The 144,179-nt window shown below is 47.3% G+C and overlaps 1 protein-coding gene across 1 annotated transcript; it reads right to left on the reverse strand.

The window, feature by feature from the left end:
• On the reverse strand, positions 6,330–116,964 carry HS3ST2 (heparan sulfate-glucosamine 3-sulfotransferase 2). The gene is made up of 2 exons (XM_003124544.5): positions 116,062–116,964; positions 6,330–7,761 (listed from the first exon to the last, which is right to left on the reverse strand). The coding sequence occupies exons 1-2, from the start codon at positions 116,544–116,546 to the stop codon at positions 7,143–7,145; spliced, it is 1,104 nt and encodes a 367-aa protein (XP_003124592.1). The 5' UTR covers positions 116,547–116,964; the 3' UTR covers positions 6,330–7,142.

Here is a 144,179-nt window from a genome sequence, read left to right on the forward strand (position 1 = left end):
GATAAGTGAAAATAAAGGGAGTACAAATGCACCTACTATGTGTCAGGCATGTCCTTTCTCACCTAATACAACAAACCCATTACCGTAGGTACAATTTCCATCCTCATTCACTGATGACACAACTCCCTCAAAGAAGTTAGATAACCTCGGAGTTCATGTTGTGGCTCAGTGGTAATGAACCCAACTAGTATCTGTGAGGATGCGGGTTCGATCCCTGGCCCAGCTCAGTGGATTAGGATCTGGCATGGCTGTGAGCTGCAGTTTAAGTCGCAGACTTGGCTCAGATCTGGTGTTGTTATGGCTGTGGCTGTGGCCGGCAGCTATAGCTCTGATTTTTTTTTTTCTTTTTTTTTTTTAGGGCTGCACTAGCAGCATATGGAGGTTCCCAGGCTAGGGGTCTAATCGGAGCTATTGCTGCTGGCCTACGCCACAGCCACAGCAACGCCACATCCAAGCCCTGTCTGCAACCTAAACTGCAGCTCACAGTCATGCCAGATCCTAACCACTGACCGAGGCCAGGGATCGAACCTGCGTACTCATGGATACTAGTCAGATTTGTTTCCACTGATCCGCTGAATCACGGCGGGAACTCCTGTAGCTCCAAGTTTGATGCCTAGTCTGGGAACCTTCATATGCCATGGGCGCAGCCCTAAAAAGCCAAAAAAAAAAAAAAAAAAAAAAAAAAAAAGGTTGAGACAATCTGATCAAGCTCATACAGGTAGGGAAGAGCAGAGTTAGGACTCAAACTCAGACCTCCTGGCCTCCCAAAGTTGTGCTTTCCTCCATGATAGAGTGTCTGTAGACAGAGGCAGGGCTGACCAGGTGTAGATAATTCCCAAAGGCACAGGGAAACACATCACAGAGCGACACTCAGACCCAGAGACTGTGATACACCTGGAAGCTTGGATGTGTGGATAAGGTCCTGTGCCCAGGACAACTAGCTCTCCCCCAATATCTGTTTTCCCCTTCTTCTACAGAAGCCCCACACACACCTTTTTTCGCTTTTTAGGGCTGCACATGCAGCATATGGAAGTTCCCAGACTAGGGGTCAAATCGGAGCTGTAGCTGCCGGCCTACACCAGAGCTCAGCTACTCAGGATCCGAGCCGTGTCTGCAACTTACGCCACAGTTCATGGCAATGCTGCATCCTTGACCCACTGAGCAGGGCCAGGGATCAAACCCACATACTCATGGATACTAGTTGGGTTTGTTACCACTGAGCCACAACAGGAACTCCCCATTACGCTTCTTTTACAAATGGATAAAATGGATATTTTAATTCTTTTTTTTTTTTTGCTTTTTAGGGCTGCAGCATTTGGAGGTTCCCAGGCTAAGGGTCTAATCAGAACTGTTGCTGCCAGCCCACACCACAGCCACAGCAACGACAGATCTGAGCCGTGTCTGCGGCCTACATCACAACTCATGGCAAGATCAGATCCTTAACCCATTGAGGGAAGCCAGGGATCGAACCTGCAACCTCAGGGTTCCTCATCGGATTTGTTTCCATTGTGCCACGACAGGAACTCCAAGAAATAGATAAAGTTGAGCAGCTCGTAGCCCTTCCTTGTACTTCTCCCTTGTTTGATTACACCCTAAACACAGTCACCTTCCTCCAAGCTAAAGATTAGGCACCCTGAGCAAGGTTACCTGTGGGTTAAAGATTATTAGCACATGATGTTTTTCAGGAACTTTCCTAATTTGTTCTAATCTCTGATCAATATGCCCTTTCCATAAATACTGTTATTCCAGGCAATAACCCAGAAGACCACCCTCAGGACCAGGCTGAGAGCTCCTGACTCCAGCTGTGATGACCAAGACTCCCCCAAAGAAAGAAAAATGCATGTCAGCCCCCATCCTGATTCTTATCCGAAACCCTGTTTTTCTCCTTTGAGACTCTAACCCCCGCCCCTGTAATTTTCCAGTGGAGGGCACAGTCCTTAGGGCATTAGCCTCCTGTGACTTCCTTTGCCTGGCAAAGCAATAAAAGCTATTTTTTTCCTCCTTCACCCCAAATCCTGTTTCCATGTTTCTCTTTGGCACCGGTGGACAGAAGCTGAATTCTGGCAACAATTTTGGCAACCCCTACCCTTGCACAACCCTAGGGGTCACCGTTCACCCCTAGGAGGGAGCTGTGAGTACAAAGGATGTGGCAACCCTTTTTTTTTTTTAGGATGTTACAACCTTGAATGAAAAAGGGGTTTGTTTTGCCCGCTTCCTCTTTTGCTGCCAAGAGACGGGATTTTTGAATGGACAGTGGCCAGACCATACATGACAGGAGAACTCTGACCCACACCTTGAAGCGACTGGCCTGGAATGGTCAGGACCTGGTCAATGACTACTGACTAGAAGCAGGCATCCTATGTGATTGGTTTGGGGGCATATCTGACTTTCTCTGGTGAGTCCTGAGTTGGAAACATGGACACAAAAATAGAAAAGCTTCCAGTCTCCCTAGCCAACAACCTTCCTAACGCAAGACTCCTTGCTGGGAGTTCCCGTTGTGGTGCAGCGGAAACAAATCCGACTAGGGACCATGAGGTTGAGGGTTCAATCCCTGGCCTTGCTCAGTGGGTTAAGGATCCGGCGTTGCCGTGAGATGTGGTGTAGGTTGTAGATGCGGCTCGGATCCCGGGTTGCTGTGGCTGTGGTGTAGGCTGGCAGCTGTAGCTCCGATTTGAACCCTAGCTGGGAACCTCCATATGCCAAGGGTGCCCTAAAAAAATAAGACTCCAGGAGTTCCCATCGGGCCTCAGTGATTAACAAACCCAACTAGCATCCATGAGGATGTGGGTTTGATCCCCGGCCTCGCTCAGTGGGTTAAGGATCTGGCGTTGCTGTGAACTGTGGTGTAGGCTGCAGACAGGCTCAGATCCCGTGTTGCTGTGGCTGTGGTGTGGGCTGGCGACTATAGTTCCAATTCGACTCCTAGCCTGGGACCCTTCATATGCCATGGGTGTGGCCCTAAAAGACAAAAAGACAAAAAGAAGAAGGCTCTGTGTGTTCTCTTTGAGGCGGTCTGTACTGATCTTCATACTTCTTTCCTGCAGGTGGAATGAACTGTTGTCAACTGTGAGCTCAAGGATAGAAGGAACCCGATTCTATGGCATTTTGGAATCACCATGCACCCTGGGTTGTTAGAGAGAGACACACACCACACACACACACAGGCACGCATGAATGCCTGGCAGAGCCTTTTTAGTCTCAGGCTGAATAGTCAGATTTCATCTATTTAAACTGTACTAATTTGGAACTTGTGCAAGTTTGCCCTCGGGCAGCCTGGGCAAAAGGCTGCATTTGCTCTGGATTAAACATCAGGGTTTGCTGAACAGATTCAAGTATCCTCCAGATTTCATTCATTTAAAGTAGGAATTTTTTTTTTTTTTTTGGTCTTTTTAGGGCCGCATCCACAGTACATGGAGGTTCCCAGGCCAGGGGTCGAATCAGAGCTGTGGCTGCTGGCCTTCGCCACAGGCACAGCAATACCAGATCTGACCTGTGTCTGTGACTGACACCACAGCTCATGGCAATACCGGATCCTTAACCCACTGACCGAGGCCAGGGATGGAACCCACATCCTCATGGATGCTAGTCAGGTTTGTTATCCACTGAGCCGTGATGGGAACTCCTAAACTAGGATTTTTTTAAAGGTACTTTAGCCTCTTTCATTTGCATGTGATGATGGATAGGCTAATTATGATAGACTCTGACCTATTCGCTAATACTGAGAGGCCACTTTGTCTGGGAGACCTGAGAATGCTTATAACGCAAAAGGATAAAACTTCAATCGTGCAGGCAATTCAGAATTTTCACCATTCTGACTAGATTCTCCCCAATCAGGATAAACAAGCAAATGACGCAGACTCTTTCCTGTGTCCCCAGGTAATTCTGTCTCCCTCTGGATACAGCTTTGGCCATCACATGGCCCAGGATCACAGGACACCAAATACTTTTGGATGAAGACTGTATAGGGCCATTCATTAATATCCACATCCTTCTTCTGGTGTCACCAGAGGTTCAGGGCCCCGGCTTCTGGGTGGTAGCAGCTCCCACTGGCCTCTGTGTCCCTTCTCCATGCCCATGGGGGAAGCACAGAGCGGGCAGACCCCCTTAAACTGGATTCTTAGTATCATGGGCTCAGGCATTTGATTTCCTAAGATGCTTGGACTGGAAGCTGAGCTGAGACACAGAGCTGATGGAAGTCTTTAAAGCTTTTCTAAGTCTTGTTAGTCAGACTCGTGTTTTCAGAAAACTTTGATAATGCAGACAGAGGCGATGTGGCCCCTCGAGGTTCAGCAATCCTTTCTAGCCACCTGTGGGTCCTTTGGAGCCATCTGGGAAGGGTCCTAGAGGTGCGGTTCCATGGGACTTTCTATCCATGCCACCAGACCTTCAACGCCCATCCGCCCATTCACACATTCAGCCATCAAACTTTTGCCACGTGGGAGTTCCCATCGTGGGGCAGCGGAATCGAATCCAGCTAGGAACCATGAGGTTGCGAGTTCAATCCCTGGCCTCGATCAGTGGGTGAAGGATCCGGCGTTGCCGTGAGCTGTGGTGTAGGTCGCAGAGGCGGCTCAGATCTGGCGTTGCTGTGGCTCTGGCGTAGGCCGGCAGCAACAGCTCCGATTCGACTCCTAGCCTGGGAACCTCCATATGCCATGGGTGCGGCCCTAAAAAAAAAAAAAAAAAAAAAAAAAAGACCCCAAACCAAAAACATTTGCCATGTGCCTAGTACATATCAGCAAGATACAATCTTGAATTCTCTGGTGGCCTAGCGGTTAAAGATCTGGCAATGTCAGTGCTGTGGCTCAAGGTCACTGCTGTGGTGTGGGGTTCAGTCCCTGGCTAGGGAATGTATGTCATGAGTGTATCCAAAAAAAAAATAATAATAATAATATAATTTTTTTTTTTGTCCTTTTAGGGCTGCGTCTCCAGCATATGGTGGGTCCCAGACCAGGGGTCTAATTGGAGATGTAGCCACTGGCCTATGCCACCACCATAGCCACGCCAGATCCGAGCCGAGTCTGCAACCTACACCACAGCTCACAGCAACGTCGGATCCTTAACCCATTGAGCAAGGCCAGGGATCGAACCCACACCCTCATGGTTCCCAGTTGGATATGTTTCTGCTGCGCCATGACAGGAATTCCAAAGAGATATAATCTTGACCCTCAAGGAGTTCATGGTCTGTGGTCAAGGCAGGCATTTACACAAAACAATGACACTCTAGTGTGATAAAAGCTGGAACTGCATACGAAGTACCAAGAGCAGAAGAGCGAGTAGTCACCCAGTGTGGTTGGGGAAGGCTTCACAGATAGCAAGTGAGGGACACTTGAGTGACGTCTTAGGGGACCAGGCTCCCATTAGCCGGGGACAGGTGGAGCCAGACATGGGGGCTTAAGAGGGTCAAGAAAAGGCACATAGTTCTGCGAGGCTGGAACTGAGGATGAGGAAGGACAAACAGCTTGTCCTTGAGGTTGTCTTGGGCACCACACTTTATTCTGAAGCCACAGCACTCACGCAAAGCAGGGCTGTGAATGCAAAAGCCTTCTGGTGTCAGGCAGAGGATACAAATCAGTGAGGGAGCCAGACGGGGTGTCAAAACCCCAAGGCGTGCAGGTCCCATCCAAAGGTGGCCGCTCTTGTCCCCATGCTAGAACGTAGGCTTCACCTAGCCAAGTTCCCATTTTTTATTGTTTTTGTTTTTGTTTTTCAAAGAAGAAGCTGGAGTTCTCCTTGTGGCTCAGTGGGGTAAGAACCCGACAGAGTGTCCCTGAGGATGAGGGTTTGATCCCCGGCCTCGCTCCTGGGGTTAAGGATCCAGGGTTGCCATACGCTGCGTAGGTCACAGATGTGGCTTGGATCTGGTGTTACTGTGGCTGTGGTGTAGACCGCAGCTGCCGTTCCAATTCAACCCCTAGCCTGGGATCTTCCATATGCTGTAGGTGTGGCTGTGAAAAGGAAAAAAATAAAAACATAAAGCTGGAAATCCATACTATTATATGAACACTCCCAAGTTTTTTGAATGTTGGGAATGATCCCAAAGCAACATGCCGGCCAAGCAAAAACACGTCTAACCTCCTACGAGCCTCTAGGTCGGCTTTGCTTCAGAGGTCAAGCTTAAGCAGAGAGGTGACACCATAAGATGATGTTTCAGAAAGAGGAAGTCCCCACAGATCTCCTCGGCCAGCAAGACCCTCTTCTCTGTATTCCACCCCTTGCTTCTCACCCAGGCAGCTGTTGCACCCCTTCCTGGCCTCCCAGACCACGCTCAGGGTGGCCCCATCTTGCCTGGAGGAGCTGGATGAATGAGCCACACCCCAGGCCTGCCCTACAGAGAAAGCCCAGCCATAAGGACACGAGAGAGCCATATTTATTTCACATGGACAAGCATGATTCCGTTGCATGCTGAACATGAAAGCTCGCATGAGGAAAGTACCCGTAACAGCAGAAAATTATGTGCTTTTGTCCACAGGGAGCAGCGAGAGTCACAGACTGCTTTGCAAAGACAGTTCCCCTTCAAGTAGAGTTGAGCCCAGAGGCTTTGAAATCACTGATTTATTTCATTAGCAAAGGGTCTGTCTGCTGGGAATGGCTGGGGGTGGAGGGTGGGGAGGGGGATCCGTGGCGGGGGTGGGGGTGGTGGTGTTGCCTCCAGCCCTCCTGTCTCCCCATGAGCTGCTAAGGTCAGGAGGGTGAGGCTGCTCTCCCATCCACCACCCAGAGCAGCTCTGGAGAGTGAGCTCAGAGGGAGGTACGTGCCACTCGGAATTAAACAAGCCCACTCCGGGGTGGACAGGGACCCGGACAGACTGCTGTGTTCATAGCAACAGAACCATCACCACTTATAATATGTATCATAGTCGGAAGATCCACTCTTCCTAAAGCAATTTCCCAGGACCTCTTATGAGCCAAGGGGAAGCCATCTGGAATTGCCCAGGGGTGCCGGAAACAGATCAATTTGCACTGGCAGGGCTAAGTGGCAGGGACCCCCGGTCTCCTGGCCTTCGCTGGGGGCTTCCCAGTTGCAGGATGATGGGACCCAAGATGGGAACCGGGGCTGGAGCCTGGCTTCGCCGGGGACAGAGGCTCTCGGGCAAACCCCATGGAAGAGACCAGCAGACACGCCCTCCCATCGCGGAGGCTCATTCCCATCGGAAGTCCTGCCCGACCGTTTCATAGAATTTAATATTATAAGGTCTATAAAATTCCCGCAGCTGGTCTATCACCTCAGGATCGATCTGTACATGAGTTCTGCCTTTGGATTTGCCCAGGCATCGAGGCAGGAGGCTCGATTGGGTTTTTTTCAAGCAAGGGAATCCTTTGGTCTTGTTGAAGTAGAAGTGCTTGTCCGTGATGAGCCTCTTAATGCCCAGGAAGTCCTGGACGCGCCCCATCTCGCCGGCCGGGTCGGTGATGAGCCTCTCGCCGCTGACAAAGTGGATCTGGGCCAGCGGGAAGTACCGCAGCCAGCTCTCCAAGTGCAGCGCGTACATGCCGATGCGGATGGCGTTCCAGGACGCGTCCACCAGGCCCAGCGTGCGGTTGCGGAAGGAGAGGCCCTCGAAGGTCGGGATGTCGGGCTTCTTGGAGAGCGTCTGGGTGTAATCCGAGATGGCGCGGGTCACCGGGTTCCGCACGACCACGATCAGCTTGGTGTCCCGCGACATGTTGAAGATGCGGCGAGGGGCCTCTTGAGTGACGAAATAGCTGGGCGTCTTCTCCAGTGTGATCTGGCTCTCGAGGGTCCGAGGCATCAGGCTCCTGTGGGACAGAAATGCGCATGATCAGCCAGGGCTCTGCGGGGGGGGGGGCCTCTCCCCCCGGGGGGACCACGTCCCTCCGCCCCGCTCCCTAGGAGGGCCCCCTCTCTCCTCTGTGACATCTGAGTCTCACCTCTTCTCACCTGATGGAGGACCCACTTTCACTCTTAATTTTTTTTTTTTTTTTTTTTTTTTTTGTCTTTGGTCCTTTTAGGGCTGCACCAGCTGCGTATGGAGGTTCCCAGGCTAGGGGTCGAATCGGAGCTGTGGCTGCCGCTCTATGCCGGGGCCACAGCAACGCGGGAACGGAGCCGCATCTGCGACCTACACCACAGCTCAGGGCAACGTCGGATCCTGAACCCACTGAGCGAGGCCAGGGATCGAACCTGCAACCTTATGGTTCTTAGTTGGATTCATTTCCGCTGCACCACAACAGGAACTCCTCACTCTTGCTGATTTTTAAAAAGTCCTGAACAGGTTTGCTTTAAGACAGGAAGCAACCTACACGTCCATCTGTGTGGGTTAAATAAATGATGGACTAGCCAATTCATAAATACAGTTTGGTAGATGTGAGCCTACCGGGACGGGAAAGATTTCCAAGATTTAGTGCTTCAATGAATAAAAGGCAAGTTACAACTTGTTTGTCTCGGGAAGGAGTCCAAGAAACCAATAAAAGTAGTTGCTTCTGGGGGAGGGGACGTGAGTGGGAGCAGAGCAGGAAGGTCAGGGATAAATGAGAATTACTTTTTATTGTGTAATCTGTTATGCTGCTTGAAATTTTTATTGCGTTATTACATATTCCAAAAATACAAAGGAAGCCCGCTGAATATTGTTCTGGCAAAAGATACTGCTCCAAAGATATTAGGAAAATCTTTTTTAGGGCGGGGAGGGCGAGGGATGTTTTGTAGGAATAGCAAGTGTTGTAGAAATTAGCTCTGATGTCTTTTCCTGCTGAAACACATCTGAAATACATCCTTGGTATAAGATTGAAGAGGCACAGGACTGCAGGCCAGTTGGGACCTGAGTGGAAGCCCAGTGATGCAACCTCTTGCTCCCCTACTTTTAAATTCCCTGGTTCTGCTTGAGATTGAAGGGGTGGTGGTAGGAGGAACAGAAGGCTCCTTTCTGGGTGTGTCTCTTTCACACCTCGACAAAGAGGAATGCCTCTGGCTCTCAGTCGCTACTTCTTTCTGAAAGGCTGCGCTTTGTCCTTAATTAGTTTTTCTTCATCCTGGTTGACCATGAGATCGCTCAAGAAATTAAAACAAACAAACAAACAAACAAAAAAAAACACAATGGGGAGTTTTCATGGTGTTGCAGGCAGAATCTGACTAGTATCCATGAGGATGCAGGTTTGATCCCTTGCTCAGTGGGTGAAGGATCCGGTGTTGCCATGAGCTGTGGTGTAGGTCACAGACACACAGCTCAGATCCCAATTCGCTGTGGCTGTGGGATAGGCCAGGAGCTGTAGCTCCAATTCGACCCCTAGCCTGAAAATTTCCATAGGCTGCAGGTATGGCCCTTAAAAGCAAAACAAACAAACAAACAAACAAACAAACACCCCCCCCCAAGTCCCCCCATGATGTCTGAGTCCTATCCTAGACCAACTGATGAAAAATACTCAGGGTGGGGGGCACTACTTCTTGGAAGCCCCTCAGATGATTCCAATGCGAAGATAGAGGTGAGAACCACAAATACAGCAACCATCCTTCCCCCACTCCTAGTACCACGGCTTCCCAAGCCCCATAGTGGGCATCCTCATATTTCCCCCAGAATGACAAGAGTAGATGAACTTATGTGTGTGTGATGGTGCATTTAAACTTAAGGACTTTTTTTTTTTTTTTTTGCTTTTTAGGGCTGCACCCACGGCATATGGAGGTTCCCAGGCTAGAGGCTGAATTGGAGCTACAGCTGCCAGCTGACGCCACAGCCACAGCCACATGGGATCCGCGCCACGTCTGCGACCTATGCCACAGCTCATGGCAACGTCAAATCCTTAACCCACTGAGCAAGGCCAGGGATTGAACCCGCATCCTCATGGTTCCTAGTCGGATTCGTTTCCACTGCACCATGATGGGAACTCTCCTGAAACTTAAGGACTTTCCACATGTGATGGAGGCTATTGATACAAAGGTCTCCAACACACAAAAAGTTGACCCGATAAGCTGTTAAACGGATTTCTCTGCAATAGCCTTTAATAGGCTAAGGAATATCTGAGTGAAAAATGGAGCGTTTCCCAAGCTTATCTGGCTAAGGAGCCAGATAAGCTGTTGCCCGGAGCACCAATTATCATCTTTCTCTGGTACCAGTTTGGAAACGTCTGACCAATCCCAGTGAACGTCAGACTATCTTGTTATTCCCCCGGCTGTGTACCAAAGTGAAGTTCCACCTGTCTGATTCCTCATTAGCATATCAGCTGCAAAGCCAAGTTACAGATGCGAAGGAAGATGCAAACACCAGACTATAAAGAATCTTATACACAGGTCATCATACCAGGTGTCCAATGTGTTTGTCAAATGTTCCCCATCCCACCCAAGGACACCCTTACACATTTTCTCATTCAGTCCCTGGAATAGAGAACAGGAGGCCCACGTGAGGATCGTGTGTAAGGAGACTATCGTGTCCACACATCTGTCTGCTCTGCACACGCGCGCGTGGCAGGAGGGGCCAATTAAGTGTTTCTTTAAAGGCTCATTTTTCCTCCTGGTGTTATTGCTTGAATTTTGCTGACTTGTTTCCAGCTGCTAACAAACAGCTGAACTTTTCTCTCACCCTGTAACCCTCTTAAGCTCCAGCCTCCGTTCGTTTCTGGGTTCTGCAGAAATGACTGAACAAATGGTCCGCTGCTCACCGTTTGGACGTAGCTCCCATCTGCTATTTTGACCTGCTCAGCAACCAACAATTTCTCCTACACCTGGTAACAGCCCTCAGCTTTTTTTTTTTTAAAGAAACCACCACTCTTGCTTTGGATAATATCTTAGCAGCCAAGGGGAGGGTGCAAGACCGAAGTTAGGCTAATCAGACAAAAAATGTATCACAAAGACTGAAAGGGGACAGAATCTTCCAACCAGACCTAGGAGCCAGGGAGAGCCTCCTCATCAGTTTCTTCTGTCATTCTTCCTTCGTTTCTTCCTTTCTTGTTCCCAAGCCAGGAGTCAAATTGGAGCTACAACTGCTGCCCTACACCATAGTCACAGCCACACAGGATCTGAGCCACATCTGCAACCTACACCACAGCTCATGGCAACACTGGAGCCCCGACCCACAGAGCGAGGCCAGGGATCAAACCTGCATCCTCAACGGATACCAGTGGGATTTGTTTCCACTGTGCCACAACGGGAACTCCCTCCATCAGTTTCTTTTACCAAATCCCTTCCTCTCTCTTGGGTCTTGCCCTCTCTGAGACCTGGTTTTTTTCATTTTCCTCTGTATTCTGTGCGTTTGTCACACATCTTTCTAATTTTTTTTTTTTTTTTTTTTTTTACTACTTATATTGGTCAAAGTCAGTTCCTGTTGCTTGCAACCCAAGGACTCGAATGTGCCTGATGTCTTGGCTTCCTCTCTGTGGAGGCTACACTCACCTTCACTCAATTATAAACCCCATGAGGTGGGCAGGGTGAACCTTATTTATACTGACATCTGCAAAATCTGCCACAGCCACGGCACAGACAAGATCTCCATGAATATTTCTTTTTATTTATTTATTATTATTATTATTATTTGCTTCTTAGGGCCCCACCAGCGGCAGAGGGAGGTTCCCAGGCTAGGGGTTGCATTGGAGCTACAGCTGCCGGTCTACGCCAGAGCCACAGCCACGCAGGATCCGAGCCCCATCTGGGGCCTATGCTGCAGCTCATGGCAACGCCGGATCCTGAACCCACTGAGCGAGGCCAGCAATTGAACCCGCCACCTCATGGTTCCTAGTCAGATTCGGTTCCGCTGCGCCACAGGGGGAACTCCTCCATCAATATTTCTGAGGTTTACATGAAGCCAACAACCTGTCTAATCCAAGCTCTGCATTAACACCCTCATCCCCCTTCACCTTCTCAGCTCTCCCCAGACCACTGCGACCCTTTCCAGAAATCTACCCCCCACTTCTCTTATTATTTTTCTTTTTTAACAGCTGCACCTGTGCCATATAGACGTTCCCAGATCCAGGGCTGAATCAGAGCTGCAGCTGCAGCCTATGACACAGCTCGGCAATACTGGATGCCAGCCACATCTTCAACCTCCACTGCAGCTTACGGCAACCCGGGATTGTTGACCCACTGAGCGAGGCCAGGTATTGCACCTGCATCCTCACAGACACTATGTCGACTCCTCAACCTGCCGAGCCACAGTGGGAACTCCCCACTTCTTTTATCCTACACAATCTTTCTGGATGACCTCATTCCTTCCCCAGGCTTTAGTACCGCCGTGCAGCTGTTGACTCCTCACAGGTCAGTGACTGTGCTTCCCACGTGCCCACACTCTGGGCTGCGATTTCCAACTATCCGTGGACTGAATACCTCATCTCAACAACAGAACTTGCCATTTTCCTTTTTTTTTTTTTTTTTTTTTTTTTTAGGGTCTCACATGCAGCACATGGCCAGTCGAATTGGAGCTGCAGCTGCCCGCCTACACCACAGCTACAGCAATGCAGGATCTGAACCGAGTCTGTTATCTACACCACAGCTCACAGCAATGCCGGATGCTTAACCCACTGATCACGGCCAGGGACTGAACCCGCATTCTCATGGATGCTAGTCAGGTCCATCAATGCTGAGCCACAGTGGGAACTCCTCAACTTGCCATTTTCCTCTCCCAAACTCCTCTTCCTCTCCTTTTGCCTGTTTCTGTAGATGATATCACCACTCCCAAAGCAGAAAAACCTCAGCATCATTCTTTTTTTTTTTTTTTTGTCTTTTCTAGTGCTGCACCTGCAGCATATGGAGGTTCCCAGCTAGGGGTCGAATCAGAGCTGTAGCCGCTGGTCTACACCAGAGCCACAACAACGCTGGATCCGAGCCGTGTCTGCAACCTACACCACAGCTCACGGTAACGCCGGATCCTTAACCTGCTGAGCGAGGGCAGGGATCGAACCCACAACCTCACGGTTCCCGATCAGATTCATTAACCACTGAGCCACAAGGGGAATTCCCTCTGTGTCATTCTTGACTCCCTCTCATATCTAATGTCTGTCATTCTTAAAAATTCTCAACACCTCCCCACACACACACAGCCTCAGGCTCTTGTCACCGTTGCCTCTGACAATGTATTTCTCTCTGACCTCCAGGCTTCTGCTCTCTTCTCCCTTTCTTTTTTTTTTTTTTTTTTTTTTTTTTTTTTTTGTCTTTTTGCTATTTCTTGGGCCGCTCCCGCGGCATATGGAGGTTCCCAGGCTAGGGGTCGAATCAGAGCTGTAGCCACCGGCCTATGCCAGAGCCACAGCAACGCAGGATCCGAGCCGCGTCTGCAACCTACACCACAGCTCACGGCAAGGCCAAATCGTTAACCCACTGAGCAAGGGAAGGGACTGAACCCGCAACCTCATGGTTCCTAGTCGGATTCGTTAACCACTGAGCCATGACAAGAACTCCTCTCTTCTCCCTTTCAATCCGTTCCGCATTCTGGGTCCACCAGGGAAATCCTTCTAAAGCAAACCCAATCTCGTCCGCCATCAGTTATTCTTCAGAATAAACCCCACGTTCCTTCACTTGGTCCTCAAGGCAGCTGCCTACCTCTCCAGAATTAATCTCTTGCCACCTCCAGGCGACCTGATGCTCACAGTGTGAGGAACACAAAAACCCACTCCCCCAACACGTCCTGTTCTTTCATGTGCTTTGCACTTGCTGAATTTTTCTGTTTTATTTTTTAAGACTCTGGATCATCTTTCTTGTCTCTTTCACTCCGGGCACACATCTGCTCATCTTTCCAAGTCCAAAGGAAAAGTGAGTGCTTTCTTTCTTTCCCTCCTTCTTTCTTTCTCTTTTTTTTTTTTTTTTGCCTTTTAGGGCCACACTTGTGGCATATGGAGGTTCCCAGGCTAGGGGTCCAATCAGAGCTACAGCTGCCGGTCTACACCACAGCCACAGCCACCCAGGGTCCAAGCCATGTCTGCAACCTACACCACAGCTCACGGTAATGCCAGATCCTTCACCTACTGAGCGAGGCCAGGGATCAAACCCGAAACCTCATGGTTCCTAGTTGGATTTGTTAACCACTGAGCCATGACGGGAGCTCCAAAAGTGAGCCCTTTCTTGTAATTACATGACACATTGTGCATCCAACGTCTAACACCTCATTCATCCCATTGGGTGAAACATACTAAGTGTGTTTCATCCATTTATAGCCCCAGAGCATCAGCATCGTGGGTGTTTCTTGTTCATTTTTGCCTTCCTAGTGCAATACCTGACATAGTATAGGTGCTGATACATTGGTCGAAGATCCAGTGTTGAAGGTAGGTGGCTGTTGAGAGGGTACCTCCTCTCTTCAGAAGTTACCAGCGTTGGAGTGTCCAACACAGTTGGATCTGGTGTTGCCACAAAGCTTCAGCTTAGGTTGAAGATGCCGCTTGGATCCCATATTCCTGTGGCTGCACCGTAGGCTGGCAGCTGAAGCTCTGATGCGACCCCTAGCCTGGGACCTTCCATATGCCACAGATGTGCCTGTAAAAAGGAAAAAAAAATTTCATCATGACCACACATGCTCAGGCTCAAAGACTGAGGGGGGTCCAAGCGCTGCTTTAACCCAAGGCTCCCAACATAAGAAGGTAAAGTGAGATGGAAAGGAACGCATCTCATGCCATTTCTCTTCTGCCATCTGCACTCTGCCCTTTGCCCGGGCTCCCTCTGATGTTGGAAGAGGACAGGGCTTTGGTTATTCTGAGCGTGGCTGGGAGGCAAGAGGTCGGGAAGTCACACTGGACGCTGGGGCCACCTGGAGGGCTTTGGAGATATGTAAATACCCCCCCCCCCACACACACACCCGTATGATAAAGTCAGCAGCTCTGGGTGGGTGCAGAGGTCTGGGCACTTGCAACTTTAAAGCTCCCCAGATAATTTCAGTGGGTCCCCAGGGCTAAGAACCATGGGTGAGGACAGCGTGTGTCTTTAGCTGCAGAACCTTCAATCCATTACTCCGGGGCATCTCCTGGGGTGCGCCTCAGAGACGAAAAGTCCCTGTACCTTCGGATTCAGTGGGTTTGGGGGCGCAGTCCAGAAGCCTACACTTTTAACAAGCTCCTCCAACCCCCCCTACCTCCACCATGACCCATGATCAGAGAAGCTCAGGAAATGCAGCCTTAATTTTTTTTTTTTTTTTTTTTTTTTTGGCTCTTTAGGGCCGCACCCATGGCATATGGAAGTTTCCAGGCTAGGGGTCGAAGTGGAGCTACAGCTGCTGCCAGCCTACACCGCAGCTCACGGCAACCCCGGATCCTTAACCCACTGGGTGAGGCAAGGGATCGAACCCGCATCCTCATGGATCCAATGCAGCCTTAAATTAAATGCACCCTCGTAAGTATCACGACGGCGCTCATCACGGCCCAAGATGTTACTTATCCATTGGATGGACATCTCTGCCCATCCCCGCCTGCCACCACAGACGGAAGTTCCAAGAGAAGAGCACATTGGTATCTGCCTTGTTGGCAGCTGTGTTCACAGCACCTGGGAGATGCCTGGCACTTAGTAGGGGTGCAGTGAATATTTGCGGAAGAGAAAAAAAAATAAAGTGAGGTTTTAGTCTGGGAACAGCGAGGAAGAAGCAGGTTTGTGTGTGCTAGCGGAGATCTATGCCTCTTCCCCTACCACAAAAGTCTGTATTTTATCTTCTCCCTGAGGGAAAAATCACAGATGTCTGTGCCCTTCCAAAAAAAAAAAAAAAAAAAAAAAAAAGTCCAAATACTCACTTGTCAGCTTTCTGGAAATGGCATTTTTCTGACCCACCCAGTGGTGTAGAGCCAACTCCTGTAGCCCCACTGTCCACACGGGGGTCATGCTACATGGGTGTCAGGGAGAGGGGCCGCTAAGCAGGGCCAGCACAGCTCGGATTATCAGCAGTAGGGTTCGCCAGAAGGTATCATTTCCTGCTAAATCAGTGCCCTCCATGTATGTATTCTGGAAGGCCTGGCTGCCTGGGGGACCTTGGTGATTTATGAGCTCCTGGCTGGGCAACCAGGCTCCTTTAAAAAAAAATAATAATAATTGCAGTCTCCAGAGGGATAATTAGGAGCAGGAGAGGGGGAAAGAGGCTTTCTTATAAGAAACTGCTTCTTAAAACTAAACCTGCTAAGCCCGCTTACCCCCCAAGGGCTGGCTGAGGCGGGCGCTGCACCTGCGAGCAGAGAAATGAGGCCCTCTGGCATCGTGGGACTGCCTCCTTCTAAGACCCAAATCCTTGCACTGATGCGCCCCAGGAGGAAAACACGAGTCCCAGCTTGAACCCCATCAGTAATTCACTGCCCACAGGCTAAAGACCTTAACAGGATTTACATGGCTCTTCTTCTTTTTTTTTTGCTTTTTAGAGTCCCACCCGCAGCATATGGAGGTTCCCAGGCTAGGGGTCTCATCGGAGCTGTAGCCACCAGCTTAACGCCACAGCCACAGCAACACCAGATCCCAGCTGTGTCTGCGACCTACACCACAGCTCACGGCAACACCAGATCCTTAACCCACTGAGCAAGGCCAGGGATCAAACCTGCCACCTCATGGTTCCCAGTCGGATTTGTTTCCTCTGTGCCACGACGGGAATGACAACGTAGCTTTTCCTGATCTGGCCCGTGGCCCCCGTGGACTCTGGCCAGGCTGGATCATTCAGAGTTCTCCCCACCAAAGTGCATTTTTCATCCTAAGAGACCTCTTGCTGTGCCCTCTGAGTGAAGCCTCTGTAGCCTGTCAGGCAGAACGTCTGCCTCTCTCAGCTCTTAGCTCATAGCCACCTCCTCCGGGGAGCCTTCCCTGACTGTGACCTTCTTATTTCCCCCTTCCCGAGAGCTAGACATTTGGGACCCTTAGATTCCATGGTCCTCACTACAGACAAATCCCATTTTTACCCATTATCTGCATCTGTCATCACTCTAGAGGGTAAGGCCATAGGAGGCTAGAATGACAATGCCTGTCCTGTACCTGGTAGATGCTCATGCATTCATTCATTGACCAAGCACTTATTGAGCACCTGCTGTATGTCAGAGTACAAAGATAGGCATGGTGTGGTCTCTGTCCCCAAGGACAGGGGTGAGGGGGTCCCGTTTTCCCAGTGCGAGGGATGGCACGGAACTCTGCTTCCCACTAGCGCTGTGGCTAACTTCCTCTTCCTGCCAGGAGGGGCCATGTCTAAGCCCAGTCTCTGACAGTGATCAAGGTCCCCCAGGGCTGGGCACCTGGCACTTCCAGATAACTCCTATAAACAGCTGGCACCTCAGCCCAGCCTGCCTAGTGTCCTGGTCATTTGATTCACCCCTGCCCTATAGGAAGGGATGCTGATGGAGGTGTCAGGGCACAGTCCCTTCTCTGGAGCATGAACCCACAGTTGGTCCTGGCTCTGGCATTGTCCCCAAGGTGATGGTGAGAAGACAGAGCAACCCCATGCCTGCCTGTTCTACTGCACATTTCCCCGGTGATGCTGGTCACGTCACCCGTACCTTGTGCATTATGGAATAGTCTTGAGTCCTGCCATTGGACTGGTGGAGACCAGAAAGGGACCCTCCTTGCCTAATACAGCCGCATAAAGATGTTTGGAGGGCAGTGGCTACTTTAGTGGCTGGTTGGGACTGTGCGATGTGGAATCAAAGAGACCTATGTTTGAGTTCTGCCACTTGATAATCAGAAGAAATGAGCACACAGCCTACTCCAGCTCACATAAGGTCCCATGGGTTCATCCATATGCTTGCAAATGGCAGGTGTGCCCTTTTTGGGGGCTAGCACAGAAAAACAGATACTCCATGATTTCGCCTACAGGTGACATCTGTATGTTGAATTCATAGAACCAGAGAGTAGACTGGAGTTACCAAGGGCTCAGGGTTTGGGGGCAAATAAGGAGATATTGGTTGAAGGGTATAAACTTTCAGTCGTTAAGATGAGTAAGTGCTGGGATCTAATATATAGTATGGTAACTATATACTGTATACTTGAAATGCTCTGAAATGTTCTTATCATGCACACTCCAAAAAGGTGACTATGGGAGGTGACAGATATATTAATTCATATAATGACCATGGCCATCATTCCACAGTGTAGACCTACATTCAATCATTATGGTACCGACCTTTAAAAAATGGATATAGCACAGGCAACTATAGCCAGTTTCTTGGGCTAGACCATGATGAAAGATCATAGAAGAAAAGGAATCACTTTTTCTGGGTGATTTTGGGTCCCTTTGCTGTATAGCAGAACTTGGCACAACCGCATAAATCAACTATACTCTAATAACAATTTTAAAAGAGCTGGCATTTCAAAACATTGCTAAAGATTAGCAGAGTTAACTCTTTCACACATGGTCCTAGAAAAATTGGCTATCCACGTGGAAAAAAAATAAAGCTGTGTCGCCACTTCTCACCAATGAAAAAAGTTGGATAGGTTCAAAAAGCTGTATGTTAAATATGAAGTAAAAATATAAAATGTCTAAATGGAAAAAAAAAAAAGAGCATGCAGTATATGTCAGCCATACACATGGTCTGCTATGGAGTGAATGTTTGTGGTCCTCACCCACTCCTGCCCCCCAGATTCACTGGTTGATGCCCTAAGCCCCAAGGTCATGATATTTGGAGGTGGCGAATCTGGGAGAAATTAGGTCTTGAGAGCGGAGGCTTTAGTGCCCTTCTAAGAAGAGACAAGGGGGAGATCCCATGGTGGCTCAGCAGGTTAAGAACCCGACATAATGTCTGTGAGGATGCAAGTTCGATCCCTGGCCTTGCTCAGTGGGTTAAGGATCCAGGGTTGCCATAAGCCGTGGTGTAGGTCACACAAGTGGCTTGGACCTGGCGTTGCTGTGGCTATGGCGCAGCCCTCAGTTGCAGCTCTAATTCGACCACTAGCCGGGGAACTTCCATTTGCTGCAGGGGCAGCCCTGAAAAGAAGGAGAAGAGGAAGAAGAAGGAGGAGGAAGAGGAGGAGAAGAAGTAGTTCCCATTGCGGCTCAGCAGCCTAAGAACCTGATTAGTCTCCATGAGGATGCAGGTTTGATCCCTGTCACTCAGTGGGTTAAGGATATGGCGTTGCCACCAGATGTGGCGTACATTGCAGATGTGCCTTGGATCCCGAGCCTGGGATCTTCCATATGCTGCAGGTGCAGCCCTAAAAAAGGCAGGAGAAGGAGGAGAATAAGAAAAAAAAAAAAGGAGAAAAGAGACATGGAAGAGGTCCCCTTCTCCCGTGTGAGGACACAGTAAGAACGCTGAGTCCGTCTATAAACCAGGTTCCCTCACCCAGAACCAAAGGGGCTGGCATCTTGATTTTGGACTTCCAGCCTCCAGATTGTGAGAAATAGCTTTCTGTCCTTTAAGCTCCCCAGACTGTGGCATTTTTGTTAACAGCTCGAGCTGACTGAGACCTGGTCCTTGACGCCCTGGATGTACCCAAGCAAACATCTTGCACGCAGTGACCGGGGGCCAGATTCGGTTCTCAGCTCTGTGTCTGAACCACCTCCCTCTGTCTTCACGTGAACTCCACGAGCCAGCACTCTCATGCTTCCACTTAGGGCCGAGGAATCTGGGACACAGGGAACTGAAGTCAATCACCAGAACAACGCACGCGTTGCAAAATCTGGATGCAAGCCAGTGTGACTCTAGCACTAGAAGAAAACGTGAGAATATAAAATGACTCTTGGCACGAGGACAGCCTTTCTAAGCATGAGACAAAACGCATGCAGGAAAAGACTGAAAAGTTAGAGACATTCAAAAATGTAAGTCTCTGGCATGGAAAAATACCATAAATAAAATAAAAGGAAAGTGACTCACTGGAAAAATATTTGCCGCATATAAGATGGGGAAACAAAGGATGATTTCATATATTTTTAATATCTGTATAAATATTTATGTATTCTTTAAGTTTTTGCATATTAATAAGAACTAGCTGGTCGAATAAAGGAACAGAGGCTTTGAGAAGTTAATAGGAAAAGAGCTACCAATGGGAAATAAATATATGAAAAGATAGTCCATCTCTCTTAAAATTAAAGATATGCAAATGAAAGCCAAGATGAGATAATATAATTCACCGGTAGGACTGGCAAATACATATCTTAAAATGATAACATTTATGGCTGGCAAGAATGTGTAGAACTGGAGTTCCCGTCATGGCTCAGTGGTTAACGAATCTGACTAGGAACCAAGAGGGTGTGGGTTCGATCCCTGGCCTTTCTCAGTGGGTTAAGGATCTGGCGTTGCCGTGAGCTGTGGTGTAGGTCGCAGACTCGGCTTGGATCCTGTGTTGCTGTGGCTCTGGCATAGGCTAGTGGCTACAGCTCCAATTAGACCCTTAGCCTGGGGACCTCCATATGCCATGGGGGCGGCCCAAGAAATGGCAAAAAGACCAAAAAAAAAAAAAAAAAAAAGAATGTGTAGAACTAACTACTCACCAATATTGGAGGGAGGGTTAAGTTAACACATCATGGGACAATTAGATATTATGGACCCAAATGTCAAATGCACATACCCTTTAGCCCAGCAATTCCACTTCAGGAAATTTCATTGCGTAAGCGTGCAAAGACATGCAAGGTTTGTTGCTGTGTTTGTGGTAGAGCTGGGGAGGCAGCCCTCAAAGACCTCTGCCCCTTCCTCCTTAGTGCAGCCCTGCGTCTAGAGAGCAACTGCCCAACCATGGACTACATTTCCCAGCACCCTTTGCATCCAGCTGGGGTCGTGTCCGACTTCCAGGTCCAGGGGCTAACAGAGTAGGTGTGTCCTCTTCCTTGTCTTTTCCCTCCTACTAAATAAATGCAGAGAACTCTGAGACCCTAGAAGGGAGCAGGTCCCAAAGGTAGAAGGGGCATGAAGACCACTTACACCTGGGAAAACAATCCCCCCTTGGACTTTTGTGAGCAAGACACACACTTTCTCTTGGGGTGTGTTTGTTACAGCAGCTGGCGGGGACCTAATCGCTGAAACACTGTAACAGAAAGAGACCAGAAACCACCTACATGCCCATTGGTAGGAGGCAGGTTAAATAAGTTTTAGGGAGGCCAGGCAATCGCTGATTATGTGGCTGTTACAAACAAGTGAGTTGGATCTAGAGATGTTGACACGGAAAGGAGTCCAAGATGTATTATTAAGTGAAACAAGCAAGTTGCAGAACAGTGAGTCCAATATGCGCCTATTTACATAAAACTATACACACAGATGCCAGTACGGATATGCACACACCATCTCCAAAGAGATACACAGCAAACTGTTAACGGTGGTTACCTTGCAGGACTTGGATGGACTGTGCTGTAGTATGGATTTTATTCTCATTTTTATCTTTCTGCACTCAGCGGATTTTTTTTCTTTGCCATGAGCCTGCGTTCTCTTTTTTTCTTTTTTGGCTTTTAGGGCCTCACCTGTGACATATGGAAGGTCCCAGGCTAGGGATCCAATCGGAGCTGCAGCTGCCAGTCTACACCACAGCCACAGCCACAACCACTCGGGATCTGAGCTGCGGCTGCGACCTACACCACGGCTCACGGCAACGCTGGATCCTTAACCCGCTGAGCCAGGTCAGAGATTGAACCTGCGTCCTCAGGGATCCTAGCCGGGTTTGTTACCGCTGAGCCAGGGCGTGAACTCCAGCATGCATTCTTTATAATTAAGAAAAAAGCTAGCTAATCAAAAGGTATGTTAAAAAGTCTCCTTTGATGTTGTTTAGGGAGAAGAGAGCCTGCACGGAAGCAGCTTCAGTTTCTCAATTTCTCGAGGCGTGAGGGGGAGGAAGCGTGTCTGGAGGAGCCCGGGTGTGGGTGGGAGGCAAGGATCTGGGAGGCGGGGAAGGCACAGCTCTGCTCTCCAGAATCTTGGCTCAGAAGAGAGGAAAGGGGACCGTGGGAGTTGAATGAATGGATTTTGAGGCTGCAAGAACAGCTCTGATGTTTCCAGGCAACTGGACCTCAATTTCTCAGGCGCCATCTGTGGCTAGCCTGGCCTGACTGTGGGGACACTCTCAGAGTGGCTTCTGGGGTAACACCTGGGGCTCCCACCTTCTCTCTGGATCTGGGCTTAGCTCCTCCCCCACAGGTAAGCCTGCCCTCCCTTTTTCCTGAGAGAGGGCCCTTTAAGTCAGCCCTTCTCACACTTTTTTTTTTTTTTTTTTTTGGTCTTTTTAGGGTTGCACCCTCGCACCCTAGGCATATGGAAGTTCCCAGGCGAGGGGTCTAATCGGAGCTACAGCTGCCGGCCTGCACCACAGCCACAGCAACACAGGATTTGAGCTGCGTCTGCAACCTACACCACAGCTCATGGCAACGTCAGATCCTTAACCCACTGATCGAGGCCAGGAATCGAACCCACAACCTCATGGTTCTTAGTCAGATTCGTTTCCACTGCACCATGGAGGGGAACTCCCCTTGTCACACTTGAATGCAACTTTGTATTGCCTGGGGGGTCTTGTTGAAATGCAGCTTCTGACTCTGTAAGTCTGGTGAGAGGGAGCTGAGATACTGCATTTCTAACGGGCTCTGCAGTGAGGCTGACTGGCTGATCCATGGCCCACAGTTTGAGGAGCCAGGTCCTGGCGATCCTGGCACAAATCGCATAGTCAGTGAATGTTTATGCACTGAATGGAATTGGCTAATGGATGTGGGATGTCGAGCTGTAGGTGATGTGAATTCAGGAAACCCGGATGGGAGGCCCAGCTTTTTCATTTCCTGGCCTTGTGCCTTTCATAGCAGTTTCCTCAAAGCAATGTGTGGTGCACGACAAGGTGGGCGTCCCCTGGCTGTTGTGAGATCTAAGCTGGATAAATCTGGGAGGGGCCCATGCAAACTGTAAAGGGCTGTACTCAGCCCTCAGTGGGTTCCTCTTTCTCTACCTAATTTCCCTCCTTTAGTTTAAGTCTTTGCTTTTTGCATTTTTTTTTTTTTTTTTTTTTTTTTTTTTTAGGGCCGTACCCGGGGCAGCATATAGAAGTTCCCAGGCTAGGGGATGAATCAAATCAACAGCTCCCTGCCTACGCCAACACCACAGCCATGTAGGATCTGAGCCACATCTGCCACCGACACCACGGCCCAGAGCAACACCGGATCCTTAACCCACTGAGCAAGGCCAGGGATCAAACCTGCAACCTCATGGATTCTAGTCAGGGCCATTAACTGCTGAGCCATGAAGGGAACTCCTTACGTCTTTTCTTTTTGGTTCTTGTATTTATTCTGTTAAACAATTGCCATGTTACAGTAGTTTCAGGTGTGTAATATATGACGATGACATAGGTATGTACGGTGACATGACCGCCACGCTAAGTCTAGTGACATCCATCAGCACACAGAGCTACACAATTTTTTTTTTTTTGTCTTTTTTTTTTTTTTTGCTATTTCTTGGGCCGCTCCCTTGGCATATGGAGGTTCCCAGGCTAGGGGTTGAATTGGAGCTGCAGCCACCGGCCTACACCACAGCCACAGCAACTCAGGATCTGAGCCACGTCTGTGACCTGCACCACAGCTCATGGCAATGCCAGATCCTTAACCCACTGAGCAAGGCCAGAGACCGAGCCCGCAACCTCATGGTTCCTAGTCAGATTCGTTAACCACTGAGCCACGACGGGAACTCCTACACAATTTTTTTTTCTCATGATGAGAATGTGCAAGAGCTACTCTCATAGCGACTTACACATCCATTATACAGTATCATTAACTCTAGTTACTGTGTCGTAAAGTTTGTCTTTCTCGTTTTCAAAAAGCCAGCCACCCACTCTTCCATGCTCTCCTGATCCAGCTCTATATAGCTCTTCTTGTTCCCAAAGGTCTTGACCTAAAGCTCAATGAGTCCTCCCCTCACGTTCATTGTCATTTCACCTCAACTTGTCACATCTGCCTCCCAACCCCTCACCCTCTGAGGCAGCTCTCACTAAGCGAACCCCTAAATGCCAGTCCCATTTTGTCCTGGCCTTGTTTCTGTGGCATCTGAGGCGTCAGCCCACTCCCTACTTCTAAGGAGTGCATTGCTTTTTGTTTTTTGTTTTTTGTTTTTTTTTTTGTCTTTTTTAGGACCACACCCACGTCATATGGAGGTTCCCAGGCTAGCAGTCTAATTGGAGCTACACCTGCTGGTCTACACCACAGCCACAGCAATGCCAGATCTGAGCCCCATCTGTGACCTACACCACAGCTCACAGCAATTCGGGGTCCTTAACTCACTGAGCGAGGCCAGGGATTCAACTCGCAACCTCATGGCTCCTAATCGGATTCGTTAACCACTGCGCCACCACGGGAACTCCAAGAATACAATGTCTTGATTTCCTTTGTAACCCTCTTATCAGTCCTTCTCCATACATATTTCAGTGACTTCCCCCCCCCCCCCAGCAACACTTACATCTAATCCCTAACAGAATCCAACTGGTAACCTCTCCCCCAGTCACTTCTGACATTGGTCCCTACCAGATCAGGACCCATCATCGCTTCCTCCTTCACAGCAGAGCTGCAGGAAGCAGCTCAGCATCTTTCTCTAGGTGGGCTCTGCTGTCTGGCATCCATCCTGAGCCAGCTTGCTCTTGTATGACACGCCTCGGTGACATCAACATCCAGGAAGCGAGATGGTCCCCGGGGCTATCTAGAGCTGGTCCCGAGTGGTGGCTTAGGGGACCTCCATCCTCCTAACAGTCTCTCAAAGTCAATTTAGGTGGAAACAGATGGAGGGGAGGAAGGGAAAGCGCTGCTGCAGAATTTCTAAAATGGGCAGGATGGCTCCATTACAAATACCTGTTTGCCGACACAAAGGGAGCCTCAGCACAGCCAGCGACTCTGCCGTGTTCCTCTGGCCAACTGGCTCTCCCATTCTGCACAACCACTACAGCCCTTTTCCACTCTCTGCACGTGATCGAAGCCTGCCCTCTTCTGCTGCTCTCAGCAGAGGAGCTCGCACCATAGAGAATAAAGAAACAGTTAGAATGAAACCTCCTCATTATCCTGTTGCCAAATACATAAAGTCTCCCACACGGACCAAGGATGGAGCTAGTTAACCCAGGGGCCTTCTGATCCCAATCCCCCACGCTTGGGCATCTCCACCTCTACCTCCTAGTATTTCCTGCCTGCAGTGTCCACGGAGGCCCCACCTTCCACATGTGCCTGGATACATGCTAAGGACCTGTCAGCCCCCCACCAGTTCTTTATTTATTTATTTTTGTCTTTTTGCCTTTTCTTGAGCCACTCCCGTGGCATATGGAGGTTCCCAGGCTAGGGGTTGAATCGGAGCTGTAGCCACTGGCCTACGCCAGAGCCACAGCAACGCCGGATCTGAGCCTCATCTGCGACCCACACCACAGCTCACAGCAATGCCAGATCCTTAACCCACTGAGCAAGCCCAGGGATCGAACCCTCAAACTTATGGTTCCTAGTTGGATTCGTTAACCACTGAGCCACGATGGCCCCGCCCCCAGTTCTGAGTGCTTCTCAGGCACCTGTAAACTCCCCAGCCAAAGACTGGATGAGTCAGGGAGTTTATTTTATCTTTGAAACCCCAAGCTTTACAATTTCATATTCCACAGTCCCCAGGGATACTAAATTTTTCAGGGTTGAGTTCTGCAAGCCTGCCCCCGACCACCCCGGCCCCGCCCGGGCCCCGCCCCGCCACCGCCCGGCAACTTCCTGCAGCGTAACAGTGCCCCCTAGTGGAAGGCGATCCAACTGCACCTGTTGGGGGCAACACCGCCTGCCTTGCCCTCCCTTGTTGCCACTGGGAGGAGTCCTTTCCATTTTGCCTTCTGAAGAGGCAGGTGTGTCAGAATACATAAAGCCAAAAGGTGGCAAGGGTCAGCAGGGATTGGCTTTCTGAACACACAAGGATTAAGGAGAGACGTGCCGTTGGCTTAAGTACCAGGGAGTGAGCTGCTCACATGTCATCCAGATCAAAGCTACATGTATGGTTGTTGCATCAATAGCACTTCTGCAAGGTCCAGGGCCCACCCAAACTGTCTAAATCTGAATTCTGATCCAGGCTGTGGTGGAGAAGGGTCCAGCTCTGCATTTCCAGTTTGGGGCGATGTGCGACACCCAAAACAGTGTCGCCAAAACAGTTCAGGACACCTGGCGAGATGAGCTCTCGAGCAGACACTCTCAAATCCTTCAGTCCTGCCCTCTCCTGCCTCCAGGCCTATACGGCTCTTTCTGCCTAGAAAACTTTCCCCCGACGCTTCCAAGTCTCAGTCCTTCTCATCCTCAGGTCTCTGTTCAAATGTCACCACTCTCAATTGTCACTGTCACCATGTTTGGTCTCCCTCGTCAGGCTAAGCTGGGAATCTGTAATTCTCTTGCATGTCTGTTGGTTTGTCTATTGCCCTTGCCCCTTCGTCTGCAAACCCCCTCAAGAAGGGATGGCGTCTTCCTTGCTAAGTGTGGAGTCTGCATCCTTGTCACCGGGTCACACCATCGCAGGCAGACAAAAACACATGACTCATGTTTATTGGATGAATAGCAAGGGGTGGATCACAGCCTCAAGCAAGAAGACCTGGGTCCCTTGAGGAAACGAAGGAGCCCGAGATCTTCAGCAAGGGTTTCCCAAAGTGCAGTCACGTGTCATCTCTGGCGTGCATGGGATTCACAGATGAAAATGACACTTTTCACAGTTTTGTGTTTAATACAGTTGAACATCAGTTTTAACAGACTGTATTGCTTAGGATGAGGCTTCTATGTAGTGAACATAGGAAAGGTGACTCCATCTAAGGACAAAGTAAGAAAATATACTAAGTAAGTAACAATACCCATGCTACATGGATATGGAAAAAAGGTGATGCTTACAACGACTCCAGTTTGGGAAGCTTTGGCTCAAAACAATGTTCGTTCGGCCAAAGGGAATCCAGGCGCAAGTAATGTGGACATAGACTCGTTCAACAAATAATTATTAAGCACCTACTGGTTGCCAGAGATTGTGATAACAGGGACTAAGGCCATCACTCTAAATAAAATAGACATAGCGCTTGTCCTCATGGAGCCTTTGGTCTGGCGGAGGAGAGAAGGGATCAGGAAACAAATATACAATTTCAATTGAGGGTGGAGAAAAAGAGCAAGCGTGATGAGGGAATTGAGTGGCTGGAGAAACCCCAGAGCGGACATCTGAGCAGACTGAGCACTGGCTTGGATGAAAGGCCACAGGATGCAATGAAAAGAGAGTAGGATACGACAAAAGCAGGTGTGGATGAAATAAGACGGTCCTGAAGAGAATCTAAAGATGCATTAGCAAACTGCACGGACAGCAGTCAGGACCAGAACTGGCAAGATGGAAAATAAACATCAGAACAAACTGGAGCCTGATCTTGGGCTTCTCAAGGAAAAATCCTCAGGATTGAACTGATGAGAAACAAAGTGACATGGAAGACAGAATAGTCATAGTCAACAGCGAGTTTGAGATGTTATCGAAGAGGGAACCTGAAATCAATTGGACAGAGCTATGGGCAAAGATTTCATGAAAGAGACATTTCCAGAGATACAGTGTAGGTAGATCAAAAGGTCAGCTGAGTCCAAACAAAACAAAACTCACATCCGTTCATCCATCCATCCATCCATCCATCTATCCATCCATCCAACACCTATCTATAAAAACATGCATCAGGACAAACATTTAAAATTACATAGGAGTTCCCGTCATGGCTCAGTGGTTAACAAATCCGACTAGGAACCGAGAAGTTGCGAGTTCGATCCCTGGCCTTGCTCAGTGGGTTAAGGATCTGATGTTGCCGTGAGCTGTGGTGTAGGTCTCAGATGCGGCTTGGATCTGGCATTGCTGTGGCTGTGGTGTAGGCAGGCAGATGTAGCTCCAATTCGACCCCTAGCCTGGGAACCTCCATATGTCGCGGGAGTGACCCTAGAAAAGGCAAAAAGACAAAAAATAAATAAATAAATAATAAATAAAAAAAATTTAAAAATAAAATAAAATTCTACATAAACTACAAAAGTTCTCTAAGTGTGACAGATACCCCGGTTGAATAAAGGAAACGAAACAGTTTTTCTACAAATTCCAGCCAGACAAGGACTTTGTAGCAGCATGAAATGCTGGAGAGCATAGATCATCACCCATAGAGTTTTGCAGGAAAAAAAAAAGAACGTTGTGACTGCCAGCACTTAGTCCTTAGCCAATTCACTTGTGAAGGCCAAAGCAAAGCATTAAAAGATGTGCAACAGATTGAAAAGCATTCCACTTCATGCGCCAAAAAAGTTTTTTGAAAATAAAAGCAATGACCTGAGCGATGGTGTGAAGGAACCGGGGATCGGAGAAGTTGTTCATAAAAGGACAGTGGCTGGGACTGGAAAGAGCACGGCGTCCAAGTGACTAACACGTTCCGCTCCCAATGTCGAGATTTTTCATTACGAATGAGACACAAGCAAGTAATCATTTCTATCTCCATACACTTGAAAAATTGAATAATTTGGTCAACCAAATTCAAAAGCCCAGATTAAATCGACAAAGACTGGGAAGAGAAGTCAGCAATAGAGGAAGAAAAGGTGGGAAGGGGCAGAGGGAAAGCAAGTGAGATTCTATTTTTTTTTTTTTTTTTTTTTTTTTGCTTTTTAGGGCCCCACCCAAGGCATATGGTGGTTCCCAGGCTAGGGGTTGAATTGGAGCTGTAGCCGCAGGCCTACATCACAGCCACAGTCACACAGGATCTAAGCCATGTCCGCAACCTACACCACAGGTCATGGCAACACCGGATCCTTAACCCACTGAGCCAGGCCAGGGATTCAACCTGCAACCTCACGTTTCCTAGTCGGACTCATTTCCCCTGTGCTGCGACAAGAATTCCCACAAGTGAGATTCTTTACCAAAAGGTCGTTCCTACTCCTTTACTCTATTAGAGAAAAATGCAATGAGGAATTCAAAACAGGACATACATCTTTCAAAATACCGGAAAGTAAAAAAGCAATGTAAATGCAGCTCATACAACAAAAGAGACAGGAAAGGAAAGCAAGGAAAAAAGAGTTGAAATTGCCGGGAAAGATGCTAGCAAAGTGCAGAAGTGAAGATTGATTGTGTTAATATTAAAAATCATTGGAAATAGGCTAAACACCATTATTTTAAAAAATGACAACAATAAAGATTTCTCACTCTAACCTAAAACCTAGCCAGTCATATTTGCATTTACCACCGCAGAACAGAGAGATGGGGACATTTTATAGGAATGTGGAAAGGTTCAGCCACACTAGGAAAATGCCAGCCTAAAGAAAGCTAGGGTTGGGAGTTCCCATCATGGTGCAGCAGAGATGAATCCGACTAGGAACTATGAGGTTGCGGGTTCGATCCCTGGCCTCGCTTAGTGGGTTAAGGATCCGGCGTTGCCGTGAGCTATGGGGTAGGTTGCAGACGCGGCTCGGATCCCGAATTGCTGTGGCTGTGGCTGTGGCCGGCAGCAACAGCTCCGATTCGAACCCTAGCCTGGGATCCTCCATAAGCCGCGGGAGTGCTGCAAGAAATGGCAAAAAGACCAAAAAAAAAAAAAAAGAAAAAAAAAATCCTGCTGTGTAGCACTGAGCCCTATGTCTGGTCACTTATGATGGAGCCTGATAATGTGAGAAAAAAGAATGTATACATGTATGTATAACTGGGTTGCCTTGCTGCGCAGTGGAAAATTGACAGAACACTGTGAACCAGCTATAATGGAAAAAAAGGAAAATCATAACAAAAAAAGAGGCCAATACCTTAAAACCATCTCGTATGTATACAGACTCCTGTATCAAAACTTCAGGGTAACTGCAAACCCCAAATCTACAATACCTACACACAAAAATAAGAAGAAAGCAATCCAAACACAACACCAAAGATAGTCCTCAAACCACAAGAGGCGAGAGCAAGAGAAGAAGGGAAGGAAAAAAAGAAAGCTAAGGTCACGTTATTAACACCGGAAAATGTAGAGAGACCACGGGGACTATTTCATATTGATAAAGGGCCCGATTCAAGGTAATACTGCCACCTAATTGTGCTTGTGGAGGATCAAACGCAGGGTTCCTCTCTCCTCTTCCTCTGGTCACCACTAAATTGATAATGAATGGATACAAGGTATAAAGTCAAAACATCAAGAGAATGGGTGAAACATTGGTGTCAGACAATGAAGCGAGACTTACTTTTGGAAGAAAGGAGGCCACCTTTGGAGGGATATTGGTCTTGGAAGAGGCAGCTGAAACTTAAGCGACTACTGAGAGAAGAGGGTGTCCCTGATGAGAAGAGAATGGAATCTTCCAGTCGCTCTGGAACTGTAGGCACCAGGGACCCTGGTGAGGTGAGAGGTGTGGGCAGAAGCACAATCAATGCCAGAGGTTTCTAGAAGGAGCAGCTGGACCTGCAGTGCTTCCCCCCAACCGGACAGCCAGGCTGGAGCCATTTTCCTAGTGGGGCAAAGGTGGGGACACTAGCCTTTGGAGCTATTGAAGCAGGCAAGTCCCCAGGCACTGGCCAAGGTGAAGAGGCGGGTGAGGCACCTGCCGGAATGCTGGCAGGTGGCTTATCTGCCTAAAGCTGACAAGCGGAAGCTCCTTCTTAGAGACACTGACCAGTCATGATTTCGAGGAATAGCTACCAAAGCATAATTTATTAAGAGAAAAGCTGCTACATCCCATTGAGATCCATATCATTAAATTTCATATAGAGTCATAACTCAGTGCAGAAATAGGTCACAAGAAAAAACAGTCCTCTCCACAGCTTCCAAAAAGGCACATAGTAAATTCCACATCCATCACTAATTAAGAAAAAAAAAACTTTAAAGAAACCGGGAAGGCTGTCTCTTTAACAAGAAAGAGAGCAGCCCTCGCAAACCCATGGAAACTTGCATATTGGTAGATGAAATAGTATCAGTACTAACCTGTATTGAGACCCTTGGGGGCAGGCACGATTCTAAGCATTTTTCTATCTAGCATCTCATTTAAACCTCCCCCCACCATCACTAGGTAGGTATGTGTATTAACCTTATTATTCACATAAGGAAATTTGGTGCAAAGGAATAATTTGCCAAAGACACAGGGTACGGATTGGGGAAGCCAGGATGTAAACCCAAATGTTACAACCCTGGTTCCTGTGCTGTAACCTCCAGGCTATGGGTCTCATTAAAGTCAGGCAAGACAAAGGTGCCTGCTAACACAATTAATATTTAATATTCTTCCATAATTTATAGACAGTTCAATTAAAACTTCAATAAACGGAGAGATGGGAAATCATCACACGAGAAAGACATCCATACTTCTCCAGTTACTCTATAAATCAAATGTAATACCAATCCGAATCCCAAGAGGATGTAAAAAATTGAATTGGATATTGCAATTATAAAGTTTCTTGTGGATGAATAAATGAAAGAGAAGAGCCAACACACTGTGTGAGAAGGAAGCATCATGGAGCAGAAGCTACAGGGTCATGAAATATATATGTTAAAGCCACCGTAATTGAAACGGTGTGGTTCTGGCTCAGGAATAGGCAAACGGATTAATGGAACAGAATACAAAATCAGAACTAAGCACAACTATTAAAAAACAAATGATGGAGTTCCCGTGGTGACACAGTGGAAACGAATCTGACTAGGAACCATGAGGTTGTGGATTCGATCCCTGGCCTTGCTCCGTGGGTTAAGGATCCGGCGTTGCTGTGAGCTGTGGTGTAGGTTGCAGACCCTGCTCAGATCCTGCGTTGCTGTGGCTCTGGTGTAGGCTGGTGGCTACAGCTCCGATTCGACCCCTAGCCTGGGAACCTCCATATGCTGTGGGAGTGGCCCTAGAAAAGGCAAAAAGACAAAAAAACACAAAAGTTAGAAAAATACCATATTATACACGATATCTGCTTTTCATATGTGTGTGTGTGTGTGTGTGTGTGTCGGCTTGAATATCACAAGGGAGAACGTATGATGCCTTGATATGCTGCTGTCCCCACCTCCACCAGCTAGGTGTAAAAATACATGACCTGCTGTTCTTGGTGACTTTTCCTGAAAGAGGTGTAGATAGAACAGCCTGTTCTTCGTTATTCACATAGAACCCTTCCCCACTTTGCACCCAAAGCATTTATAAATTCTAAATAGGAAACGGTAGAGATAGAGTCCATTCCAGCCAAACAACTTATAATAGCAACTTCAAAGAAAAAAAACAAGGTATAGATGCCTAGTTATATTGAATGCTATGTAAGAGCAGGGGAGGGTGGGCTTTCGGGAAGGGAAATGAGGGTAAAGGCTGGAGGGAAACTCCGTTTTTACTATATATCCTTTTCCAATCCTTTGACTTTTAAAAAAAATTTTTTTTTGCACCTGCAGCATATGGAGGTTCCCAGGCTAGGGGCTGAATCAGAGCTGTAACTGCCAGCCTGCAGCATGGCCCCAGCAATGCTAGATCCTCAACCCACTGAGCCAGGCCAGGGATCGAACCCGCACCCTCACAGATCCTAGTCAGGTTCCTTAACTGCTGAGCCGCAATGGAACGCTGACTTTTTTTTTTTTTTTTTTTTTGGCCACTCCCATGGCTTGTGAATGTTCCCGGGCCAGGGACTGAACCTGTACTACAGCGGTGACCCAAGCTCCTGCCGTGACAAAGCTGGATCCTTACTCCACTGCGCCCCAAGAGAACGCCTCCTTGGACTTTTTCTGTCAAGTGCATTTTCCTTTTTTTTTTTTTTTCTTTTCAAATGAAGAGAGAAGAGGAAAAATACAGCCAGTGAAGGCAGACATGCTTCCCTGTTTTGCCACTCACTCCTGTACAGCCCTGGGCAAGTCACTGACCTCTCCGTGAGCCTCAGTTTCCCCATTCCGGGGGAGAAAGCAGACCTTCCTCTGCAGGCTTGTGGAAAGGATTGGAGGTGTTGTGTGGAGGTGATGGCAGGTGCTTCGTAGGCGCTTGGTGGCTGTGGTTGTTTGGATTAACCTTGTCCCTGCCTGAGACTGCAAGGAGAGTTGAAGCAGAATGTAATTACCCGTGTTGGCGCAAAGCCAGGATACCTGAGTCGTGCAAAACACGCTGTTGAATGTTCCATCAAGATCTGTAAGTACACAGAGCCGCTGAACATACCCTGTGCTTTCCCCCAGGGTTCGGGAAGTAAAATGCATTTTACCATGGCGCATCTGCTCGTTTTTTAAAATTCCACAACTAATTAACCAGAATCCCCATCAGCCAGCTCCGTGTGGATTAACCAACCATGTCCGCAAACCCTGGCCCTTTTCTGTTCAACACAGGCGGTGTCTTCTCCCCGCCAGGACCTCTGGCGAGATGCGGGATGCCTGGGGCGGGGAACACAGACACCCGAAGTTTCATTAACCCACTGGAAGGCGCTTCTCACGCAGCAGGTCCGTCCGACAGCTCTTTAACGTTGGGAAGGCCCAGGAACTTCGTGGTGAAGCCCAGCCTCTCTGGAGTTGATCTGACCTGGCTTCTAATGCTGCTGGATCACCTCGTAACTGAGAAATTGTGGGTAAGGTACTTAACATCTGCAAACCTCTGTTTCCTCCTCTATTTAATGGGGCCAATGAGGGTGCCTACCTCATTGGATTAGTGTAATCATTAAGGGATGAGAGGTAAAGGCAGTTGGCCCCCCAGGGTTTGTTGCTCAGCAAGGCCTCAGAAAATGATACCCAAATAAAGAAAGACGGAGGTGCTTTTGCACGAGTCCAAAGAAAGATTCTGTCCTCGCGCAGACAATAGAAAAGCCACCTGTTGCAGAAAGATGTACAGACCTGAGCTCTTCCCACTGTGGCCAGAAAAAGCAGTCACAAAGGACAGGCACAGTGTCCTTGGTGTTAAGCCTCTAAGTAATTTGCTTATCAACTACCCTCAAAAGGAAAATGTGGGGGAGGGCGATTGAGCGAGGGGGAGGGACTGGGAGCCTGGGGTTAACAGATGCAAACTTTTGCCTTTGGAATGGATAAGCAATGAGATGCTGCTGTGTAGCACAGGGAACTCTATCTGGTTACTTGTGATGGAGCAAGATGGAGGATAATGTGAGAAAAAGAATGTACGTGTGTGTGTGTGTGTGTGTGTGTGTGTGTGTGTGTGAGACTGGGTCACTTTGCTGTACAGTAGAAAATTGACAGAACACTGTAAACCAACTATAATGGAAAAAATAAAAATTATTAAAAAAAAAAGAGAATGTGGGTTTCCCATTGTGGTGCATTGGAAACAAATCCGACTAGGAACCATGACGTTGTGGGTTCGATCCCTGGCCTCGCTCAGTGGGTTAAGGATCTGGCATTGCCGTGAGCTGTGGTGTAGGCTTCAGACATGGCTGAGATGCTGAGTTGCTATGGCTGTGGTGTAGGCTGGCAGCTGCAGCTCCGATTAGACCCCTAGCCTGGGAACCTCCACATGCCATGTGGTGTGGCCCTAAAAAGCAAAAAAATAAAATAATAATAATAAAAAAATAAAAACATAAAAGAAAAGAAGAAACAAAAGAAAATGTGAGGAAAACCATTTAGAAGTATGATTGTAATATGGTCAAAAACAGTACAGTTTCAGGGGTTTTCAAAGAAACAAAAATAAAGCAATGCTCCTTTAAGAAGAAAATCCTTTTAGAAAATCCCAAAGTCTGGTTATTAATGCGATTACCTGATAGGATCTCTCATGTGTCAACATTTTTCAAGGGATGGGCTGTCATATAAACGTAACTAATTATTATTTAATTCTAAGCACTTAGGTGAAAAGTAATTTTTTGACTAGCAAGGTGGTCAAAGAAGAGACGTCAGAAGATTTTTTGTTTTTCCTTTCTGATTGTACAAAATTGTCATGGAGGAGACACGGATTTTTCCTCTTTTTTTTTTTTTTTTTCTTTTTTTCTTTTTCTTTTTTTAAGGGCTGCACCTGAGGCATATGGAAGTTCTCAGGCTAGGGGTCAAATCAGAGCTTCAGCTGCCAGCCTACATATACCACAGCCACAGCAATGCCAGATCTGAGTGGCATCTGCAACCTACACCACAGCTCACAGCAACGCTGGATCCTTAACCCACTGAGCAAGGCCAGGGATTGAACCCAAGTCCTCATGGATACTAGTTGGGTTCTTAAACCAGAGTCACAATGGAAACTCTGATTTTTCCTTATTATATCAAGAATCTTGACCTGGATGAAGGGGATCCCTATGTAGCTGCTACATTTTGAATCGAACCTAAGAACAGCCATTGCTCCAAAAGCTGCTCTTGAGCCTGTTTTTTTTTTTTTCTTTTTAAGAAATATTTTTGTCAAAAGGCCATCTTTTCCCCGAAAAAGGTTACAGATAATTTTCCAAATTGCAGGTCTTATCCCACCTCCTAGTTGTGGTAAAACCCTGCGGAATGCATCAAGCATGACCCCACAGGAAACAATGATTTCGGTGCAGTGAAAGCTCAGGCCTGAGTCGTGATCCAGTCTCCACCACACTGAACAAGTCACTTCAACTCAGAGTCACTTTCAGAGTTTCCGTTGTGGCTAGGCATGTGTCCATGAGGATGCGGGTTCAATCCCTGGCCCTTGCTCAGTGGGTTAAAGATCTGGGGTTGCCACAAGCTGCAGCGAAAGTCAAAGATGTGGCTTGGATCTGGCGTTGCTGTGGCTGTGGTGTAGACCGCAGCCACAGCTCCAATTCGACCCTTAGCCTGGGAGCTTCCCTATGCCACAGGTGCAGCCTTCAAAGAAAGAAAAAAAACCCAAAACACAAAACTCTCTGAGTCACTTTCTACACATATGAAAGGGAGGAAAATATGTATTTTCTACAATGGATCATTTTAACCCTAACACTAATTTGAAGTGTTGACAGGGCTTGGTGAAGCCCAGAGAGCTAGTAACACCTGACGTCTAGGTATTTCCCAGGGTGTGTTTCTGAAAGGAGATTAGCATTTGAATCAGCAAACCTAGGGGCCCTCTCTTTACTCTCAAAGTGCCAGGACCTCAGCACATCCCTTGAGGGAACAAAAAGCCAAGGAAAGAGGAATTCTCTCTCTTCTTGGGCTGGGACATCCCTCTCTTCCTGCCCTTGGACTTCAGGGCTTCTGGTTCTCAGGCCTTCAGACTTGGACTGAATTGCACCAGCCATCCTGGTCCCCCAGCTTGCAGACAGCAGACTGCGGGACTTCTCATCTCTGTCACCACGTGAAGCGATGCCTATAATAAATCTCCTCTAAGACATAATCTATATATATCGGATTGGGTCTGTGTCTCTGGGGAACGCTGGCTGGTACAGCCTCTGGCAGGGCTTCTTGTCAGGGCTAAATAGCTTGTCTGTAAAGTGTTGGCACAATGCCCCATGTGGGAGCGATGGAGGGGCTGGAAGGAGCACGGGGACCCGCTGCAGGGCGGGGAAGGGCAGGCCGAGGACAATGCAGGACAAAAGATTTGAGAGGTCTCCTGGGGGGATGGGGGGATGGAGGGATGTAGGGCAAAGGCTGACACTCGAACCCCCAGAAGGTCCAGGGGCTCTGCTGACGTGCGGGGATCCGTGATGCAACGGTGGCATCACGGCCATCGGAACAGCTTTCAGATGGGAGGGACAAGCCAGCCAAGGAGAGTGGAGCAAGTGTCTCCTGGGCTTCTTGAGTTTGTTTTTTTGGTTTTGTTTTGCAAAAAAAAAAAAAAATCTTCGAAGCCCAGTTCACATTCTGGATAGCGTCAGTGTCCTCATTGGGCCCACCACCTAAATGAGGGTCCAGCCAAGGGAGAAGTGGGGTGAAATCCACTCACCATGGGTTTTACTAAGTGTCTCTCCTGCAGCTGAGTTTACTGGGAGTGGTGCCTTTGCCTGTTTTATTTTTATTTTTATTATTATTTTGCTTTTTAGGGCCGCACCCGCAGCATAGGGAGGTTCCCAGGCTAGGGGGTCCCATCAGAGCTACAGCTGCCAGCCTATGCCACAGTTACAGGAATGCCAGATCCGAGCCGTGTCCATGACCTACACCACAGCTCATGGCAACGCCGGATCCTTCACCCACTGAGCAAGGCCAGGGATCGAACCTGCAACCTCATGGTTCCTAGTTGGATTCATTTCCGCTGTACCACAATGGGAACTCTGCCTTTGCCTGTTTTTAAAGAGGCTTTGTGGTGACCCTGCCTTCATACAAAGAATCCCCTTAACCGAAATCTGGGCCAAACGTGGCTCTCCAAAGGCTGGCCATCCAGACGCATGTCCAGTGCCGTGGGATGACCTCACCCTTACTTTACGGCTCCCCTCCCCAAGTTGTGTGTCCCCAGAAAGGTTTTCTGTCGATCCGTATCAGAGAGAGAGAGAGAGAGAAAGAAAAGCTATATTTCAGTTTGTTTATGGCTCTAAAGCATCTGTTACTTTGCTGTGTTTTGCAGGGAAACTTGGCATCTCATATTCATAAACCCGGCTGCTTTGGGTTTAATTGTGTAGCTAACTCAAGCTATAAAGTGGGATCCGTGGTGGCCTGGAAAGATTTTTGAGGGAGAAGGAAGTGAGCCCCCAGGGCAGCTTGACTAAGAAGATAATCGTGTGTTAACGGCACCCCCTGTAAGTGATGCATATGTATCTCTCAGTCTCAGGTGTGAAGAAGGCTGGGTCCCACATAAGTCACAAGAGAAAGGCTGATTTTTTTCTTCCTTCCTTCCTTCCTTCCTTCCTTCCTTCCTTCCTTCCTTCCTTCCCTCCTTCCCTCCTTCCTTCCTTTTTCTTTCTAAGGCTGTACCTGCAGCATAGGGACTGGGGGTTCCATATGCTGGGGGTCACATCGGAGCTGTAGCTGCCAGCCTACACCATGGCCCCAGCAACTCGGGATCTGAGCCACCTCTGCAACCTACACCACAGCTCACGGGAATGCCGGATCCTTCACCCACTGAGCGAGGCCAGGGATCGAACCTGCGTCCTCAGGGATACTACTAGTTGGTTTCATTACCACTGAGCTACAGCGAACTCTGGGAAAGGTTGATTTCTGATGACCTGACCCTGGGAGATGGCCAGGCTGGGCCAGAGGTGAGTGTGTTTTTTTTTCGGCGGGGGCGGGGGGAGGTCTTTCAAAATCTCGGAGTCCCTGGCTTATGGTAACTAATGACCAGATGGGACTTGTGTTATACCCAAGACCTCATCATTTCCTGATGCCACCAGGTCAGGTGGGTAGGTGCTACTCCTCTAAGGAAAGGTCTCCACTTTATCCCCAGTGCAGGAGCATCTCTGATAAACCTCTGGAATGACGTGGGATCTCCAGGGACGGGCAGCGAGGGCCCTCGGGTAGGAAGTGAGATTGGAGGGCAAGAGCCCCAAGTTCAAGGGCTCTGTTCTCCCGAGGGTTTTCGTTGCTTCTTTCAATTCCCTCTTCAGGGACTGTGCCTGGAGCTGGCCTCTGGGGGTTTCTTCCTGTATTGGAGGCTTAAGGGAACAAGGATGGGAAGGCTTTCTTCCTCCAAGCTACCTGTTGCAGATCCTGCAGTTAAAGAGGCCTAAATGGGGTAGGGGGTTGGTGCTGTGGTTGGGGGTGGGGTGTCACATAAGAGTGAAAAACACAATGGGGTCCATCTGAAGTTGTATGAGGAACAAGGAATGACAGTCAAAGTAGATGTCTAAGTGGGGTCCCATCCTGCCTCCGTTTTCACAGGGGATACAGCGGACAGTAAATATTTCTTCCTTCTTTCCACCCTACCCTCTGTCTTTCTTTCTTTTCCTTCTTAGGGCCGCACCTGCAGCATATGGAACTTCCTAGGCTAGAAGTCGAATCGGAGCTGCACCTGCCAGCCTACACCACAGCCACAGCCAACACCCGATCGGAGCTACATCTGTGACCGACACCACAGCTCATGGCAATGCTGGATCCTTAACCCACTGAGCGAGGCCAGGGATCAAACCTGTGTCCTCATGAAGACTATGTCGGGTTCTTAACCCGCTGATATATGTGAAAATATATGGGAATATATGAAATACATGGGAACTCCATTATCTTTATTTTTCTTCATGTTACAGATGGAAAACCTGAGGTCAGCTAAGTAACCTGAGGTCATCCAGCTCAAAAGTGGCAGAGGTTTGAACTCAGCTCTGGAGGGTGAAACTGGGACCTGGCACCCAGGGAGGAAATGTAGGATGTGCAGCCTCTTCTACCACGGAGTCCTGGGCCAATGGCCATGGTGACTCCTGCCAACGCTTGTCCTGTCGTGGAGAAGTATCGTGAATGAAGCTTCTGCATTTCCTTCTCTCTTGGCAGGAGCTCAGATGAACCTGCATTTGAAACTCAGCTTAACCTGTTACTAGGCTGTTCTTAGACAAGTTACTGAACTCCTCTGTTCCTCAAGTTACTTATCTATAAAATGGAGATGGTGTTTCCGTCGTGGCTCAGCAGTTAACGAACCTGACTGAAATCCATGAGGATGCAGGTTCGATCCCTGGCCTTGCTCAGTGGGTTAAGGATCCAGCGTTGCCGTGAGCTGTGGTGTTGGTTGCAGACGTGGCTCAGATCCTGCTTTGCTCTGGCTTGTGGCATAGGCTGGTGGCTACAGCCCCGATTTGACTCCTAGCCTGAGAACCTCCATATGCTGTGGGTGCGGCCCTAAAATGAGAGAAAGACAAATATATATGTATATTATATTATATTATATATATATATATCACTCTTACTGTCCTGATATATTATATATAAAATGGAGACAATAAGAGTAATACATCAGAGGGTTGTTGTTGCAAGAATTAAATGATATAATATAATGAAATAGATCATGTGAAGCCCTTAAACTGGTCTCTGCTACATAGTGAGCATTCTGTAGGTTAGATGTCAGAATTAATTCCATGGTGACATCTGGGTCAAGTATGGCTCAGTTTCTTCCCGGACCCTGTGTTTCTCCCTCTTCCACGGTCTCTGTGACTTGCCTAGAAATGGAGCCCTTACCCCACCGGCGCAGGTCCCACCGGTTCTCATTTCAGGAGACAGGGCTGGAAACCACCCCCTGGCTTTTCTCAACTCGACTCAGAAGGCAGATCCAGGTTGTCTCTGTGGCTGGCTGGTTGGCTGCCCTAACTTTTTCTGCAGTCTAAGGAGAGCACTTAGCCCCCAAAGTCAGGTTCAAGGGGTGGCAGGAACTCGTGGAATGCCTATTTTTGGTCTTGGGTTCAAGATGCCTTCTTCAATCTAGCTTCACTGGGAATACAGGGAGAAACTGTATTTTCACTTCCACCTACATCTATTTTGAAAATTTAGTTCAGGAAGTAAGCAGGGGTGGGTGTGATTACTTGCTAACCTCAAACCTCAACAGAAGGGAAGCATACAGTTCAATGATCATTTGCTATTTTATTCTTAAGCCAAAAAAAAAAAAAAAAAAAAAAAGCAGAGAGAGAGAGAGAGAGAGAGAAAAAAAAAAAACCCAGTTAAGTGGTTATTGCAGCCATTCTGTGACTTCTTAAGAACCCCCCCTCCCCGCCCCAGACTAGGGGTCCAATCGGAGCTGCAGCTGCTGGCACAGCCACAGCAATGCCAGATCCAAGCTACATCTGCGACCTTTACCACAGCTCATGGCAAAGCCGAATCCTTTAACCCACTGAGCGAGGACAAGGATCGAACCTGTGTCCTCATGGATACTAGTTGGGTTCATTACCATTAAGCCACGATGGGAACTCCTCACTTCAAGTTTCAACTGTGCTAACTGTGATGCCTTGAACTTCCCATCCATCATCTATGGCACAGGCAGACCTTCCACAATCAGCTCTTCTATGTCGCAGCTTTTTATTTTTATTTTTGCCATTTTTAGGGCCACTCCAGCAGCATATGGAGGTTCCCAGGCTAGGGGTCGAATCGGAGCTACAGCTGCCAGGCCACACCACAGCCACAGCAACGTGGGATCTGAGCCATGTCTTCAACCCACACCACAGCTCACGGCAAGGCCGATCCTTAACCCACTGAGCGGGGCCAGGGATCGAACCCGCAACCTCATGGTTCCTAGTCGGATTCGTTAACCACTGAGCCACGACAGGAACTCCAATGTTGCAGCTCTTCAAATACGTCTATCTTAGAAGTCTCTTGTCCTGGCAGAATTGCTCCTTTTCCTCCAGTCTTTGCCCATTGGACTACTTGTATTTTGTGTTGTGGTTTTTTAAGTTTCCTGTGGCCTCTCTGATATACCTAGCTCTCTGTTAAAAGGTATGAAATCCTCTGCATTGCCGGGCTGATCTGGGCAGCCCTTGCCCGACAGCAAGGCTGGTGAACATTCCCTCAGCTTCTTCTATCCCTTGTTTGTGTCTCATGACTTTCGGAGAAGGAAGCACACCTATTCAACGTGTTTGGGAATTGGTGTCTGTTTGCAGTTGATAATATTCTGCCAGCGCTAGCAAGTGATCTGAATTTGCCCCAAATGGAACATATGGTTCACAGGATTGTTGCTATGGTCTAGGAATCTTAACGCAGCCGAGTTCACCTCCTTTGCTGATCCCCAAGACTTTCTTTGGAAATCCCACATATGCTATTTTTTAAAAATGAAGTCAGCTATAAAGAGTTGCATGTGAAAGTTCGCACTTACAAACCTTTGGCAAGGGTTTTGAAACAACATCCACAGCCACCAAAACCACGAGAAGGACCAAATCAAATGAGTTCCCTGACCACCTCCCCCACCCAGACTACGGGCTGCCAGGGTGCCGCCGGTGTGCCCCATGCCACTGGCATGTTCTGGAAAAGGTTTATGAAAGACCAATGAGATGGCGAGGGAGAAGAGAAATGAGCAAAGGACCCACGGTTCTTGCTATTGCAGGTCTTGCACATAATTAAGTTAAGGCAAATGGAATGGATGGAAAGCATCCATTCCTGAGATGCTAAGAAGTGTCTTCTCCAGCTTCCCAAGGTCCCTGGAATCTTCCTGTCCTCATTTGGTGGGCAGTTAGGATTCAGCCGTGGAAGTTAGCTGTCCTTAGGAAAACCTTCGTTCCCATGCCTGCTGGCTTCCTGCAAGCTCTGCTTTCTCTCAGCTTGGTTTCCTTTGACTCGTACCATTCTGACATGGCCAGACATGTGTTCTGGTGCCCTCTTTAGAGTATGGAGGGGAGGAGATAGATAATGTATGAGCAGTGCCCCCAGAGCAGCCCTTGGAGCCTGCAGGGTTCATGGGGATCCTGCCAGATCTCCTCCCAACAGCACCCTTGTCTGCACTGCCCACCCAGGAGGAAGAGCATTCTCTCAGGTCTTCCTTTGTGTCAGGGAAGGAAGGGACCCTGAACTGCCCCGAGCACCTGTTAATGCCACGAAAAGGTTAGAGGTGCAGATGCTTGCCCCTCCCCCACCCCAGCCCTATAAGGGAACATGCTTTATTATTCCCATTTTGCAGATGAGCTAAGTAAATTCATTCCCAAGATTGCAGTAGTAGTAGATGGCAGAGCTAGGGTCTGAACTGAAGTCTGTCCCTTGGCTGCAAGGGACAGAAACTCAACTCAATCTAGCTCAAACAACGGGGGAGCTTTTTGCTGCATGTCGTTTGGAAGGCCAGTTATTCATCTAGTCTCTGGTCCATCCTGGTCTTGGGGCTCAAATGTATTCTGGAAGCTCTCTGTCTCCAGCAGTCGGCTCTGCTGTCCTTGGTATGTTGGCTTCATGTTGTAGCCGCTTCTTCCCTGTGACTGCTAAAGAGGTCCACTGATCCCAGAGGAAGAGAGACTAATTTCTTTCTTTCTTTTTTTTTTTTTTTTTTTTGGTCTTTTTACCTTTTCTAGGGCCGCACCTGAGGCATATGGAGGCTCCCAGACTAGGGGTCTAATTGGAGCAGTAGCTTCTGGCCTACAACAGAGCCACAGCAACACGGGATTCGAACCACGTCTGCAACCTACACCACAGCTCACGGCAACGCTGGATCCTTAACCCACTGAGCAAGGCCAGGGATCGAACCCACAACCTCATGGTTCCTAGTCGGATTTGTTAACCACTGAGCCACGACGGACACTCCATGTATCGTATCTTAGGGAAGTGTTGATTGGTCCAGTGTGAGTCACATGACATCCCTGAGCAAATCATAGTGTTCAAGGGAGAGAGTTTCCTGATTGACCAGCCTAGGTCACATGCCTACCTCAGTGGACGGGGTGCAGTCTTATATACGCCGCATCCAGGACCACATGGCACGAAGGAGGTTCCCCAAAGGGAAATCAAAGTCTAGTACCAAGATTGGATGCTAGGCTAGAAAAATCAATAGATATTGTCTGCACTTTTTTTTTTGTTTTTTAGGGCCACACCCATGGCATATGGAAGTTCCCAGGCTAAGGGTCTAATCCGAGCTGCAGCAGCTGGCCTACACCACAGCCACAGCAATCCGCAATGCCAGAACTTTTAACCTTCTGAGTGAGGCCAGGAAATGAACCCGTGTCCTCATGGATACTAGTTGGGTTCGTTACCACTGAGAAACATTTTTTTTTTTTTTTTTTTAATGGTTGCACCTGCAGCATATGGAAGTCCCCAGGCTAGGGGTCAAATTGGAGCTGCAGCTGCTGGCCTATGCCACAGCCGCAGCCACAGCCACACAGAATCCAAGCTACATCTTCAACTTTTGCCACAGCTTGCTGCAACCCCGGATCTTTAACTCACTGAGCGAGGCCAGGGGTTGAACTTGTGTCCTCACGGACACTATGTTGGGTTCTTAACCCACTGAGCCACAACGGGAACTCACACACTTTCGGATATCACAGCGTTTCCCACACCTTTACAGAAAGAAGACAAATCAAGATAAGAGACTTAGAAAATCAGAGCACTTCCTCATTCATTGGATTACTCTTCAATACCTAGGTTGGCAAAATGTCTTTAAATAGTCCCAGAGGCTGGGCTCTATGCTGTAGGGAGTTTTGTGGGGCTGAGAGGTGGGGGGCTCCTTGAGCTCTCGCATCCTGACCTACCCAGTCCATGGCTGGCAATTAGGGGCTCTGTCCCAGGCCAGCATCCCCTGAACGCTGTATGGGATGCTTGGCCATGGAAGAGCCCCAGGCCTTGGTGGCAGAAGATGTAAGTGGCTCCCTCAACCTGTCTGGGAGTCCAGGGGATGATTTCAGACTCACACATACTTGGAGGAAGGATTCGGCCGTGGAGTCGCTACCTCCAGATTAATTTACACTCCAGCGGCCCCCAGAGAGGCTGACAGACTGATGGATGGCAATGCCTGCTGGGTGTGCAGCCGCATTAATGCTGCCACAAATGCAGCCTGTTAGCTCTGGGTTCCTCTCCTTTCCTCGCCACACCCTGGACACAGTTAATCTCATGGAAAATGGGGCCAGCTCCCAGGGCCATGTGTACTCTGTGGCAGATCCCTAGGGTGGATACCCAATGGGGCGACCGACAGAGCCCCCAGAGGATGCTCACCCCCTGCCTCCATCCATCATCTGCCTGCATCCTTCCAAGGGCACGGGACATGCCAGATTCTGCAAGAGGAGCTTGAGTACCTTCCCCTGGGGAGCTTGGTATCAGTTTGGAGGGCAAGAGAATCTCAGCATCACACCTCCACCCTGCAGGGGATCAGGCTATTGAAGGCTGCTCAGTCTACAACATACTGAAGCTCTTGTTGGATTCTGTTGGAACCCAAAGAAATAATCAGTCAGATGGGTTATTTGTTCAGAAGGCAGAGGCCGGGCGTATAACCAGAGCCCAGAGAACCTGTGCAGAGGGTCCTGGCACTGGCTGATGAAGGCTCGTGAGAACAGAGCCCCAAATGGCCAAGGGAATTTTTCACATATCCCCCCCTCCAAAAAAAAAAAGACTGTCACGGGACTACATAGCTTGATTTGGGGCTGATGCCCAGGAGACCTTCTGCACCCCCCTCCCTTCCTTCTCTGCCTTGATCTCCCAGCAGTTCCCCCTTCCTCACGCCACTCCAGCTTCACTGGACACTGCAGTTGAACAGCCAGGCACACGCCCACCTCAGGACCTTTGTACGTGCTGTTCTCTCTGCATGGGAAACTCTTCCCTCGGAGCTCTATGCCTCCCTCACCTTCTTCAAGTCAAATGCACCTTCTCAGGAAAGACACCCACAACCATCTTAAAATTGCAACACCCCTCCCCCAGCCCTCTTTTTCATTTCTTATTTTCTTTTTCTTTGCCTCATTTACCACTTTCTAATATACGCTATAATGCACTTGTTTCTGTTGTTCAGATCAAGTTCTGCCCCTGCTTAATATACAGCATTTCTCTACGGCTTACTTGGTGATTGGGGTGGTCCTTGGGCACAGCATGAATTACCATTGAGTCACAGACTAAAAAGTGTAACCCTTTCCAATCTCTCCTGCTTAATCAAAGACAAAATATTGGAGTTCTCTTATGGCACAGTGGGTTAAGGCTCCAGTGTTGTCACAGCAGTGGCTCGGGTTGCTGCTGCGACATGGGTTTGATCCCTGGCCCAGGAACTTCCACGTGCTGCAGGTGCAACCCCAAGAAAAGGTGGGGGGGTCAAGGTCTCAGTTGCTGTCAGCATGTCTCTAATACGCTATTCTCCATTTTTAACAAAAAGAGAGCAGGTCTCAGGCTCTGAGCTTCCAGCAGGCAACAGTGTCTAATCAGAATCTAAGAATATAATTTTGTGTTTGTTGTCTTTATTTCTTTGACAAAAGATACAAGTTTTCCACTTACCAGTGATAAAAAATTCACTTTTTTTTTTTTTTTTTTTGGTCTTTTAGGGCTGCACCTGCGGCATATGGAAGTTCCCAGGCTAGGGGTTAAATCAGAGCTGTAGCTGCTAGCCTACAGCACAGTCACAGCAATGCCAGATCCGAGCCACGTCTATGACCTACTGCACCTCACAGCAATACAGACCCTTAATCCACTGAGCGAGGCCAGACATCAAACCTACATCCTCATGGATACCAGTCGGGTTCATTACTGCTGAGCCACAACGGGAACTCCACAAAAGCGCAATTTCTAAATAATTTAAGTAGAAAATCCAAGCACCTGATACTAGGAAAATCATGAAGGAGTTACAGGAATGTCAGTTTTGGAAATCGTGATGTATACAACAGATTCGAAATATCCTTTCTTGGTGTGCTCAGCCTTTCACGATCGGGCACTTGGTGCAATCTCTGACTAACTCTCCCGAGGCACCTCAACTCTGGAAATACAGGAGCATCTAGGATTCTTTTGGCATTTTGTGCAGTTTCACACATCTGTACCCAGAAGGAGCATCCCAGCATTATCTTCCGGGTGAACTCTTGCTCATGCTTAAGGAATCAACATCAGCATCACCTCCTCTGAGAAGCCCCTTGCAGTCCCTCTACGAGAGATGGAACGCATCCTTCGCTTCTCTCTGCCACCTGTCTGCCTCGTGTATCCCTGTGTTGTTGCACGAATTACAAGGCACTTACATAGGCAAGAGCTCCTTGAGAGCAGAGGCTGCCCTAGTCCGCTTCACAGCTGCCAAGTACAGTGACTAGCGCACATCAGGTGCTACATAAGTGCTCAGTAAAACACAAACTCATGGACCCTCCGCAGGACAATCTGATTGCCTGGCTCTTGGGGCTTAGGGTTAAGTCTGGAACGAAATCCAAGCGGATACTGGCCTGCACCCTCTTTGGGGTACATCCTGACCTTAGGATTCACTCAGGTTCCTGTCCTCTGTCCAAGTGTGACTCTCCCGGTCCAGCTCGAGGGAACATGCACTCTCCCCTGTACACTGAGTCACCTGGCCAACTGGATGTGTCAGAAGGGACCCCCATTTCCCTGTCCACTTATAACCACGTGAAAAGTCCTTAGTTGGGATAACACTTGTGGTCTCTCTCGCCACCCTGCACTCACTCCTCACGTTGACTTAATTAGCTGGTGAATTGGGAAGAAGTACCCAACCACAGCAACCGTCCCCAAGCCCTGCCAGAACCAGCTACCCCCAAACAAGGGCACTGCCCAACCCGCTGGGCCATCGAGGCCAGAGGGACAGCCCGTGGTGGGGCACCCACAGTCCCAGCTATGCTGATGACCCAGTGTGAGTCTAATTCAGCAGGACATCGAGCCTGCTCTGGTGACCCCATTCACAGCCACTTTCATCCGTGACAGAGCTGACATTCTGATCGCCATGTGTATGACTCGCTCTTGGTCTCCCTTTGACTCAGTTGGTTCTGCCCTTGGGAAGGGGAGAGAGGAATGCAAGCTTATGCATCGCCCTCCTCCCCGCCCCCACTTTCTTTTCCTTTTCATAGTCGCTCCCACACCATATGGAGGTTCCCAGGCTAGAGGTCCAGTCAGAGCTACAGCCGCTGGCCTACACCACAGCCCCAGCAACTCGGGATCCGAGCCACATCTGTGATCTACACTGCAGCTCATGGCAACCCTGGATCCTTAGCCCACTGAGTGAGGTCAGGGACCTAACCTGCATCCTCACAGACACTATGTTGGGTTCTTAACCTGCTGAGCCACAGTAGGAGCTCCCGCCCCAACTTTCAACCAGGGATAATGTCTTGGAAGTCTAGAGAAGCCAGGAGCCACAGGGTCATGCAGGGGACATGGGATGGAGTTGCCAGGGGTTCTGCAGTCAGGACCCAACTGGGGATATGCTATGGAAGACTAAGTGCCCTCAGAGGCTGTATTTTGCCCCCAACTGACACCTAAAGGTGGCTGCCAAAGCCCCAGAGTCCCAATTCCAAGAATCAAAGGGATCTGATTCGTGTGGGAATCCTACCACGGCAAGAACTCACCCTTCTGGGTCCGCTCATCTCCCTTTTCTGCTTTCATCTTTCTGAGCCCCCAGTTCCAACCACTCATGGCACCCTCACCCTTCTTGTCTTTGGCATCCAGGTGTAGTGATTAAGGGCCAGGCTCTCAGAGTCAGACAGACAGGCTGGAGTTTGATCAGAATCCCTTCCACTTACTGCAGCTGGACCAGCCCAGGGATGGCATCTCCAGGTGTCTCAGCTTCCCTGTCTTTTTTTTTTTTTTTTTTTTTTTTTTTTAATTTTTGCTTGTTTGCTTTGGCTACACTCAAGGCACGTGAAAGTTCCCAGGCCAGGAATCAAACCCACACCACAGCAGTGACCAGAGCCGCTAGAGTGACACCACCAGATCCTTAACCCAGGAGGTCACCCATCAATTTCCCCTTCTTAAGAAGAGCAATAGGAAGTTCCTGCTGTGGCTCAGTGGAAACGAATCTGACTAGTATCCATGAGGATGTGTGTTCGATCCCTGGCCTCTTGGAGTGGGTTAAGGATCCCACTTTACTGTGGCTGTGGGGTAGGCCTGCAGCTGCAGCTCCAATTCAGCCCCTAGCCTGGGAACTTCCATATGCTTCGGGTGTGGCCCTAAAAAGCAAAAAAAAAAAAAAAAAAAAAAAAAAAAGAGTAATAACAATAATACTGACTGCAGGGTACCATCTCCGCATGATACCTGGCACACAGCAAATGCTCTGTCAATGTTGGCTGCTGTAACAATGGTCCCGCTAGCATGTTTCTGCAGCCTTGGCCTCTGACACCCTTTCTTCTTCCTTTTGGTACAGACCCCCAGACTTCAGCTGGAGGAAGAGTCCTGCCCACTGCATCCGCCCAGCCCTGGGGGACGGAGCTCACGTTGCCTCCTCACAAGGTACAAGGATCGGGCAGGTCTCAGACTATCCCGATACTGGCCAGGTTCTTGGGGGTGTAAACCCTGAAAATTTCCCGAGGATGAGGGACTCAGAACACTAGCCCTCTTTGATGCCAGTGGTCTAGGGACATAGGATCCAGGGACCTGAGAAGAACCAGCAGAGCTGTCATTAGTCCAGCTGGTTCAGCTTCCTGGGGCTCGTGGGTACAGCAAGTCCCAGGCCTTGTCTGGACGGTGACAGGTTCCAGCCCCAGCAGCTGCCTCTGCCAGTTCTCGGCAGTGCTATTCGCTGTGAATAATGCCTCTTCCCAGACAGCATATGGCCTTGGCAGAGTTTGGCATTCAAGAGGCACAGCCTCACAGCCCTGTGGGCCCACAGCCCAAGATACTGAGGCCAAGTCAGGCCACACGGGGAAGCATGGGTTGGGGGACCAGAAGGAGGATCACTGTGAACCAGGCTCAAAAAGAGCAGAGCACAGGTCCCCCCAGAAGGCTGGCTGGTGTAGTCACTAAGGAACAAATTCCCAGCAACTCCAAAAACCTGGAGACTGGAAGAGTGACAGAGGAATACTCACATTCTAGATTTTTCTACTTATTAGAAGACGAGGGAGGAGTTCCCGCTGTGGCTCAGTGGTTAATGAACCCGACTAGCATCCATGAGGACGCAGGTTCAATCCCTGGCCTTGCTCAGTGGGTTAAGGATCTGGCATTGCCGTGAGCTGTGGTGTAGGTCACAGATGCACCTCTGATCCAGTGTTGCTGTGGCCATGGCGCAGGCCAGCAGCTGCAGCTCCAATTCAACCCCTACCTTGGGAGCCTTCATATGCCATGGGTGCGGCCCTAAAAAAAAAAAAAAGAAGACTTATGGTCACGGTAGATTGATGGTTTGCAAAAATGGCTACAATCACTCCCCTTCTGAACCCTCCCACAATGACGCTAAACTGGGTCACATGACTTCCTTAGGCCAATAGGATAGGAGCAAATGTGAAACATGCAGACACTTGAAAAGGCATGCCCTCTCGCTGCTCCTGGAACTCCATGGACCCCACTGAGTGCTCCCAGGCTAACCTGCTGGAATAATGGAAGGCAAAGTGAAGATAGGTCCCCCATCATCTCAGGTGTCCTGGACCAAGCCACTGTCCACCAGGCAGCCCAGTCCACCCACCAACTGGCCACCAGTGCATGAGCAAGTCCAGCCAAGTTCAGGTGAGCCTGGCCCAGACCAGAAGAACTGTTCTTGGGCCACAGTGCCAACCTGCAGAGTTGTTGAGCTTACGAAATGGCTGTTGTCTTAAGCCATGGAGTTTTGGAGTGGTTTGTTACACAGCAAAAGCAGGTTGAAACACAGGGACTCTGTGTTGTGAGAGATCACTAGAGTGGACGTGGCTTAATTCAGCTAGACTCTGACATATCTGTTCAGAACATGGTGGGACGGCCATTGATAAAATTTAAAGCTGAAGGGAGTGATAACAAATTCAACATGACCTGTACCACAAAGAAAAAGCCATCTCCCATGGCTCCCTCTCTTCCAGTCTGTATCTGTCACCCAAAAGTTTTAGTCGGACATAAGTTGAAATAAGCGAAAATGGTACAACAAATTTGCCACTAAACTGAGATAAGATTTTTTTTTTTTGTCTTTTTCTGTCTTTTCTAGGGCCGCACCCTGGGCGTATGGAGGTTCCCAGGCTAGGGGTCGAATTGGAGCTGTAGCTGCTGACCTACGCCACAGCCACAGCAACGTGGGATCTGAGCCAAGTCTGCGACCTACATCACAGCTCACAGCAACGCCAGATCCTTAACCCCCTGAGTGAGGCCAGGGATCGAACCTGCAACCTCATGGTTCCTCGTCGGATTCGTTAACCACTGAGCCACGACGGGAACTCCAAAGTGAGATAAGATTTAATGGACATCGAAATGCCTACCATATGCCAGGCTTTGGACTTGGTGTTTTAAACATGCTTGGTTGCCTTGGCCTCCACCGCCCCCGTAGAACAACCTGCTAGATGGATTCTGTTTTGCAGGTTCTGAAGCCCTGGATCAGAGAGGAGGTGGTGCTTTCCCTGGGAGTGGCGGAGCCAGGGTTTGGAATCTGCTCATTCAAAGTTCAAGTGTTCTCATGACACCATGGGATCCCTACTCCAGCGAACCCCTGCTGCCCACTACTTACGGTCCAGGTCCTTTTCCGAGTACTCTGCATAAAGAATTTATTCCAATGGAGTTCCCGTCATGGCTCAGTGGTTAACGAATCCGACAAGGAACCATGAGGTGGCGGGTTTGATCCCTGGCCTTGCTCAGTGGATGAAGGATCCGGCATTGCCGTGGTGGGCTGTGGTGTAGGTCACAGACATGACTTGGATCCCGTGCTGCTGTGGCTGTGTGGTGTAGGCCGGCGGCTACAGCTCCAATTGGACCCCTAGCCTGGGAACCTCCATATGCTGCAGGAGCGGCCCTAGAAAAGGCAAAACGACAAAAAAAAAAAAAAAAAGAAAAAAAAAAAGAATTTATTCCTCAACTCTAACCCAGTGGGGTAGTAGGAATTATTGTTATCATCACGGTCCAGATGAGGAAGCTGAAAGCTTAAGAAACTTGTGCGAGGTCACATATCTGACACCAGGCCTTCTGCCTCCAGGGCTCCTTTTCACCAGTGTGCTCAGCACCAACGGCTGAATGGCTCAAAGTCCTTATATAAATAGCTCCTTCTCATTTTACCTCTTAGAAACCAACACGAAGGCCCTAGGCAGGGAAGCAGACCGCTTAACAAGTCCATGTTTTGGATTCTTTGGGATGAAGTTGGGGAGAATCTTACGATCAGGGTTCCAGAGCTGCCCCCTCCTTCATTCTCAACAGATCAGGTGAGTCGCTGGTTCGGGCACCTCCCTGGGTCAGGCAGGTAACTGGTGGGGGCTGATAGGGCTGGTGGAGAATCCCAAGCTGCACACCTCAAGCTGAAACAAGGAAACCATTTCTTTCCAGCTGACTGTTTGCAAGCAAGGACTATGGGTCCACTGTTGCCCAATTTTCCCATTTTTCAAGACAAGACATAAATTTAATTTTTCTGGTGTTTTTATGCTGAAGTTGGCACCCAATTAAAAAGAGGTTTGTTTTTTTTTTTCCCCTCAAAATCCCATGTGAGGCAAACAAAACTTCTTTGAGCCAAATATTGCAAACAAGAGCAGCATTTGCTATATTTGGTACAGGAGATAAAACTCAGAGTAAATGACAATAAAAATCAGGAGGAGTGTAAGGGGGAACTTATCTCCCGGAAAATAAGTCTGGAATAATCATCTTGAGGGTCGATAAGAGATGTGAAGGGTGGATTATTAATCTTTCGCTTGAGTTTATCTCCAGGGCTGCCACCTGACATCCTAATACTCAGTTCACAAATCACAAGACTGCCCCTCTTTTGGGTAGAGAGCAGATTTACAAGCCAAATTCTGGAATTTTTATCTCAGAGAGTCTGCTGTGCTCCTGGCTCGTTGAGTATCTACAGTATACAGATCTCATTTCCATCAACCGTAAACAGACTGTCTGCTTGGAGAAGTCCAAGCACCATCTCTATTTGTTCCACTGGCACCCAGTGAGATGTCTATATGCCTGGTCAGTTCCCCGCAGGGCTATCCCTGCCCTGTTTGCTCCTCCTGGGTGAGCTGCGGCCTCCGGCTCTGGAAATGAATCCCTGTCCCTGCCAACATAGGAGTCGGAGCCACACAGGTTTCTAGACCATGAGGCGTTGCCCGTAGTGGCTGCTCTCAATGGAGGAGCCTTGCTGGCTTCCTTGGGAGACTTTGGCTCCAAATCTCAGGTCCCCTGTGGGTGGAAGGTTCATTCAGTCATCAAAGATTTATAGACTTTGGGCGTTCTCATCATGGCTCAGCGGAAAGGAATCTGACTAGCATCCACGAGGATGCAGGTTCGATCCCTGGCCTCGCTCAGTGGGTTAAGGATCTGGCATTGCGGTGAACTGTGGTGTAGGTTGCTCGGGGGATCCAGAGTTGCTATGGCTGTGGTGTAGGTCAGTGGCTACAGCTCCAATTCAACCTCTAGCCTGGGAATCTCCATGTGCCATGGGTGCAGCCTTAAAAAGACAAAAAAAAAAAAAAAAGGTTTATAGGCTTTGAAAAACTTATGGTTACCAAAGGAGACAGGTGTTGGGAGGCAGATGGACTGGGGGTGTGGGATGGGCATATGCACACCAAGGTATGTGGAATGATTGGCCAACGGGGACCTGCTATACAGCACAGGGAACTCAACCGAATATTCTGTGATCATCTATATGGGAAAAGAATCTGAGAGAGAATGGATGTGTGTACATGTATAACTGACTCACTTTGCTGTACAGCAGAAACGATCACAACGATAAATCAACTATACTTCAATAAAACTTAAAAAAAAATTGACTTATGGAGCATCTACTCCATGCCAGGCACTGTTCCAGAATCCAAAGGTAGACGGAACAACAGAGACAAAAATCATGGAGATGGTGTTGCTGGGGGGAGATGGGCAACAAACAAGATGCATAAGCAAAACAGACAGCGTGTAAGAACATAAATGGGCCAAGGAGAAAAATAAAGCCAAGACAGGAATGAGGAGAGGGTGAGGGAGGTGAAAATCTCAGTGTCTGGGGAAGGCTTTACTCAGAAGAGGTGTTCGAGCAGCGTTTTACAGCAAGTCAGTGAGGAGGGCACGAGGCTCTCGGAGGAGAAAGTAAGGTCCAGGTGGGACAAACGCAGATGCATGATCCGATCCCAGGGAGGGGGGCACGGCCCCTGGAGAAGCGGCCCCTGGAGATCAGAGGGACCAAAGCAGAAGAGGCTGGGGTCATTCTTGCGAATGAAATGAGAGGCAGAGGAGTGACCTAATCCGACTTAGGTTTTAGCGGATCTCACAGGCTGCTGGGCTGGGACCGACGGAAGACGGCAAAGGGCAGAAGCAAGAATCAGGAGGCAACGCGGACAGTCATTCACCAAAGTGTGAGTAGCTTGGCCAGAGAGAGTGAGATGCCATCAGACCGTGGATGCATCCGAATCCCCTAATCTTTGATAATTCCCTCCACCATAAGCGTATGGGGCATCCTTGGGGGGTTTCGGCGGGGCCCATGGGATCCCCCGAAATTGTCTGCAGGATGCTGTTCCGTGTAGGGTATGTATCTGGAAGGGTCAGCATAGCACAATATGTCCTAGGGATTGTAAACTCTGCTCTGCAGACCGTGGGCCTGGGTTCAGATTCCACATAAGCCCTTTACTCTCTCAATAACCCTACACAAGCTTTTAAACCGTAGTAGCCTCACCTGCAGTCTCGGGGGGTATTAATAACTGAACCAACCTTACAAAGTTTTTTGGTTTTTTTTTTTTCAGTTTTTGGCCACACCCACGGCATAGGGAAGTTCTGCGGGCCAGAGACTGAAGGCAAGCTGTAGCTTCGACCTGTTCCATGGCTGTGGTAACACCAGATTCGTAACCCACCGCATCGGGCCAGGGATCGAACCTGTGCTGCCAGAGACAATGCCAGATCCTTAATCCGCTGGGCCACAGTGGGAACTCCCCTACCTCACATGTTTTAAGAATTGAAGATTATGTTTGTATTTAATCTGCGTTAGCTATTTTTATCCATTTTTTCTCATGGTGTAAGTGACCCAAATAAGGTTGAGACTTTAAGGCATGGCCTTCAACCTGGGCCAGACCAAGGCTATAAAAGGCTATTTTATTTTATATAAAATAAAACGGCTCCTGGCGTTCCCATTGTGGCTCAGAGGTAATGAACCTGAATGGTATCCATGAGGACTCGGGTTCGATTCCTGGCCCCGCTCAGTGGGTTAAGGAGCATTGCCGTGAGCTGCCATGCAGGTCACAGATGCACTCAGATCTGGCATTGGTGTGGTTGTGGCGTAGGCCAGCAGCTGAAGCTCCAATTTGACCCCTAGCCTGGGAACTTCCACATGCCATAGGTGTGGCCCTAAAAAGCAACCCTCCCCAAAAAAACCCCCCAAAACTAAAAAACAAAAAAAAAGTTCCTTTCACTCCCCTGGCTTAAAGGTTTCAAAAGTTGACGATCTTCAGAGTTTTAGTTTAGGCCTACTCTATAATCTTGAATAAAGAAGCTGAGTTTGGGCAGGTTAAGTCCTTGGCCATACCCTGCCCAAGATTACAGAGCTAGCAGATGGCCGAGCTGGGTTCGAACCCCTAGCTATAAGACGCTAAGCCATACATATCTTTATGTTACCATGCTGCCTCCTGACTGTGATGGAAGGCCTTCTGCTCAAAGATCTGTCCAGCCCGGCTGAGGAGGGAGGCCTCTAACAGAAGGCAAAGTCAGCATCAGCCCTGCCTCGGAGGGCTGGTTTTAGAAAGATCCCCTTTCCAGCTTCCCCGGCCCTCCTTCTGCTCTGCCCAAGATATAAATCCCGCCGGCAGGTCTCGCGTTTAATAGCTGTCGGGAACATGCTCATTTCATTGTCGGTCCCGCTGCTGTTCAGAGGATCACAAACAGGTCCATCACACATCCTCAGGGGACAGCATTGATAAGTGATTTCCCCTGTAGACTCTCCTGGTGGAGCTTCCGAAAACTGCTGTTTCATTAATGGGCCATCTTCATACTCGTTAATGTCTAATTACTGACACTAATGGGCTCATGTATTTTAAAAATGAAATTATGGGTTTTATTCAATTAGGAAAAGCACCCGATAAACTGCTGAATAAATCTGGCGAGGGACACAAAGGACTGTAAGTTAAACAGACACCCCCAGCTCAGGAGACCTCAGAATGCTTGCGGCAGCAAAATGAACTCCCAAAAGAAAGGAATTGATGCCGGGGATTGAAAGATGCAGCACAGTTGTGGATGAATTCATCTCGAGATGCACAACAGTCGCAGGTACAGCCCAGGCTCAGCAATGGATCTGAAACTTAACGGCTGCTGACTTTAAAATATGTCCTGACGTTGCATTCTCTGGCTATTTACATGAAAATAACACAATGGAGAAGTCAAAAAGGAAACAGGAAGATCCTGTATAATCCCATCCTGCAGAAGTAAACATTATTAACCGCATGTTGTATATTTCTTCCAGGCTCTTAATGTGTCTGTTTGTACGCTTCTGTGGGTATAATTTCAAAAAGGAAACAGACTCCCACGAAATGAATGTGCTGTAACTTCGTAAAACTTGTCAATATACCGCAGCTATGATTCCATGTTAATAGTTTACATTTTTCTGTCCTTCGTCTCTCTAAACAGTTGTGTGATATTCCAGAGCAATTTCCTAGACTGGATATTTGTTCGTTTGCATTTTAGGAATATTCAAACAAGACGAATACCGTATGATATCGTGGATATATGGAATTCAAAATATGATACAAGTGAAGTTATTTACATAAAACTTATTTCTAGGTATTCACAGACGTAGACAAAAAACACTTATAGTTTCCAAAGGGGAAGAGGAGTAGGGGAGGGCTAAACTAGGAGTTTGGGATTCGCAGAAGCAAACCATTCTTTCGAGAATGGATAAACAACAGGGGCCTACTATACAGCGCAGGGCACTGTATTCAATATCCTACAATAAACCATAATGGAAAAGAATATGAAAAAGAATATATAAATGTATAACTGAATCACTTTGCTGTACACCAGAAACGAACACCTTGTAACTCAACCATAGTTCAATAAAAATAGATACAATATTAAAAAACTGTATTTAACATCCTTGAAGTTAAAAATGCATTTACCCTTTATTTCCTTGAAACTCTTTTCTCAAAAGCAGTTTCTGAATGTGACTGACTCTAAGGCTTTTCAACAAATCGCCTAATTTCCTTCCAGAAGCGTTATACCAATTGACACTCCTAAGAGCACTGAAAAAGAGGGTATTTTCACATTTCCCAATTTCATAGGTGAAAAAAGGATGTCTTTATTTTACTTCATTTTTTTTTTTTTTAATGCCCCCTGAGTGGAGCCCTTTTCTTTCCTTTGTAAACTATCTTTTTGAATTTCTGCTTTACACATTGCTTTTTCATTCTCATTGCTTGATTTGCTGTTAGGGTATCTGTCTCTTATTTCTACCTCATAAATCTTTACAAGTAAGATGGTTAATGCTTGACTATATGTGTTGCATATACCGTTATCTATTTTTGCTTCTGCTTTCCCTTTATAATGTTTAAATAAGTTTTTTTTATAAATACAAGTTTTTATAGATGCTTTTATATTTTTAGGCAGTCTAATTTCTTAGTCTTTTCCTTCATATTCTCTGTCTTGGTGTCATGCTTAGAAAATCTTCAACATTCCACAAGCATGAAGTGGTTTTATTTTTAACATTAAAATCTGTAGTCATGTTGAGACATTTGATATATGTGAGGGAAGATTTATTTTCCAAATGGTTACCCAGTTGTCCCAACATGATGTCTTGAATAAGTCTTTCCCACTGATTCAAGTACACCTTATCACATAATACACTCAAATATTTTATGGATTTTCTATTTGACTGATCTTTTTTATAGCAGTTCCATACTTTTAATTATTTTAAATGTAGGTATAATAATCTTACTCTCCAAATGCAAAATTTTCTCCATTGTTCTCATCAATCACCAGATGGACCTTAAAAGTCAAAGTTTTTCTTATCTTTGGTGTTTCCGCTTAAATGAATAAAAGGAATAGATTAAACTGAGGACAGGTGACATCCAAGGACATGCCACTCCCTCCACTTGCTTAGGCCTTTGTTTACATTATCTGGTAAAGTTTTATGGTTCACACACATTCCTGGCATTTAATTAAGTATTTAACTTTTTTTTTTTTCTGTTATAAGCAACCTGCTTCCCTGACATACACAATATTGTTAACTGGTTATTGTGTGTGTGTGTATGTGTAGGTATTTTCCTCTCTGCCAAACTCTATTAAGCTCTCTTGTTAGTTCCTATAGACTGTCAACTGATTCTCTGGTTTTATGGACAGACAATACCATCATCTGCTAATCACGAATAAAAATGACTTGTTTTCAGAATTTGCATCTAGTTTGATTTTTTTTTCTTGTCATATTGCAGTGGCTATACCTTGCAGAACTATACTAAGTAACTGCAGTCATTATAGTGTTATTTTGAGCTTTAAATGCCACCCAGCCATAATGTAGGAAGCTACTCAGATAAATAAAAAAGACCATCCACGAGTCCTAATTTAGTATCTTGTTTTCAGAAATGACCACTGCCTTTTTTAAAATTAAAGTATAGTTGATTTACAATATTTCTTCAATTTCTGTTGTACAGCAAAGGGACCCAATCACACAGTTCCCTGTGCTGTACAGTAGGACCCTGTTGCCCATCCATTCCAAATATAACAGGTTGCATCTAAAAACACCCAAGTGCCTGTCTATTACAGCCTAATTTAAAAGCCATCTAATGGAGTTGCCGTCATGGCTCAGCGGTTAACGAATGTGACTAGGAACCATGAGGTTGCAGGTTTGATCCCTGGCCTTGCTCAGTGGGTGAAGGATCCGGTGTGGCCGTGAGCTGTGGTGTAGGTCACAGACACGGCTTGGATTTGGCATTGCTGTGGCTCTGGTGTAGGCTGGTGGCTACAGCTCCAATGAGACCCCTAGTCTGGGAACCTCCATATGCCTCGGGTGCGGCCCTAGAAAAGACAGAAAGACAAAAAAAAAAAAAAAAGCCATCTAACTAATGTGAATTTTTCCTTCTTTTTACCCACTATGGTACTTTAATTGTATTGTTAAGCAACCTAATAGCAAGCTGTATTCCTACCATTCTTGGAATAAATTTTTCTTGGCTATCATAAATACCACCACCTCTAACTCTCTAGATATATATTTCTTTGAGCTAATTTAGCTGAATACTCCTTTATCATTCAGGTTTTCTGCATCTGTGTTCATATGTTAGTATTGGGGAAAACCAGTTGTTTGCTGGTAAAATAAACAGGGAAGTGTGTTTCTTATATATCTGGAATAGCATAAATAAACAAGCTCCTCAAAGATTTGATTAAATTCATACATGGAATCTCTTTGGTTTAGTGGGTTTCAAGGGATATTAGTTTCAAATACATTCATGGTTGTTAGCATATTTTCAGTTTTTCTACATCTCCTTGAATCAGTTTTTTTTCCCTGGGAAAACTATCTGCTTAAGTGATGTTTTACCTTTTAATAAATGAAATATATATATTTTAAAATCTGTTTTGTCCTTCTCACATTGTGCATTCAAGTTTTCTGTTTTCTCCCTTTGATTTACCTACCTAGAGATCTATTTTGCACTTTTAAAAAAGTAGCACTTGGATTTATTTCCCAATTATAGTGAATTGAGAAGAAGTGGTAAATGCGTAATTTGTGTGTCCTCAGGCACTGGAATAGATGAACCCAGGGCTGTCTGCTCAATCTACATCTTTCTTTTTTTTAGGGCCACACCTGTGGCATATGGAGGTTCCCAGGCTAGGGGGTCTAATGGGAGCTACAGCTGCGGGCCTACATACACCATAGCCTCGGCACTGCCAGATCCAAGCTGCGTCTGCACCCTACACCACAGCTCATGGCCATGCCGGATCCTTAACCCACTGAGCGAGGCCAGGGATCGAACCCACAACCTCATGGTTCCTAGTTGGATTTGTTTCCACTTCGCCACAATGGGAACTCCTACTCTCCTTTTCTGCAAGTGATTCCTTCACCCACAAGAGTGGCCCCTGCAGCCATGTTCATACTGAAGAGCCTGACCTCTTGACTTGGACGGGACCAGCTGCAGACACTTGGCTCGCGTACAGCAGTCAGGCAATCTTGGGAACTTGGAACTGAGACTCAGACATACTAGTTAATGGTTGCCATTTGCTCAAACAGACAATGACTGTCTTGGTTCCTGGCTACGGTTCTTCATGAGGTTCTGCCATATTTCCTACATGTGGTGCCATGAAGCATTCTCGTAATGCTATGGTCAGTCTCCTTTTCCTGCTTTACCTACTTTGAATAAGTTTCTACTCTTTGCAAGCAGATGATCCTTGATTAAGACAGTCACTGAGGGTCAGATATCCATCATGTCATCACCTCCAAAAGGAGAGAGATGAAAAGTTGGTCACATTGGAGTGGCCTCAACTGAAGGGATGGTGTGGATCAGAGGACTGTCAGTCCCTCTATAGTCTTGCTTTTTTTGGGCCACACCCGTGGCCTAGGGAAGTTCCCAGGCTAGGGGTCGAATAGCTGCCCACTACAGCCACAGCCACAGCCATACGGGATCCAAGCCACACCTGCGACCTACACCACAGCTCATGGCAACACCAGATCCTTAACCCACTGAGCGAGGCCAGGGATTGAACCTGCAACCTCATGGATCCTAGCTGGATTCGTTTCCGCTGATGGGAACTCCAGTCAGAGATTTTTGAGTGTTTCTCAGAGGAAGCAGGGCCTTGAGTCAGGGGACCCGTGTGGGGAATGACATCAGTGAGTGCGATGGCTATTTCCACGAGCACATCAATGAGAATTAGAACAACTTTGTGGCCCCAAGGTGGAGACAAGATGGTAATCACATCTAAAGATGCGACATCCCAGAAGGCAGGATTCAGGAGGCACATCATTTCCAAATGGGTACCATGAATCCTATTCATCTGGGGGCACTAGTGGGGCAACCGGGGACCCCAAAAGAATATAGAGAAGGTCCTTGGCACCTTCTAGTGCCTCACTGGCAGCACAGCACACCTAGGAAGCCTGCGTGTGGTCGGCAGAATAATGGCCCCAACGGTACAAGGGCCTAACCCCTGGAATCTATAAATGTGACCTCATTAAGAAAAACAGTCTTGGGGTGGTTGGGGAGCTTGGGGTTCAGAGATACCAACTATTGCCTTTGGAATGGATTAGCAATGAGATGCTGGCTGTGTAGCTCTGGGAACTATGTCTTGTCACTTATGATGAAGCAGGATAATGTGTGAAAAAAGAATGTGTACATGCATGTGTAACTGGGTCACCATGCTGTACAGTAAAAAAAAATTGTATTGGGGAAATAACTATTAAAAATAATAATAAAAAATAAAATAGAGCAAATAAAAAAAACCCAATCTTGACCTACAGACTGAAAGAAAATATTTGCAAATGATGCAACTGAGAAGGGCTTCATTTCCAAAATATGAAAACAGTCCATACAACTCAACGACAAAAAAACAAACAACTCAATCAAAAAATGGGTAGATGACCTAATGGACATTTCTCCAAAGAAGACATGCAGATGGCCAACAGGCACATGAAAAGATACTCAATGTTGCTAATTATTAGAGAAATGCAAATCACAATCACAACGAAGTACCTCCTCACACTGGTCAGAATTGCCATCAGTAAAAAGTCTACAGATAACCAATACTGGAGAGGGTGTGGAGAAAAGGCAACCCTCCCACACTGTTGGTGGGAATGCCGCTTGGCGAAACCACTATGGAAAACAGTATGGAGGTTCTTCAATAGACTAAAAATAAAGTTGTCATATGATCCAGCAATTCCACTCTTGGGCATGTATCTGGACAAAACCATAATTCAAAAAGATACATGCACCCCTAGGTTCATAGCAGCACAATTCACAATAGCCAAGACACGGAAATAACCTAAAAATCTATCAGCAGATAAAGGGATAAAGAAGATGTGGTATGTATACTCAATGGAATACTACTCAGCCATGAAAAATAAAAATAATGCCATCTGCAGCAACATGGATGGACCCAGAGGGGACCATACTAAGTGAAGTCCGAAAAAGAAAGAAGAATACCACGTGGTATCACTTATATGTGGAATCTAAAAGACGACACGAATGGAATTTATCTATGAAACAGAAACAGACTCACAGGCATAGAGAACAGACTTGGGGCTGCTAAGGGGAAGGATGGACTGGGAATTTGGGGTTAGCAGATGCCAACCATTATTTAGAGAATGGATACACAACAGGGTCTTATTGTACCACACAGGGAACTACATTCACCATCCCATGATGAACCATGGTGGAAAAGGATGTGGAAAAAGAGATATGTACCTGTATAACTGAATCCCTTTGCTGCACAGTAGAAATGAACAACACGCTAAATCAACGACACTTCAATAAAATACATTTTTTTTAGAAATAGCAGTCTTTGCAGATGTGATAAAGGTAAGGCCCTTAGATGGGGGAGGTCTTCCTGAATTATTCGGGCGGCGGCTAAATGCGATCACAGGACTCTTTGTAAGAGGGAGGTGAAAGAAGAGCTGGCACAGAGAGGGGCGGGCAGTGAGAAGACAGAGCAGAGAGAGAGAGATGAAGATGGGAGCCATGTGGCCACAGGCCAGGGAATGCTGGCAACCGCAGACGCTGGAAGAGGCCAGACCAGATTTTTCCCCAAGAGCCTCCAGGAAGAGCACAGCCCTGCCAACGCTTTGGCTTCGGCCCCGTGCTCCTGAGTTTGGACCCTGGCTTCCGCTACGTAAGAGGATAATAAACACTCATTGTTTTAAGCCACCGACTTTGTGGTGATGGGTTATGGCAGCTGTGAAACTGACACGCCGTACTCGTGGCTTGCTCATGCGCACCCATGGGAGGCCATTCTCAAGACCATTCTGAGTTGGTAGGCAGAGAGCCACTTGTGGGCACCGCGTAGATTCAGATGGCAAGCAGGCACGATCTCAGGGCAAAAAACCACTGGCAGGTGCTAGTGGACCCGTGACTTCATAGAGGGTGAGAGGACTTTTGGCTCTCAAACAGAAATCAAATCAAAAAGGGCTCAAATTGGAGAGAGAATTTTTTTGTCTTTTTTTTTTTTTTTTGTCTTTTTGTCTTTTCTAGGGCCCCTCCCGTGGCATATGGAGGTTCCCAGGCTAGGGGTCTCATCTGAGCTGTAGCCACCAGCCTACACCAGAGCCACAGCTGCGTCTGTGACCTACACCACAGCTCATGGCCACGCTGGATCCTTCACCCACTGAGCAAGGCCAGGGATCGAACCCGCAACCTCACGGTTCCTAGTCAGATTCGTTAATCACCCCGAGCCATGACGGGGACTCCCGAGAATTTTTTTTTTCTTTTTAGTGCTGCAACTATGGCATGTGGAAGGAAGTTCCCAGGCTAGGGGTCGAATTAGAGCTGCAGCTGCTGGCCTATACCACAGCCACAGTAACACAGGATCCGAGCCCCGTCTGTGACCTATGCTGCAGCTTGCAGCAACACTGGATCCTTAACCCACTGAGCAAGGCCAGGGATCGAACCTGCAACCTCATGGTTCCCAGTTGGATTCATTAACCACTGCGCCACGACAGGAACTCCCCCCACTGCATCTTTAAAGGCATCTCCAGACACCAAGTCACTGTTATCTGTCTTTTTTGCCCTTCTTACCAGGCTGATAGGGAAAGTAATAAAACCTAACTAAATGGGGATGCTGTACCTTCAAAAGTAAGCACTGTCACTTCAGCCAGAGCCATTTAAAAAAACTGAACTCAAACATGTTCTTAGCATCCACTAGTTTCCAAGCTGTGCTAAGTGCTGAGGATATTAGCATTCAGCAAAACACAGTGGAATACTACTCAGCCATAAAAAAAGAATGAAATAATGCCATTTGCAGCAACATGGATGCCACTGAAATTCTCACACTAAGTGAAGGGAGGCAGAAAGAGAAGGACAAATACCATATGATACCATGTATATGTGGAATCTAAAATATGGAGGGAGGAAAAGGGGGAGGAAGAAAAGAAATACTCTATTTCTAAGTCTCTGTTACAAAACCAAAATGAAAACCAAACAACGATAGCCAATGTCAGCCAGGTTACAATGATTTACCTGGGTCCTTTCAAACAGAGCGACCAATAGTATCACATGGCTAATTAGGCATCTTTCCATTAATGCACTAAGTGTAAACAGTAAAGGTGCTTTGCAAACTCCTTTTCCCTGTATTTATTTACTCAGTCATATGAGATGAGGAAGCCCGTCTTAAGGCTTAACATTTGTTCTTTTTTTTTAAGAACAAATAGGAGGAAGAGGAGGGTGCTCCCTCAGATACTGTTTGTGTATTTGAAAGGAGTGCTGCTTGCCACTTCTTCCTTTTCAAAAAAAACACAAGGCCTTTGAGAAGTAAGAACCATTTCTGTGCATCTCTCTCCTGTTCCTTTTTCACCAGAAACAGGCTCACAGACATAGAAAACAGACTGGTGGTTGCCAAGGGGGAGGGGGGCAGAAGGATGGACTGGGAGCTGGGGGTAGCAGACACATACTATTATATTTAGAATGGATAAGTCATGAGATCCTGCTGTATAGCACAGAAACCTATATCTAATCACCTGGGATAGAACATGATGGAAGATAATATAAGAAAATGAATGTGTGTGTGTGTGTGTGTGTGTACACTGAACCAGTCCTACTGGTTCTTTTTGCCATACAGCAGAAAATGGCACAACATTGTAAATCAACTATACTTTAATTAAAAAATAATTTTAAAAATACAGATCAAATTTCCTGCTCTCAAGGCTGTCACCTGCATCCCCATTAGATGTTTCAAACCTTTCCTCTCCTTTCCTCTTGGCTGTCAACCTTGCTCAACCCCTCTGGCAAGATGAACACCAGAAGCCACACTTTGCTACTCCCCAAGCCTGGACTCCTCAGATAGGTGTGCGAAGACTGGTTCCCCAGCCAGCTTCCTGAGCACAGATTCTGATCCACGAGGCCAGCAGGAGAAGCCATAGGTGTCTGGGGGCTCTACGTCCCAAATGAGCCAATAGTCTAGAGCAGGTAAGTGCACAGGCTACAGCAGGAGTCAGGCCAGTGTCACAGATGTGTGAGATGGGAAGAGTCCCGGACACTCGATGCTGAACCACCGTGATTGCAGGAATAACCGGTGCCTGGTGAGTCTGCCTTTCAAACTCGGAGGGAGGCCAATCAAACCACTTGGACAGATCCAGAGGCTGCAGCTAGCTCCGCTGCCTACCAGTGTGCCCCTGTGGCTGCCGATGCTATTCAAAGACACGGAGACACTTGCCTCATGAATGAGACACACAGCCACACCAGGGGCCTTTAGATCCGTGAACAAGAAGTAGGTCTGTTGGTGCACTCGTTGCTTCATCTGACAAATGTTTACTGAGCATCTATTTAGTGCAGGGTGCTGCACTATGCATTTTGGCTATGGTGGCAAATGAAATCCCCTCCTATTCCCCCCACACCACGGCGCCCACGTTCCCAAGGTGGGGGTGGAGAGACAAGCCGTGGAAAGTACACGAGTAAGTGAAATATGTTATGAAGAAAAGAGACAGGATGGAGGTCCCGTTGTGGTTCAGCAGAAACGAATCCCACTAGCATCCACAAGGATACGGGTTCGAGCCCTGGCCTCGCTCAGTGAGTAGGGGATCTGGTGTTGCTGTGGCTGTGGGGCAGGCCGGCAGCTATAGCTCTGAGTTCAGCCTCTGGCCTGGGAACGTGCATATGCCATGGGTGTGGCCCAGAAAGCAAAAAAAAAAAAAAAAAGAAAGAAAGAAAGAAAGAAAACGAGAAAATAAACAGGGTGGGAGAGGCAACTTTATTTTCTGATGTTGTTATTTTTCTTTTTTTAAATTTAGTGAAGTATAATTGATTAAAACATTGTATTAGTTTCTGCTGTACAGCAAAGGGACTCAGTTGTATCAGTTATACATATATACATTATTTTTCACATTCTTTCCCATTATGGTTTATCACGGGATTTTTTTTTTTTTCCTTTTTGGCCATGTCCATGGTATGTGCAAGTTTCCAGGCCAAGGATCAAACCCAGGCCCCACAGCAGCAACCTGAGCCACAGGAGTGATGGTGCTGGATCATTAGCCTGCTGAGCCACAAGGGAACTCCTATCACAGGATACTGAGTATAGTTCCCTGTGCTATACAGTGGGGCCTTGTTGTTTATCCGTTCTATGCATAATAATAATTTGCATCTGCTAACCCCACACTCCTAATCCTTCTGTCTTCTATCCCCCACCCCTGGCAACCACAAGTCTCTTCTCTATGCCTGTGAGTCTGTTTCCGTTTCACAGATAAGTTCATTTATGTTACATTTTAGAATCCACATATACATGATGTCATATGATATTTGTCTTCCTCTGTCTAATTTACTTCATTCAGTATGATAATCTCTAAATCCATTTCGTGTTGCTGCAAATGGCAGTATTTTGTTCTTTTTTATGGCTGAGTAGTATTCCACCATTTACATGTACTACATCTTCTTAATCCATTCATCTGCTGATGGACACTTAGGTTGTTTCCATGTCTTGGCTATTGGGAACAGTGCTGCTATGAACAAAGGGGTGGATGTATCTTTTTGAATTACAGTTTTGTACGAATATACGCCCAGGAGTGGGATTGCTAGATCATATGGCAATTCTATTTTTAATTTATTGAGGAATCGCCATACTTTTTTCTATAGCAGCTGTACCAATTCACATCCCCACCAACAGTGTAGGAAGTTTCCCTCTGGGAGAAGCTACTTTAGACAGTATATATACTGGGCTCAAGTTTGAATGAGCAGGAGGGAGCAGAGCCCTCACGCAAGGAATCAGGTGCAAAGGCCCTGAGGCATGGAAGTAGCTCTGTACATTCAGGAAACAGGATCCCCGTGGCTCCAGTGAGTGTCTGAGTGCCTCAGAGGTCAGCAGTGGCCAAGGTCCTGGAGGCAATGGTAAGAGGTTTGTGTTTTATTAAGTTCCACTGACCCAAGACTCCTTGAAGCAGGCTCCCTCCCCAGCCATGGATTAAAAATGAATGTGCATTTTGAACCCAACTAGTATCCTTGAGGATGCGGGTTTAATCCCTGGCCTTGCTCAGTGGGTGAAGGATCCAGCCTTGCCACGAGCTGTGGTGTAGGTCGCAGACGTGGCTCAGATCCAGCAGGGCTGTGGCTGTGATGTAGGCTAGCAGCTACAGCTTCTCATTCAACCCCTAGCCTGGGAACTTCCATAGGCTGCAGGTGCAGCCCTAAAAAGACTAAAAAAAAAATAATAATTTGTATTCAGATGATGGTTCTGAGGCTTGCCTAGGAGAGGGGACCAAGGCTGGTCTGAAGATTGCCGCTTCTCCAGCTCCCCTGGGACCCAGCCTCCCACAGCCATCCCAGGGCACAGCAGGGATGTGAAATAAGACCCACCTCTGAAATAAGACCCACCTTGCCAGCAGGTACAGGGGTCCACGCTCTCTGCACCCACAGCCAGCTGGGCTCAGCTGAGTTCAGATGCAGCTGGGGCAGCTGCCCCCAGACCACAAACAGAGACAAGGTGAGGAGAATGGTGGCTGCAAGCCTTCCGCCTCTGATGGACCCCGAGAGTGGGCTGGAGTTCTGGGGGCAATTTATGCATCCAAAGCCCATGACAAAACTATAGCGGTTTCATCCATTCTTTCTTCAAACAGTTACTGGGAGCCTACAATGTGCCAGGAACGGTTCTGGGTGCCGGGAACTGCAGCAGTGAACAAAACAGATGACAATTTCTGCCTAGACAAGGAGAAACACTCCCCCCAAAATGAATTACATAGTATAAAGTGATCATTGCTATGAAGGAAAATAAAGCACAGGAGTAGGATGGGGAGTTCCCGTGTGTATGGGGGGAAGGTGCTTGTAATTTTAAATAATGTCTAGGGAGAGTCTCACATTGAAGCAGAGTGTGAGCAAAATAGGGGAGCAAGTCACGTGGCTAGCTGGGGGAAGAGAATTCCAGTGCAAAGAGCCAGTGTGGGGGTTCCCATCATGGTTCAGCGGAAACCAATCTGACTAGCATCCATGAGGATATGAGTTCGATTCCTGGCCTCGCTCATTGGGTTAAGGATCCAGCATTGCCGCGAGCTGTGGTGTAGGTCGCAGATGTGGCTTGGATCTGGTTGCTATGGCTGTGGTGTAGGCCAGGCTACAGCTCCAATGAGACCCCCTAGCCTGGGAACCTCCATATGCCATGGGTGTGGCCCTAAGGAGACAAAAAAAAAAAAAAAAATCCAGTGTAAAGTCTTGAGGCAGAAGATGGGCTGGGTGGAGCTGGTGCACCTATTATCAGAACTCTCCAGGTCTGCAATCACTCAGGGGCTCACTCATCACCTGCCCAAACCCCACCTCTCCATCACATTTTAGTTCAAGCATCCATCCCCTCCCCAACAAAACCCTGGGGTACAGACCAGTTCAAAGTGGGTCTCCTCCTGGGAAATAAGGCATTTGTTTCCTGCTGCCCTCATTGGAGACTGCTCAGTTACTGCCAGAGATTAGGGTTTGTGGGTTTAATTCAGCTATAAATCACAGGTTACAGATTGCTAGAATTTTCCATCAAGATTGGCAGGGACTATTTTAAAGGGAAATAGAGATTTCCTTGAAGTTGGGCTAAGAGGGGACCACTCTGGCCCAACAAGGATGTCTCTGAGATGGGGCTGGGGGGCAGGGGGTGGTGGGGGGGCACACCCTGGAAAAGATGTCAGGAGTCTGGCAGCTGGAATACTGACAGTGAGAATGAGTAGTAAATTGCTGATGCAATTATATATTCAGCAAAGAATCACAGAACATGTACTAAATTCAGTTATCCAGCCTTCTGCAAATGTATGAGTCACCAAAATCTTTTCTCAAACTTCCCCTTTGTGTTAAGAATTATTAGAGGCAGTTTCATTGTTTGCAAACAAGAGCAAGAACGTGGAACATGAATTCTGCACAAATACTTTGTACCAGTCGTGAATAGGAACGTTTGGGTCTTTCCTGAGTGTGGGTAAATTTTGACTGGGGTCATTGGGTAGGGAGGCAAGATCAAAACACAAGGACAGAGTAGTGTTCTGACTGTGGTACAGTGGGTTAAGCGTCCACCTACAGTGGTTCAGGTCACTGCAGAGATGCAGGTTCGATTCCAGGCCTGGAACTTCCATATACTTCAGGTGGGGCGATTAAAAAAAAAAAAAAGAAAAAAAGAAAAAAGAAAGGAAAGAATGGCAAGAATGGCTTTATCATATTTCTTTTTCTTTTCTTTTACTTTTTTTTTTTTTGTCTTTTTAGGGCTGCACCTGCAGTACTTGGAAGTTTCCAGGCTAGGGATCAAATTGGAGCTGTAGCCACCGGCCTACGCCATAGCCACAGCCACAGCAATGCCAGATCCGAGCCACGTGTGCAGCCTCTACCACAGCTCATGGCAACACCAGATCCCCAACCCAGTGAGTGAGGCCAGGGATCTAACCCACATCTTCATGGATACTAGTTGGGTTCTTACCTCTGAGCCACGACAAGAACTCCCTGGTTTTACCATATTTCTGATGAGCAAGACTTTGGGTTTTCTTTATTATACTGATATAGTACTTTGCAGTTCATGCAACGTATTTCTGTACACCATCACAGAGACGCCCAGCCAGGGAGGCCTTTCCTTTGTTTTGCAATGCAGAAACAGGCTCTGAGAGGGGAAGGAACTTTCCTAAGGTCACACAGTACAAAGCAGGGACTTGAACCTTTAAAGCTCTTCCTACGCTAGCCTCCTGCCTGAACTGACTACCTCTCCAGGATAGCCCACCCACCGACCCAGAGCAGAAATTGATTCCAAAGGAGGCCTTCCTAGAATTATATTTGTAATAATATAGCAATCTAATTATCCTATGCTTCATAATTTGAGAACATAAAGCACTTTGGTCATCTCAGCAGCTGAAGTTTCTCGTTGAAAAACAAGTGCAATCCACACCACAAACGCACGTCTGCATGCATCTTCCCTGACAGCCCGGGAGCTGCCCAAGACGGCCACAGCCCATGTTATTCTGCGACCTCTGGGCTCTAGCACGGCACCTGGCACGTTGTAGATGTCAGGAAAGATTTGTAAAATGAACGAATGAACAACAGTGGAAAAAACGCCCCTACTTAAGAACCCCTCACACTTCTCCTTCAGCTCCCCTCCGATGCACCGAGTGGCTTATTAATTATGGATAGAAATGGAAGCTCTGAAACAGAAGCCGATGTGGGTATAATCACACCCTGTGTTTGCATGATCATAAGTAGATTATTAAAAATGGATAAGGCAGCCATAATTGGGCTCCAGCCTACCAGAAATCTTAGAGGAAGCAGATGGAACATTTGGGCATTTTCAGTGCTTTAATCTAAACTAGCAGGAAAAAAAATTGATTAGAAGATTGTCTTTCACATTCTATTATTGATGTCCAGGCTATCATCAGCAAATGTGTTGTCGCTGGAAGAGCGCTCCCCCAGCGCAGAATCAGACGTGGGGCTTTTATTTAGAGAGAGTTAAACTTTGCTCTTGTTGATCGGTTCTTTTGAGAGGTTGGGCATCCGGCCAAAGTTGTGAGTGAATTTTTCCCCAAGCACATTTTCCTTTCATTTTTGAAATGGGGCTGGAAAGGAACTGATATTAACACGCTTGCCCCTGTTTATGCTTTAAGATCATCTCAAGGATGCATCAGGAGGCTTCAGTGGAAAGAACAAGAATTAATATTATTATTATTATTTTTTGTCTTTTTGCCTTTTCGAGGGCCGCTCCCGCGGCATATGGAGGTTCCCAGGCTAGGGGTCTCATTGGAGCTATAGCTGCCAGCCTATGCCACAGCCACTGCAACGTGGGATCCGAGTTGCGTCTGCAACCTACACCACAGTTCATGGCCACACCAGGTCCTTGACCCACTGAGCAAGGCCAGGGATCGAACCCGCAACCTCATGGTTCCTCGTCGGATTCGTTAACCACTGCGCCACGACGGGAACTCCAAGGAGGGGGAGTTCTTGAGTCCTTTCTACCATTGCCAAATGGTCCTGTGGACTCATGTCCCCCTGCTGACCATGAGGCAAGGGTTATTATCTCTACTTGACAGAAGAGAACATAAGCGCGAGGTCAAAGAGGTATTAAGGAACAAAAGCCAGTCTGGACGCAGCTCTGTCTGATCCATATCACACGCTCATTCACACTTGCTGGAGGGATGTGAGTCCTTCAAATGAATATTATTTTTGTTACTAGTGCACATAAAGTCGTGGCTAGAAGAGCTAATTGAGTTTTTGTTATACAAACAGGGGTCATTCACTCTGAGCCTCGCATTCGTCATCTATAAACCGGGGTCGTTGCAAGGGTTAAATGACACAGCGTATATAAGACACCTAGGGCAGTGCCACATATATCATATACTAGCATCGAAAAAAGGGTTGTTCTTGGAGTTCCCACTGGGATGCAGTGGGTTAAGGATCCGGCCTTGCTGCAGCTGTGATTCAGGTTGCAGCTCTGGCTTGGGTTCGATCCCTGGCCTGGGAAACTTCCATAAGCTGTGGGTGGGGCCAAAAAAGGAAGAAAAAAAGGGGGTTTGTTCTTGAGATTACATAACATCTGTTGAAATGTTTCTACTGTTACATTTGAATGACACCCCCAGGCATCTGCTGAGAGTTGGAAAAACCTTCAGAAATGATCCGGCTCTCATATGAAGGCCTGGAGGGGGGTCATGACATGCCCAAGGCAGAGAAAAATCAGGATGGCTGCTTCCTGGGACACTTTAAGGTCACTTACGAATGTGATGACACATCAGCTACCCAATAGAAGCAGATATGGACCTCTCCTTCTCTTTCTGAGCCTAATCCACCTACTGCAGAATGGACTTCCCACCACACTTTTGTTTTTGCTTTTTGGGGCAGCACCCATGGCATATGGACATTCCCAGGCAAGGGGTCGAATCAGAACTGCAGCTGTCAACTTACGCCACAGCCACAGCAACACGGGATTGGAGTTGCATCTGTGACCTACAGCACAGCTCTCGGCAATGCCGGCTCCTTAACCCACTGATCGAGGCCAGGGATTGAACCTGCATCCTTTATGGATGCTAGTCGGATTCGTTTCCCCTTTGCCACAATGGGAAGTCCCTTCCCACCACTCTTTACCACTAGAAGTGCTCAGAATTTAAGAGGTAAGGAATGGGGAAAGCTTTGGTTACTTAGTGGAGGTATATGTTTTGGGGCTAGGCACGGAGGCAGGAAAGATGAATAATCCCATATTAGCATATGAGATTTCTATTTCTGGGAAATCACACAGGATTGAGGACTTATATACTTAAACAGGCAAAAATAAGCTAAAGAAACCGCATCAGGACTGGCAGCTTAGGGAAAGCAATCACGGCTTATAGAAAGAACCACTGAGTCAACTGCACCTTGAGAGGCCTCCTGTTTGATATCAGCCTATAAAGCACTTTTATGCAGTTAATAAAAGAGGCCCCATCTGATACGCCCATCTGTTGGGGAACTGGCAAAAGTTATACAAATTTATAATGTCAATGATGTGACTTGAGCCCCTTTAAATGAGGCATGGTTGTGTGGTGCACAACCTGCCCAACTGAACACTGCATCCTTGCTGGGCCAATTCACTCCTCACCACTCTGAGGAAGAACAGTGGTTTGACAGAATGAAGTGGAGGAGTTTTCTATGATACACATCTATTGTTTGTGCTACTACCATCCATTCATACTTTTCATCGCTGTTGTACCCCAACATTTCTTTTTAGGATTTGGATGGGACAGATTCCAAACCCTGCTTGAAAAGTAGGACTACGACCCATGCCTAAACAGGCAGAACATCCCACCTCCTAGATGTGATGAGTGGTTCAAAGATGAGCATGTGATTCAATCAGAGCCAAGGAGTCTACAACCACTTTTCCTGGGGAGGCTGGGAGAGAAGCAAATATTTGTTCTGGTGTACTCAGAATTGTGAGGATGTGAGTGTGGAAGCTGTAGTGAGCATCACACCACTGTAGGGAGCCTGAGAATGAAGTCAACACACAGAGTGGAGAAAAGAGGGAGACATGATGCATTGTTTCTGGTACCCTTGAACCAGCCAGACCTGAAGCCAGATGAACCCCTGAATTTTTCAGTTATATGAGATAAAAACTTCTCTTTTGTTTAAGCCAGGCTGTGTGTGTTTTAATGTCATATGCACACAAAAGAGTCCTGAGTCTCACAACCCTCCTCCCCCGTGACTTGAGGGGCCTGGACATCTGGAATGTTTGAAACCTGCAACATGGCCTGGTCAAAATGTAGAAAAGGCACAGTCCAGTGCTGGGATTATCTGTGACCACACTTCTGTTCTCAGTCCCCCAGGACATTCAATCTGGGAACTTGCAAAGTCTTCCAGCTCATATGGGAGAAAATTATTTGAAGAATCCACTTGCCTTCTACTCAACAGGAGATGCCAGACCTGGATGGAACTCTCATCAATTAAAAATGATACAAAGGAAAAAAACGATACCTATGAAATTTATGTCATAAAATGGACAGAGGACAAAAATGCTTTCAGAAATGATTTACCAAAGGAAATAGAAGTAAATTCCAATAGCATTTGCTTTGTACTTTCAATAAATTAAACACAGACATCCTGAGACAAAAACATAGATGAGATGAAAAGAAAAGGAGATGGAAATGATTACAGTTTAGAGGAGAAAGAAATTAAGCCATTAAAAAAAATGCATTGGAGAAGTTCCTGTTGTGGCTCAGCCGAACCGAATCTGATGAGCATCCATGAAGATACAGGTTCGATCCCTGGCCTTGCTCAGTGGGTGAAGGATCCGGCGTGGCCGTGAGCTGTGGTGTAGGTCGCAGACATGGCTCAGATCTTGAGTTGCTGTGGCTGTGGTGTAGGCTGGCAGCTACAGCTCTGATTCGAACCCTAGCCTGGGAACCTCCATATGTCACAAGGGCAGCCCTAAAAAGACAAAAAAAAAAAAATGCATTTGACACAGGAAGAGCCAAGTGAATAGTGCAGAAAAGTGACACCGTGACAACAGGGCAAGTGTGATTCAGAGGAGGAGGACAGGGGTGAAAACTGGGAGAGATGGGAGATGGGAGATAGTCAAGACAGGCAGCGTGGCGTAGCACCAACAAAACCTGTATCTGTGAACAAGACACCAAAACAAATGTAACAGAAACAATGTTTGCAGTAAGGAAAAAAAAAAAAAAAAAAAAAAGCTTCTTGAATGAAAGAGAAAACAAATCTGTGTTTCAAAAGAATGCAAATTCTATCAGGAAAAAAATTCGTAAGAAGACACCAAAACCTAGATGGGTATCTTGGTAAAGTTCTCTCTTCAAGGGAAAGAAATCTACAGATATTCAGGAGACAGCTTTCCTATAAAGGATGAGTCAGCCTGGCCCCAGACGTCACCTCGGCAGCATCAGACAAAAGACAATGAAGAATTTAGGGGGTTCTGGAAGGCTGCAAGCCCAGGTCTCTGCACACACAGCCAAGTTGCTGTCCCCACGGGCAGCAACAGGAAGCTATTCTCAGCTATTCAAGGCTCTGCAAGTTCAATAGGCATATTCTACACTCCACTGGCTGATTCAAAATACAATTGAAATAATACTCCAGCCAACCAGGGACTGATTCAAAATACAATTGTGAGCCCATGTGTGTCTGTGCTTAGAAGCTAAAAAGCTGGATGAAATGGATGCTCTTCCAGGGAAAGATAAATCACCGAAATTGACTCAAGAAGAGTCCACCTGCTTAGACCAATAAGGGTGCCAGGCTTCTCGCTCCACCAGACAAGGAGCCTTGGAGGAGGATGCCCTGTCTCAGTGGATTTTTATTTGCTTTGGCTGCCAGTACCAGAGAGATGCTGTCCGTGGAGCTTGTCTGCGCACGGCAGCCTTCCAGTCTTGGAGGAAACCCAACCACCACCCTGGCTTCTGCTTTAGGGATCTCTAGTCTCCCCATGGCCCTCTTCCCTCCTCTCTGGGTGGGGCACGTGAGGCTACTTTCCAAGGCATCTTCAGACCAGCCTCTTTGGTAACTGATCTAGCAGAAGATTCTGGAAGTGTCTGCCAAATGGGTGAAGCTATTCTTAATATCTAAAACCAGTGCATTGATGCGGGAGGGACTGGGATGATGGAGAGTTTGGGGTTAGGAGATGCAGACTATTACATTTAGAGTGGATAAGCATTGAGGTCCGATCATACAGTACAGGGAACTATATCCAACCACTTGGACGAGAATATGATGGAAGATACTATCAGAAAGGAAATGTGAATATGTGTATAAATACATATAAATGTGAATATGTGTACAAATACATATAAATGTGAATATGTGTATAAATACATATAAATGTATACATCTATGCCTTTACGGTACAGCAGAAACTGGTGCCACATTGTAAATCAACTATATTTTAAGTAAAAAAATAAAACTAATGCACTGGGATTAACAAACTATTATACAGAAAGATAAACAATAAGGACATATTGCATAGCAAAGGGAATTATATGCAATGTCTTGTGATAACTGATAATGGAAAAGAATTTGAAAGAGAATTTGGTGTAGGAGTTCCCATTGTGGCGGCGTGGAAACGAACCTGACGAGTATCCATGAGGATGCAGGTTCGCTCCCTGGCCTCGCTCAGTGGGTTGGGGGATCCAGCATGGCCATGAGCTGTGGCGTAGGTTGCAGGCAATGCCTCGGATCCCACATGGCTGTGGTTGTGGTGTGGGCTGGCAGCGGCAGCTCCAATTCGACCCCCTAGTCTGGGAACTTCCATGTGCCTTGGGTGGGCCCTCAAAAGCAAAAAAAGAAAAAAAGAAAAAAGAAAAAGAATTGTCTGTACACCTGAAATGTTGTACATCAATGATACTTCAATAAAAAAATTAAAATGACTAAAAAAACAAAACCAATGCAGATCTCCCTCCCATTGTGTTGACCGTTGTCATGGACACGAGGGGAAGAGGAGAAAGACGTAGAGGCCCATATTCTTTTTTTTTTTTTTTTTTTTTTTTTTGTCTTTTTGCCTTTTCTTGGGCCGCTCCCATGGCATGTGGAGGTTCTCAGGCTAGGGGTCGAATCGGAGCTGTGGCCACCGGCCTACGCCAGAGCCACAGCAATGCAGCACCCGAGCCACGTCTGCGACTTACACCACAGCTCACGGCAACACCAGATCCTTAACCCACTGAGCAAGGCCAGGGATCGAACCCGCAACCTCATGGTTCCTAGTCAGATTCATTAACCACTGAGCCACGATGGGAACTCCAAGGTCCATATTCTTCAGAGGTCCCTTAAGCCTCTCTGTTAACCCCTCATGGACTCCTGAAATAGTAGTGATAGAAATTTTCCAGACTCTGTCCTCTTCCCTACGGAAGAAGCCATTTAGAATCCTCTTCATAATCCACCCTACCACATGGATGAATTTCCAAACATCGTGTGGACGGGAAAAAAGCCAGACACAAGTGACTAACTAGTACGTGATGCATTGTGTGATTCCACCTTCGAGACGTTTGAGAACACGTAATCTTTGAGGACAGAAGACTGAAGAGTGATGACCTCTGTGGGGAAGTGATTGCTGGGAAAAGGGGCTCAAAGGGACTTTCTGAGGGCATGGAATGTTCTAGATCTTGACGTGAGTAGTGGTTACACACGTGTCTCCAGACATAAAAAAATTGATCAAGCTGTACCCTTCAAATGGGTGTGTTTCACTGAATGCAAATTACTTGCCAATTACCAAAAAAAAAAAAAAAAAGAGTCATCTTCCAAGTGGATGAGGAAGGGGAGCTGGCATAAAATGGGACTGTATGTTCGGTAGGTGAAAATATTTCTCTAATTTCTCCTGTGCAGATTAGTCAGAATTAGATTCTTTTCTCAGTTTGAGAACCAAGACTACAGAAAAAGATCCCACGGGAGGCAGGCATTTTATCAAGGACCAAAAGAAACATTTTTTTCATCTTTTTCTGAAAAAGGACAGAATGAATGAAGTTCCTTGGGGATACACGTCCCCATCAAATGCGCTTAGTCGTCAGGGCTGGAGAGTCTAGCCTGGAAGGAGGAGAGACTTAGGCGAGCTTTTCTGCCAGAGAAAACAAGCATTCATAACCAGCTGGAGAAAATTCTTCAGACAAATTGAATGTGACAGAGAGGGGAAAGGGGCAGGCCTTGGGAGGCAGGGTGTCAGCAAAGGCTTCGGGAGGGAAGACAGAGGATGACAGGAAGCTTGAGGGAGGAATCTTTGGGGCCTAAGGTGGTGCCTTTCTTCCCCAGGAGGTCAGAGTCCAGGGCTGCCCTTGGCCAGAGGAAATGCCTGGGAACGGGAGCCAGCAAGGAGCTTGCAAAGCTTAGCTGGGAGGAAACATTTGCAAGCTTGCCTCATAAAACATGCTTCTCTCATGTGCCATCCTATCTGCCATTTCTTACTGACAATGCAGTATGAAAACCCTCCCTCCACAACAACTCAGAGGTGTCAAATAATAATCACTTATTTGGGCTCACGTGTCTACAGGTAGGCTGGAAATATGCTAAGGTAGCCCAGGGTTTCTCAACCTCAGCACGGGTGACATTCTGGGCCAGATAATGTTTTGTCATGGGGTGGCTGCCCTGTGCCTTTAGAGGATGTTCAGCAGCATCCCTGGCCTCTACCCGCTAGATGCCCATGGCACCCTCCTCTTCCTTGCGACACTGAAAAATGTCACCAGACATTGCTCAGTGTTACCTGGTGGGAAAAATCATTTTCAGTGGATGACCACTGGTCCAGGCTGTGCTCACCGGAGCTTGAGTCTAAGCTTCTGGTTGCATCCAGCAGACCTGTGTCCATGTGTCTCCCATCCTTCTAGACCAGCTGGGGGTCATGGAAGCACAAGAGAGCAAGCCCAATGACATAAGCACAGGTCAAACCTTCAGTCATGTCACATTAGCTAACATCCTGTCGAGCCACAGCATGTCCCACGGCCAAACCCAACACTAATAGAGGGGAGACAGAAGTGAGTATTTATGGAATAATAATCCAAACTGTCACAGTAATCAATACCCCAACTGGTTGAAAATTATATTAGTCTGATAAGTTTTTTACCTTTTATCTTAAATTATCCTAGGGGAGCCCCATGGAATGTGACAGAACAAGCAGGGAGTAGAACATTCCCCTGAGTCAGGCAATAGGGATCAGAACCTCCCTCAGGAGGATGGGTTTTCATCTTTACTCTTAAATCTATGTCCAATAGCCATCCCACACAAAAGAAGAGATAAGCAGGCTTCAATAGAAAAAATAACTTTGGGACTTCCTATTGTGGCTCAGCAGAAACAAACCCAACTAGTATCCATGAGGATGTGGGTTTGATCTCTGGCATCGCTCGGGGCGTTAATGATTGGGTGCTGCCGTGAGCTGCAGTGTGGGTCAAAGATGCTGCTCAGACCTGGCATTGCTGGGGCTGTGGCGTAGGCTGACAGTTGCAGTTCTGATTCAACTCCTAGCCTGGGAACCTCCAGATGCTGCACCTGTAACCTTAAAGAAGAAAAGAAGAGAAAAGGAAGAAAACAACTTTGACTTGGAAGACCTGATCGCTAGTCCTTGTCTCACCACTTACTAGCTGTCTGACTTGTGGAAAGTCGTTGACACCACTGAGACTCTGCTTTCCTCATCTATAAAATGGGGCTACATCAGTGTCTACTCAATAGGGCAAGGGTTAAGTTACAGAACACACATAAAATACATGTGGTTGACAGTCTCCAAAATGATGCCATCTCCTTTCCTCCCTAAACACACATGCTGCTCCTCTCATAAGAGATGGAATCTAATTCCTTTCTGTCCTTGAGTCTGGACCAGCTTCAGTGACTTGCTTGACTATCAGAAGCCAGCAAAAGTGACATTCTGGAACTTTGGAAGCTAAATCCTAACAGGTTCCAAGAGGCTTCTTTCTGGATCTCTTGGAACCATTGCTCTTGAGATGCTTCATCTCAGCACCCAGCTGCCATGCTGCTGGAAGCCCAAGCCAGGTGTAGAGGCCACACATCATCCTTCTGGTTGACAGCCCCAGGTGACCTCACAGCCAACAGCCAGCATCAACTGCCAGCCATGTGAGTGAGTCATCCTGAACCTTCAGATGATAAAACAGCTCCAGTAGAATCTTCAGATGTTAAACAGCTCCAGGTGACATGTGACTGCAGCTGCATGAGAGAGGCTGAGTTAAGAATCACCCTGCAGAGCCCAGTCAGCCATGCAACCATGAGAGATGATAATAAATTATTGGTTTAAGTGATTAAGTTTTAGGATTGTTTGTTACACAGTGCCATGTGATTGTAAGCTGTTACATCATACCCATACACCCATACATCACACCCATTCAGCGCCAGAAGAGTTATTACAGGTAGACAACTGTGGTTTATGACACTCAGTAGACATTGTCTCTTATTTGATAGTACAGCATCCCAATTTTGAAAGTTTGGGAAAGGGTTCCCATAGGGAGTCACCAGTTTTAGCAAATAAAATATAGGCTATCCAGTCACATTTGAATTTCAGATAAACAATGAATGATTTTTTTAGTTTAAGGATGTCTCCCGAAATAGCTAGGATTAACTTGTACTAAGACAATTTTGTGTTTATCTAAAATTTAAATTTCACTGGTTACATTGTATTTTATTTTGTGGGAGCAACCCTACTCCCAGCCCCAGTCCCAGGTGTGGGGATGACTACCCGAAGCTGATAAGGCATAGTAGTGCCCTAGCCATGGTCATCGTGTGAAAATGGCTCTATTACTGAAACCAGGACAGCAAGAGAGGGCTTTCAGGGTTTTGTGTGGGAACTATTTGAGGGGACCCTGTCTCTTCTGCTGAAATGGGTGCTGATGTGAAGCCTGGTCCTGCCAAAACCTGTCAGTAACCCATGTCCAAAGTATAGAGTATAATGGCCTAGTTTATGCCCTTGATCAAGCCTTTCCTGAAGCTGCTTCCAGGCAGAGATGGTAAGAGCCAGTGCCTATTATTCACCACATTCCCTCTCCACTTCTGTGAGCTTGGAAGCTTGGAAGGCCAGGTTGAGATGACGTCTCCATGAACTGGGTCCCTGAGTGACCACAATGAGAAGAGGTGTCCTGTTGACACTTGAAGGACACAGAGCACGAGCAAGAAAGAAACTTTTATTGGGCTGAGCCTAATGGTATACTGGGGTCGTTTGTTATGCAGCACAACCTAGCCTATCTAAATCGAGTTAGAATGAGAACTAGACAATGAAATGGATGGTACTCTCACATATTGAAGTTGAGCTTAACTTTTCCATACAGCAAGCATTTTAGTAAAAGACTTTTTTCTCCTTCTTCATTTATGGTCTTCGTATCTGAGTGGGCGGGCTTAATTTAAAGAGACAGAGGACCCAGTTCTTCCAAAGAGGTAAGTGTCTATCTGTGAGCTTCTGCTGGCTGGCAGTGGTGAAATAACACCCGTGGGCAAGGGATAGGTGTCAGAAAGCGAGACCCCCTCTGTTAAACCTGCCACGTAGGGCACATGGCAGGCATCGCATCCCTCTGGGTGTTGAAACACAACATGCTGAAAATCATTCCCGTTTCCTAGATGAGAAAAACAAGGCATCGAGAGGTAAAAAAAACAAAAACAAAAAAAACAAACAAAAAAAAACCCCAAATCACAAGTGAGTCAGTCGCATTGTCCAAACCTGCTGGATTTAAAATGTTCCAAATGTGAAAGCTTTTAAAGACTTTCAGGTTGAATGCAAGAGTTTTAGAAAGCAGCTGGATAATTTCAGAGCGTGTGTAACCTGCTGCTAAGATGAATGCCATCAATCTAAAGGGCTCGGAAAATCACCCACAGTCCAGGGTACAGTGTCAGGCTTTCTCGACGCTACGGCAGGCGTGGGGATAATCATCCAGCCTCACGTGAAGTTATGGTCTTTCTAACAGACGGCAGAGAACAAAAGGGGGAGAGCAATCAACTTGAACACACAGAGTGCTTCTCCCCAAGACCAGAGGGGAGGAAGGGGAGTGAGAAGTCACAGAGTCCTCAAGCCTGAAACAGAGCTGTCAAGTGGGATGGCGGAGGCGTGTGTGAAAGCAGAGATTTCCTGCCGAAAGGTGCACAAAAAAGGATAGTTCGCAACTATGCTCAGAAGCAACCCGGATGCTTTCCAACAATGCCGTCCCAAAGCTCTGTTTTAGCTACATCAAAAGCCACTATCTTTGGCTCCAGTCGATGTTCAAATAATCTTGCTAGAACACTGAGGATGTATTGGGGGTTATAGAAAATATCATCGGAGTTCCCAACGTGGCTCAGTGGTTAACGAATCCGACTAAGAACGATGAGGTTGTGGGTTCGATCCCTGGCCTTGCTCAGTGGGTTAAGGATCCGGCGTTGCCGTGAGCTGGGGTGCAGGTCGTAGACATGGCTCAGATCCCGCATTGCTGTGGCTCTGGCGTGGGCTTGGCAGCTACAGCTCCGAAGAGACCCCTAGCCTGGGAACCTCCATATGCTGCAGGTGCGGCCCTAGAAAAAGACAAATATATCTATATCTATCTATCTATCTATATATATATATATAGATAGATATAATATAATTGATTATATACAATATATATATAATCAAGGAAAGGGTACTAGGATTTACTGAATATGCACTGCAGGCACTGTCCTAGGAACAAAAGTTTTTATGTCCTCATTTAGTCCTGGTAACAATCCTCAAAGGTCTTTTTGTTTTTCTCTTTTTACGGCCGCATCCGAAGCATATGGAAGTTCCCAGGTTAGGGGTCCAACTGGAGCTGCAGCTGCAGGCCTATGCCACAACCACAGCAATGCTGGATCCGAGCCACATCATTGACCTATGCCACAGCTTGTGGCAATGCCAGATCCTTAACCCACGAGTGAGGCCAGGGATGGAACCCACATCCTCGCGGTCGCTATGCTGGGTTCTTAACCCACCTTGCCACAGCAGGAACCCCAAAGTCTTTTTGCCCCTGTTTTCCAAATGAGGAAATTGAGGTTCCATAAGATGACATGACCTTGCCCAAGGTCACAGAGTCAGTGGAAGCGGCTCATCTGACTCCCAAATCCTTCCTATTTCAACTATATCTTACTGTTGCTCTGTAACAACAAATAAAAATCAATTCCTGCAATGAAAGAGCTTATCAATGAGTTGGCGGGAAAGGACATACATTAAAATAATAATTACAGGGTTCCAGAAAACACACAAGGCTGGCTCCATCTGGCAAGAATTCGAGAAGAAAATGAGATGGCCAACCGAGCAAACGTTTCTTTCTTATTTATTTTATTTTTGTCTTTGTTATATACATATGTTTTGCTTTTTTTTTAGGGCCGTATCCATGGCATATGGAAGTTCCAGGCTAGGGGTCGAGTCAGAGCTGCAGCTGCTGGCCTACGCCACAGCCATAGCAATGTGGGATCTGAGCTGCGTCTGCGACCTATACCACAGCTCATGGCAATCCTGGATCCTTAACCCACTGAGCAAGGCCAGGGATCAAACCTGCGTCCTCATGGAGACTGGTCAGGTTCGTTTCCACTGCAGCACAATGGGAACTTCCTTATTTATTTTTTTTGAAGGTCATATGTTGGGGTTATCATCCTCCTTGCTCTGTGACTTGTCATCACCATTGGTCTGCGGTGGCCCCTTTCTTATGTATTTATAAATGAATGTACTCACGTTTCCCCTCATTCTCCTCTCCCACAGGCAATCCATTTTCCTATATTTAATGTGTATCTTTTTGGCTGGAGTATGTTTGGCAAAATGTATACTGTGTGCCATACAGGTTTTAAAAAATTTATATAAAGAAGTTTCCCTTGTAGCTCAGTGGGTTAACAACCCCAGCATAGTATCCACAAGGATGTGGATTCGTTCAGCAGGTTAAGGATCTGGGGTTATCACAAGCTGTGGTGCAGGTCACAGATGCGGCTTGGATCCCCTGTGGCTGTGACTGTGGCTGGGGTGTAGACCTACAGCAGCAGCTCTGACTGAACCCCTCGCCTGGGAACTTCCATATGCTGTGGGTATGGCCTTAAAAAAAAAAAACAAAATAAATCAAGCAAAATAAAATAATAAAATAAAAATGTACATAAATGGTATTATGTTGAATAGCTCATCCCTTTCCCTGCATTTTTCACTCTCAGTGCTCAGCTTTTTTATTTTTTTTTTAGTTATTTACTATTTATTTATTTATTGCTGCTTTTTAGGGCCACACCCACGGCACATGGAAGTTCCCAGTCTAGGGGTCCAGTCGGAGCTACAACAACTGCTGGCCTTTGCCACAGCCACAGCAATGCTGGACCCAAGCCGCGTCTGTGACCTACCCCACAGCTCATGGCAATGCTGGAGCCTTAACCCACTGAGCAAGGCCAGGGATCGAACCCGCAACCTCATGGTTCCTAGTCGGGGTCGGTAACTGCTTAGCCATGAAGGGAACTCCCTTGGCGCTCAGCTTTTATGGTCTATCCATGCTGCTTCATGTCCATCTAATCTGCTGATGCTAAGGGCTTCAGAGAACCCCATCTGTATACCTCCATCCCTGCCCACCACCTTCTCAAGGATGCTCATTGAAGTGGGGTCCGACTCCCCTCCTCTATGACTGCAATTACCCTCCTTGTACATGTCTTTTTGGGGAGCTCTGTGAGAATGCCTTTGGGCTATCTGCCCAGGAGTGGAACTCGGGAGGTTGATGGGTTTAATGTGACAGTAAAGTCGGATTGCTCTTCAGAATGACACTGGTCTGCCTTCCCATCCGCAGTGCATGAGAGTTCTTGCTCCCTCTTATCTACCCTGACACCTGGCGTTTTTCTTATTTTTGCTAGTTTAATAGGTGTGAAATGACATCTCAAATTGTCTTAACACCTCCAATTACAAAGCAGTTGATATAAGGCATGCTGTGGTTTTTTGCTTTTGTTTTGTTTTTTGTTTTTGCTTTTTTGAGGGCTGCACCCAGGGTATATGGAGATTCCCAGGCTAGGGGTTTAACCAGAACTACAGCTCCCAGTCTACGCCACAGCCACAGCCACACAGGATCTGAGCCGCGTCTGCGACCTACACCACAGCTCACGGCAATGCCGGATCCTTAACCCACTGAGCGAGGCCAGGGATTGAACCCGCCACCTCATGGTTCCTAGGTGGATTTGTTGCCGCATACAGGCTTTTTTTTAACTGCCTACTATGTGCTTGGCACTGACGGTGATATGGGACAAGTAGATGACTTGATCCAGGATCACACTAAGCTTACATGAGGGCACGAAGTAAGAGCAAGCATATAAGGGCAGCATTAGAGGTGGGAAGACAAAATCCACATTGAAATTGGGACCTTCTCTGTCCAACACTGATGAAACCTTAGCAAGGGCTGATTGGACCTCTTGGCCCAACGCAGCAACCAACCTGAATCACCAGCTTATGTCTGACCATCCTGAAATGAAGTCAGACAATCAAAGTCTTGTTAGGAGTTCCCGCTGTGGCTCAGCAGGTTAAGAACCCCACAGAGTGTCCGTGAGGATGTGGGTTCAATCCCTGGGTCTGCTCAGTGGGTTAAGGATCCAGCGTTGCTGTGGCTGTGGCATAGGCCTCGGCTGCAGCTCTGATTTGACCCCTCGCCTGGGAACGTCCATATGCTGCAGGTGCAGCCACAAAAAGAAAATGTATCATTACTATTCAGCCATAAAAAAGAACGACATAGTACCATTTATAGCAACATGGATGGAACTAGAGACTCTCATCCTGAGTGAAATCAGTCAGAAAGAGAAAGACAAATACCATATGATATCACTTACATCTGGAATCTAATATACGGCACAAAGGAACCTTTCCACAGAAAAGAAAATCATGGACCTGGAGAATAGACTTGTGGCCGCCCCGGGGGGAGAGGGAGGGAGTGGGAGGGATCGGGAACTTGGTGATATTGGATACAACTTGGAATGGATTTACAAAGAGATCCTGCGGAGTAGCTTTGAGAACTATGTCTAGATACTTATATTGCAACAGAACAAAGGGTGGAAAAAAATGTATACATGTAAGTGTATCTTGGCCCCCATGCTGTACAGCGGAAAAATAAATAAATAAGTTAAAAAAAAAAAAAAAAAAACTCCTGAAGGGCACACTTTCATAGGCAGCAAGTGAACGCAGAAGGAGGAAGTGGGTGAACGATGCAATGGTGACCAAAGGAATTAGGAAAGCTCTGGAGAGATCTACAGAGACATTCGCTGCTTTTTTTAAAAAGGAGATAATCATGATAATAGGGTGTGGGCTGGTAAAAAACCAGGGGTTAACTAAAATCCTAGACAAAAACTCGGTAGAAGGGCGTGGGTGATGGGGATTAGTACGCTCAGGTTCCAGTATTTGGGGTGGGGGAAGAAGGCAAAATATTGCTCGATTCAAGACAGCGAAGTTCCAGTGGGAAGGGTAACCCCTGAAAGAATGTACGTATCTCGAAAAACATCCACAGTGGCTGAAGGAGAGGACTCTGTGTGACGTGTGAGCTGGCGGGCTGCATGGAGCAGAGGCAGAATCCTAAGAGGTGCCTCTGGGTGTTGTCATCTGCATCAGAACCACTCACGTCTCTCCCCCCCCCCTTTTTTTTTTTGGCTTTTTGGAGCTGTACCCATGGCATAGGGAGGTTCCCAGGCGAGGGGTCCAATCAGAGCTACAGTTGCCAGCTGACACCACAGTCACAGCAACGCGGGACCCGAGCCATGTCTGTGACCTATAGCACAGCTCATGGCAACGCTGGATCCCTAACCCACCGAGCAAGGCCAGGGGTCGAACCCGCGTCCTCATGGATGCTGGTCAGGTTCATTTGCATCGAGCCACAAGGGGAGCTCCCCATCTCTCCTAACGGCGTGAGGAAGGTCACGAGGGACATGATAACTGCGCCATTCTTTCTGGCACTGCCTCGGGATGAACTCACATCACGGCGGCCAGAAGCTCGTTTTCACCTCTTCTGTGCACCCTTGACACCATCAGAGACTTCCTATTTTGTGAGCTCCTTTGGGTCATTGCAAAAGCAGGTGACATCTCTGAAACTATAAAGTTCCTTTGCTAAGCAAAGAAGACACACACTGGGTTGGAGGTGACCTCCCTGGCACAGACACAAAGGAAGTGATGTGGCATGAATGCAACTTAAGGAGCCTTGGGGGAAACCTTGGACTCTTTGACCTCTAGCCCCTCTCCCTGGGCAAAGCGACCCCTGGACTCGCCGATTCCATTCGCTTCTACTTAGCTTTGGAAGGAGGTGCCCATCGGCCTCAAAACCAAAAGTCAGAATTGATTTTATGTCAAAGATGACATGTGCATTGCACCACCATCTCAGCTGCCTATACCAGCTCCGTGCTGGCAGCAGCATCGTTGAAACTTCTTTTTGAGTGAAGTTCAAGGCTCCTTTTTGTCTTATTCTGCACAACTTGGAGAATTTTCTTTTTCCCTAGATAAAGGGTCATGTATTGTTATATTAAAAAGCTAAGGTAGGAGTGCCTGTTGTGGCGCAGAGGAAACAAATCTGATTAGTATCCATGAATGAGGAGGCAGGTTCAATCTCTGGCCTTGCTCAGTGGGTCAGCGATCTGGCATTGTCATGAGCTGTGGTGTAGGTCGCAGATGAGGCTCAGATCCCGTGTTGCTGTGGCCGTGGCTCCAATTAGACTCCTAGCCTGGGAGCTTCCCTACGCCGCAGGTATGGCCCTAAAAAAAAAAAAAAAAAAAAAAAAAAAAAAAAAAAAAAGCATAACTTTTGCAAGCCTCACATTCATAGAGCATAGATTTGAAGGCAGCCAATTTCCATTGCAACAAGATGGATTCAGCCAAATGTTGCATGTACATATTTATAAACTGGAGGGCGATGGTTCCACCATGTTCTTAGAGACCAAGCTGAGCAAAAATGAAGCTAGAAGCACCTAAAACATTAATTCTAAACTCACACGAGGGGTGGGTGTTTAAAAAGGGGAAAAACTGTGTGTCATCTAAAAAAAACACCAAAAAAGCACAGAATACGCTGCCTTGAGTGGAAAACAAAAGAGTGGAGTGGCTTCTACCCTGGCAAGAAAATTGCCCATACCTCGCAGACGTTACCTATGCAACAGCTTTTGTGCCAAGAGGAAAACAACGTTGAGAAATTCTGCTCTGAGGTATGATTTAATTTATCAAATGTGATTGACGGGCCATTTACCATTACAACTATTCTAAAGCCATAGGCAGAAAGGAACACTGTTCTTTGCCTCCTGTGCTATGTACACTTTTGTTCTTTTCAGGAGCTCCCTCCAGATTTCCTGAGAAGCTTCTCGGTCAGGGTGGTTTCAGTGGGTGCCTGTGAGGCACACTGGTAGTTTCATTCAACCAACAGGTGTCAATGGCATTAGGGGCCAGGCGCTTTTCCAGGCACAGAGGAGATGGCCAGGGACAAGGCTGGGCTTCATGTCCCAGCCACGCAAGGACATGGAGGGTGTTTCAAAAGTGTGTTACCCAGGGTTGCCAAGGTCAATGCTGGGATGCACCGTGATCATTACTGTTGAGCGCAGTTCACCGAGGGGGTGACAGGGTCGGCTGCCCTTGTACAGGGAAGTGTAGGGCTGGGCATGTGTGGCTGGACCGTGAAGGGCAGCATCCAGCCAGGCTGGGCAGCATTGGGACTAACTGGTAAAAAGAAGTAGCTTAGGAGTTCCCGTCATGGCGCAGTGGTTAGCGAATCTGACTAGGAACCATGAGGTTGCCGGTTCGATCCCTGGCCTTACTCACTGGGTTCAGGATCCAGTGTTGCCGTGAGCTGTGGTGTAGGTTGCAGACGCGGCTCGGACCCCGCATTGCTGTGGCTCTGGCATAGGCTGGCAGCTACAGCTCCGATTGGACTCCTAGCCTGGGAACCTCCATATGCCGCGGGAGCGGCCCAAAAAATGGCAAAAAGACAAAAAAAAAAAAAAAAAAAAAGTAGCTTAGTATAGCCATATCTGCATCCTAGGTAATATGATCAAGGCAGGCTCTTCTAGGAAGAAAAGCATCCCCTGGATGCTTTCGCAGGCGGCATATGACAGTAGGGCACACCCAAGGAGAACCTGTACCACCCACCCTGCCACGTGGGAAGAGGAAGAACCACACATGCACTGGCCGCCTGCATGCACACGTCATTGTCCTTTCCACAAACTGTCTCCTCCCTCCATCCCATTCTTGCCCTTCTCCAGGACCCCTGCCCTTGCACAAATGCAGCCGCTGCTGCTGGGTTTCAGCAGCTGCAGACACCTAATCAATAGCTTCTCGTAACGATTTTTCTCCCCAGCAAGGACTCTGGCCCGAACGCTTCAGCTACAACACACCTGGATTGACGTCAAAGCAACCCAAGAGACAATTCATTGTTTATGATTTTAAAAGAGCCATTCGGCAGCTGCTGTAGGAGAGAGGGGCCTCCCCCAACTGTCAAAAAAGCTTCTTTGATCCAACGTTGTAGAAGGATATTGCACCTGATGGAGGGTGCTTGGTGGGGGTGCTGAGAACACACTCCAAAGGAATCCAACATGGATCCTTCAACAGCCCAGGCCATGGAATGTTGCATCCTGAGTCCAACTGCATGATGGATTTTTGCTCAAAGAGATTCTAGAGCAAGACAAAGGATCTTTTAGTCTGTTTTTCCAAATTCAGTCTTTCACATATAATATACCTTACAATACTGGTCATATTCTTGCACTAGTGTTTACCTTATATTACTCTTTAAAATCCACTCACTTTTTTTTTTTTTGCTTACATAAGTCTTTTGTTTGTTTGTTTGTTTCTTTGCTTTTTAGGGCCACCCTTGTGACATATGGAGATTCCCAGGTAGGGGTCTAATCGGAGCTAAAGCTGCCAGCCTACACCACAGCCACAGCAACGCCAGATTCAAGCCACATCTGTGACCTACACCACAGCTCACGGCCACGCCGGATCCTTAACCCACTGAGCGAGGCTAGGGATCGAACCCGCAAGCTCATGGTTCCTCGTCAGATTCGTTTCTGCTGCGCCATGACAGGAACTCTACATAAAACTATTTTTTAATTTTCAATTTATTTTTATTGATGTCCAATGCTGTGCTAGTTTCAACTGTACAGCAAAGTGATTCAGTTATATACATACATGTGTATCTCTTCTTTTTCAGATTCTTTTCCATTAGAGGTTATTGCAAGATACTGAGTATAGTTCCCTGTGCTATACCGTAGGTTCTTGTTTACCTATTTTATATGTAGTAGCATGTAAATGTTAATCCCACCTCCTAATTTCTCTCTCCCCCCACCCTAGCTATCCCCTTTCGTGACCATACATTTGTATTCTATGCCTGTGATTCTGTTTCTGTTGGATACATAAGTTCATGTGTGTCATTTTTTAATATTGCACCTATAGGTCACTTTGCTGTAGAGTAGAAAATCGACAGAACACTGTAAACCAGCGATAATGGAAAAAATAAAAATCAAATCTAAAAATGGACTTCCCATGTGGCTCACAACAAAAATCAAATATAAATAAAAGAATGGTGGGATTCCCGTCGTGGCGCAGTGGTTAACGAATCCGACGAGGAACCATGAGGCTGCGGGTTTGATCCCTGGCCTTGCTCAGGGGGTGAAGGATCCGGCGTGGCCGTGAGCTGTGGTATAGGTTGCAGATGCAGCTCGGATCCTGTGCTGCTGTGGCTGTGGTGTAGGTCGGTGGCTATAACTCTGAATGGACTCCCCAGCCTGGGAACCTCCATATGCCGCAGGAGCGGCCCCAGAAAAGGCAAAAATACACACACACACAAAATTGGTGTTAAAGACCCATGAACACCAGGCAGACCCTCTCCTTGACTCAAGTAGCATGAAGGAATAGATATTGAAAAAGGAATGTTTTCACCACGTGCTTTGATGTGTAGAACATGAGGATCTATCATCCCAAATCCCCTCAAACCACCTAGTAGCAACATGTTCTTTACTCAGCTTACACAGACCTAGTCTAACTCTCTGATTCTACAAATGCAAACACGGACACTATGTGAGAAAAAGAATGTGTCTATCTGTGTGACTGGGTCACGTTGCTGTATAGCAGAAATTGACACAGCATTGCAGATCAACTATACTTTAATACAAATTTTTAAAGGTAAAAAAAAAAAGAAGAGAAAACACGGACACCAAGAGCACGGAAGTCATCCTCCCAAGTTCAATGGTAAGTGGATACAATTATGGGAAATAGAACATGGGGTTTTTTTTAACCCAAGACCAGAGCTCTTCAGGTACCACTATTGAACGAAGCTTTCCTTCCTTCAAAGCTCCGGATCTCTGGGCATCACACACTGCCCTTGGCAGAACTAGGCTGGTGTCATGTGTCTAGGAAGACTCAGCAACCCGAGGGCAGCACGGCTTGGACATAGTGGGGAACCGAGCCCTGGCGATGGTTAGCTGCCCTGGTGCTGGGTCTCAGGGGCTGTCCTGAGAAGAAGGATGGCATGAGGGATTCAGAGCAAATGAAGGCCTGATGGGCACCTTTCAGCAGGAGACCCTGATGGGACTGAGAGCTGAACCCTCCATCTAGACCAAGCTCGGGCTGAAAAACTGGGGGCCTTGAAGGTCATGGCTGACTTTCAATACTGAGCAGCAAAGTAGATCCTTGGTCCTTGGGGGGGTTCTCCAGGTCTGCTTCCAGAGAGAGGACTTTGGAAGAGAAATTCTGGAGAGCTTGGCTTCTTTTTGAGCTCAAGGGCAAGAGTGCAACTGATATGGAACGGATGTATTCTGTGCCCTGTTTCCCCCCTCTGCCCACCTTGGACTTTGGCAGCAGCTGTAGTAAGAAGACAGTTTCTATGAATGCAGCCAGCACCCTTTCTTAAGTACTGGTTGAGTCTCTTTGATGCTCTGTTCCAGTGTTTTTCACCCACATCTGTGGGTGCTGGCTTTCCCCTCACCCCAGAGAGTCCAGAAAGCACAAGGAGGCAACTACCCCTTGGAGAAACTCTGAGCCAATGGCTCTCCTCTAGAGAGACAATTCCGAGGCACCGTCTAGATGATTCCTTAGGATTCCTTGGATTTCCCAGCAGAATTGAGTCCAAGTCACTACCATGACAAAGAGCAATTTATAATTGACTCCCCCCCCACACCCTTCCTGTGTCCCTCTATCTACTCTTATTCCTGCTTTCAGGATCGCCTCTGAAACAGGTCATCTGTCTGCCTCTGGAGGAAAAGAGAAAGATCCCAGGTGTATGGAAGGGTACGGGAACTCCTAACTCAGTGTCAGGATAATAGTAAATGTTAACAGAGCAGGACAGTTGCTGCGAGAAACAAAAGTAGAAAACCACCACTTGTGTTCTCAACAAGACTCAAGAAAATGCTTCATCCGTGCAATACTACACCCGTCCATTTGTGTGGAGAGCGAATAATCTGAGGTCCATAAGGGATGTACGGAGAAGACTGATTGGGAAAGGAAAAGCCAAAAATGGAGATGGGACTCCAGATGTCACCTTTCAAACCACATTATCCGTGAAGAACTCGACTCGAGAGACACTGACGGAATTCAGAGGCAAAGGAGAAAAGTGATAAAGCGAAAAGATCTGTAGGGGACAAATCTTTAAAGTTTATTAAGAATTTAATGGAAAATCCAGATAAACAGAGAAGATGGATGCTATGGATCAGACTAGAAATTCTAGTAAGGAGAGAGGTAAAAAATTCATGAACCCACCTAAACATATCCTGATGCACTGTATTCACTTAAACAATAGAGGAAAATCTCAAAGATCCAGGCAGGGGGAACCAAAAGAAACAAAATGAAACAGTGTGTCTGCAGAGGAAAAAGGTGAATCCAGCTGACATCAAACTTCTCCTCTGTTACACACACACACACACACACACACACACACACACACACACGCATGCATGTGTACCCTAAGACAACAGAGCTCTGTTTTCACAGGGTTGTTTTTTTTTTTAAAGAGTTTTTGCCCTAGAAATTTTAATTCAGCCAAATTATTGCTCATGGGTGAGAAAAGCAGAAATATACTCTTAAGCCTACCAAAGGGCTCGAATTAAAACACTAACTGAAAAAAGACGTTAATGATACACGGTCTCCAACTGGTTGAGAGATAAATAAAAACAACCAACCAAAGAAAGGTATGAATTAATGGAGAAAGCAAGATGAGGAGCAGAACTAGTAAACACAGACTTAGGTTGTGAATATAGCAACGAAGGTTATGGATAGTATCAAATATAATATTTGAAACAGGAGAGGGGTTCCCGTCATGGCGCAGTGGTTAACAAATCCGACGAGGAACCATGAGGTTGTGGGTTCGATCCCTGGCCTTGCTCAGTGGGTTAACGATCCGGCGTTGCCATGAGCTGTGGTCTAGGTCGAAGACGCAGCTCAGATCCCGCGTTGCTGTCGCTGTCGTATAGGCTGGTGGCTACAGCTCCAATCGGACCCCTAGCCTGGGAACCTCCATATGCCACGGGTGCAGCCCTAGAAAAGGCAAAAAGACAAAAAAAAAAAAAAAAAGAAACAGGAGATACATTATATGAGTTGATTTAATAATAATAGAGTAAATCCTCAGCCACAGTAGCTGCCACTTAGCATCTGCTCTCACCCTCCGTGGCCCCCGGGAATGTCCTCTTCTGCAGTGTTCAGGGAAGCTTCTTGTTTTTAGCTGTTTATCGATTATCTACTCTTCACCTAGCACTTCTGTGACTCATCAGCAGTTCGGGGGAAATGATACCCACAGGACTTCAAGATGTCATGTTGAAATTCACTATTATTATTATTTTTGTCTTTTGTCTTTTTAGGGCTGCACCCGCAGCATATGGAGGTTCCCAGGCGAGGGGTCCAATTGGAGCTGTAGCTGTAGGCCTGCACCACAGCCACAGCAACGCAGGTTCCAAGCTGCGTCTGCAGCCTACCCCATAGCTTATAGCAACGCTGGATCCTTAACCCACTGAGCGAGGCCAGGGATTGAACCTGTGTCCTCATGGATGCTAGTCAGATTCATGAACTGCTGAGCCATGATGGGAACTCCGTGAAAATTCTTTTTAAAATCATGCTAAGAAAATATCAAAAGGCGCTGAGTGTTTTCTGGGGATTAAATATGATTTCAATTCTATCGAGTTCTTTTTTGGCATTATAAAGATGCTGGAGCCCTTTGCAGGTTTTTTGAAATCTTTTAGCTATATTCTTTTTCTTATTTCGAATTTTACCTCTTTGTGTTCTTTTTTGTTCATGATTAAAGGCCATAGATGTTTGCCTATTTTCCTTTTGGTTTTTTTTTCTTTTTTCTTCAAAGAATTGGTCCTTGGGTTTTTTGGTTTACACCAAGGTTCCTGTTTCCCTAGATTTGTTTTTGATTTTTATCTTTCTAAATTATTTTCTCCTTCTTTCCTTGTGTTTGTTTTTTCATTCTTCTAGCTTTTCAGGGGGAATCCTTAGTCAATTCATCATCTCCATTTAATAAAGAAGCTGGGCTGCCATGGAGTAGAGCATGGGCTACATCTGATGAGTTTCAATAAGTATTGTACCCATTACTATTTTTTTTATTATTCTTCTTATTTTTCACATATGGCACAAGTACAGTCTGGAAATCGATCTTAGTAATTGAGAGGTGCAGTTTTAACTCCCCAGGTTATCCTTTTTGGGATGTTTAAGATACAGCAATAGAAATATATGCCACTTAGGAATATGGACAGACAGAAAGAGAGGGAGCCAAGAGAGTCAAAATCGGGTGCCTCCACTACATGGAAATCAGAATGTGGGGAGATGGGCAGCGGGCTGCTGTTTTGGTGATAAGCCTTATGACAGCATTTAACTGTTTAAAGGAGGCAGAAATATGACTTCGATAAACATTAAAACCACAAAAGCAAGTGGAGTAAAAAACTAGGCAAACATAACAGGGCCAGTTGGGGCGGGGAAGGTCGGGAGTCATGGCCTTCTAAGTTATTCTTTGTTAAGGCTTCATTTGGTCAGATGTAAAGGTAACTATTACACCCAGAATTAGCTTGGAGAACTTCCAGCCCCATCGCAGGAAGAAAAAGAATAATAAAGAAAGCTCCAACCACTCAAAGAGCAGAGAGTCAGGAGAGGAGGACAAAAAAGAAACAATAAAAATAAACAAAATAAATGATAGAAAAAAGTCCAAATATGTCAATAATTGGAACACACAGAAATGGAAACTTTCTTATTGAAAGATGATTATCAGACTAGATAAAAACATAGAAGCTGGACAAATTCTATTACCCCACTAGAAACACACCTGAAATAACTTGGAACTACAAGTCCGTCGTCAACCCATTGTAAGCATCGCTAATTACCATTGCATCCTCTTTTAAGAAGAAAAACACCCAATGGAAAAAAAAACAAGTAATAAAAAATTTCCGAAAGTAAATACAAACTGATAAGAGTTAAAAATAGCTATCAAACTTTTCAAATTAAGTTTTTTTTTTTTTTTTTTTTGGTCTTTTCAGGGCTGCACCTGCAGCATATGGAAGTTCCCAGGCTAGGGCTTAAATCAGAGCCTTAGCTGCCAGCCTACACTGCAGTCACAGCCAAGCCAGATCCAGACAGCATCTGCAACCTGCGACCTACAACCTACGACCTATGCCAAAGATTGCAGCAACACCGGATCCTTAACCCATTAAAAGCGACCCAGGGGTCAAACCCACATCCTCATGGATACTAGTTGGGTTCTTAACCCACTGAGCCACACTGGAAACTCCAAAAGGAGAATTGTTTTCAACTTATGGTTCTCAAAGGGGAAGATGGGGGGAGGGATAGACTAGGGGTTTGGGATTGGCCACATGCACTCTGTGGTATATGGAATGACAGGCCAACGGGGACCTGCTGTATAGCACAGGGAACTCGACCCAATATTCTGCGATCGTCTACACGGGAAAAGAATCTGAAAAAGAATGGCTGTGTGTACATGTGTAACTGACTCACTCTGTTGTACAGCAGAAATGATCAGAACCTTGTAAATCAACTCCACGTCAATAAAACTTTAAACAATGGGAAAAAAAAAAAAGGAGAGTATTTTCATGCCTTAGGCTGGCAAAGGCCAAATAGATTGTTAATAGCATTGACAAGGTTGTGCAAAAAAGCCGTTTTAGGCTCTGCTAGTGGAATAAAGATGCCTCACCTATGTTATAAGAGGGGAAGAGGAAAGTTAGCAATTCGTATCACAAACTTTTTCCTTTTTCTCTTCCTTCCTTCCTTTCTTTTTTCCTTTCTTTCTTTCTTTCCTTCTTTTTTGCATGCTTATTATCAAACCCTAAATTCTTCGGCAAGAGATTTATCCTGAGGGGGATAAATGGAAAACACATCAGCTGCTACCCTTTTAATAAAATAATACATAATAAAATGTGGGGACCCTCTAAATGTCCACCAAGAGATTTGGTTAAACAGATAATGATACATCTATGCAACTAAACACTATATGTAAGCGTTGCAAATAATTTCGTAGATCCCCACTTATTGACATGGAAAGACAGCCATGTCAAATTGTTTAAGCAATTGGTAAAGGTGATAAAAAGCAAAATTCTAAGAGTGGTTTCAACCAGAAGTACAATTTTGGGTGACTTTTTAATCTTTTATCAGTTTCCTGAGTTTTCTGCAATGCACAATTTTTACTTTAATTTTTTTTCCCTTTTTTTTACAGCCACACCCACAGTATATGGAAATTCCCGGGCCAGGGATTAAATCTGAGCCACAGCTGCAACTTACGCCAGCGCTGTGGCAATGCTGGGTCCTTAACCCGCTGTGCCACAGTGGGAACTCCCTTTATTTTAATTTTTCAAAGAATATTCTCACATAGTTCAAAATGTAAAAAATAAAAGGTGCATAGTGAAAGGTCTCTCTCCTACCCTGTCTCCATCTACCTAATTTCACCCCCAGGAAACCACTGGCATTAGTTTCTGTGTATCTTTTCAGAATTTATTTATGCATATATAATAAAATTTAAATATACATTATTCCTTCCCCTTTTGCACAAAAGGTAATATACATTTTAAACCTTGCTCTCTCTCTCTCTCTCTCTCTCTCTCTCTCTCTCTCTTTTTCTTGGCCACACCATGGCATGCAGAAGTTCCTGGGCCAGGGATCTAATTCAAGCCACAGCAGTAACAATGTCAGGTCCTTAACCCACTGAGCCACCAGGGAACTCCCTCACCTTGCCTTTTATTTTTTTTAGGGCTGCACCCACAGCATATGGAGGTTCCCAGGCTAGGGGTCGAATCAGAGTTGAAGCCGCTGGCCTACACCACAGCCACAGCAACGCCAGATCCAAGCTGCATCTGCAAACTATACCACAGCTCACAGCAACGCCAGATCCTTAACCCACTGAGCGAGGCCAGTGATTGAACCCATAACCTCATGGTTCCCAGTCGGATTCATTTCCGCTGCACCACGATGGGAACTCCTCACCTTGTATTTTTTTTTTTTTACCTGAATAATATATCTTGACAACTTTCCATATTAGTCCCATTTTTCTTTATCTGCTACGCTGAATTCCACCAGGTGGATATATCTGTATTTGCTTGTCTGCTTCCTTATTTTCTTGTAGACGAATTATAATCAGCAAAAATAAAAGCATTTCTATGTTGGGGGCAACAACGACGTAACAGATGCCAGATGTCTTGCTGTGTGTGATACAATCACCAACATATCTGAAATAGGTGAATATGAAAAACCGCAGCGGACCATGGAAAAGGCCAGGTAGACCCATAGCCATGGTAAGGTTAGAAAATACAAACCATCTTTCCTCAGGGGGCAGCACAGACTGAGATGTTGGAGGGGTGGACCCTGAAAACACATCTGGTGCACATACCCTCCCTGCTCCGCTGGGGTCCATGCACGACTTGTCCCATCTCCCTCCCTCCCCGTCACTGCGACAATTTACTTCCGGGTCACGCCCCACCTTGTGACCTCCCTCTGCAGCTATACCCGCTCCTGAGTTATTGAAGCGCCTTCCGCAAATTCGATCATCAACCACAGGCTGGCTGGCAACACTCACAATTTTTGCCTCTAGCCCAGGTGGCTTTAGCAATAACCACCCAAGCAAGGTCTTTATCACCCACAGGAAAAGAAACCCACTCAAACTAACCCCAGGGGGAAATAAGGTTGCAAAAGGGTTCAGGGGTGGGTGCCTTGTAGAGAGAGAGACAGTGCAAGCAGTGCAGTCAGGCGTTAATGGCCTCTGTCTATTGTACACGTGGTCTCTGTGCCCAGGTTCAGATGCCACCGAGAGAAACAGAACACGATGGGTGGCCCAATTCTGCAGCAGCGGCTGGGGAATGCATTGGGTTCTGGGAAGCCTGAGATCTTCACCAAGCTTGGGAAGAGGGAGCTGCGGGCATCTCCAGTCCAAGGTGGGGGGGTTCTCGGGCTGGAGAGGGTGCATTAGGGAGCTTTTTGTCCCTGCTGAGTTAGCTCAGGATGGAGGGAGCAGGGGGTGTTTCTGGCTCCATCCTTAGGCTGTCTGGTACTCAGCTGGTCAGACGTGCTGTTAGTAGGTTGTGAATCATTTTGTTTTGGGTGGAAATCCTTGGATGCCTCTTCCGCTGTGGTTTGCCATCCATTTTTCCCCCTCCCACATGTGCCTCCAGCTCCCGACAGGACCTTAGGCAGCTCTTATCCACCAACAGGCACTCGATTATGAGATGCATTTCTGCTGCTGCATCCACCCCCCCACCCCACCCCCCACCCTGTCCTGATCTCAGATCTTTAGGCAGAAGCCTGGCTGGATGTTTGTGTTGGTCACCATGGCCTCAGACCACAAACTTTGCATCAGATCCCAGCATCATTCAGAAATGTGGGTGTGGGAAGATTTAAAAGCTACCCAAGCTCTTGATTCTAACTCACAACAAAGATGGAAGTTGGGCTTTTGAATTCCAAAACATGGAGCTTGTTCCTTTTTTTTTTTTTTTTTGCTGTGCAGGTGGCACACAGAGCTTCCAGGGCCAGGGATCATATCCGAGCTGCAGCAGTGACAATACCAGATCCTTAACCCACTGAAGCCACCAGGGAACTCTGGGAGCTCCTTCTCTGTGATAATTAGGAATTAGGGATATAGGCTGCCTTTTAGGAGTGAAAGTCTACAATCATGAGTATGTTAAAAATTGTTTGGAGTTCCCATTGTGGCGCAGCAGAAACGAATCCAACTAGAAACCATGAGGTTTCGGGTTTGATCCCTCGCCCTGCTCAGTGGGTTAAGGATCCAGTGTTGCCAAGCACGGTGGTGTAGGTCCCAGATGCGGCTTGGATCCCGCGTTGCTGTGGCTGTGGTGTAGGTCGGCAGCTGTCACTCCAACTGGACCCCTAGCCTGGGAACCTCCATGTGCCGCAAGTGTGGTCCTAAAAAGCAAAAAAAAAAAAGTTTTATTTTCAATTTTACGTTTAAAAAAGTATTATAGAGTAGAAGAGATTTCTTAGTGGTAAGCTGTGTGCATTTTTACACATGTATAGATTCACGTGACGACCACCACAATCAGGACACACAACAGTTCCATCCTCCCCCCCAAGGTCTCAGTTCTCGTGCCTGCCTCTGTACGATCACACCCTCCCCCGCCCTGAACCCCAGCAAACACCGATTTGTTCTCCATCATTTTAGTTTTGTCTGTTTGCGAGCGTCACATAAATGGCACCATACAGTATGTCACCTTTCTTTCACTCGGCATAATGCCTTTGAGCCTCATCCAAGTCACAGGGTTTTTTTGGTTTTTTTTTTTTTAAAGCATCAATAAATAAAGGTTTTACATAGGTCATTTAGACTAGAAGTGTAAAGAAACATTAAGTAGCCCTCGGGTCGTGTATGAGAGAGCACACGTGGGTCTTATCAAAGCCAGAGTCCAGAAAAAAAATGATACAAAACAGGTCCATAGAAAAAGATCTAAAAATACCGCATAGCTGGATCTTTTCCTTCAGTTCTTCACGTCTGCATTCACTTTTCCCATGATGCCCCTTCGATTTGCAATTTAAATTGAAATCACAGCTTTTTCAACCACCCAGACTTTGTAATGTCAGCCAGTCCCTCCCAAGCTGTTGATGGACCATGACAACCATGTATGATAAGATAATAAGATCTCTCTTAAAGCAAGAGAGATCTAGGTGGGTAAGTCAGCATCTGCCAAAGGGCAAGGTATCTGCCACTAGTGGTTAAAAAAATACATCATTTCAGTGGCCCTTGGACATGACTTTAGATGCCATCTAAACATCTCATTCCAAAATAATGATCTCTCCTTTTTCGTTCTATACACATCTTTGGATTACATCATGGAGAAAGTCTCCGTTAGATGCTAAGATGTTGTTAACACCTCCCTAACAGGGTTTGATCTCTCTCTTTAACAGGGGAAAGAAAAAAAAGGGGGGGGGGAGAATATGACACAGGCAACAGGATTGGGCTAGAATCTAACTGCACTGTTCGGTTTTTCACTGCATTGGTGTTTATGGTCTCTTTGTATTTCTGGCAACTGATGATTCTCATTTGAGATCGTGATAGAAAGTTTCATGTTTAAGTTATTAGGTGAAAACTAGCATGATGAGTGGACTTTACCACCAGGTAAAGGATATAAACATATGCGGAGATGTGTATACCCAAAAATAACCTGTGGGGATGGCGCCCAAGTGACTGAAGACTGGAAACCAACATGTCCAATATTAGATAGACCTTTGAGGACTATGACCAGAGAGGTTTCCTGACAGACTGTCCCAGGGGCAGGACAAGGCTGGGTGACTGCCCAGCCCTTCAACCCATGGCTCACACACGCAGGCTCTCAATCCTAACAATGTAACCAACCCCAATGGAGTGCCCACAAATGGATGCTTTGCTTGGCTTTAAAGGGAACTGTGGGAGTTCCCCTCGTGGCGCAGTGGTTAACGAATCCGACGAGGAGCCATGAAGTTGCGGGTTCGATCCCTGGCCTCCCTCAGTGGATGAAGGCTCCAGCGTTGCCATGAGCTGTGCTATAGGTCGCAGACGTGGCTCCGATCTGGCATTGCTATGGCTGTGGTGTAGGCTGGCAGCTGTAGCTCCAATGAGACCCCTAGCCTGGGGCCTTCCATATGCCGCAGGAGCGACCCTAGAAAAGGCAAAAAAAAAAAGAAAAAAATGTTCTGCCTGTTGTGCAGGTGCCAACTGCTGATCAAGGCTGGAGACAAGTCCTTCCAGGCTGATCTTTCTTGCCCAAAATAATGATCTTAGTCTCTTCGTGTCAGCAAAGACCGCACTCTCCAGGTTGGGCTTCCATCTGCACCACATCACTGAATCCAGAGAGGCGCTTACCTTTTGTGCCAGCGAGGTGATCTCTAAAACACGAATCGCTAAGCATCTCCATTCTATCCAAGTGGCTGGTGCCCAGGGACGTGTGGAGAAGGATGCAGAGCTCTGAGCCGTTCTGAATAGGGTGCCAGGAGCTGGGGGCAGGGACCCAACTGCAGAGAGAGCATCTCTATGCCCCCAGAGAAGCGGTTTGGAGCAGTGATGGCCTCACAGACTCCAAATCCTTAGGCACTCTGTGAGCACATTCAAGGATGCCAGTGAGAAGCAGGGGGGAGTACTGGCTCCTCCCCTGGGGGCCGGTTCCACAACCAAATGGGTTTCTCCAACCTTGGGGCATCCTGGCTCCAGATTCTTCACCTCCCTGCTGGCCTCTAGCTTTCATCACCTTGACAAAGCTGCACATTATGCCTCTCGCCCTCGAGGCAGGCCCATCAGCCTAGTGAGAGTCAGACCTCCTCCCAGACAGTCCAGGAAGGAGGCTCCTCAGCAGTATGAAGATTTAACACGTGGAGTTCCCATCATGGCTCAATTAACAAATCCGACTAGGAAGCATGAGGTTGCAAGTTCGATCCCTGGCCTCGCTCAGTGGGTGAAGGATCTGGTGTTGCCCGTAAGCTGTGGTATAGATTGCAGACCACAGCTCACAGCAATGCTGGATCCTTAACCCACCCAACGCTCAGACCTGGCATTGCTGTGGCTGTGGCGGAGGCCGGCAGCTACAGCTCTGATTAGACCCCTAGCCTGGGAACCTCCATATGCCGCGGGTGTGGCCCTAGAAAAGACAAAAAAAAAAGACAAAAAAAAAAAAAGATTTAACATGCACTTATGACATTGAATCACTGCAGCAACTGAGGAGGAACGGATACTAGATAGCACCATCCTTTTAAAATTTTTTTAAATTTTTACTTATTTATCTATTTGCTTTTTAGGGCCGCACGTGTGGCATGTGGAAGTTCCCAGCCCAGGGGTCGAATCGGAGTTGCAGCTGCCAGCCTACACCACAGCCACAGCCACGTGGGATCTGAGCCACATCTGTGACCTATACCACAGCTCACAGCAAGGCCAGGGATCGAACCTGCATCCTCATAGACACTAGTCAGATTTGTTTCCGCTGAATCACGACAGGAACTCCCTGCTATCATCACCTTATAGAGAAGAAATCAAAGCTTCCGAAGGTAGCAACTAACCCCACAGCAAAGTACCTGGCAGAGGGAGGATTCAAACGCAGTGGAGCCTCTAGGGCCCACCCGCTCTCTGTGATGAAAGGACAACTGATGCAGCCCACACACATGTTGTGTGGTCCATGAGTGTTCGCCCTAAGACACAATTAGACACTGAAGGTTCACATTTTTAAATACCACACTTCAAGCTTTTTTCTAAAAAGAAGGGGAAAAAAAACTGCAGAAGATCTGGCCATACAGGGATGATACAAGATCTGCTGGGATTGACTAGGGGGACAACTGTCCCTCCACATTTTGGCCCCACAGCATGCTTCGTATATTCCCATTTGTGCCCACGATGCAGGAGGCTGAGGCTGGGAGGCCATCACTGCTCCCAACAGCTTCTCCAGGAGATAGAAATTCTCTCTCCACAGCGGGGTCACTGCCCCCAGCTCAGGGGCCCATCGTCAGAGCAGCTCAGAGCTTCCCCTCCTTCTCCATATTTCTCCACACCTGGGCAGCAGCCACCTGGATAGGGCCAAGGTGCTCAGAGGTTCATGTTTTATTTTATTATCTATCTGTCTGTCTGTCTGTCTATCTATCTATCTATCATCTATTTATCTATTTTATTGAAGTAGATTTATAATGTGCTAATTTCCGCTGTAGAGCCAAGAGACCCAGTAATATACATATATATATATATATAGACTTATATTATCTTATATTCTCTTCCATCATGCTCTATCTCAAGAGATTGGATAGAGTTCCCTGTGCTGTACATAGGACCTCATGGCCCATCCATTCTACATGTCATAGTTTGCATCCGCTAACCCCAAATTCCCCGTCCATCCCACTCCCTCCCTTTCCCCCACAGCCACCCCAAGTCTGTTCTCCATGCCTGTGAGTCTGTTTCTGTTAGAGGGTCATGTTTTAGAGACCCCCTTGCTTGCAGAGTTGCCGTTCGAATGATGTCCAAATGTGAGTGCCTATGAAAAAATAGCTTTGACCTAAGTACCTTTCAGAATCTTTGTGCCTATTTCTTCTTTGTCATCCTTGGTAGGAACGAACCACTAGATCAGGTCAAGTTCTTTCCCTCCTGGCTAAATGACTGTCAGTCAGAGATTTGGCCCAGCTGCCTGGGACTTTCTGGTTCACAGAGGTAGGTGTTCATGCTAGAGAAAATACGAGAAGGAGGCCTTGAAGGAGGGATGTTGCCACCACAGAGCATTGCAATGTTAAGTCATTTCTCACAGAATTAATAATTCAGATCCCACCCGGTTTCAGCCAGAAGTGGCCATACACGGCAGAGAGTTTAACCAACCACGTCTAAAAATGGGGATTGATCCTGGCAAATGCTACCTCCACTTTAAGCCATCTCACTTGAGCAAAATGAAAGCTGTTAGATGATTTCATATCTTCATTAAAACCACCAAAGCAGAAATGCACTGCAACGAGGCTACCAAGGCACAGAACACCTCCCCGTGCTCCGGCGGCCTTGGGGAAGTTGGGGAGATTCAGGTCCCGATTCCCTTGCAGGAAGGAATTACTGTGTTGAATTGTGTTTCAAAGAACCCCCACGGAAGTCCCCTAAACCTAGCAATGCTGTCAAGGCAGCTCCCTCGCCAGGCATGTTGATGAGCCTGGAACAAGAAGGAGAAGCTGGGTGATGCCCAGACTGAGGGTTGCCTTTTCTGGGTTGGAGCAAAGCAAATTCCATCTTCAAAAATCTCAAAACGTTAGCTCAGAGCATAGAACGGACAAAAAGGACCTCCAAGGCTTCTAGAAAGACAGGCTCTGCCATCTCTCACCAATCTGGGGTGGTGGTGGGGGACCCTGCAGCCTCCAGGCTGCACTGGAACGTGACTGCATGTTCCCTGCTTTTGTTAGGTCAAAGTCACCTACGGGGGGATACTTGGCCCATCAAGCCAGGGGCTGTGCTGGGAAGCATGTGAGGGTCAGACCCCAGCCTGCTGTCACTTGTAAGGATCTGAAAGCCAGCAAGCCCTCACTCGATGTCCTCACCACCATCACACCTCCGTCTTCCCTGACTTTCTGGTTCACCGAGGTATCCGCGATAGAAAAAATACGAGAAGGAGGCCTTAACATAGGGACCCCTCACCCCACGCCCTGGAGTCATCAGAAAATCCCACAACTGTACATTCAGAAGGTACCCAGCACCTGCCCACCTCCCACACCTCCTCCACTGCCACTGCCAAGCCTCCTGGCCAGCGTCCCTGCTCCTGTCAAGCAGCCCAAGGGATCCTCTTAAAATGTAAGGCAGGCGTTCCCGTCGCAGCTCAGTGGTTAACAAATCTGACTAGGAACCATGAGGTTGTGGGTTCGATCTCTGGCCTCATTCAGTGGGTTAAGGATCCGGCGTTGCCCATGAGCTGTAGAGCAGGTCACAGATACAGCTCGAATTCTGCGTTGCTGTGGCTGTGGCGTAGGCCAGCAGCTACAGCTCGGATTAGACCACTAGCCTGGGAACCTCCATATGCTGCTGGTGCGGCCGTAGAAAAGGCAATATATATACATATATGTCAGACGATATATAGGAATGGATATAGATCTATGTGTGGCTGAATCATGTGGCTGGACAGCATAAATTTTTGCTTTATCTTTTTTTTTTTTTTTTTTTTTTTTAGGGCTGCACCTGCAGCATATGGAAGTTCCCAGGCTAGGGGTTGAATCAGAGCTGCATCTGCCAGCCTACACCACAGCCATAGCAACACGGGATCTGAGCCGCAGCTTTGACCTATGCTGCAGCTCAAGGCAATGCTGGATCCTTAACCCACTGAGGGAGGCCAGGGATCGAACCTGCATCCTCATAGACACTGTGTCCATTTCTTAACCTGCTGAACCACAATGGGAACTCTGTGTACAGCTGAAATTAACGCAACACTGTAAATCCACCATACTTCAATAAATTTTTTTTAAATGTAAGTCAGATCATAGAACTCCTTAACTCCAAACCATCCACTATATCTCCTCATTCTCTCATAGAAGCTAAAGTTCTTTTATTTTTTTTTCTTTCTTTGCCATTTCTTGGGCCGCTCCAGCAGCATATGGAGGTTCCCAGGCTAGGGGTCCAATTGGAGCTGCAGCTGCCGGCCCACACCACAGCCACAGCAACACGGGATCCGAGCCGCGTCTGCAACCTACACCACAGCTCACGGCAACGCCAGATCCTTAACCCATTGAGCAAGGCCAAGGATCGAACCTGTGTCTTCATGGTTACTAGTCGAGTTTGTTTCCACTGCACCATGACAGGAATTCCTGATTTACTTTTTTTTTTTTTTTTTTTTTTTTTTTTTTTTTACTGACTTTCGTGCCCAGAAAGTAAACACCATGGGGGGCAGGGATTTTTGTCTGTTTTTTTTTTTACTGCTCTCTTGGCAGGGACTATCACGGAACCTGACACAAAAGAGACACTCAATCGCTACCTGTTGAAGGATTGCTGAATCAGCAGATGGTATCCTGCACTCTCTCACCCAGCATCCCGAGACCCAGGCATGACAAGCCTCACGAAGGGCATGTGCCAGTCTGTGGTCTTGGAACAGACTCACCAATTCCTGGTCATCCCTCACACCGAAGCACAGTCACTCAACGAGTACTTATCAAGCACCTACTGCGTGCCAGGCACCAGCTCCCAGGACACAGCCATGCACAAGACAGACCAGATCCCTGCTGTTCCGGAGTCTTCCCTTTGGTCAGGGAGACAGCAAGTACAAAGAAAAATGAATAAGATCATTTCAGATTTTTCTTTCTCTCTTTTTATTAGGGCCGTGCCTGCAGCGCAGGGAGGTTCCCAGGCTAGGGGTCGAATCAGAGCTGCAGCTGCCAGCCTACATTGCAGCCACAGCAATGTGGGATCCAAGCCATGTCTGTCACCTACACCACAGCTCACAGCAATGCTGGATCCTTAACCCACGGATGGAGGCCAGGGAGCAAACCCGCATCCTCATGGATCCTAGTCGGGTTTGTTTCCACTGCACCACAAGGTGAACACCCCATTCCAGATTTTCAGTGAGAAGAAAGAAGTGAATAAAACGAGGTGGGGATGGGGGATGGAGGGTAATGGGGGAGGTGAGTCAGCTTAGCCTGGGCAGCTCAGGAAGGCATCTTCAAGGTGACAATTTAGCTGGAACCTGCATGATGAGAAGCAGCCAGACCTAGGATGCTCTTCGGGAAGAGTGATTCAGGCAGAAGAAAGAGCCCATGAAGATGTCCTAAAGCTTAGGCATCAGCTCCCTGGCAAGGCTCTCTGGGTGGGGACCCCTCTCTCCCCTGTGACCCCACAAGCTAGGAGCACTTCTCTTCCGTCCTGCCTTGCTATTAGATTTGTCTGCCCCTTCAACTCTTTAAAGGGGAGGTCTTTTTTTAAAATTTATTTTTATTACATTTTGAATTAAAGTATAGTTGATTTATAGCATCGTTCCAATTTCTGCTGCACAGCAAAGTGACCCAGTCTCACACACACACACACACACACACACACACACGTATATACCTATACATTCTTTTTCTCACACTATCTTCCATCGTGTTCCACCCCAAGAGAATGGATAGAGTTCCCTGTGCTATACCGTGGACCTGATTGCTTATTCATTCTAAATGTAATAGTTTGCACCTGCTAACCCCAAACTCCCCATCCATCCCCCCCCCCCCTTGGCAACCACAAGTCTGTTCTCTATGTCTATGAATCTGTTTCTGCTTGGCAGATAGGTTCATTGGTGCCATATTTTAGATTCCACATATAAGTGACAGCATATGTCTTTCTCTTAACCTACTTCACTTAGTAGGAGAATCTCTAGTTCTATCCATGTTGCAGCAAACGGTATTATTCTGTTCTTTTTTATGACTGAATAGTATTCCCTTGCATACATGTACCACACCTTCTTAATCCATTCATCTGTCAATGGACATTTAGGTTGTTTCCATGTCTTGGCTCGGAAAATTAAATGTAGAACTACCATGTGACCCAGCAATCCCACTCCTGAGCATATATCTGGACAAAACTATAATTCAAAAAGATACATGCACCCCTATGTTCACAGCAGCACTATTCACAATAGCCAAGAGCGTTCTTTCTTAACTTCATTCTTCTAGGACTTAACACAGTGCCTGGCATGCAGCAGAGAGTCATGAAAAAGTAAAAGGATTTGAAAAAAACTTCATGTTGTGATTTGACTGACTATAATCAGAGGTGAAATCATGGATGAATGTACTTCGAAATCGCATCCCTATCGGACCGTCCCATAAAAATCCCATCTGCTTCTTGAGACCCAAATAACATACCACCTCCTCCAGAAAGCCTTCCAGAAGTCCCTCGATTGGATTTCACCTCCTGACCGAGCTGCCATAGCTCTGCCTTGTATCTCTGTTATGGTTCCTATCATCAGCTGACTTGTGTAAAAATCTCCCATGACCATTTCATAACCCATCCAACTGTGTCTCATCCACCAGCAAATCCTTAGCACGGAGCTCGGTAAAGGAAGGAGAAAAATCAATAACCGATGCATGACAACCAACACTTGCTGGACACCTTCCAAGGGCCAGAAATTTTCTGAGCCCTTTGCACGCTATCACTCATTCAGTCCTCACAGCAACCCTACATGTAGGCAAGAGGATTTGTTCCCAGAGACAGACAACAGGGGCAACAGAGACGGTCGCCTGACAGGTGGTAGCATCGAGATGTCAACTCGTTCCTTCTGATTCAAGAACCCAAGCTTCTCCCCACCCCCCACCCCTGTTTTCAAAATAGGTTGAATGAAGCACAGGTGATTTATAACGTTGTGACCACTTCTGCTGTACGACAAAGTGATTCAGTTACTCAGGTACACCCATCCTTTCTCTTGCAGATTCTTTACCCACATAGATGATCACAGTATGTCAGGTAGAGGTCCTTGGGCTATAGAGCAAGTCCTTGTTGGCCAGTCATTGCACAGACCTCAGCATGCATACGCCCCGAGCATCTAATCGCTGTGCGCAAACTGTCTTCTAATCTCCACGTGGAGTTCATCTCATCCATGACCTCAAGGCTGCCCTCCTTCCCTCTTATCGGTGCCCCTTGAGGCACTGCTTCAATGCCAGCTCACCTCTCCACCAGCCCCAGGGTCCACTGGGGATTCCTTTCCGCAGCAGGAAGCAAGCACCAAGACAAGACGGAGTTGGTGGGTGGGACAGAGAGAGCAGGCAGTCCCCTCCCTTATGAGTACTGAGGACTGCCTGCCCAGCTGCAGGCAAGCTTGGGAGCCCCACTCTCACAGACCCCCCTCTAAATTGCTCCTGTGGACCACATCTGGGAAGTCCCCGGGACAATTTTCCCCAGCAGAGCTCCCTTGACGCAGCTAAAAAGTAGGTACCCAGACCTGATGCCTCCCCCCCTTTAATTGGTGAGATCCAACTGTCCAAGAAAGCAGGAGTGACCCCCTGCCCCTGCCGTTATGTAGAAGCCTTACGTCCTGCACCACAGAGGGGAGGAAAAGCATAGTTCCCTTTTGCATCCTGGGAGATTTCAGAAAGACCTCCTGTCCCGCAGGAGCCTCAGAATTTCAAAAACAAAAACCAACCACCTCAAAAAACTCTGAGCCCCTTTCCTCTTGGAAACAACTTCCTCTCTGACTGTGGCAACACTCACGCCTGCAGATCTGGAACCACCGATGGAGACTGGATATTCACAAGGGAGGCCCCTGATTTTCCACCAGCCGAGAAGAGTGAGGCAACCATTAAGGAGCCTTGTGGGCGTTTTTGTTTTTTGTTTTTCTTTTAAAGATCTACTCTACCCTTTATGCAGGGAAGGCTGTTCTTCTGAAGGCTGGACGGCTTTGTAAATAATGCCAGTCACAATCCTTGTCTGAATGCTCATATTTGTTCTGGGTTTTCCTTGGGCTTGTCTCTTTCAATCAGGAACACATCAAAGGCATCTGAAAGCTGGAAACGTTACTGGATTTACTTGCACTGGATTTTCTGCCAACGCGGCAGTGTTTTCCCTGAGGTCCACGCCTAACCCATCTTGGTAATTTCAGGCACTCCACAGACCTTCTAAATGTCACTCAATCACACGAGGAGAAAATGTATTTTCTTTCCCACTTAGTCTCCATTCCTTCTGATTACCAGGAGAAACATTTCTCCATCGATAGTAGTATTTCTTTAATGCGTCTTCCCAATATCCCCTGATCCCCTCTTTTAAACCAAATAGTGCAGGCTGCAGTCTAGGAACACTCTAGCCACCTTTGGTCGCAGAAATTCAATAGCACTGTTTTGTTTTGGTTTTTTCCATCTATTTATTTTTATGATTACTTTCTAATGATGGCAGGTGACACTGGTTTTCCAAGTAGGGTGGTTTTCAAATAAAGTTGTTTTTGAAAAATAGGTATTTCAACGACATTTGCATCATGGGTGTGAGGCTGACAAAAGCAACCTCACCAACTCCAGAAGGATGTACAAAAAAAACGGATCCTGTGATTGCTTCTGGGAAGAGGAGGTGCCTGGCGGGGAGATGGGGCGGGAAGGCGGAGAATGGTTTTCCTCGAATATCCTTTGTCACTTTTGATGTCTGCATCATGGGAACACACTAGCTATTCTAAAATGTGCCCACCGAAGGAAAAACAAGCCCAGTTCTTTATGAAACAAATGATCACTTTAAATGTGTTAAATAAAACCATTAGGAAAATAATAGTAGCGGTCATGCCAGGTTTGGGCAAGTATGAAGGTGTGCAGAAAGTGTCTGAAGCCTGGAAAATGCTACTCTCGGAGGATGTAGGTGTCCTGTGTCCCTCAGAAGATGGCAGTGGCAGTTCCCGCCATGGCACAGTGGGTTACAAATATGACTGCAGTGGCGCGGGTTGCTGTCAAGGTGCAGGTTTGATGCCCAGCCCGGCACAGTGGGTTAAAGGATCTGGGGTTGCCGCAGCTATGCCGTCGGTCAAAGCTGAGGCTTGGATTTGATCCCTGGCTGGGGAACTTCCATATGCCATGGGTGTGGCCATAAAATAAAATAAAATAAAATAAAATAAAATAAAATAAAATAGATGACAGTGAGAAGTCCTCAGGCTTCCACCCAGAGCAGACACCCTGGTTTTCTTACTTATGGGAGCTGGTGGCCACCGGCACTGAGAAGGACCCACAATTAGTGCCGCAGATTTCAAAGCGTGGGAAGCCCCTCCCCTGGACTGCAGCCAGGAAATCATGTGATGCTCAAGCCCCAGATAATCCAACCCGGACGTCCAGCCCACGTGTCTTGGAAGCACACGCCCCATAGTAAGCCCTCTCCCTACACCCCGATCCTCTGAGTAAGCCCCAAAGCATAGCAACGGACCGAAAGCCCAGCTGTGTAGTTTGACAGGCAGTGATTACCTCTGACGTGCTAAGCTATTTCACTGCCTGGTGGCTTTCCCCCACCTCCTCAAGCTGCCCCTGGATGACAAAGCCACTCCAGCCCATCCATACAGCCCATGAGGAGGACAAAGTGGCAGCAGAGCCAGCCTACAGCAGCTTGGCCCTCATGGGGGCACATGGTAGGCATGTGACAAAGAAATGGGTTAACCCGCCCTGTGGGTTGGTTCTGGAGGGGAGAGAGAATCCCACAGGTTTAGGGAGACTGTGTGGTCTTACAGACCCTCCAGCCTGCCTCAGAGCCAGCGTGGTTCTCTACCCATCGCCCACCCCCTCCCGCTGCCAAGCCCGCCCCCTCATAGAGTCCCTGATCAATGGGGAGATGCCTGCCTCCACCCCGCCCCCCGCCCCACCCACTCAGTCATGCAATCATTCAGGAATGACTAGCCGAGGTCTAACCCACAGGAAGAAAGTTATCATACAGCCTTGCCCACATGAGGCGTGGGACATAAGCAAGCATGCAGGTAACAGCACCTGTGGGGCATCGACCCCACCCTGAAGCTGTTAGGGACTCTCAAGATGTGACTCCAAATATCTGGGCAGAACAGCAGCACATGAAGAATAGGTCCCCAAGGCATCTGGCTGTCTCCGGGTGGCTATCAACCTGCACTATCCCCCATTTCAGCCAAGACAGAAAAGGCCAATGGGTAATGATCACAAATCTAAAATGGGGATGGGAGTTTCCGTTGTGGCTCAGTGGGTTAAGAACCTGACTAGTTTCCATGAGGATGCCCGATCGATCCCTGACCTGGCTCAGTGGGCTAAGGTAAGGACCTGGAATTGCCACAAGCTGCATGTAGGTTGCAGACGGCAGCTCAGATCGGGCGTTGCTGTGGCTTTAGCTTAGGCTGGCAGCTGCAGCTCCAACTGGACCCCTAGCCCAGGAACTTCCGTATGCCACAAGTGTGGCCGTAAGAAGAAAAAAAGAAAAAAGAAAACAGAAAATAAAACGGGGACAGCTCCTTCACCAATGAGAGGAGACGCCTGCTGGATACAAAGACAAGCAGGGTGTCGGGGGCTCCCTGCTGGGCCAGGCATTTGCCACGGAGTCGCTGGCCCTGTGTGAAGTCCAGTGGGTTTCCAGAGCAGGAGGCGCCCCCCGGGGGAAAGAGTTTCCATCCCATGTGTTGGAAGCATCCGATCTCATGGAATCTAAGACCCCATCTGTCGTTAGCCACATCCTAATGTCAGAGACGCTAAATCGCCCAGGGAATCCATGTCATATTTTGAATCCGTGTCATATTTTAATATCGCAAAAGACGTGTACTGGCTGAATAGCCCTGGGCTTGTCAGGTCTTTCTTTCCTAAATAGCCAGATACCAAAGGCTAAGGGGAAGAGTCTTCATCCCAAGCTCCTCCCACTGTCTCAGCTCCAGGGGGAGACGAAGCCAGCTCTTCAAAAAGCCTCCTTGAGCGATGACAGTGCTGCACGCCCATCCTGAATGTTCCTTGGTGCCTGACAAGAACTGTACACGTGCTGGAACTAACTACTATATCTCCAGCGGCCGTGGGGCTGACAGAGACCCACATGGTGGACAGGGGATTTATGGACTCACCAGTTCATGTAATCAGCGTGTGTGACACCCTCCTGGACTGAGGCAGGAAAACTCCCTATGAAGACATGTCTGCACTGACATGGAAATCGTGTGTGCCGATGGCCACGTGTGAGCTGTGTGTGCACACTCGACAAATGTGGGTCCATCTGTGCCGGGTAGCCATCCATTAAAGATGGCAAAGCCTTCTTCATCCATTACCGCTCCTGCTTTCTGCCTTTGGTTTTATTTTTTCTTAAAATTTGCCTCTAGAGTTTGGCTTCGCTAGTGGAATTTTTTTTTTTTAAACTTTTTGTCTTTTTAGGGCTGCACCCACGGCATATGGAGGTTCCCAGGCTAGGGGTCAAATCAGAGCTGTAGCCGCCAGCCTATGCCACAGCCACAGCAACGCCAGATCCTTAAACCACTGAACAGGGCCAGGGATCAAACCCATGACCTCATAGATGCTAGTCGGGTTCATTAACTGCTGAGCCACGATAGGAACTCCTGCTATTGGAACTGATTTCTTTTCTTTTCCCCCTTTGGTTGCGCCCGTGACACATGGATGTTCCTGGGGCAGGGATCGAACCTGTACCACAGCAGCGACCTGAGACGCTGCAGTGATGACACCAGGTCCTTAACCCGCTGAGCCACGAGGGAACTCCTGGAATTTGATTACTTGATCGAAATGAGCTGGATAAGGCGACAGACCTTATCCTGTGCTTTTTATTCTCTCTCTCACTTAGACTGTTGCCTCCGGGGCAAACGCTGCGTCTTCTTTGCTTTACACCCTCCCCAGAACACCACTGCCACTGAAGAAATAAATAACTGGAGTTGTGAAGTGGAGTCTAAAATTTACAGAACAGGCTCATCTATCACAATTTTGACATCAGAGCACAGAGTCAATTATCACATATTAACTTGCTCTTGTTGGCATTTCAGTGCATTTAGAGAAGATTCAATGCCTCTCCACACTGGCTCCCCCTCCCTCACTGCTGAAAACTAGCAAAAGGGAGAACATTTGACACAGAACGCAGCTTCCCCTAAAAACTACTAGACAGTGCACCACTTAGAGTTCCTTATAAAAGATGAAAACCCTGAATATTCTGCCCTCACGCCCAACCCTTGTTGCATCCCAGTAATAATCTTAGGTTGGGAGAAGCATTCTCACATACCCTGTCAAACGTCATTTTCATATTCGATTAGATTCAATTCGATTTGATGTTGCTTTTTAGGGCCACACCCACAGCACATGCAAGTTCCCAGGCTAGGGGTCTGATCGGAGATACAGCTGCCAGCCTACGCCGCAGCCACAGCAACTCTGGATCCCAGCTGAGTCTGTGACCTACACCACAGCTCACAGCAACGCCGGATCCTTAGCCCGCTGAGGGAGGCCAGGGATCGAACCTGCATCCTCATGGATCCTAGTCGGGTTCGTTTACTGCCGCGCAACGAAGGGAGTTTACAGCCCATTTTCATTTTAAAGGTGAGCAAACTGATGCCCAGAAATGAGAAGTGACTATTTAGCAATGCAGAAGGAAGGAAAGAGGGGAAAATGGAAAATTAAAGCCGAGCTGAAAGTGGAACTTGAGCCAAGGAGCTTTCCTAGTCTATCAGGGAACTATGTTTCCAGCAAATAATTAATTCCTCAGCCTCATGTTAAGAACAGCAGCAGGGACGGAACCCAATAGTTTTAATACTAACAAGTGTCGGTAGGGAAGGAGTAGGAGCAACTGTGGCAACAGTGCTAGCGCTACTGCCTTATCTTTACGTATCAGAGACTTTCCTGGGGCACCTTCCTATCCTGTGGTTCTTTCTTTCTTTTTCTTAATTACTCAGTGAATTTATTGCATATACAGCTATACAAGGATCATCACAATCCAGTTTCACAGTATTTCCATCCCACACCCCCAGCGCATCCCCCTATCCCCCAAGCTGTCTCCTTTGGAAACCATAGGTTTTTCAATGTCTGGGAGTCAGGATCTATTCTGCAAAGATGTTCATTGTGTCCTTTTTTCAGATTCCACATGGCAGTGAAAGCTTTTGATGTTGGCATCTCATTGTCTGACGGACTTCGCTTAGCGTGGCCATTTCTAGGTCCATCCACGTTGCTACTGATGCCGTTATTTCGTTCTTTTTACCGTGTTTCATTCTCCAAAACACCCTTCTGTGATAGTTACTAGAGGGCACGATCACGTGACAAGGAAGCCAAGCCTCAGGAAGGTCCCTCTGCTTCCAATCACACAGCATCCAGGGGACTGTCTCCAGCCTTCTGCAGGAGGTCCTATCCTGGGTCCCTTGGCAGTGTGGCCTCACTCTGCCCCCCTGACCCAGCAGCTAGCTGACCCCACCCTGCACACCCAGCTGCTACTTTGAGGAGGAAACTGGGAGCAGGGAAGCTGGCCAGCTGCAGAGGTGAGGTCAGCGGCAGTGAGGGGGTCTCAGAAAAATATCTAAGGGAAGAGATCCCGCCGCAAAGGGCTGGGCGATCTCCTAGGGTGCACAAGCGGGGGCTCAGGATGGGGGGCAAGGAAGGTCTCTCCTGGGATCTCTGGCCAATGGTGCCTCTCTCTGGCTGCATCATTCTACCTTCAGGCACTGCTTGCCACCTCCTGATTTATCTCCACCTACCCACAGGAAGAAGTCTCTCCTTTTGACTTTTGTATTGTCTATCTGATTAGGGCCTTCAGACCCAGAAAGTTATTTTATACCCAGGGACTTCGAGGTGGGCAGATCATAATTAGATCCACCGCCTACAACTCTGCAACTCCACCTTTGGAAAACAAGTCCTTTCCAATAGATGCAAGGGCTCTCTGGCCATGTCTGCCCAGTGGACACTGGCTTTATGGTGGCCAGCTGTGTAGAACAGTGGTTAGAGCATAGTTGGCTGCAAATGCACATGTGTGTGTATGTGTGTGTGTGTGTGTGTGTGTGTGCGCACGCGGCAGTGTCTCCTGGCCCTAAATTCCACCAGTTTGCTTTGGGATCTCATTCCAGATGCTGTCCCTTTCTGGGCTGCAGCTTTCACATCTGTGACATGATAAGGGCAGCGGGCAGAAAGAAAAGCATCTCATCGCCTGCCATCCTAACTCATGGAATTCAGACAGAAAGTGAGAAAGACGGGTTTTAAAGGACACCAGATAGCCCCATCATTTCTGCAATTAACGCATATTCCTTGCATGATAATAAAGCATAAGATACACACAGAGAAATGTCCTGGAAATTATGGGAATGGCATCCAAATGGGGCAGAATCAGCTCGTGTGGAAACAATAATCCCCACCTGAAACCCTTGACTCCGGGGGTGGGGGGGTGTATTTGCAAGCAAAAAGAAAACACAAACCACACAGCCCCTCCTGATGCTGTGCGCGCCTCGCTTTCCCAGGGGAGGTGACGAGGAAGGGGCAATTAGTACCAGATCCATAGGTTAATATCTTTTTACAAATAGAAAGGGGGAAAGGGACGGTAAGTCAGACCCTGGGATGTGCAGGGTGGGGGGGAGTAGAGAAAGAAGGGGAGCTGTCAGCCTGCTTGATGTTAAATAAAGCCTACCAAGACTCAGCTGAGAATTTTAGCAGAATCCAAATGTGCTATATATATATTAAAAAAAGGCACGGCTCCCATCGCTCAGGTTCACAGCGAAGCTGGCTTAGAATCACACATGCCAAGGTTAAAAATAAAAAGCAGCCATCCCTGAATGACACCGGCTCCGAGCAGGAAGCCTGAAGTATGGTGTTTGGTGGCAGAGCACAGGAGAGGGTGTGCAGAGGCTGGGTGCAGGGATGAGGTGTTTACTGGAGGCTACAATAAAAGCCAGATGCTCAGAATTTTGCCATTTTGCACGTAAAAGGCACCTGGGTTTGGCAAAGGGCTTCAGAATGATGTTTAGATTTTTCCATCGAGGAAACCCCACCACGCAGGAGAGGGTGGCCGTGGCAGACACGGGCAGCGTCTGCCTTCCCCGCCCCGAGGTCTGGCTCTGATGCTGTCCTAGTACACTGCCTACCCCCAGTTGGGATGCCTGTGGGTCACAGCTTGAAAAGCATCAGAGCTGCCATTCTGTGCCATCCTATTCCATTGAGCCCACACCATGGTCCCAGGGCCACCCCCAGGCCAGCTGTCCCCTGATGCACTCCACTGGAGATGGACTGTGTCCGTTTTCTGAAGACAGGGCATGTCCCACCTCTGGGCCCCCCAGTGACCACTGCAGTCCAGGGCTCACTGATAAGGGGACAAGTGAGCCCTAGTGCCCACCCCCTTCTTGCAAATCCAGGGTCCCTATTAGGAGCCCAGTGGTATCCTCTTTCTAATGAAGCTGTCCTTTACTCGAGTATACTTACGACTTTCTACCCCCTAAAGAGTTTCCTTATTTTTTTTTCTGCCTTTTTAGGACCACACCCAAAGCATATGGAGATTCCCAGGCTAGGGGTCATATCAGAGCTGAAGCTGCCAACCTATGCCACAGCCACAGCCACGCCAGATTCGAGCCATGTCTGTGACCTACACCACAGCTCACAGCACTGCTGGATCCTTAACCCACTGAGCACCGCCAGGGATCAAACCCGCGTCCTCGTGGATCCTAATGAAGATCCTCTTTAACCGTTGAGCCACAAAGGGAACTCCCAGGGTTTACTTTTATAATTTTTTTTGTAATAGCCTCAGCTACTGTGCCAGCTACCATGTTTCGCTTTCCCAGGTCCATTACCACGCAGACATTTCTAGCAAGTCTTTAAGAGGTCGGGTGAATGGTGAGAATTCTGGGACCCGCATGCTGGGAGGAACCCATACATTGCACCACCGCCAGGGGTGCCCAGCTCAGTCCACATGCGGGCCAGTCCTACACCTCAGCACCACACAGGGCTTAGGAGGTAAAGGGGCATTTGAACAGTGGAGTCTGCGCCCTTCTAGAAGCTTCAGGCTATCCCCCAGACACCCACCCGCCTGTGAGACTGTCAATCCCGCCAGTGAGAGGGGTGGGGGGTAGAGAGTCTGTCTACGACTGGATGCCCCTAAGACCCTAGCCAGCCTTCCACTGAGTTGTCCACAGAATTCCAAATTCCACACCCTGGCTGCTGGTTTCCAAACATCCCCCAGTGTCTTTCTTACACGTTGAAAGCACTTAGAAAGGCCTGGAGAGGCAGAGAGGACAGGGACCATCCCTGCTCCTTGTTGATGGATAAGAAAATCAAGGCCCAACGAATTTTAGGAATTTTGCTCAAGCTAAGCGACAGAGCCAAGGCTCCAAGCCAGGGGTCCTTGCCACTACTCGAAAAACAATTCGGGGCTCCGAGTGACTGGGATCCTCGGCCCAGATGCAGCTGCAAATACCCGGAGCTGAGAATGAGACTCCTCCGGAAGGGACCTTTCCCGCTCCCACCCCTCCAAGGACGCCCTCTCTTTTGGCCTCAACTCCGAGGACCTCGCCCCAGCGCCGAGCCCTGCCACCAGGGGGCCCTGGTCGAACTTTCCCTTCTCAGGGTCTCTTAGAGGCCAGGAAAGATCTGGCGAGGCTCCGGAGAGGGCTGTGTTCAGGCCGCCCCTGTCCCGGCTGCCCCTTCCCTGGGCGCCCAGCTTTCTCTCCCCCAGAGGCTGGACACGGAGCCAGCTCTCCAGCTCACCTCCAGAACCCTGGCAGAGACCTCCCTTCCCTGCCCGCGACTTCAGAGCCAAGGGTCGTTCGCCATTCAAGAAACCGCGCACCGATCTACACCGTCACCGAGAAGTTCTGGATTGATCCTTCCGCTAGAGTCCCCCCACGGGTCCGCCTGAACCCCCACAGAGAGCCAGGTTAAGGGGAAGCGGAAGCGCAGGCGATGGCTCAGAGGAGCGAGCGGATCGGAGCGGGCGCGCGGAGTGAAGCTCCCCTCCTTACCTGTACCAGTCCAGCCCGCGGCCGTAGTTCCTGTCGAAGAAGTGGGGCTCGGTGCCCAAGGCCCGCACGTCCGGGTGCACGCGGATAAACTCCAGCACGGCGCGGGTGCCTCCTTTCTTCACGCCCACAATGAGGGCCTGGGGCAGTCGCTTGGTACCCAGCTTAGGCGAGCCGGAGTGGTTGACACCGGAGAGGCGAGAGGCGGGCGCGGCGGCAGCAGGCGCGCTGGCCGCGCTGGGCTCACTGGGCGTCGGGCCCGGGGGATCGCAGGGGCGGGACTTCTGAAGAAGTTTCTGGCCACCCGCGCCGGGGCCTCGAAGGCAGCGAGGCGCGCCGAGGAGGCGGCTCTGACCCAGGTCGTCGCAGCAGCACAGGAGGCTGTAACACAGGTAAGTGCAGGAGAGCGAGAGCGTGAAGGCGAAGAGCAGCCTGCGCGCCCTCCGCGGCTGAGGTGGCCCCGCGCGGCCCAGGACCCTATAGGCCATGGCTCCATGGGCCCGCGCCGGGGGTCATGGTTTCCGAGGGAGCGCCGGCGGTGGAGCAGCTGGGGCCCTGCGGCCGCCTAGAGGGCTCGCGCGGCGCGGCCCGGGCCACGCGGGTGGTCGGGCGTAGGGGGCGCCGTCTGCTTCGGGCGCTGCGGGCCCGGGCGCGCACCATGCCCGGGGATCCCGGGGGCGGCGGCTCCTCGGGGAACGGGCGGCGGCGACTCCGACATCCCCGTCTCCTGGGCGACGGGGCTCCGGGCAGCGGGGCGGCTCCTGGCGCTCCTCGGCTCTCTCACGTGCGCCGGGTTCGGAGCGCGCCCAGCGCCCGAAGCCCCATCCCGGCTCCTCGCGGCGCGGCGCCCCGAACGCTTGGCGGCGGCGCAGCGGTGCTGACTGGCGGGCGGGCCGGACGGTGGCGCTGGCGCCGGCCGCGTTCCGGCTCCTCGAGAAATGCCGAGCCGAGCGCGCTGCCGGCTCTATTTAAGGAGTCGCCTGACGTCAGCCGCGCGGGTCCCCCGAGCCTGCGCCCCGCCCGGGGACCCGGCCCGCCCCCTGCGCCCCCACTCTCTTACCCCTCCCAGGGACACACCACCCCCTGCTCTCCCCACGCGGGCGGCTCCCTAAGGAGCCAGTTCGGGGTGATGAAGGGAAGGTGTCGAGGCATGTGCTCCTCCGGGAGGCTGGACACTCCCTCCACGCCGGCCTCCCGACACCCAGGGGTGGGAGCCCGGGTCGAGATTGCGCCAACATCCAGACCCAGACATAGACCCGGACGCAGACGCAAGCACCCTGCACTGATAAAAGGTCCCACTACACTGACACACGCACGCGCGCACACAGGTACACACGTACCTGAGCGGGACACACCCCCACACCTCACATGCGGCGGGGAGGGAGAAACCTCCTAACCTGGGCATAGAAACACCCACAGGGACACTCCCTCTTCCCACCCCCATTTCACCCAACAGTCACCCAGAGCCAGGAATCGGGCATCGTGCTGTGTGCGCACGCAGGCGCGGGACTGGGACACACACGTTCTAGACGGGATGGGTGGAGGAGCAGAGCGTGAGTGAGATTCCGTGACTATTCATGGAGCTCCTTAGCCCCCCGCGCGCTGACTCACATCCAGGCGGCTCGCTGTGTCTCGCACCATTGAGGCACGCACCCCACCCACCGTCGCTCCACCTTTCCCCGGGCCTGGCTGGAGAGTGAGCCCCAAAGGAGCGGACTCCTCGCGGCCGGGTTCCTTCTGCCGCCGCCCCCTAGCGGCGGGCTGCTCCGCGGGGACCTGACCGGGGTCCCACAGTGTCCCTAAGATCCACGACTTATTCACGCAGTGGCACGAGGGGGAAGCCAAGGGCGGGGAGAACTTATCCAGGAGCAGTTCCTCTTGGAATGATTCCTAGGTGACTGCCCCTTGGACCATTCTCAGGGACTGTGCCCAGAACAGGCTTGAGTGACCAACCCCAGCACTGCCCTGCGTGACCACGCTGGCGGGTCAGAACTGTGCATCAGAGAGGGACCATGGCCAGGAGTGCAGCTAAGTTATCACTCCGCAGTAATGCCATGTCATCCTGTCCAGGTGTTCACCAAGTGGGTACCGCTATAGAATGAGTGACCATAATCGCACCCACTGTCCCCCTCCTCTCTCCCCAAAGTGAGCATCTTTCAGGGTCCTTCTTCCAGGAATGACCTGATCGGCTTCTGTGGACCTTAGCCCCAGCCAAGGACTATTTTGACCCTCCCTAGAAACCTTTGGCCAGTCCCTCTACGACGGATAAGAGTAACTACTACCAAGTTGGTTTCAAGCACTGGGAATGTGTTGGGTCATTTAATATTCACTAAGACCCTTGAGATGGTTACCATTATCCCCATATCACGTTGCTTCCTTCATCCTAACATGTATTGCGTGCTTGTTTGGGGCCAGTAATGTGCAAATCAGTTGGCATGCCCTGCCTCATATATCTTCAGAGATAGGTGCTCTTATAATTCCTAATTTACAGACAGTGAGATTAAGGCTTAATGAACACATACCGAGTACTCGACAGAGCCTGGATGAAAAACCCAGGCAGTCAGACTCCAAGATTCAAGCTCTTAATTAGAGTACTTCGCAGGTCCCTAGCTTCCTTCGACCATCCCTCACTGAATTCCATCCTAGAGCTGAACTAAGGTGTCTCTATCACTTCCGAAATCTGACACCTGGGACTGGTGTCAGTTCACCAGGACTCGCCTCGCCCTTCTGTAAACTCTACTTCTAATAATGCCACCCTGACTCCATTAGCTTTTTCTTGTAGCTGCATCACACTGCTGACAGCTCAAGCTTGCAGCCAAGTAACATCTCTAAGCGTTTCTTACAAGTGCTACTGATTAAGGCACATCTACCCCACACTGTGCTTCTACAGTGGGCTTTTTTGGCCCCAACATGTAGGTCCTTATACATTTGACCTGATTAAATGGTCTCTTGTCTCATCAGCTCCGGCCTCCATTTTTTTTTAATGTCCACTTGAATCTTGAATCATGACATAGCTTTCATTATTCAAGAAAAAGTAGAAAGATGGAATGCCAACAGCTTTGCCCTTGATTCTGGCTCTGCCTTCAGCAAGGGGGTTGACCTCTCTGGGCCTCAGTTTTCTTAGCTATAACATGGGGAAGGGGGATCAACTTAAACCTCTTGGGGTTCCCCCGGTGTGTGATTCTGATTCCGTTATTCAAGGCATGAACCGTTCTATTGGCATCGTGTCATCGTCGCTGTGTTTGATTACAATTTAATTAATTCCTCACTCAAATTCTTAATAAAACTGTCAAAACAAATATGTCGAAAGAAGTTCTAATATGTACTTTCAGCAGTTTTCACATAGTGAACTTGCTATTTCTACACTTCATTGTTAAAATTGCAAGGTTAAATGTAGATTAATCCACTCTGACAAGTGCTTTTTTTCTCAGGGGGAAAAAAAAAACCTCACGTATATAGTAATTTCCCATAATGCTGTGCTCGGCTCAATTTAAAAATTAGTTTCATCTTTGAATTCATAAACTCTGAGATTCCTGGATAGTTAGATACATCAGAGGCAGGCAGATCTACATCTTCAAATGTCCAACCGGAATAATGACAATGACTGATTGACAGAAAATTTCTCAGGTTGTGAGACAGGGGACATGCCTGCCTGTCATATCTACCCCCGTCTTTTTCCAGAAGCCCCAGGATTTTCCTTACGGGGGACTGGGTGCTAGTAGGATTATGTTGGGTTGTGTGGTCTGTTGAGTAACACTCACTTAAACAAGATATAAGATGTACGTTTACTTTTTTTTTTTTTTGTCTTTTCTAGGGCCACACCCGAGGCATATGGAGGTTCCCAGGCTAGGAGTCTAATTGGAGCTGTAGCCGCAGGCCTACGCCTGGGCCACAGCAACGTGGGATCTGAGCCGAATCTTCGACCTACACCACAGCTCGCGGCAACGCTGGATCCTTAACCCACTGAGCAAGGCCAGGGATCGAACCCGCAACCTCATGGTTGCTAGTCAGATTCGTTAACCACTGCGCCACAACGGGAACTCCAAGATATATGTTTACTTTTCTATCATGTGAAACAAGGCGAAGATGATTCAGGGCTGCTATGTCTCCACCATGTGCTTCCTTTATACACAAATCACTGTGTAGTCCAAGACAACCTTTTGTTTGTTTGTTTTAAAATGTACATTTTTAAAATGATTTTTATTTTTTCCATCATAGTTGGTTTACATTGTTCTGTCAATTTTCTACTGTACAGCAAAGTGCCCAAGACACACACACATATATACATTCTTTTTCTCACATTAGCCTTCATCATGTTCCATCACAAGTGCCTAGATATAGTTCCCTGTGCTACACAGCAGGATCTCATTGCTTATCCTTTCTAGAGGCCATAGTTTGCATCTATGAACCCCAGATTCCCAGTCCATCCCACTCCCTCCCCCTCCCCTGTGACAACCACAAGTCTGTTCTCCAAGTCCATGAGTTTCTTTTCTGTGGAAAGGTTCATCTGTGCTGTATATTAGAGTCCAGATATAAGCGATATCATATGGTGTTGGTCTTTCTCTTTCTAACTCACTTTACTTAGTAGGAGAGTCTCTAGTTCCATCCATGTTGCTGCAAATGATATTGTTTTGTTCTTTTTTATGGCTGAGTAGTATTCCATTGTGTATATTTACCACATCTTCTCAATCCATTCATCTGTCAATGGACATTAGGTTGTTCCATGTCTTGGCTACTGTGAATAGTGCTGCAATGAACATATGGGGGCATGTGTCTTTTTCAAGGAAAGTTTCTTCCAGTGGGATTGCTGGGTCACATGGTAGTTCTATATTTAGTTTTCTGAGGGACCTCCATACTGTTTTCCATAGGAGTTGTACCAATTTACATTCCCACCAACAGTGTAGGAGAGTTCCCTTTTCTCCACACCCTCTCCAGCATAAAATGTACATTTTAAAAATGATTTGTATTTTTTCCATTATAGTTGGTTTATAGCTTTCTGTCAGTTTTCTACTGTACAGCAAAGTGACCAGGTCACACATACATATATACATTCTTTTTCTCACATTATTCTCCATTAGGCTTCATCGCAAGTGACTAGATATAGTTCCCTGTGCTAGACAGCAGGATCTCATTGCTCATCCACTCCAAAAGTCAACTTGTTTATCTCCAGCCACCCTGTCCACATTCTGGACAGAGGTAAGAAAAAAAGGATAGAAAAACATGACATATCTCTTTGAGGACATTTCCTGGAAGTGGCCTGTGTCACCTCCACCTGTAATTGGTTGGTCAGATCTTTGTCACCTGGCTTGCCAGCTTCAAGAGATCCTTTGCAATGTAGTCTTGATTCTGGGCGGCTATGTTCCTGGCTACTGCGTGGATGTTTTGTTACCCAGAATGAATTTGAAGGAAACTTATGGAGGGCAACTTGTAATCTCTACTCTTCTGGGAGAATTTCCCCTCATTCTTTTCCTATGTGGTTTGGTTGAGCTAAGCCTCGTTCAAGGGCTGGGGTATGACCAAGCCCAGTCACTTCACAACTTTCTAGTCATATTTCAGTGATTGAAAGCAACTCGACTCTTCTTGGTGAGCATCAACCATAGAACTTTTGTTGAAACTATTGGGAAGAGAAACATTTTCTTCTGAGATGATGAATCAGTAGAAAATAAGCCAGAAGCTTCCAGTGGCCATGTCTGCCATCAGGAGGAGAAAGAAGCAAGAGTCCCCATGGTGGCTCAGCAGGTTAAGGACTTGACATTGTCTCTGTGAGGATGTGGGTTCGATCCCTGGCCTCGCTCAGTGGGTTAAGGATCCAGCATTGCCACAAGCTATGGTGTAGGTCGTAGATGCGGCTTGAGTCCAGAGTTGCCATGGCTGTAGCAGAGACCACAGCGACAGCTCTGGTTTGACCACTGGCCCTGGAACTTCCATATGCTGCAGGTGCAGCCATTGGAAAGGAGTAAGACGGAAACACAGGAAAGCAGGACTGAACGATGGAGAATCAGATTCTTTTTTTTTTTGTGTGTGTGTGTTTTCTTGAGCCGCTCCCACAGCATATGGAGGTTCCCAGGTTAGGGGTCAAATCGCAGCTGTAGCCACAGGCCTACACCAGAGCCACAGCAACGCAATATCCCAGCCGCGTCTGCGACCTACACCACAGCTCACGGCACCGCCAGATTCTTAACCCACTGAGCAAGGCCGGGGATCGAACCCGCCACCTCATGGTTCCTAGTCGGATTCGTTAACCACTGCGCCACGATGGGAACTCCGAGAATCAGATTCTTGATGGTACCTGAATCCAGCCATGCTGGAAGTATGGTCCCTGGCCCTTTTGCTCCAAATGGGTCATTACTTTTCTGTTACTTGCAATTAAAAGAGTCCTGAGTAATACAAAAAAAACAGTTGCTACCTCAGTTACCAGGAACAGGGACCTTTTAATTTTGTTAAAAGGGCAGAGGTGGGTGGAGACTTATTTTTAAGAACACACACAGACTAGGACTGTTTATTTATATCCTTAAAATAAGGACTGGAATCCTTCAAAAACTGAACAGTCTTAGGATCCAGCTACTTTTTCCATCTTCTCTGTTCCTCTTTGCTTTTTTTTTTTTTTTGGCTTTTTAGGGCCACACCCATGGCATGTGGAGGTTTCCAGGCTAGGGGTCGAATCAGAGCTGTAGCTGCCAGCCTACACTACACCACAGCCACAGCAACATGGGATCCAAGCTGCGTCTGCGACCGACACCACAGTTCATGGCAACCCCGGATCCTTAACCCACTGAGCGAGGCCAGGGATCGAACTTGCAACCTCGTGGTTCCTAGTCGGATTTGTTAACCACTGAGCCACAACGGGAACCCCTGTTTTCTCTTTTCATCAGCAGTATCTTGAGTCTTTCTTCCCACTCTAGTATGCTGGGTCTAAGACCTTGAATTCGAAATTATAAACTAAGGACACATTTTCTTTCCCTTAAGTCTTTGGACTCAACCAAGCCTTATTATTCAGTTTTATTTCAGTGTCATTTTCAACATTTTTCCCTAGTGCTGAGTTTTGTCAAATGGGAGAAAATGTTCCGAAGACGGTGATTCTTACGAGCAAAAGACTGTGAAATGAAGTCACATGGTCTACAGGTTGTGTGAGTTGCAAAGTTCATGTCTGAGCCAAGAGGGTTGGAATGAATAGTCTACATTTAAGAAAGAGGTTGGGGGAGTTCCCATCGTGGCGCAGTGGTTAATGAACCGGCTAGGAACCATGAGGTTTCGGGTTCAATCCCTGCCCTTGCTCAGTGGGTGAAGGATCTGGCGTTGCCGTGAGCTGTGGTGGAGGTCGCAGACGCGGCTCGGGTCCCGTGTTGCTGTGGCTGTGGTGTAGGCCGGCAGCTACAGCTCCGATTGGACTCCTAGCCTGGGAACCTCCATATGCCGTGGAAAGCAGCCCTAGAAAAGGCAAAAAGACAAAGAAAGAAAGAAAGAGGTTGGGAGTGAGGATGAGAGAAGATTTTTATGCATGTTCTCTTCTCTGGATAAAATCAAAAGGGCAAAAGGTGAAGGGGCCAGATACTGCCTGTAGAAGGGAACCGAATCTAGAAGACCAGGAACCATGGTTGATTTTAGGGACTTTGTAAGATTCCAAGCCTTTTGTCACTCTTGGTGTTGGTTTACTTCTGCCCTTGGCAATTATCATCATTGTCATCCTAATAGGCACTACTTAGTGAGCCTTTCCTCAGCATCAGGCCCCAGGCAAAGGCATCTACATACATTACCTAATCTAATCCGCTCCACAAACAAGACTGAATGTTACTATCCCTCTTTTTAAAATAAGGAAATAGGGAGTTCCCTGGTGGCCTAAGGGTTAGGATTCTAAATTGTCACTGCTATGGCTCAGTTTGATCCTTAGCCCAGCAAGTTTTGTGTGCCACTACAGGTGCAGCCAAAAAAAAAGTTTTTTTTTTTAATAAATAAAAAGAGGGGAGTTCCCATTGTGGCACAGCAGAAACGAATCTGACCAGGACCCATGAGGTTTCGGGTTTGATCCCTGGCCTCGCTCAGTGGGTTAAGGATCTGGTGTTGCCATGAGCTGTGATGTAGGTCACAGATGCAGCTCGGATCCTGAGTTGCTGTGGCTGTGGCTGTGGTGTAGGCTGGTGGCTGGCTACAGTTCCGATTTGACCCCTAGTCTGAGAACCTCCATATGCCTCAAGTGCAGCCCTAAAAAGCAAAATAATAATAATAATAAATAAATACAGGGAAGTGTCAAGTAGGTTAAATTTTCCATTTCTCACAGATGCTGCCGGATGAAAAAGGGAGAAACTGGTGCCAAAAAGCACGAATGGTGAGAAAGTTCCCTTGTGGCACCGCAGGTTAAGAGTCTGGTGTTGCTGCAGCTGTGGCTTGGACCACAACTATAGGGGCAAGTTCGATCCCTGGCCCAGGAACTTCTGCATGCTATAGGTGTGGCCAAAAAAAAAAAAAAAAAAAAGGCATGAATGGGGTGATGGACGGATCAGCTTTACCCATAATCTTCCTTTAGGTCAGTGCTATTACATGCCTGACCTCCTATCCTGCATTATTTAACCAAACCACACTGTCTTGTGTCTACCCTGTCTTACCATCTTGCCTTCCTAATAAGAATGTAGACTCCTTGGTGGCAGGGATGAAACAGCTAGTTTCAACTCAGCCTGGTACTTGGAATTTGGGCTGCATGTTCACATTGGGACTCCGTCGGTGTGTTTATCTCCTTCCTCCTTCTTGATGGACCACTAAATAGTCTCTCATCAGGACTTGCCAGAAAGAACGAATATTTCCTTTCAAAAGTTATCCAAAGAGAGTTATTTGTCGTAGCAGGAAGGATATGGAACCTGTTCAATTGTACAATAATATGGTAGAGCTGACCTGCCAGTACTCCCGCTGGTCGTTGTCATTAACCAAATGGAAGCAGATGAGACCGCCACTACTAGTGTGTCATCACCCCCAATTTATCAATTTCCTGTGATAGATTTTAATGATAAAGGAGTGGAAGAGCTACCTAGGTAGAAAGAGATATATTTGTCAGCTTCTATTGGGTTTTTTGTTGCCTTTCAACATTTTTATTATACGGGTAATATATTTTCAATGTAGAAACAAATGAAAATACTGAGAAGCAAAAAGAAAAAAGTCCCCCAAATAATAACACTCAGAAATAACTATCATTAATTTTTTTACATCCTTGCAATTATAAATGCATTTGTTTGTTTGTTTCTGGGTCAGCCCATAGCTACAGTCTTTTTTTTTTTTTAACTTAACAATATTGTGAATCTATTTTATATTATTAAGTACAGTGCCATGTAGGCCTATCTAGTACTTTGAGAAAGAAAATATAACTTTCTTTTGGAAATGCTGGAGGCAAGGATGATGTAAGCCAGCTGCTACCATGAATGGAGGGAACCTAGCAGGCATGTGAATTAATTCAGCACAGAGGGGAGTGGGAATGAAGGACTGAGTCCTGATAATAATATTTGCACTCCTGGATCCAGCTTTGCCTGAAGCTATCTCATCAAGGGTCAGTAAAACATAGTGGCTAGGAGTACAGTGTCAGGAAGCACACTGCCTGAGTTCAAATCCTGGCTCTGCTAGTAAGATTAAACAATATTATAAATATTAGAACACAGCCTCGATCCTGATAAGCCTTCAGTAGACATTAGCCATTATTATGCTGCAAACATTTCAATTACATCCATCAACAAATTCTCTTTTTGACGCAAGCTATTTTTTTTTTTTCCCTTCCATGGCCAGGGATCGAACCAGAGCCACTGCAGAGGCAATGCTGTGTAGTTATGCTGCAGGCCACAGGGGAAGTCCTTAAGATACTTTGATTGATATAGATATGTACTTTTCAACTAGATATGCATCTTTCAACCTACTTGAAAGTTTTATTGACAATAAAGTAGAATCAACCTCTCTCCTCAGTAATCACCTAAGACCCTCCCTGCTCTGGATCCAACTTATCTCCCTGATATTTTCAGTGTTTCTCGGAAGTAATCAAATATCCTTTTTAGACAATTCGTGGCAAGGTGTTCAATAAATGCTTATTGCAGGAGCTCCTGCTGCGGCACAGTGGGTTAAGACGCCAGTGTTGCCGCAGCTGTGGTGTAGGTCACAGCTGTGGTGTAGGTCACAGCTGTGGCTCAGATTTGATCCCTGGCCTGGGAACTTCCATATGCCATGGATACAGCCAAAAAAAAAAAAAACCCACAAAACAAACAAACAAACAAAACAAAAACAACCACCTTATTGTATAAACTGATACGTGATACCCTCAAAGACCCCCTTGCCTGGAGGACAATAATTTTAGCCCTAAGGACATGGGACAACTTAAAGGACTGAATTCTCTGTTTATTGATTACCTCTTTCCTGCCCTCTCTTCCCTCTTTATTCAGTCTAAATTCCATGGATAAACACAGTAATCCCTTTTATTGCTTATGTCATCAACTCCCTTGACTCTCTCTCACTGTACTGTATTTCCCAGTTAAAATCAACTTTTTAGAGGTAACAAGGACCTACTGTGTAGTACGGGGTAATCTTACTCAATACTGTGTAGTAACCTATACGGGTAAAGAATCTGAAAAGGAACGGATATATTTATACGTATAACGGACTGGCTTTGCTGTACGCCTGAAACTAACACAACATTGCAAGTCAACTCTACTCCAATAAAATTTGTTTCAAAAGAAAGCAACTTTCTGGGAGTTCCCGTAGTGCCTCAGCAGGTTAGGAACCCAGCTAGTATCCATGAGGATGTGGGTTGGATTCCTGGCCTCGCTCAGTGGGTTAAGGATCCGGGCGTTGCCATGAACTTTGGTGTGGGTCGCAGACTCGGCTTGGATCCTGCATTGCTATGGCTGTAGGGTGTAGGTCACAGACTTGGCTTGGATCCTGCATTGCTGTGGCTTCGATCCTGGGTTAGGCTGGCAGCTGCAGCTCTGATTCACCCCCTAGCCTGGGAGCTTCCGTATGCCACAGGTGGGGACTCCATGCCCACTGCCTGCACCCACACAGCTGAACACAGAAAATGCACTGGCACGATGACTAATCTCACTTGAAATTCACCGTTTCTAATCTCAAGTGGATCCTTAACACTTCCTAGCGGTCACACTATTTCTGTAGTCCATTCATTCTCTCATTCCCTTACATAATCATTTAGTTCCTTCTCTCTTCTTAAACCCCTGACACTTCCTCCCCATCTCTGTCAGCTAATGGCCTTGCTTCCTACTTCATTGGTAAATAGAAGCAAAGAGAACATTTACCACTGCCTCTACCCACCTGCCTGTAGCTATGTTCATATACTTTATTCATTCACCTATTGCTGTGATGTTATGGTCTATGTTTTTAGGTGACACCAACCCCGCCACTTGTGTACTGTATCCAATCCACTCTTGTCTAGTCAAGGACCTGACTCTAGCATGTCCTAGCATTTCCTTTCTCCCGCATCATCAGTTTTCTCCCTCCCCACTGGGCCCTTCCCATCAGCATACAAATACATTGATAATTTTCTTCCATCTTGAAAAGGAAAGTGAGAAATAATCCTGTCTCGACCTCATCTCGCCTCCAACTAGAATGCTATTTTTATTCCTTTGACTTCACAGCTCCTCAAGACAGAGCCTCCTCACTGACTATGCATTCTCTCCATCCACTCACCCTGGAGCCCATTCCACTCTGGAGATCCCACCTCTCCCCTAAAACTGTTCTTCTCAAGGTCACCAGCAACATCCATAGTGCAAAACTCAGGTCAATGCTTAGTCATTGACTCAAGTCAATTGACCCTGACATATGAGCCGCATTAAATTCTGTTGACACTCTTTCCTTCTTAAAACTTTTCGTTCACCAAGATTTCAAGACACCACATTCTTCTGGTGTTTTGTTTGTTTGTTTTCATCTCTCTGCTTCTCCTTCTAAGCTTCCTTTGCTGGTTTCTTTTTGGTTCCGAGAGCTCTCATTTCATGTATCCCAGGGATTAGTCCTTGGCCATCATCCCTTTTCTCTCTCCGTGTATCCCCTTAGTGAGATCCTAAGTCTCATGCCTTTACATACCATCTATAAACTCCTGTGCCTCAAATGCCTATCCTCTTTTCCCTGAATGGTTTATTCAGACATCTCTTCCTGGACATCAAAGAGGCATTTCCAACCAGACATGTCCCAAACTGAACTCTTACCAGTTCCCTAAACCTACTTTTATCATAGTCTCAATCATCTAAGTCAATTCCAATTCTCCTCTTCCATGGTGAAGACAAGACTAATCTAGATCTAGCCTTGACTCTTCATTTTCTCTCCTACCCCACATCTGACCTGTGAGCAAATCCTGTTGATTCTCCCCCCAGAGTGTATACTGAATTTGACTGCCTCTCACCCCCTCCATTGCTATCCTCTTGGTCCAAGCTACCATTCATTCTCACCTGAATTCCCGCAGCAGTGGCTCCGTCATGTCTTTGCTCTCATTTCTTATCCCGACTCTTCCATGCTTGCCTTAGGACGGCAAGATGCTGGAAGCCTGAAAACTACACTTCCCAGAATTCCTTGCCGGCTGGCTTCCAGTTAGGTTTACCGCATGGGAGTTCCTGGCAGGAGACTGGAAAACAAATAGAAGGGAGAAGCCACGCTTTGCTTCTACAAGTGTCTCACACAGCGTTAGCCGTAAAAGATGTGTTGGTTAAATGTAGGTTTCTAATGTCTTGTTCATGTAGTGTGGAGGTTGAAGTGGGTTTCCCTATAACCTCAGCAGCACAGAACTCATGGGTGTAGCACCCTCCACCTCTCAGCCCATGTGGGGGCCCCAGAATCCTGCAGTGTTAATGGGAAGGGCACCCCCTGGCTTCTTGCAAGGTGGATGTGGCTGTGGTTCCTAAGGCAACAATATCCGTAATAGCTGCTCCAGCAATCACCATAAAGTAGCAGTCATGGGTTCTGGCATCATCCTTTTTCCCTTTTGCTCCTACAGCCTAGGGATAGTTCCTGCAGATGACGAATTTCTCAGTAACTTTACCCTTTTCTTTTTGCTTCTCCTACTCTTTCAGAACCAATCTCCTGTATTAAATTCTTTCTGGGTGAAATACCTCGAATATTTTGTTTGCCTGAGCAGACCCTGCTACACCCGGAACAGGTCTTCCTAAAGTCATCTCAACAATGACAGGGATCCTTCCGCCTAAAGCCGTCTGTGGCTTCTGATCTCCCACAGAAAGAAGAGCTGCTCCGGGGCTAAAGACGCGTCAGCTTGGTGACACCTGTTTGGAGATAATAAAACCAAAATAAAACTGCCACCTGCCCAGATTGCTCCCTTCTACCCTGTCCCTACCCTGTTCTCAAGCACAAGCAGACTAAAACTAGCCTCATTCACAAAGGAGAAACAATCGGAAAATTCTGGCAGGGATGCAGGAATAAATACCAGTTCGGAGGATGACTTTTGCCTAATTCCCCTTGGTTCATATTCCAATGCTCCTCCCCTTTTCACCACTATGTCTGAGGTCTCCCCGCCTGAGGTCATCTTAGTCGACTTTTCCATAGGATAAGTGACTAAGAGAGCAGGCAGCACAGTTTCACAGGCGTGTACATGGCAGGAGCTACCTCCGGGTGCAACTGATCTTGATTAAACCTCTTTCCTGCTTTCTGCAATACCTGGTGACTCCAAGCACTCAGCCTTTTGAAGATTCTCTTGGGCAGTATTTCCTATGTCAGGGGTTCAGTGCAGCTTTCTCAGCTCTGCTGTCTGGATGCTGCTTCCAATTTTTTATTGTAATTTCTCATGGTGTCCTCTCATGCTCTTTGTCCGTGTAGATTAATACTTGCATTGCATTCCTTTGGACACAGTGGTCGTGGAAGAAATACGGTCTGTGTGACAGAGGGGTTCTGATAGAACCTTGAACTTCTCCCACAAAAAGCACTCGGGGAGTTCCCATCGTGGCGCAGTGGAAACGAATCCCACTAGGAACCACAAGGTTGCAAGTTCGATCCCTGTCCCTGCTCAGTGGGTTAAGGATCCGGCATTGCCGTGAGCTGTGGTGTAGGTTGCAGATGTGGCTTGGATCTGGCATTGCTGTGGCTGTGGTGTAGTGTAGGCCGGCGTCTACAGCTCTGATTGGACCCCTAGCCTGGGAACCTCCATATGCTGCGGTGTAGCCCTAAAAAGACAAAAAAAAAAAAAAGCACTCAGGTGGTGGCTCTTAAACCAATCTGTGTGCGGGAGAGGCTGCTCCTCCAGGTCTGAGTCTTACGCTCTGACAGTCCTCAAATGTGGACCCTGCAGGGGGGCAAGCAGCAGGCAAGTAAACAGTTTAAGAAGATCAGCTGGTGAGTAAGTGGGAAATCGAATGAATTTGTACCAAACAGGTGGTACATGAATCGTTCCTTTTGTAAAAATGGAGAGTAGTGGAGCCAGAGATAAGATGCCACTTGACCATCCCCCAGCAATTTTTGTCCTCTCCGGAAGTTACTAACATTATCACAGTTTAGGTAACGTATATCGGTCTTTCTTCTGAGCTTTGATGTGTAGAAAAATAGGAAAAAAACAGCATTCCTTGCTGGGGGTTTGGGGAGTACCGCATACATAATTATGATACTCTGTAACTTGCTTTTTTCACTCAACATGTTGGTGCCTGTGTTTAACTCAGTCTTTGGAAAGTCTCTCATCTATATATGATGCCTTGAGTTGTTTCCAATTTGCATTTTTTGTGGGTCAGGGTTGAGTTAGCCATTTCCCTGTGAATAGGCATTTAGCTTCATATCCATTGTAAATTTTTTTTTTTTTTTTGTCTTTTAGGGCCGCACCCAAGGCATATGGAGGTTCCCAGACTAGAAGCCTAATCAGAGCTGTAGCCCCCAGCCTACACCACAGTCATAGCAACACCAGATCCTTAATCCACTGAGCAAGCCCAGGGATCGAACCCGAAACCTCAAGGTTCCTAGTCAGATCCGTTAACCACTGAGCCATGCCGGGAACTCCTCCATTGTGATTTAACGTGGCTGCATAGAACGGAGAAACGGAAAGCAACAGCCGTTTGAATTTGTCTCATTAAGAGTCCAGAAGTAGGTGGTCTGTGTTTAAATGGCAGCTCCATGAAGGTACCAGGCACCCAAGCCTCTAGCTCTCCATAGCCTTGCAGATGTCCCACCTCCTTGTGGTTGAAAATGGGTGCTGCAGTTCCCACAATCACATCCCAACAGCCAAGACGACTGCAGGAAGGAAGGGAAGAAGGGTGCCCATCCTAACTTGTAAGATTTCCCTGAAGTCCCCCACAAATATCAGCTTGCCGTTCACTGGCTGGAATTGAATCACATGGCTGCCTGGCGGCAGGGAAACCTGGGACATGTATTCTTCTGATGGGCTGTGATGTTAATAGGTTCAGTTATTTTGAAAGAGACAGGGATGTTGGCCGGCAGAAATTTCTGCCTCAGGTTGTTTTCAATCTGTGGTTCTTACAAGGATGCTTCAATGAGTATCTTTGAACACAGGGATCAAATATCCCCAGCTACCTAGAGGGGACCCTGGGCAAGGGCTGGAGGGCAGTCTCAAGCTCCCGCTGTGTCCATGAAATGATTAACTCTTTAGTGGCTGGATCACGGGCTCATACGGGGCTAAGGGGGAAAGGGTAAAGTGGCCTGGGCAGTGGGGGTCCAAGGCAATTGTAGGACTTGAGGTGGGGCTATCTACCAACTCAAAGAGAAGTATTTCAGTATTTTAGCCACTGGTACAGCCCAGCTTTTCCTTGCTCTTACTGTGTGCACATGCTAGTATCACTTTGGATGGATTCGCTGGGTCCTTGGATGTGCGTGTTTTAAACTTTAATAGATCCTCCCCAGTTTCCCTCCAATGTGACTATGCTAATCCCTACACTCCCCCCCGCCCCCGACAATTCTTCCTGTGAAAGAAAATTCAGGAGTTCCCGTCGTGGCTCAGTGGTTAACGAATCCGACTAGGAACCATGAGGTTGCGGGTTCGATCCCTGGCATTGCTCAGTGGGTTAAGGATCTGGCGTTGCTGTGAGCTGTGGTCTAGGTCGCAGATGCAGCTCAGATCTCATGTTGCTGTGGCTCTGGCGTAGGCTGGCAGCTACAGCTCCCATTAGACCCCCTAGCCTGGGAACCTCCACATGCCGTGGGAGCAGCCCTAGAAAAGACAAAAAGACAAAAAAAATTTCGTATTTAAATATAAAAATTCTTCTCTGTCCTTTGGCCTCCCCCTCTCCCCTCTACTGCACATTGTGCACCTGCATTCTGAGTCAACCAGACCTCCCCCATCAGCAGGAATACCTGCTCAACTACAAAAAGCAACATTCTCCCAGCACCAATAAGACACGTCCTGAAAGACAAGCTTCCTTCTTGGTTTTGTCGGAGGTCACGTGACCCACCCTGAGGATGCTTCCATCTGGATTATGTGTAAACTGTCAATAATATGTCCTTTAATGTCCAGCCCTCTGTCTCAATAACTGGACTTGGACTTCTCACGAGTGGACCAGTTCTCAGAGCTTTGTGAGATGCTCTTCCCAGGTGATAATTTGGTGCCAATAAAATTTTCCAGTTCTTTCTCAGATCAGCTGATTAATTTTTCAGGGATACTCCCAACCTCATCAACTCTACATTTTAAGAAATTATAGTTTAAAAATAATGTTGCCTCTCATATCATATCAGAAAAATGGTATCTAATTATTTTTGTTTGCATTTCCCTGAGGGTAAAAAAACTGCTTCTATGTTTCTTGGCCATTCAGGATTCCTTGTCTGTAAATTGACTGTTGGTGGACTTTGCCAGTTTTCCTGGAATTTATTTTTGTATCTAGGGAAGCATTCTAGTGTTTTCCAATTGAATAAGCATTTGTCCAAAATCAATCATTGAATAGTTGTTTCCTTTCTCACAGATATAAAATACTGCATTTAGCATTCCCAGACTCTCTCTTTGGATCCGTAGACCTATTTGTCAAAATTTTCAAACAATTTTTGTCTTAACATGCATTAATTTTGTCATAATTTTCCAAGGCCTTTCTAAAAGAATATTCTAATGAGAATCATAAAAAAATCGGCCGAATGCTTTTAAAAAATAAAAATAAGAAGAATGTACTTTTTGTGAGATCTCAAAGGGTAAAGTTATAAATGATTTATAAATGATAAAATTAAAAGTGTGTTAATAGATCAAGACTGAACAGACAGATTGATCAATGAGGCAAAAAAGAAAATTCACAAACAGACCCTCATTTTCAGTACGTGAGGGAGTTGGCGTTTGGGTTTTGGGGTTAAGGCACTCTGTTAGCCAAAACAAATTCCAGATGAATCAAAGCATTTTAATATTAGAAATCAGGTCATAAAATAATTACAAGAACATTTTGAGATAAAAAGAGAACTTTTAAAACCTAAAAGCAGTGGATAATATCATAAAGTCATAAAGGATACGACTATGTTAAGGTACTTTTTTTTTGTTTTTCTTTTTATTTTGCTTTTTGGGCCGCGCCTGCGGCATGCAGAAGTTCCCAGGCTAGGGGTCGGATCGGAGCTGCAACTTCCAGCTTACACCACAGCCTGAGCAATGGGGGATCCAAGCCGGATCTTTGACCTACACCACCGCTCACGGCAGTGCTGGATTCTGAGCAAGGCCAGGGATCGAACCCGCATCCTCATGGATACTAGTTGGATTCATTCTGCTGTGCCAGAACTGGAACTCCACAACTGGTAGTTTGGCTAGACAATGTTTACACTTGTATATCTAAAAATTGTCCAATAAAATGAAAAAAAAAAGACACTAAGAAAAATATTGGCCATGTACACAACATACACATTTTTATGTCTTTAATATACAGGTATGTATAGAGAGGTATATTAAGAGTTTCATGCCTCTTCTATAAAGAGTATATACCTCAAGCGAAGGTATAATAAAGAAGAGTAAGGAATTCTCTGTGGCCCAGCAGGTTAAGGATCCAGCCTTATCACTGCAGCAGCTCAGGTCGCTGCTGTGATGTGGGTTGGATCTCTGGCCCAGGAATTTCTGCATGATGGGAAAAAAAAAAAAAAGAAAGAAAGAAAGAGAAAAAAAAGAGCATTAAAACATCAGTAAGAAAAGATGAACATTGCAATGGAAAAATAGTCAAGAGACATGAATAGCCATTTCAGAAAAGAAGAAATACACATGACTAACATACAAATGGAAAAACTGAAGATTAAAGAACAAAACAAAATCATGTTAAACAGAATTTATTTATTACCCATTGAAACAATGGCAATTGGAACAATTGTTATGGAAGACCGTTTGGCAACGTGTATTATAAACTTTAGAAAGCACTCCTGTGGAGGTCCCGTCGTGGCTCCGTGGTTAACGAATCCGACTAGGAAACATGAGGTTGCAGGTTCGATCCCTGGCCTTGCTCCCTGGGTTAAGGATCTGGCGTTGCCGTGAGCTGTGGTGTAGGTTGCAGATGCGGCTTGGATCCTGCGTTGCTGTGGCTCTGGCGTAGGCTGATGGCTACAGCTCTGATTCAACCCCTAGCCTGGGAACATCCATATGCTGCGGGTGTGGCCCTAGAAAAGGCCAAAAGACCAAAAAAAAAAAAAAAAAAAAGTATTCCTATGTTTTTACTCAGGGTAGAAATTTATCCCAAGAAAACAGATGAGGGAGGGAGTTCTCTGGTGGCCTAGAGGGTTATGTCTCCTGTGTTTTCACAGCCGTGGCTTGGGGCAGTGCTCTGGTGCAGGTTCGATCCTTGACCTGGGAACTTCCACATGTTGTGGATGTGGCAAAAAAGAAAAAAGAAGAAAAAGGAAAGAGCGCGAGAACCTGAAATTAATGTTACAACTCTCATTAAAAGAAAGAAAATAGATAGTGGACACGGACGTACACAGGTTCGTGCATAAGGTTGTTGGCTGGTTACATCATTATTCATATGAAATTGGAAGCAGTCTTAAAACTGCATGAATTGGCTTTTGCTTAAATAAATTACCGTCTCGGAGTTCCCATCATGGCTCAGGAACTAGGAACCATGAGGTTGTGGGTTCAATCCCTGACCTCGCTCAGTGGGTTGGGGATCCAGCATTGCCGTGGGCTATGGTGTAGGTCGCAGACATGGCTTGAATCCCGAGTTGCTGTGGCTGTGGTGCAGGCCGGCAGCTGTAGCTCCCATTGGACCCCTAGCCTGGGAACCTCCATATGCCACGTGTGCAGCCCTAGAAAAGACAAAAAGACAAAAAAAAAAAAAAAATTACTGTCTCTTGCTCTCTCGATGCCAATCCCCTCTCTCTACCTCAATGCAAAGTGTACTCGAAAGGGGTAGGAGGTCACAGCCTAGAGAACGAAAAAGACTGGCATTCCCTGTGTGTCTGACCTTGGCCCCTTAATGATCTAGTCTCGTGGTTCTCAGTCCTGACTGCACAGGAGAATCAGCTAGAGCACTTTTTAAAAATGCCGACCTCCGAGGCCCTACCGATTGGTCCTGGGTGAGGTCTAGGACTGGTGTTATTTTTAAAGCTCCCTAGGTGATTCCAGTGTGCAGCCAGGGTCAAGAACGCTTGCTAACAGCCCTACCTTTAAGTTGATTAATTACATAGGTTATTGACCAAAGCTGGAACTAACAGCCTCCAGCCACCCCAGGGAAGTCAAACCATTGCTTGAGCTGGGCTCATCACAAGTGGGCAGCGGCCAACCTCATGCCCCCAAGAGACTGGCCTCCCTGGCCTTGCTGCAGCCCAGCCAAGCAAGCGTCTATTAGATTTAATACCAAAGAGGTCACGGGTGACCTTGACAAGCACACTTTACCAGCGAGGGATTCTTGACTCTTCGTGACAAACGGCCCCAACAAAGCTACACACCAGCTCGTGTTTCCATTTTTAGCCTCTTTTATTACCTCCATCTGTTGATGGAGATGCGGCAGCAAACACACAGAGTGTGAGCTGCAGCGTTATCTGGTATCATCAGGGCAGCCAAACTCTGACCGTCTCCCACTTGCGGTGGGGGTTAGGGCTTCCTAAGTGGGTCCCTCCTTCTGTCCGCGCCTCCCACCCCGACCCCCCCTCCATCTCCGCTGCCTTCTCCTCCACCTCAATAACACGTTTGCAGTTTACACTCCGTTTCACACCAAACAATGTTCTAGCACAGGGAGGGCTTGGGGCTTGGCTGCAGACCTGGAAAATGCTTCTTTATTTTCATCAGCGCCGGCCCCTGCCCTCATCCCTCCCACCGCCGGGTGTCTGCCTCTCAGCCACCCCAACCCCCAATCTAATGATGCTGTGAACTGCAAGGACTCCTTTTGGGTCTAAGATGTGATGTATTCCCGCCTCTAGGTATAACATGAACGAATCAAAGAGAAGGGGAAAAGATGTGGATACTATGTATTGATACTATTATTTATTAGGGTGCCTTAATTTCTGGTGCCCTTTCCACCAAGCTTACGTTCCCAAGAGAGGAAATAGGGAATGAGAGATGTTTCGGGGCACCGTTTGCCAGATTTCAGTCGGGTACCTGGTACCTTCGTGATGTCTGCCCTACCAGCCATATGATACTTTCTATAACATTTCTTTATATCATCTCACCTTTTATACTCAGATATTTCTAAAGTGAGCCTGATCGGTACCCAAAGTAAAACAAACAAACAGTATCATTTCCCCAATTTGAAGGAAAGTTTAAGAATATATACAGTAAGGACAGGTGTTCCGTTTGTGGCTCAGCAGTTAACGATCCCAACTAGGATCCATGAGGATGTGGGTTCGATCCCTGGCCTTGCTCAGTGGGTTAAGGATCTGGCATTGCCGTGAGCTGTGGTGTAGGCTGCAGACACGGCTCAGATCCCGTGTTGCTGCGGCTGTGGTGTAGGTCAGCAGCTGGGGCTCCAATTCAAACCCTAGCCTGGGAACTTCCTGTGCCATGGGTGAGGCCCTAAAAAAAAAGTGAAAAAAAAAAAAAGGAATATATACAGTAAACATAAAACACAGATATTTTATTCTTTGGGGATTGTCGTCTGCTAAACACTGAGTTTGAGACGTGCTGTCTTTTGTTCAAAAGGTGAATAAACAAGAAAAGCGTTAAGGACATTTTAGCACCAGACGGAAAAGACTCGATGTAATCAAAAAAGAATTGGAGTTGTTTGGAAAAGAATAACTTTCTTTGTGAGCTGCGTTGACACCTGAAATGATCTTGACACGATCACTAAATAAACACCCCACGCTGGGAAAGGCACTGCTGCCGCTCAGTACTTATTTTTTCTTTCTCGTGGGATCCTCTGTCAGCCTCCTTTGCAATAGTAAGCCCCAACTCCATTGTGGACCATTTTTCCTTTAAACTAGGCCAACCATTTATTGGCCACATAAAACTCCCGGAGAGATTCTAATTTGGTAGGTCTGGGTTGCCACTCAAAAGCCCAAATTCTACAGAGTGCACCAGGAGTTCCTGCTGTGCTGCAACAGGATCGGCGGCATCTCTGCAGCACCAGGACACAGGTTCGATCCCCAGCCTGGTACAATGAGTTAAAGGACCCAGCTTAGGTTGCAACTGTGGCTCGGATGTGATCCCTGGCCCAGGAACTCCATATGCCATGTGGTGGGTGCCCCCTCCAATAAAATAAAATAAAAAATAAATAATGCACCAGAAGATTCTGATGGTAAGATAATTTGGGGGAGCTTTTGCTGTGAGCTACTTTTTTTTTTTTTTTTTTTCAGGGCTGCACTTGTGGCATATGGAAGTTCCCAGGCTAGGGGTCGAATTGGAGCTACAGCTGCCAACCTACGTCACAGCCACAGCAACACTGGATCCTTAACCCACTGAGCAAGGCCAGGGATCGAACTTGCATCCTCATGGCTAATAGTCAGGTTCATTAGCTGCTGAGTCATGAAGGGGACTCCCGCCAGGAGCTACACTTAAACAACAAAGTACTTCCAATACTTCCCCCACAAACACCTGCATTATCTCATCCTTCTCTCCGCCACTCCGGTCGCAAACTAAATCCCCCCAAAACTCTTCAGCCAGCAGGCGTCCTCGCATCTCTTACCTTCCCACAAAACTGAAAAATCTTTCCTTTATTCATAATCCATGACATGATCCCATGCCAGCCTTACACCAGGGGTGCAGCGAGAGAGAGAGGCGAAAGAGACAGGGGGGGTTCTGCCTTCCCCCCACCCCCAGGAGGACACGTGCTTCCCCTCTCAATCACTTCTTGAGTCCCGTCTCTACAACTTGGACCCCTGGGAATTTCTGGTCTGGTGAGAGCAGAGAGCATCTGAGCAAACAGTGCTAAAACATCCTTGAACTCAGCTGGATGGCCTTGCCTCAGGGGACACACCTACAGTGAACACACCCTAATAGGTGTCCCCATTCAGAGTCAGACGTGTATGGGGTGTTAGTTAGGTTTCCTGCAGTCAAAGCAAAGAGCTAATAGCACACATTTTTGATTTTTAGCTTCAAAATCATCTCTCCCGGTCTGCTCTATTGAGGATACCCAGTGGGGGGGTAAAGCCTGTAGACCCTGGAGCTGGGTGTACTTGAGTTCAAAGCCTGTCTTTGCTGCTATCCACTCCAGTGACTTTGACCAGGGGATCGAACACCCGGATTATCTTATCCTTCTCTCCACCACTCAGGTCCCAAACTAAATTCCCCTAAAACTCTTCAGCCAACAAGAGCCCTTGCATCTCTCACCACCTCCGCGCAAAACTGAAAAATCGTTCCTTTATTCATAATCCATACATGATCCCATGCCAGCCTCACGCTGGGGGTGCAGCAGAGAGAGAGAAGAGGCGACATCCTTGCATGGCAGGTGTCTTAACATCTGTTGGAGATGTCCCTTCCAAAAGGGGCTACAGCTTAGAGGAGGAACTCCTGGAAGGAGATTAGCATAGTGCCTCGTAGACCGAATACTCCATCATTGTTAGCTTCTATCATCCTCGCCCTCAGCATCATCCCCACCCTCACCACCTAGGAATCTCTGAGATGGTAACAGATTTCATCTAAGGGCTAAAGCATCAGAGGAGACATTGGCTCTGCTCTTAGGCTGCCCAGCTCGGAGCATCTTTCACATGTTTGCAGAATTCCCCACACTATGAGGCTGGGTAGCTGGCAAGACGTGGCCTCTCTTAAGAAGCTGAAGGCATCAGATCTCACGTTCCTGGACGCCCTCGCGTCAGGAGACCCAGACTCTGGAGGCGTCCCTTCCCGTGGAGTGAGGAGTCCACAGGAGATGTGCTTACTCCCCCTTGTAGAACACCTTCCAGCTATCCCGCATCTTGGACAATCTGGTCAAACAGCCCCAACCCATTTCCAAGTCCATGCAGATCTCGTCCCCAAGTTTGTCCTTCTGAGGGTGGACTGCATGAGCAGTGGGCACCCCCCGTGGCCCAAAGGGTAGCCAACAACTGACTCTTTACAGGAGAGGATGTGGATGGAGCTTGGATGTCTACCTGCTTGTGTGAAAGATGAGCCAGAAGTAGAAAGAGGGGTGGGGATTCAAGTGAAGAGCTCTGAGGACTTAGAATTCTTGGAAGTTCCCGTCATGGCTCCATGGTTAACGAATCCAACTAGGAACCATGAGGTTGCGGGTTCGATCCCTGGCCTCGCTCAGTGGGTGAAGGATCTGGCTTTGCTGTGAGCTGTGGTGTAGGTTGCAGACACGGCTCAGATCCCAAGTTGCTATGGCTCTGGTGTGGGCCGGCAGCTACAGCTCCAATTTGACCCCTAACCTGGGAACCTCCATATGCCATGGGTGTGGCCCTAAAGGGACAAACAGACCAAAAAAAACTTGGCCTTCCAGGATGCTCTGAAGGAGTACCTATCAGGAGTGAATGATAGAACATACTTTAAGAGTTCTTAGGTTTGGCTCATAACTTTTAAAGGTTTAAGTACATAGTTGGTGGACCTCCAGTTGTGTTCTTGCTCCAGATCTGGAAAATGATGAGATTTGCTTGTCACAATCTCCAGGCTTTGAGTCGGGAGCAAAGGAATCACAGAGATCTCTCTGTCTTGGCCTCTCTCTGTCTCTGTGTGAGTGTGTGTGTGTTTGCGGCAAGAGAGGTTATAGCAAGACTGATGTTTTGTAGGCTGAAAGCAGGTCAGATGGGGGCACCTGTGATTGCCTGTGATGCTGATGGGCAAATCACTGCATCAGAGCAGCTGCGGGCAGCATCTGAGGGGACTTGACCAGAGCTTCCTACCACCCAGCTCCTCCTGGTCCTTCCCCACTTTTCTCTAACTCTAGGCATCTCAGTGATTCTTGGAACTATTTACCTTTTATTTTTTGTCTTTTGGCTTTTTAGAGCCACACCCTTGGCATATGGAGGTTCCCCAAGCTAGGGGTTGAATAGGAGCTGTAGCCATCGGCCTACACCACAGCCACAGCCACGCCAGATCCCAGCTGCATCTGCAACCTACACCACAGCTCACGGCAGCACCAGATCCTTCACCCACTGAGCGAGGCCAGGGATCAAACCTGCAACCTCATGGTTCCTAGTGGATTGGTTTCTGCTGTACTGTGACAGGAACTCCTACCTTTTATTTTTATTTTTTCAACGTGTTTCCGTATTTTCACCCCACCAACCCGAGTGTCCACTAGAAAAAAAATAAAACACACACACAAATAAACAGGTGACGTTACCCATAGCCCCTCTACCCAGAGGAATTCATTATTATCACCTCAGCATCTATTCCAGCTTTTATATCTAACGATTCATTTAAATACACAAATTATCTAAATAAATTGACGTTATTGTAGGTAGTCTTGATTCTATTTTGTAACCGAATTTTCTCATAAACCCTGTACGGTGGATGTCTTTACGTGCTACTGCATTTTTCTTTTTCTTAATGAAACTTTTAATTTTGAGATAGTTACAGATTTCCATGCCGTTGTGGGAAATAACACAGAGAATAATTCAGAGAACTGAATCCTCATTACCCAGTTTCTCCCAATGGTAACGTTTAGCAAGACTCTGGTGCAAAATCACAATGAAGATATTGTCATGGATACAATACACTGATCTTATTCAGATGTCACCAGTTTTAGTTGTACTCGTGGGCGTGTGTGTGTGTGTGTGTGTGTGTGTGTGTGTGTGTGTGTGTGTTTAGTGCTATACAACGTTATCACATGTTCGTTTACCCATCAGCACAGTCAACATAGAGAAGAGTCCATCATCACTTAGGTCCTTATATTGTCTTTATTATTTGATTTTATTTTTTGCTTCTTAGGGCCACACTCACAGCATATGGGGGTTCCCAGGCTGGAGATCGAATCAGAGCTACAGCTGCCGGCCTCCACCACAGCCACAGCAATGCTGGATCGGAGCCACGTCTTCGACCTACACCACAGCTCGTGGCAATGCCAGATCCTTAACCCACAGAGTGAGGCCAGGAGGGATCGAACCCGCGTCCTCATGGATGTTAATCAGATTCGTTTCCACTGAGCCACGATGGGAATGCCGCATGTTGTCCTTTCTTAAGGGCCCCTATGTCTCCCTCACCCCACACACCACCCCTAACCCCTAATCTGTTCTTCTCTTCCAGTAGTGTCTCTCTTCACAAAGGTTACATAAAAAGAATCGTACACTTGTAACCTTTGAAGGATGGCTTTTTTCACTAGCATGATTCCCTGGTGATCCAACTAAAGTGTTTTGTGTATCCATAGTTCATTCCTTTTTATGTCTGAATAGTAGTTCGTGGTAGGGATGCATCACAGGTTCTTTCATTATTCACCTGTTCAAGGACCTTTGGGCTCTTCTCCATTTTTGCCGATTTCAAATGGGTCCTGTGAATATTCATGTATAGCTTTTGTATGGTTGTGTTTTTTTTTCTTTGTTGTTGTTTTTTTTTTTCTGGTCTTTTTGCCTTTTCTAGGGCCACTCGCCTTGGCATATGGAGGTTCCCAGGCTAGGGGTCCAGTCGGAGCCATAGCTGCCAGCCTACAACCACAGCCACAGCAACTCAGGATCCGAGCCGCGTCTGCGACCTACACCACAGCTCACTGCAACGCCGGATCCTTAACCCACGGAGCAAGGCCAGGGATCGAACCCGAAACCTTATGGTTCCTAGTCCTTAACCACGGAGGCATGAAGGGAACTCCTGGATGTAAGTTTTCATTTCCTTGGGAACAATGGCCAAGAGCTCAGTTGCCAGCTCACATGGTAATTGCACATTTCGTATGTAAGAAACTGTAAACTGTCTTCCAAAATAGCTGCATCATTTTTCAATATATAAGTGATCCAGTTTCTCTACATCCTCACCAGCATTTGGTGTTGGCACTTTATTTCAGCCATCCTGATGGGTGGGCAATGATACCTTACTGTGGTTTTCACATATGTTTCCTTGGTGGCTGATAATGGAACATCTGGGTTTTTTTTGTTTGTTCGGTGTTATGTTTCGTTTTTGGGGGCTGCACCTGCGGCATGTGGACGTTCCCAGGCCAGGCACTGAAGCCACACAGCTGCAGTGACAACACTGGATCCTTCACCTGCTGCGCCAGGAGAGAATTTCTGAATCTCTCTTCATGTGCTTATTTTCTACCTACATATCCTTTTTGATAAACTGTCTTTTCATGTCTTTTGCCCATTTTCTCTCTCTCTCTTTTTTTCCCCCCACTTTTTAGGGCCGCATCCACGGCATATGGAGGTTCCCAAGCTAGGTGTCCAATCAGAGCTGTAGCCGCTGGCCTAGGCCAGAGCCACAGCAACTCGAGATCCGAGCCATGTCTGAGACCTACACCACTGTTCCGATCTACACCACAGCTCACGGCCATGCTGAATCCTTAACCCACTGAGCAAGGCCAGGGATCGAACCCGAAACCTCATGATTCCTAGTCGGATTCGTTAACCACTGAACCAGGACGGGAACTCCAGAAGTTTTTAATTTTGATGAGGTCATATTTATCAATTTTTCCTTTTATAGATCATGCTATTCATGTCAGGTCTAAGAAATCTTTGCCTGGTTCTAGATCCTGAAGTTGTCCTCTTATCCTTTTTTCTCTAAAAGTTTCACAGATTTACATTTTATATTGAAGTCCACGATACATTTTGAGTTAATTTTTATATAAGATGTGAGGGTTAGGTCAAGGGTCAGTTTTTATCCAGATTTTGTACCTAAGTATTCATATAAATATATGCTATTGCAAAAATGAATTATATTGCATTTATGACTTATTCTATAACCTAATTTTCCCACAGAATCCTAGCTCGTGGACATCTTTATACTGCAATACATTTTAATCTGTGTGATAGTTTCTAACGGCTGTATAATAAGTCATCAAATTGATGTATCATACTTTATTAAGGCAGGCATATTTTAAAACCTTTTTACACTGTCCCAATATCCTTTTAATGGATTTCTTCCCAGCTTAAAGCAGGCAGCCTCCGTATCTGTTGCTTGAAGCTAAGAACTCTGACACAAGCATATAAGCTGCTTGCTGAGAGGTTATTTAAGCAAAGCATCACATGTCAAGGATGTCAGAAAAAGAGCTGGGGGAGTTCCCATCGTGCGTGGCGCAGGGGTTAATGAATCTGACTAGGAACCATGAGGTTGTAGGTTCCATCCCTGGCCTTGCTCAGTGGGTTAAGGATCCGGCATTGCCATGAGCTGTGGTGTAGTTTGCAGACGCAGCTCGGATCCCGAGTTGCTGTGTCTGTGGCATAGGACGGCAGCTGCAGCTCCGATTTCGACCCCTAGCCTGGGAACTTCCATATGCTGCAGGAGCAGCCCTAGAAAAGGCAAAAAGACAAAAAAGACCAAAAAAGAAAAAAAAAAAAGAGCTGGAACCTAGAAAACCGTTCTTTCCTGGAATCCTTGAGGTCTCAGCGTTAGACGGAATTGGAGAATTTTGCAGCTTCCAATTTAACCTCCACTTTGTGTGTGCTGCCGTACTCCCCAAGCCGTGGTACTCATGTCATTTATGCTTCTATTTCAGGGTGTGTTTGAAGATTTACTCCGATTTTTTTTTTTTTTTTTTAAGAACCAGTCATTGCCAAGGTTGAGGTTGGGGCTTGTAGAGGTCACCCATCTTGCTCAGTGGTTTCCCCAGGAGCACTTCGCAGCTGCATCTAGGGAACTTTTTCCATGTGTACCTGCTCCGTCCTTAACTGACTTGACTAGGTTATAATCTCCCTGGGTGGGCCCTGGACCTCTGTACTTGGGGAAATTCTTCAGATGAGCCTCATCCTCAGGCGGGGTAAAG

Source organism: Sus scrofa, chromosome 3 (assembly GCF_000003025.6).
Source record: "Sus scrofa isolate TJ Tabasco breed Duroc chromosome 3, Sscrofa11.1, whole genome shotgun sequence".
Lineage (NCBI taxonomy): Eukaryota > Metazoa > Chordata > Mammalia > Artiodactyla > Suidae > Sus > Sus scrofa.

Coding starts and splice junctions, on each gene's coding strand:
- HS3ST2 (XM_003124544.5), bottom strand. CDS start 116,546: ATGGCCTATAGGGTCCTGGGCCGCGCGGGGCCACCTCAGCCGCGGAGG. Junction 7,762..116,061: donor CGCGGGCTGGACTGGTACAG/GTAAGGAGGGGA, acceptor TCTGTCCCACAG/GAGCCTGATGCCTCGGACCC.